At 38.1% G+C, this 144,179-nt stretch overlaps 1 protein-coding gene across 3 annotated transcripts; it reads left to right on the top strand.

Annotated features, from left to right (window-relative positions):
* The first annotated feature begins 54,274 nt into the window (after positions 1–54,274).
* On the top strand, positions 54,275–105,393 carry CRISPLD1 (cysteine rich secretory protein LCCL domain containing 1). Of its 3 annotated transcripts, XM_006075582.3 has the most exons (16): positions 54,275–54,407; positions 54,670–54,956; positions 55,900–56,219; positions 83,113–83,231; positions 83,576–83,708; positions 84,845–84,960; positions 85,738–85,838; positions 87,570–87,710; positions 87,883–87,943; positions 88,052–88,118; positions 88,300–88,430; positions 91,375–91,418; positions 91,514–91,586; positions 95,346–95,421; positions 101,139–101,269; positions 104,286–105,393. In XM_006075582.3, exons 3-16 carry the CDS (start codon positions 55,962–55,964, stop codon positions 104,335–104,337), a joined length of 1,503 nt encoding a protein of 500 aa, XP_006075644.1. In that variant the 5' UTR covers positions 54,275–54,407; positions 54,670–54,956; positions 55,900–55,961; the 3' UTR covers positions 104,338–105,393. The 3 variants fall into 3 exon arrangements, with proteins under 3 accessions (XP_006075644.1, XP_025120999.1, XP_025121000.1); XM_025265214.2 differs by lacking the exon at positions 54,275–54,407 and having other exon boundaries at positions 54,506–54,956; XM_025265215.2 differs by lacking the exons at positions 54,275–54,407; positions 54,670–54,956; positions 55,900–56,219; positions 83,113–83,231; positions 84,845–84,960 and having other exon boundaries at positions 83,641–83,708.
* Positions 105,394–144,179: the final 38,786 nt, after the last annotated feature.

The raw sequence follows: 144,179 nt of genomic DNA, 5'->3' as shown, positions 1-144,179 counted from the left end.
TGTATGACTGATTCATTTTACTGTTATGGAGAAACTAACACAACATTGTAAAGCAACTATATTCCAATAAAAATTAATTTAAAAAGAAAAAAACTCTCAGTGTTATTTTTACTGGTGCACTAAGATTTTTGTCAGTTTAGGTACCAAATAAGTGTGTTTATTGTCCACAGTATTTATTTGTTTTTATCTCAACTACCGTCATTTTCTCTTTCTTCCTTAACTTTTAACATTCTTTCTACAAATCATCTCTCTTGTAGATGTTTTCTGAGATTCTTCTCTTAAATCTTCACCCCTACCCCACTCCACCCCCATTCCGCATTTCAGTTGAGGCCAGCAGCGTCAAAAGAACTTGATTAATTCCATGTTTTCACCAGGAAGGCCTTTCCAGAGGTAGCCATTACAGAGAAAAAAGAAGGTTGTACATTGTTAATATGCTTCATTCCGCCTGGAGCTTTGCTGGAAAAGTTCCTGGTTCAATACTGTAAACCTAACTTTCACCTTGAGCACCTAGCAATTAAGATGTTAGCAGCTAAAGGGATGTAGCTATAGTGATGATTAAGGAATCAGATTACTTGCTGCTGCTGCTAAGTTGCTTCAGTTGTGTCTGACTCTGTGTGACCCCATAGACGGCAGCCCACCAGGCTCCCCCGTCCAAGGGATTCTCCAGGCAAGAACACTGGAGTGGGTTGCCATTTCCTTCTCCAATGCATGTAAGTGAAAAGTGAAAGTGAAGTCGCTCAGTCGTGTCCGACTCTTAGCAACCCCATGGACTGCAGCCCACCAGGTTCCTCTGTCCATGGGACACTCCAGGCAAGAGTACTGGAGTGGGGTGCCATTGAGGAAGCTCTATATTCAAAGAAATTATTCTAAAAAGAATCTTATCTTAAAATAACAATTTTAGTGCACCTATTTTGTGCAGGGCACTGTTAAAGATGAATGTATATGCATATGAGTTCAACTTTAGTGAATCTACTTCTTTTTAGCGAAGTACTAAAAGATTCATTACTTCTTTAGTGAATCTACTTCTACCTATCTCTTTTCAAATTTAATTTTGTTTGCTTATTACCACAATAAGAAATAAGATACAATAGAAGGTATTGTATCTACCATCATGCAATTATAATTCCTATAGTTAACTGGAACAGACACACATACATACACTCTGCCTTTTAAAAAAGGAAAAATATTGAAAATGAATGTATCAAAGAGAAGAGAGAATAAAAATATGTGAAATGCAAGAAATATATCTACAGAGAAATATTTCTTGAATCAAATTTGTATATTTTCTGGAAATTGAAGATGGAATTATTCAGCCTTTTATGGTAAAATTAAAAGTTTATTTGATGATAATCAGAAAGAATGGGTCATGAAGGAACGGCCCAGGAGAGCTGGTAAATGATCAATTTCATGAACCACGTGGCTACTACCATAAGACTTGCTGGGAGCTCCGAAGAGAGCAAATAAACAAAGTCTGAGGGGCCTAAATACACAGATCATGGGCAAGGACCTGGGAAGAAGGCCTGGCCTGTTCCAGGACGGAGGCAGCTGTTTAAATCAGTAAAACCACCAGTTTTCTTCCAAACTAAGAGACAGGGTGGGAGTTTCACGGTGTATATATACCTTGAAAGTGAAAGTGTTAGTTACTCAGTCCTTTCCAACTCTGCGACCCCATGGACTATAACCTGCCAGGCTCTGCTGTCCATGGAATTTTCCACACAAGAGTACTAGATTGGGTAGCCATTCCCTTCTCCAGAGGATCTTCTTGACCCAGGGATCAAACACATTTCTCTTGAGTCTTCTACATTGACAGGTGGATTCTTTACTACTAGTAACACCTGGGAAGCCCCACATTCTTATTAACACTTAATAATGACAGATTCTCAATTACTTTTTCTAATCTAGAAACGTGCATAAGCATTTCATTAACATTAAAACTGTATTCCCCTACTTGTTTTACATCCTTTATTGCTATTGCTGCTAAGTCACTTCAGTCGTGTCCGACTCTGTGCGACCCCAGAGACGGCAGCCCACCAGGCTCCCCTGTCCCTGGGATTCTCCAGGCAAGAACACTGGAGTGGGGTGCCATTTCCTTCTCCAATGCATGAAAGTGAAAAGTGAAAGTGAAGTGGCTCAGTCATGTCCGACTCCTAGCGACCCCATGGACTGCAGCCTACCAGGTTCCTCCGTCCACGGGATGTTCCAGGCAAGAGTACTGGAGTGGGTTACCATTGCCTTCTCTGTTATTGCTATTAGACTGAGCATCTTTCAGTGTTAAACTTTTTTTAAAATGTGTGTATCATGCTATTTTCCTGTACTTTAAACAAAGCTTTTAAGATTTATTTCTCAAGTTTAAACCCTTGACCCTTGACCCACATGTAATGTATTTTTATTCACCTTTCAAATTCCAGATTCAGATATACCAAAGAATGAAACTTTCCAATTCAAAGACAAACACGATAACTCCTTGTTCAGTTCAGTTCAATTCAGTCGCTCAGTCGTGTCCGACTCTTTGCCACCCCATGAATCACAGCACGCCAGGCCTCCCTGTCCATCACCAATTCCCGGAGTTCACCCATACTCACGTCCATCGAGTTGGTGATGCAATCCAGCCATCTCATCCTCTGTTGTCCCCTTCTCCTCCTGCCCTCAATCCCTCCCAGCATCAGAGTCTTTTCCAATGAGTCAACTCTTCCCATGAGGGAGCCAAAGTACTGGAGTTTCAGCTTTAGCATCATTCCTTCCAAAGAAATCCCAGGGCTGATCTCCTTCAGAATGGACTGGTTGGATCTCCTTGCAGTCCAAGGGACTCTCAAGAGTCTTCTCCAACACCACAGTTCAAAAGCATCAATTCTTTGGCACTCAGGTTTCTTCACAGTCCAACTTTCACATCCATACATGACCACTGGAAAACTCATAGCCTTGACTAGACGGACCTTTGTTGGCTTAGTAATGTCTCTGCTTTTGAATATGCTATCTAGGTTGGTCATAACTTTCCTTCCAGGGAGTAAGAGTCTTTTAATTTCATGGCTGCAGTCACCATCTATAGTGATTTTGGAGCCCAGAAAAATAAAGTCTGACACTGTTTCCACTCTTTCCCCATCTATTTCCCATGAAGTGGTGGGACCAGATGCCATGATCTTCGTTTTCTGAATGTTGAGCTTTAAGCCAACTTTTTCACTCTCCACTTTCACTTTCATCAAGAGGCTTTTGAGTTCCTCTTCACTTTCTGCCATAAGGGTGGTGTCATCTGCATATCTGAGGTTATTGATATTTCTCCCGGCAATCTTGATTCCAGCTTGTGTCCTCCAGCCCAGCGTTTCTCATGATGTACTCTGCATAGAAGTTAAATAAACAGGGTGACAATATACAGCTTTGACGAAATCCTTTTCCTATTTGGAACCAGTCTGTTGTTCCATGTCCAGTTCTAACTGTTGCTTCCTGACCTGCATACAGATTTCTCAAGAGGCCGGTCAGGTGGTCTGGTATTCCCATCTCTTGAAGAATTTTCCACAGTTTCTTGTGATCCACACAGTCAAAGGCTTTGGCATAGTCAATAAAGCAGAAATAGATGTTTTTCTGGAACTTTCTTGCTTTTTCCATGATCCAGTGGATGTTGGCAATTTGATCTCTGGTTCCTCTGCCTTTTCTAAAACCAGCTTGAACATCTGGAAGTTCACAGTTCACAATTTGCTGAAGCCTGGCTTGGAGAATTTTGAGCATTACTTTACTAGTGTGTGAGATGAGTGCAATTGTGCAGTAGTTTGAGCATTCTTTGGCATTGTCTTTCTTTGGGATTGGAATGAAAATTGACCTTTTCCAGTCCTGTGGCTACTGCTGAGTTTTCCAAATTCGCTTGCATATTGAGTGCAGCACTTTCACAGCATCATCTTTCAGGGTTTGAAATAGCTCAACTGGAATTTAATCACCTCCACTAGCTTTGTTCATAGTGATGCATTCTAAGGCCCACTAGACTTCACATTCCAGGATGTCTGGCTCTAGGTGAGTGATCACACCATTGTGATTATCCTTATTAGATCTTCTAAATAATGTGTCAGTCATTTCCACATATATGTGTGCAAAATGGAATCACTCCTTAGCAGAAACAGGAGCTCATTATTTCAACTGTGATAAAGTTTTTTCTAAAGATTATCTGATATCTGTTTCTCTGTAGTTCTCAACAATTGACTAGAGTTTTTATTTCTTAAGAAACTTCAAAGAGATAGATTGTAAGGAATGCCCCTGACACTTCACACTTTTCTGGGTCTACATTCCTTGCACCTCTTCCTATTAAGGGATGAGAACTATTTTTCTACTCCTTACATCTGGGCTGGTCTTGTGACTTAGTCTGACAAACAGAAAACTTCAGAAGACATAGTGCCCCAATTCTAAGCCTTGGCTTCAAGAGGCTTTGTGTACATTGGCCAGTTTTCTTGTTGTTTAGTTGCTAAGTCATGTCCGACTCTTTTGTGACCCCATGGACTGTCATCTGCCAGGCTCTTCTGTCCATGGGATTTCCCAGGCAAGAATACTGCAGTGGGTTGCCATTTTCTTTTCCACAGGATCTTCCTGATGCAGGGGTGGAACCCGCGTCTCCTGCTTTAGCAGATGGATTTTTTTTTTTTTTTTAAACCACTGAGCCACCTGGGAAGCCCCAGTCAGTTCTCTTAGGACCTCTGTAATGCCATTTAAAGAATCCAAGACTAACATGCCATAAGATTAGAGACCACCTGAAGCTGAGATGAGTCATCCCAGCAGACCCCATTGTAGACCACCAGCCCATAGAAGACCTGGTAGCTGATTATCAACACACCAGGAATTGCAGTGAGGATCACCTAAAGCTGGGAGAATTGCCTGTCCTAGACCAGCCTAACAGAGAAGGCAATGGCACCCCACTCCAGTATTCTTGCCTGGAAAATCCCATGGGCGGAGGAGCCTGGAAGGCTGAAGTCCATGGGGTCGTTGAGGGTTGGACACGACTGAGCAACTTCACTTTCACTTTTCACTTTCATGCATTGGAGAAGGAAATGGCAACTCACTTCAGTATTCTTGCCTGGAGAATCCTAGGGATGGGGGAGCCTGGGGACTGCCATCTATGGGGTCGCACAGAGTCAGACATGACTGAGGTGACTTCGCAGCAGCAGCAGTGGCAGCAGACCAGCCTAAATCGACTGACAGAACTTAGAGCTAAATAGATCATTGTTGTTTTAAGCCACTAAATTTTGAAGTTTGCAGCTATAGCTAACTGATGTAAAGACAAATTTCTTTCTACACAGCAGTCCTTACAATTGTGCTGTAAAAAATAATTGTATGGTGACTTGATTTAGAGAAATACAATTTAATTCACCAGCATTAACTTTCAAATTTGATAAGACTAGCCTGTATTCATGTCATCATGAAAGTCTTTGAATGATTACCAACTATGAAATTCATGAATCAATGACAAGATGAAATACCACAGTAACAAAGTAAAATGGAGTCCACAATTGAAGAATCAAAGAATGCATTCAAAAGAATTCACACTGAATTTACAAAACTATTTAAAGTAATAGATTAGAAATGCCCTGATTTACATGTAATCCTAAAACTAATCCTATGAAATAGGTAAAACTATCATTACCCATTTTAAATAAGAGTCAAGCAAGGATTAAAGGGATTAAATAGTGTATAAGAAAGAGTTCACTAAGCTTAGGGGTGAGGAGCCTCCATGCTCAGTAGCTTCAGTCATGTCTGACTCTTTGCAACCCAGTGGACTGCAGCCTGCCAGGCTCTTCTGTCCATGGGATTCTCCAGACAAGGATATTGGAGTGGGTCACAAGCCCTCCTCCAGAGGCTCTTCCCAATGCAAGGATAAAACATGTGCCTCCTGCATCTCCTTCTTTGGAGGTGGATTCTTTACCCACTGAGCCACCTGGGAAGCCCAGGCAGGGCACAAAGCAAATCCCATCTCTCTTGATTCTGAAAGGTTGTTGTTGAATCACGCCAAGACACCGGTATTCTTGGCCTCCGGAGGAGAAGAATTCAATCCGGGGCCAGAGACGAGGCTTAATCGCTCAAAGCTTTTGTGTAATACAGTTTTATTAAAGTATAAAGGAGATAGAGAAAGCTTCTGACATAGGCATCAGAAGGGGGCAGAAAGAGTACCCACTTGCTAGTGTTAACAATGAAGTTATATACTCTCCAATGAATCCAAAGAATGTCTGGAGGTTGTAAAGACCTCACCAGACCTACTCCCATAATTTACATTTTAAGATAATAGAATTAGCCAGAAGGTTTAATCCAAAGACTGTCCTCAGGCAGGATACATTATTGTTATATAATCCTAAGGAATGTAGAGAAGGAAAAAAAGTTTGTCCTTTCTTCCTCCTTGAGAATTCCAGACCACTCTCTCCTTGGGGAACCCTAGACTCCTTATCAACCTTTCTAGGAAATGACTCTCTCAATTCCAAAGTCCATGATTCTGGGATCTACTATGCCATATGTTCTCAATCCTGACTACATATTGGAATCATTTGGGAAATCTTTTCTACATGCCAGTTCCCAGATCAGTACCCAGAAAACCTGAATCAGTATCTTGGGGAGGGGGAGGGGGTGGCTATGGAGGAAGAGGCTGTTGTGTGTTGTTGTTTTTTTTAACTCTGAAAATTATTTTAAAGATGTAAAGCTAAATTCCATTGCATTATGCTTTGTACTTAAATAAGATTGCTAGTCCTTATTAGTGACTAGATGGCCCTTCATGGCTTAACCTCTGCCCATTTCCAGACTCACCCTGTACCTCTTTTCCATCAATGGATTATTAGTGTTAATTAAATACAGCATCAATCTTTAAAGAAATATCCAGCTGTGAGGTGGATTTAGAATTCACACAAGGACTATTGGATCATGTTGATTCTACACTTGAATTCACCACAAACTTGCTTATGTAACTTCAAACAAGTCCTTTAATCCCACAAAGCCACAGTATCCTCATGGATCCAGTAAGTTTAGAGCTATTTCTCATCCAAGACCTCACAGTATTTTGCCAATGTAATATGACTCTAAAAAGATTCTACATTTTATGAGAGTTTTTAATTGGCAATAGACTAGCAGCTTACAAAGCAATCAAGTAAGAATTCAAAAGTCAGTGAGTTGTTTTGTATTTCACTGCCATCTATTGGATTTCGGCTGTATCCAAAATGTTTTGGGTTTTTCACGTACAGCTCAATTCACATTAAACAATCCTGTGTACTTCTGAGTAAAATGAGGTTTCCTTGTACTATTATATGAGAAAAGGCCTATTTGAATGGCTTAATATTCTATTCAGGAAATACATAAAGGGAATTCCATTCTTACTATCTATAATAGTTATAAGTTCATTCACCATGAAGGACTAAGATCAAAATGATAGTATTATGAAAATTTAAAAATACCAGCCAAAGATCTTACTTCTAAGTTAAGATTGAACCTAAATGTCTGAATAAGGTACTCATTTATTTCAGTTATTGGCAGATTTTCCAATATTGCTTATAGATTTTTATTTGAGGGGAAGATGTGTGTAGGAGTCAAGAAATTGAAAATAAGCAGGGGCCAAAATCTTGAAAAATCATTTAAAAAAAACATTAAATACAGTTTTTCATGAGTATTAGTGTATTCCAATAACCATCTTAAACCAATTGAGGGGCATCATGCAGTGGTAACCTGGAGTCTCTGTCAGAAGACAAATCACAGCAAATTCTTTTTCATTTTCTTGCTGCACAATTTCTTCAAATGATTATATGTTCTGAAAACAGAGAATGTATTCTTAATTGAAAATGTATTGTAGCTAGTTTTCAGGAGCAACTTTTTCTAGTACTTTGTGAAACAATCCAAACATTAATTGAAAGACTTTTTAGAGTTAACATTTATTCATAACTTAAGGCTTCTCTGATAGCTCAGTTGGTAAAGAATCCATATACAATGCAGGAGACCCCGATTCAATTCCTGGGTCAGAAAGATCCCTTGGAGAAGGGAGAGGCTAACCACACCAATATTCTTGGGTCCTTGTGGCTCAACTGGTAAAGAATTTGCCTGCAATGCAGGAGACCTGGGTTTGATCCCTGGGTTGGGAAGATCCCCTGGAGAAGGGAAAGATTACCCTCTCCAGTGTTCTGGCCTGGAGAATTCCATGCAGTCACAAAGAGTTGGACACGACTGAGTGACTTTCACTTTCAAATATAATAATTAATATTTTATTATATTTGCTTAATCACATATTCATCTCTACTCATCATTGATCTGTCTCATTTCTCTTATTTTATTGATGCAGATAAGATCCCTCTGTCCATGGGATTCTCTAGGCTAAAAAACTGGAGTGGGAGGGAAGCCCTGGATATGAGTACAGTTCAGTTTGGTTCAGTCGCTCAGTCATGTCTGACTCCTTGCGACCCCATGAATCACAGCACGCCAGGCTTCCCTGTCCATCACCAACTCCCGGAGCTCATTCAAAATCACCCATTGAGTCGGTGATGCCATCCAGCCATCTCATCCTCTGTCGTTCCCTTCTCCTCCTGCCCCCAATCCCTCCCAGCATCAGGGTCTTTTCCAACGAGTCAACTCTTCACATGAGGTGGCCAACATGGACAGATCTCTCCTAGTATATGAACAAATTTATCCTGCCACAACAATGGGTGAGAGTTCCCAGAAATTCATTCTGTGGAAGTATTAGTTCAGTTCAGTTAAGTCTCTCAGTAGTATCCAACTCTTTGTGACCCCATGAATCACAGCACGCCAGGCCTCCCTGTCCATCACCAACTCCTGAAGTTCGTTCAAACTCATGTCCATCGAGTTGGTGATGCCATCCAGCCATCTCATTCTCTGTCATCCCTTTTTCCTCCTGCCCTAAATCCCTCCCAGCATCAGGGTCTTTTCCAATGAGTCAACTCTTCACATGAGGTGGCCAAAGTATTGGAGTTTCAGCTTTAGCATCATTTGTTCCAAAGAAATCCCAGGGCTGATCTCTTTTAGAATGGACTGGTTGGATCTCCTTGCAGTCCAAGGGATTCTCAAGAGTCTTCTCCAACACCACAGTTCAAAAGCATCAATTCTTTGGTGCTAACCTTTTTCACACTCCAAATCTCACATCAATACATGACCACTGGAAAAACCATAGCCTTGACTAGACAGACGTTTGTTGGCAAAGTAATGTCTCTGCTTTTGAATATACTATCTAGGTTGGACATAACTTTCCTTCCAAGGAGCAAGTGTCTTTTAATTTCATGGCTGCAATCAGCATCTGCAGTGATTTTGAAGCCCCCCAAAATAAAGTCTGGCACTGTTTACACTGTTTCCCCATCTTTTTCCCATGAAGTGATGGGATCAGATGCCATGTTCTTAGTTTTCTGAATGTTGAGCTTTAAGCCAACTTTTCCACTCTCCTCTTTCACTTTCATCAAGAGGCTTTTTAGTTCCTCTTCACTTTCTGCCATAAGGGTGGTGTCATCTGCATACCTGAGGTTATTGATATTTCTCCCGGCAATCTTGATTCCAGCTTGTGCTTCTTCCAGCCCAGTGTTTCTCATGATGTACTCTGCATATAAGTTAAATAAGCAGGGTGAGAATATATAGCCTTGACATATTCCTTTTCCTATTTGGAACCAGTCTGTTGTTCCATATCCAGTTCTAACTGTCCAGTTCTAACTGTTGCTTCCTGCAGAGTTCCAAAGAATAGCAAGGAGAGATAAGAAAGCCTTCCTCAGGGATCAGTGCAAAGAAATAGAAGAAAACAAGAGAATGGGGAAGACTAGAGATCTCTTCAAGAAAACTAGAGATACCAAGGGAATATTTCATGCAAAGATGGGCTCGATAAAGGACAGAAATGGTATGGACCTAACAGAAGAAGAAGATATTAAGAAGAGGTGGCAAGAATACACAAAAGAACTGTACAAAAAAGAGCTTCACAACCCAGATAATCACGATGATGTGATCACTCACCTAGAGCCAGATATCCTTGAATGTGAAGTCAAGCGGGCCTTAGAAAGCATCACTACGAACAAAGCTAGTGGAGATGATGGAATTCCAGTTGAGCTATTTCAAATCCTGAAAGATGATTCTGTGAAAGTGCTGCACTCAATATGCCAGCAAATTTGGAAAACTCAGCAGTGGCCACAAGACTGGAAAAGGTCAGTTTTCATTCCAATCCCAAAGAAAGGCAATGCCAAAGAATGCTCAAACTACTGCACAATTGCACTCATCTCACACACTAGTAAAGTAATGCTCAAAATTCTCCAAGCCAGACTTCAGCAAATTGTGAACTGCGAACTTCCAGATGTTCAAGCTGGTTTTAGAAAAGGCAGAGGAACCAGAGATCAAATTGCCAACATCTGCTGGATCATGGAAAAAGCAAGAGAGTTCCAGAAAAACATCTATTTCTGCTTTATTGACTATGCCAAAGCCTTTGACTGTGTGGATCACAAGAAACTGTGGAAAATTCTGACAGAGATGGGCTATGAATGAGTACACTTTCCCCTAAATACTTTAGTACTCCTGTCATTAGCTAGATTTTAGCATCTGTCTAGAATGATATAAAATCTATATACAAAATTCACAAATATTAAGGGAAATTCGCTAAGTTTTGACAAATGCACATCGGTAATCCTACCCCCATCAACATGTAGAATATTATAATAATGACAGATAACCTCCCTCTCTTTCCCAGTCAATCCTCAATTTATCCCAGATAAAATTACTCTTCTGACTTATCCATATATTGATATAGTTCTATGACATATAATTTCTTCCCCAAATGGCCTATTTATTTTCTCAACAAGATTTCTTATGGGCATAAATTTCAAAATGTTGATGAAATCTAATTTACCACGTCTTATTTTATTTTTATTGTTGTGAACATTCTAAGTCCATGTGCCCATAGACCTATGGACTTTGATTATAATGAATAAAAGTGGTGAATATCTATATAAACTATTTGGGATTCTGCACAAGATATTGTCATTTCTCCTATTCTTATTAATTTACCAAATTATTTATTCATATAAGTATGTGTTCATGGATAGTCATCTTATATTTTGGGTTATAACCCATAGAATCCACATGTATATAACCCATATCTCTTTTTTATCACTTTCTTATTTTATGGCATCAGGAGATGCTCTAGCTCAGCTTGTATATTTCCTGTTTCAATTGTAGAATCATTCACTTCTCCTGGGTGCCCTGATCCCTTTCATTGTGATAATAGTAATAGAAACCAAGAGCTGGGTATGAGAAATGATCTTTGTGACTGGAGAATAGTTGATTTTAGACTCTTGCAGCTAACAGAGCAAAGAAATATATATGTTTGTATACTAGCTTGTCTACATATACACATATATAAATATTCATATATATAACTATCTATATCTGTGTTAAACTAATCATGAGTTCACACTGAAATCTGTAATTCTTACTGAACATCCCATGGTTCATTCTAGCCTCCTCTCTTTGCTTATCTGTAATGTCCTGCTCCACCAGTGAGAAATCTTGCTCTCACAATCTACCAAACAGTGGACTTTTAAATTCTGGTTGGGCTTTGCTGATGGATCAGCAGGTAAAGAATTCCCCTGCAATGCAGGAGACACAGATGTGGGCTTGATCCCTGGGTCAGGAAGATCCCTTGGAGAAGGAAATGGTTCTCCAGTGTTCTTGCCTGAAAAATCCCATGGACAGAGGAGCCTGGCAGGCTACAGTCCAAAGGGTCGCAAAGAGTCAGACACAACTGAGCAGCTAATCACATACTACAACAGTATTGAAATTGTTAACCTATGCCCCCATGGGAGATAACTTCATGAACTAGAGTCCTTATGTATTCTGAGTGCTTATGTGCAGTTCTTTTTGCCTTTAGTCTTACAGAATCCATTCATTTCCAAGTTATTTAGATTACCAGTATCCCCCTCATCCTTCCAGTAGGCTTGTTCCATACACGTGTTGATTAGGTTCACAATCTAAATGTCTTCCACTTTCCAAATACATCAGAAATTATTTTCTTAAATTTGCATACATTGAAGTTCATTATTTGTGCCTGTTATGTTGTATGGTTTTGACACGGGGTTGATTCTTATTTTGACCATTGTACTAACTGTGTCATACAGAATTGTACCATCCTAAATGCGTATTTTTATTTCTCCAATTCAACCTTCCCTCCTTCCTCCAAACCTTAGCAACCATGGATACTTTTACTATTTCTATAGTTTTTCTTTCCCAGAGTATAAGTGGATTCACACAGTATGTAACCTTTTAGACTGCTTTCTTTCATTTTGCAATATGCATTTAATGTTCCTTAATGTATTTTCACCATTTAAATTTCATTTTTATATCACTGAAACTGTCCCATTATAGGACTGCCATGGTTTATCCATTTACCTGTTACAAGACATCTTGGTTGCTTCAGATTTTTGGTGATTATAAATAAATCAGCTATAAATATTCACATGCCATTTTTTGGGTGAGCATATTTTCAAATTAGTTGAGTAAATACTTGAGTGCAATTTCTAGTTCATATGATAAGGGCATATTTAGTTTTGTAAAAAATTGATAATCTGTTTTCCAAAAAGGCTATATCAATTTGCATTTCTGCTACCAATGAATGAGAGGACCTGTTACTCTACACCTTTGTCAACATTTGGTGTTGTCAGTATTTTGGATTTAAGCCAACCATTCTAGTAGGACATATACCTATACACACACACAAACTGGTACACAAATGTTCATTGCAGCATTATTCACAATATCCAAAAAAGTGAAAACCCAAACATCCTGAAACTGGTGAATGGATAAATACAATGTAGTATATTGATACCATAAAGTTTTATTTTATGCATAAGAATGAATAAAGTACTTATACTTGCTATGGTATGGATGAACTTTGAAAATATTTAAGTGAAAGAGCCAGACAGAAAAGACCACATATTATATGATTTCATTCAAATGAAATGTCCAAAATAGGCAAATCTAAAGGGTCAGAAAGTACACTATTGGTTGTCAATTGATGGGAGGAAGGGGACATTAGGAATGATTGTAAACAGTTAATGAGTTTCTTTCTGGGGTGATGGAAAAGTTCTGGAATTAAGTAATAATGATGATTGCACAAAAGTGTGAATATTAAAAATCACTGAACTGCACATATTAAAATGGTATTACACATCATTTAAAAGTGGACATTTAATCTCCAAATACATGGGTTTTTAAAGTATCTTTGATACTATTCTTTCATTTTCATATTAATTTCTCATTTAAATGCTTTCTTCTCTGCAATCACCCTTTGTGTTTTTTCAGTCTTTTACTTTATTGAGGCTTTCAATGGCTAAGTCAAAGATCTTTCTTGGTAAATGTCACATATTGCACTTGAAAATATGTGAGTGATTTTAAAATATCCTTGGATATTGACTTCTAATATAATTCCACAGTGATAAGAGAACAGACTCAATATAATTTCAATAGCTTTAGACCATGAAATTTTTGCATCTTGTTTTATGTTCCTGGATATGTTCTAGCATCTCCTGGTTTATAGTCCATAAATTATAGACTATAAATTTGAATTTGAGTAGAATTTGTATCTTGCCCTTGTATGAAAATTATATAAATTTTAATTATGTTGAATTGATTCATAGTGCTTTTCAGGTCTACCATATCCTTCTACTTTTCTGTCTACAAATTCTGTTAATTGATGAGAGTTTGATATTGAAACTATTTTATTATATTGGGCTCAAAAATCACTATGGACAATGAGTGTACCCATGAAATTAAAAGATGCTTGCTCCTTGGAAGAAAAGCTATGACAAACCTAGACAGTGTATTAAAGAGCAGAGACATCACTTTGCTGACAAAGCTATGGTCAAAGCTATGGTTTTTCTAGTAGTCATGTATGGATGTGAGAGTTAGACCATAAAGAAGCCTGAGTGCTGAAGAATTGATGCTTTCAAACTGTGGTGCTGGAGAAGACTCCTGAAAGTCCCTTGGATAGTAAGGCAATCAAACTAGTCAGTCCTAAAGGAAATCAATCCTGGATATTCCTTGGAAGGACTTTTACTGAAGCTTTAATTCTTTGGCCACCTGATGTGAGGAGCTCACGCACTGGAAAAGACCCTGATGCTGGGAAAAGATTGAAAGCAGGAGAAGGGGCAACACAGGATGAAATGTTTGGATGGCATCACTGACTCAATGGACATGAGTTTGAGTAAACTCCAGGAGATGGTAAAAGACAAGGAAGCCTGGCGTGCTGCTGTTCATGGGATTGCAGAGAGTCAGACATGACTAAGCAACTGAACAACAACAACAATCAACTAAAAATCTTAATTTATCTACTTAAAAAATAATTGCAATATATAGTGGAACTATATACAACTCTATTCTGTACTTTCCAAGTTTCCTGTCAATGTGTTATCACACTTTAATGATTTAAAAAAAAATTAAATATGGTGAGTATTATGTCATCTGAATTTTGTTTCAGTTTTTAAAATTATGCATATATATATAATGCAATTTTGAAGATAGATAAGCAGATCAGGTAAGTTTACAATTGTAAATAAATTGCATACCACCATACTTCCACCCGTCTAGTCAAGGCTATGATTTTTTCCACTAGTCATGTATGGATGCGAGAGTTGGACTGTGAATAAAGCTGAGCGCCGAAGAATTGATGCTTTTGAACTGTGGTGTTGGAGAAGACTCTTGAGAGACCCCCGGACTGCAAGGAGATCCAACAAGTCCATTCTAAAGGAGATCAGTCCTGGGTGTCCATTGAAAGGAATGATGCTAAAGCTGAAACTCCAATACTTTGGCCACCTCATGTGAAGAGTTGACTCATTGGAAAAGACCCTGATGCTGGGAGGGATTTAGGGCAGGAGGAAAAAGGGATGACAGAGAATGAGATGGCTGGATGGCATCACCAACTCGATGGACATGAGTTTGAACGAACTTCAGGAGTTGGTGATGGACAGGGAGGCCTGGCGTGCTGTGATTCATGGGGTCACAAAGAGTTGGATACTACTGAGAGACTTAACTGAACTGAACTAATACTTCCACAGAATGAATTTCTGGGAACTCTCACCCATTGTTGTGGCAGGATAAATTTGTTCATATACTAGGAGAGATCTGTCCATGTTTACTGACTGTCTTTATCTGTATCTACATCTATCTATATTTATATGAATATATTATGATATTAGTATATATAGAATGAGTCTAATAAAACATGTGCAAAATATTAAATGGAGGAATATATAAAACTTCACTTAAGAACAGGAAAATAAAAGTTGTGAGAGAAGACTCAGTATTGCAAAGGTATCAATTCTTTGAAGTTCATAAAATCCACATAAAAATATAAGTATATTTTTTCATATAAATTTAAAAACTGATTTAAATTTTCATAGTAAAACAGATGACTAAAATTCACCAGAAAAACACCGAAAAATAAAGATAAAGATATCAGATCAGATCAGATCAGATCAGTCGCTCAGTCGTGTCCAACTCTTTGTGACCCCATGAATCACAGCACGCCAGGCCTCCCTGTCCATCACCAACACCCGGAGTTCACTCAGACTCACGTCCATCCAGTCAGTGATGCCATCCAGCCATCTCATCCTCTGTCGTCCCCTTCTCGTCTTGCCTCCAATCCCTCCCAGCATCAGAGTCTTTTCCAATGAGTCAGCTCTTCACATGAGGTAGGCAAAGTACTGGAGTTTCAGCTTTAGCATCATTCCTTCCAAAGAAATTCCAGGGCTGATCTCCTTCAGAATGGACTGGTTGGATCTCCTTGCAGTCCAAGGGACTCTCAAGAGTCTTCTCCAACAGCACAGTTCAAAAGCATCAATTCTTTGGCACTCAGGTTTCTTCACAGTCCAACTTTCACATCCATACATGACCACTGGAAAACCATAGCCTTGACTAGACAGACCTTTGTTGGCATAGTAACGTCTCTGATTTTGAATATGCTATCTAGGTTGGTCATAACTTTCCTTCAAAGGAGTAAGCGTCTTTTAATTTCATGGCTGCAGTCACCATCTATAGTGATTTTGGAGCCCAGAAAAATAAAGTCTGACACTGTTTCCACTCTTTCCCCATCTATTTCCCATGAAGTGATGGGACCGGATGCCATGATCTTCGTTTTCTGAATGTTGAGCTTTAAGCCAACTTTTTCATTCTCCACTTTCACTTTCATCAAGAGGCTTTTGAGTTCCTCTTCACTTTCTTCCATAAGGGTGGTGTCATCTGCATATCTGAGGTTATTGATATTTCTCCCGGCAATCCTGATTCCAGCTTGTGCTTCTTCCAGTCCAGTGTTTCTCATGATGTACTCTGCATAGAAGTTAAATAAACAGGGTGACAACATGCAGCCTTGATGAAATCCTTTTCCTATTTGGAACCAGTCTGTTGTTCCATGTCCAGTTCTAACTGTTTCTTCCTGACCTGCATACAGATTTCTCAAGAGGCCGGTCAGGTGGTCTGGTATTCCTATCTCTTTCAGAATTTTCCACAGTTTATTGAGATCCACACAGTCAAAGGCTTTGGCATAGTCAATAAAGCAGAAATAGATGTTTTTCTGGAACTCTCTTGCTTTTTCCATGATCCAGTGGATGTTGGCAATTTGATCTCTGGTTCCTCTGCCTTTTCTAAATCCAGCTTGAACATCAGGAAGTTCACGGTTCACATATTACTGAAGCCTGGCTTGGAGAATTTTGAGCATTACTTTACTAGCGTGTGAGATGAGTGCAATTGTGCAGTAGTTTGAGCATTCTTTGGCATTGCCTTTGTTTGGGATTGGAATGAAAACCGACCTTTTCCAGTCCTGTGGCCACTGCTGAGTTTTCCAAATTCGCTTGCATATTGAGTGCAGCACTTTCACAGCATCATCTTTCAGGATTTGAAATAGCTCAACTGGAATTCCATCACCTCCACTAGCTTTGTTCGTAGTGATGCTTTCTAAGGCCCACTTGACTTCACATTCCAGGATGTCTGACTCTAGGTCAGTGATCACACCATCGTGATTATCTGGGTCATGAAGATCTTTTTTGTACAGTTCTTCTGTGTATTTGTGCCATCTCTTCTTCATATCTTCTCCGTTAGGTCCATACCATTTCTGTGCTTTATTGAGCCCATCTTTGCATGAAATGTTCCTTTGGTATCTCTGATTTTCTTGAAGAGATCCCTAGTCTTTCCCATTCTGTTGTTTCCTCTATTTCTTTGCATTGATCGCTGGGGAAGGCTTTCTTATCTCTTCCTACTATTCTTTGGAACTCTGCATTCAGATGTTTATATCTTTCCTTTTCTCCTTTGCTTTTTGCTTCTCTTCTTTTCACAGCTATTTGTAAGGCCTCCTCAGGCAGCCATTTTGCTTTTTTGCATTTCTTTTCCATGGGGATGGTCTTGATCCCTGTCTCCTGTACAATGTCACGAACCTCATTCCATAGTTCATCAGGCACTCTATCTATCAGATCTAGGCCCTTAAACCTATTTCTCACTTCCACTGTATAATCATAAGGGATTTAATTTAGGTCATACCTGAATGGTCTAGTGGTTTTGCCTACTTTCTTCAATTTGAGTCTGAATTTGGCAATAAGGAGTTCATGGTCTGAGCCACAGTCAGCTCCTGGTCTTGAGACATTAAAAGCAGTGGTAATTAAAATTGTGACATTTGTGAAGGAGGGAAATATGCCAATAAAGTACAAAATAAGTAATTAAAAAGATTCATATATATATATGTCAAAGATGATATTATAAAATGGTAGGGATAGAGTAAATATATCTGTTTCTAGATATACAACTAAGTATGAAAAATAAAGTTTAAAATGCTTAGCAAAATGTAGAAGACTTTGTTTATAACTTTGAATTTTACCCCAAAAGCACAAACTGTATAGGAGAAAATTGATAAATGTATTTTTTCTACACATCAATACAATAAAAACACCATAAATTAAATTTAAAACATGACAGATAGAGATAAAATATTTTCCGTGATTTCAAAGCTATTTAAATATTTTCTGTATTTCATCATTTATGAAAACACAAACTTTAATAGAACAATGCTAAAAGTCACATGTGAATATATGCTCAATTTGCTAGTAATTAATTTTTTTAAAATAAGGAAAGAAGAAACTCTGGCAATTCCAAATTTCAGTATTTTTGTGAGGAAAAAAACGTGTTCATGTATATAGATATGTGCACAAACACAGACAGATGCTTTAGGTATGAGATGTTTCAGAAAACCAAATGAACTATCCCTGTTGGAAAGGGATATTGTTAAAAATTCTTTGTAAGTTAATTTTTTTCAACTATCAGTTCAGTTCAGTTGCTCAGTCATGTCCAATTTGTTGCAACCCCAAGGACTGCAGCACACCAGGCCTCCCTGTCCATCACCAACTCCTGGAGTTTACTCAAATTCATGTTCATTGAGTTGGTGATGCCATCCAACCATCTCGTCCTCTGTCATCCCCTTCTTCTCCTGCCTTCAATCTTTCCCAGCATCAGGGTTTTTTTTTTTTTTTAAATGAGTCAGTTCTTCGCATCATGTGGCCAAAGTATTGGAGTTTCAGCTTCAGTATCAGTCCTTCCAATGAATATTCAGGACTGATTTTCATTAGAATGGACTGGTTGGATCTCCTTGCAGTCCAAGGGTCTCTCAAGAGTCTTCTCCAACATCACAGTTCAAAAGCATCAATTCTTTGGCACTCAGCTTTATGGTCTAACTCTCACATCCATACATGACTACTGGAAAAACCATAGCTTTGACTAGACAGACCTTTGTTGACAAAGTAATGTCTCTGCTTTTTAATATGCTGTCTAGGTTGGTCATAACTTTTCTTCCAAGGAGCAAGCGTCTCTTAATTTCATGGCTGCAGTCACCATCTGCAGTGATTTTGGAGCCCCCCAAAAATAGTCTCTCACTGTTTCCATTATTTCTCCATCTATTTTCCATGAATAGATGGGGGAACTGATGGGACCAGATGCCATGATTTTAGTTTTCTGAATGTTGAGTTTTAAGCCAACTTTTTCACTTTCCTCTTTCACTTTCATCAAAAGGTTCTTTAGTTCTTCTTCTCTTTCTGCCATAAGGGTGGTGTCATCTGCATATCTGAGGTTATTGATATTTCTCCCAGCAGTCTTGATTCCAGCTTGTGGTTCATCTAGCCCAGTGTTTCTCATGATGTAATCTGCATATAAGTTAAATAAGCACGGTGACAATACACAGCCTTGACATACTCCTTTCCTGATTTGGAACCAGTTTGTTGTTCCATGTCCAGTTCTAACTGTTGCTTCCTGACCTGCATACAGATTTCTCAAGAGCCAGATCAGGTTGTCTGGTATTCTCATCTCTTTCAGAATTTCCCAGAGTTTGTTGTGATCCACACAGTCAAAGGCTTTGGCATAATCAATAAAGCAGAAAATGTTTTTCTGGAACTCTCTTGCTTTTTTGATTATCCAGCGGATGTTGGCAATTTGATCTCTGTTTCCTCTGCCTTTTCTAAATCTAGCTTGAACATCTGGAAGTTCATGGTTCATGTACTGTTGAAGCCTGGCTTGGAGAATTTTGAGCATTACTTTACTAGTATGTGAGATGAGTGCAACTGTGCAGTAGTTTGAGCATTCTTTGGCATTACCTTTCTTTGGGATTGGAATGAAAATTTATCTTTTCTAGTCCTGTGGCTGCTGCTGAGTTTTCCAGATTTGCTGGGATATTGAGTACAGCATTTTCACAGCATCATCTTGTAGGATTTGAAATAGCTCAACTGGAATTCCATCACCTCCACTAGCTTTGTTCGTAGTGATGCTTCCTAAGGCCCACTTTGCATTCCAGGATGTCTGGCTCTAGGTGAGTGATCATACCATCGTGATTTTCTGGGTTGTGAAGATCTTTTTTGTATAGTTCTTCTGTGTGTTCTTGCCACCTTTTCTTAATATCATCTGCTTTTTTTAGATCCATACCATTTTTGTCCTTTATTGTGCCTATCTTAGAATGAAATGGTCCCTTGATATCTCTAATTTTCTTGAAGAGATCTCTAGTCTTTCCCATTCTACTGTTTTCCTCTATTTATTTGCATTGATCACTGAGGAAGGTTTTCTTATCTCTCCTTGCTGTTCTTTGGAACTCTGTATTCAAATGGGTATATCTTTCCTTTTCTCTATTGCTTTTCACTTCTCTTCTTTTCACAGCTATAGAAACATTAAAAATTGCAACTCACTGCTGAACAACCATCAACAGGAGAATGTTGGATCCCACCAAAAAGGATACCCCATGTCCAAGAGCAAAGGGGAAGCCTCAGCAACATGGTAGGAGGGGGTAAATCAGTTCTGAATATTCATTGGAAGGATGATGCAAAAGGTGAAGCTCCAATACTTTGGCCACCTGATGTGAAGAGCTGATTCACTGGAAAAGATTCTGATGCTGGGAAAGATTGAAGGCAGGAGGAGAAGGGGACAACAGAGGATGAGGTGGTTGGATGGCATCCCAACTTGATGGACATCAGTTTGAGCAAGTTCTGGGAGACAGTGATGGACAGGGAAGCCTGGCGTGCTGCAGTCCGTAGGGTCGCAAGGAGTCAGACATGAATAAGCAACTGAACCGAACTGATAGAAACACTAAGTGCCCTAAAATAAAGCTGTTTCACTTCTAAGAACATATCCTGGAAAAAAGCCATGTCTGTGCCAGAAGACATGTAAAGGAATGGCCATTGTTCTATTCCTTATAAGAATAAGAATCTGGAAACCATCTAAACAATCATGACTGGAGGAAGGAAAAGTGTGTGATTATTCCTGAAATAATACTAATTTCCTATTTCTGAAATGGCAAGTAATATATCAGCTAAAATGAATAAACTAAAGCTACAGGTATCAGCATGGAGAGATGTTAAGAGTATACATGTGAAAAGAAAAAAAGTTGATTGCTCAAAGATACATGCAGTTCAATACTAACTATGGAAATTTTATATGATGAAATAACACCAAGTATTATGTTTAGTTTATAAGTGTATAAATGACAAACATCATAGATTTCAGGGCCATGTGTTAGAATTGTGCTTGGCCTGAGGAACAAAGGCGAGGCAGAGTTGGAGGGGCTGGAAAGAGAACTTCCTAACAGTTTTGTGCCCTGGAATGTATTTGGAAGTACAAATATACTGCTGTACATATGAAACATATAATGTTATGAACCCATGTCAGCTCAGTTTAAAAAAAAAAAAGATAAGATTTAATTAAAAAGAAAGAAAATAGGAGTTACTATTTGAATAAAAAGCAGTTTTAATTGCGTAGTGAAAGCCATGTTCTTTTTTCACTGGAAAAGAATAAACCGTGAAATCAATGGCAAAAGCACATTTTCACTGCTAAAGAAAAATCTCACAAGGCAAACTAAGGGCACGTCTTTCAATAACTTGAACAACACAAGCAGATGAATAGACCAGCTGTGGCTGAGGTGGAGAAAAGCAGCTGGCAGATGTGAGAAAAACGGAGGGACTCTGAAAACACCATCATGAGTGATAGATGCTTGAATGGACAAGATAAACCCTAAGCAGCGATCTCTGAAAATAGGTAGGGATAGTTAGAAAATGCCTTGCTTGTTTGGAAAAAGGAGAGTCAATTTATTTAGAAAATAAGTCTATTTGTCAATCCCATAACTCCATGCCTATGTGTCAGAATAGGGCCTATAAAGAACCATCTGGTTCTAATTTTTCCTGTGGGCTGAACTTTCTTGTTTCTCTTACTGAAGGCATCAACAGGGGATGACCCATAAGCCTAACAGCATATTGCTCTTTTTTATTAGCTTGCTGTGTCAATGGAAACCTCCTTACAGAACCCATTCCTCATGTGATTATAATAAACACATTTCTATGAAGGCAGGTGGGGAAACTACCAAAAGCCAAAGGAGGCCTTTTCAGAACTAGGAGGATGAAATAGCAGTATTCCAATCTCAGTATCTGTCTCATTCTCTCTCTCTCCCTCAGCCAATGTCATCATTAGAACAGTTCTTTCTTGTGAAATTCAGCAAAACAAAAAACCGATTTCCTAGGACTTCAGCATGACTACAAAAACTTGAGAGTTCCCATTTAAGACAATGACTACTAAAGGAAGGTTAAAAAAGTAAATGTCTTAAGTCATGTATACCCTCCTGCCATTTAAAGTTGAAGAAATGGAAACTCGTAAAATTTCTGCTAAAGAAAATAATGCTGGCATAAGTGATGTTTTTATACCCATGCTACTGAATGACTGTCCTGTAACTTTCAGATTATAAAATCTTTGTAAGGGACTCACTAAATTCACAAATGTTTGCAAGAATGCAAAACAAGTTGTTTTGTCATGTCTGTAGCAAAAAAAATCAAAACACAACAAAACCGATAATCATTTGGGAATTATTTGTATTTGATGAGAGGTGGCACAGTGGTAAAAGAATCTGCCTGCCAATGTAGGAGGCGCAAGAGACTCGAGTTTGATCCCTGGGTCAAGAAGATCCCCTGGAGGAGGAAATGGCAATCTGCTCCATTTCCTGTATTCTTGTCTGGAAATTTCCATGGACAGAGGAGCCTGGCGGGCTACAGTCCATGGGGTTGAAAAGAGTTGGACACAACTGGGTGACTGAGCGCACGCACACCATATCCCCTTCACTCAGCTTCCCATAATGATGACAATTTAACATAATCGTGACACCTTTGTCAAAACTAAGAAAAAAATCACTGGTATAATATTAGGTAGTAAACTACAGCCCTTATTTGCATTTCGCCACTTGTTCTCTATGATCATTTTTCTGTTCCAGGATCGTATCCAGGATACTGCAAGTGCATTTGCTCACCATGTCTCCTTACTCTCCTCTGACCGCTGACAATTGAAATCTTTTCTTCTTTTTTATAAATTTGAGCTTTTTGAAGTGTACTGTGTAGGTTACCTCCGGATCTGTGTTTGTCTGGTTTCTCATGAGTAGGTGGTGTTATGGGTTTGGGGAACAAATACCAGAGGATAAAGCATCCTCGTGTCTTATCAGGGCTTACATGGTATCAACATGATGAATCATTGGCAGTTTCACTTTGATCACTAAAGTGATATCTGCCAGCTTTCTCCCCTAAGCTATTAATACTATTTTCCCCTTTACATGCTTGATTCTTTAGAATCAGGTCACTAATTTCAACTCATACTCAGATGAGAGGAGTTAAGTTCCACTTTCTTGTGAGAATTCTCTCCTGGAGATGAGACTACCTAAATGTTTCACTTGGAATTCTTCTGTAAAGCAAATTTTCTCTTCCTCCTCCATTTATTTATTTACTCAGTGACTTGTTTATAACATTGTGGGATTGTGGATATTTATTTTATTCTTTGGGCTATAACTCAGTAGTATCATTATTTATGTTTTTGTTCAAATTATCATACTTGTGGCAATTGGGATCATTTTCATATAAGCTCGTGTGTCCTCCTGACATGTTCTCATCTATTTTTTGTTGCTATTTTTTTGGAGTTCTTTGAGAGGAATGCTTTCCTACTTTAGAGAAAAGCAAATGCTCCAAGTTCATCTTCCATTTACTATGTGTCAGACTTTGATTCACCTTTTCTCCAAAAAGTCCTAGTTCTTTTCATTGGATTATGTTATTTAGGAAAAGTATTTATGACTTAATGACATTTCTTAAATATATGATTTAAGAACAGGTTTATTTTTTAATGTACACCTGTAATTTATATAATATTCTACATCAACTATGTATCAATAAAAATTGTGATGATAGTACAAAAAGTCCCTGTATAACTCATATTTCATTTCTCACATTAACGTCTAATAATGGTGCATTTGTTACAATTGACAAACAAATACTGATACATTATTAATAACTGCAACCTATACTTAAGTCTGATTTTCTGATTTTCTGAGTTTTTATCTAATCTCCTTTTTATATTCCTAAATTATCAGATCAGATCAGTCGCTCAGTCGTGTCCGACTCTTTGCGACCCCATGAATGGCAGCACGCCAGGCCTCCCTGTCCATCACCAACACCCGGAGTTCACTCAGACTCACGTCCATCGAGTCAGTGATGCCATCCAGCCATCTCATCCTCTGTCGTCCCCTTCTCCTCCTGCCCCAATCCCTCCCAGCATCAGAGTCTTTTCCAATGAGTCAACTCTTCTCATGAGGTGGCCAAAGTACTGGAGTTTCAGCTTTAGCATCATTCCTTCCAAAGAAATCCCAGGGCTGATCTCCTTCAGAATGGACTGGTTGGATCTCCTTGCAGTCCAAGGGACTCTCAAGAGTCTTCTCCAACACCACAGTTCAAAAGCATCAATTCTTCGGCACTCAGCCTTCTTCACAGTCCAACTCTCACATCCATACATGACCACAGGAAAAACCATAGCCTTGACTAGACGAACCTTTGTTGGCAAAGTAATGTCTCTGCTTTTGAATATGCTATCTAGGTTGGTCATAACTTTCCTTCCAAGGAGTAAGCGTCTTTTAATTTCATGGCTGCAGTCACCATCTGCAGTGATTTTGGAGCCCAGAAAAATAAAGTCTGACACTGTTTCCACTGTTTCCCCATCTATTTCCCATGAAGTGATGGGACCGGATGCCATGATCTTCGTTTTCTGAATGTTGAGCTTTAAGCCAACTTAAATTATATATATGTATATTTAGCATTCTGTCTTCTTAGTTTCCTACTTAGGCTATGAAAATTTCTCTGGGACTTTCCTTAAATTTCTATGACCTTGACAGATTTGAGGAGTACTGGTCTATTGTAGAATGTCCTCATTTAAGATTTGTCTAATGTTCTTCTCATGATTAGACAGGGGTTATGTGACTTTGCCAACAAGGGTCTGTCTAGTCAAAGCTATGGTTTTTTCAGTAGTCATGTATGGATGTGAGAATCAGACCATAAAGAAAGCTGAATGCCAAAGAATTGATGCTTTTGAACTGTAGTGCTGGAGAAGACTCTTGAGAGTCCCTTGCACTGCAAAGAGATCAAACCAGTCAATCCTAAAGGAAATCAGTCCTGAATATTTATTGGAAGGACTGAAGCTGTACCTGAAACTCCAATACTTTGGCCACCTGATGAGAAGAGCTGACTCATTAGAAAAGATCCTGATTCTGGGAAAGATTGAAGGCAGGAGAAAAAGGGGATGACAGAGGATGAGAAGGTTGGGTGGCATCACCAACTCGATGGACATGTGTTTGAGCAAGCTCTGGGAGTTGGTGATGAACAGGGAAGCCTGGTGTCCTGTAGTCCATGGGGTCTCAAAAAGTCAGACACGACTGAGAGACTGAACTGAACTGATGTGACTGAGGAAGGGAAGACAACAGAGTTAAAGTGCCATTTTCACCACATCATATCAAGGGTACATACACTAAATTGTTATTGTTGAGGTTGACCTTGATCACGTGACTGAAGTAGTATTTGTCAGGTTTCTCCACTGTAAAGTTAATCTCTTTATACGTCATCCTGTATAAAGTATGCTTTGGAAGACAGTTATTATGAACAAGTTCAGACTTAGGAGTAGGGAGGATAGATTACCACTGAAACTATCTGTAATTATTCTGCAAGGGAGATTATCTATTCTCCCCCATTGATTTATTTATCCAAGCATTAATATCAGTGTGGACCCATGGATACTTATTTTATATGCTATTTATATCCAGGTCTACTTTATTTTTATGATCAAATTGTTCTAGTTTTGAACAATAAAAAAATATTTCACTATATCCAAGTGAATAATGACACATACATTCAGAATTTAAAAATTAGTCCCCCAAATGAACTATCCTATAACTAGCTACTATTTATGTATCTTTCTACAAGTCAGGCACTGTGGTATGTACTTTAAGTATAATTTTAATATTAAAAACACCACTGGCATCTTTATAATGAGTAAGTAAAGCCCAGCTTACTTATCTCTGATTATGTACAAGTTCAGATTCCCTGGTTATGTAAGATATGTTTCAAAGCTCAGTGTGAAAAGAAAACTCATTTAATTAGGTTTTATAGATTTCTTTCTACAAAACCAAATCGATATATAGAGAATTTAACATCAAACATTCTTGCTAATATTATCAGTTTTTTAGTTTTTCTTTTGAGATTTGTTAAAAACTGGGGTATATTTTTTTTACAATGTTGCATAGTTATTTTTTTTTAGTTTTGAAGTTAATAACTAAAACTTTATGTAAGTTGCTGTGTTATAATCATATCAAATATAGGTATTTACAATTTACATAAAATGGGGATAAAATTACTTTAAAAAGTGGAAAATAAATTTTATATAATCTAGCTATTCACTAGCCAAATTTGCAGGACCATCTTCCACTTTAAAGAATTATTTTCAGCCTACGTGTATCTTTCAAATGTCTTGCTAGATTTTCACATAGATGAAAAATCTATTTATAATTATGTGAACTAAAATCTTCCTTTTAGATAAAACACAGACTATTCTCATATCATTTTAGTATACACTGAATTTTCTAGGAATGTAACTGCGGTATAAAATGAGGGAAGATTTTGATCTGAACTTAAGTGAGGACTTGTGGTGGTGGTGGTGGTTTAGTCTCTAAGTCGTGTCCGACTCTTGCAACCCCATGGTCCGTAGCCCACCAGGCTCCTCTGTCCATGGGCTTCTCCAGGCAAGAACACTAGAGTGGGTTGTCATTTCCTTCTCCAGGGGATGTTCCTGACCCAGGAATCGAATCTAGGTCTCCTGCATTGCAAGCAGATTCTTTACTAAATGAGCTATGAGAGAAGCCTCTAGTGAAGACTAATTTGTCTTTTTTTTTACCATGTTTTTGTGTGAATTGATAGCTTGTTTCTTTTTATTACTGGTGAGTACCCCATATCATTTGAGAGTAACTTTAAAATTTAATGATTAATAAATAAATGTGATATTCTCATTATAAGAACAATGATAAATAAAAGGAAAATAAATTATAATTCAACTATGTATTTCTATCTGTAAGCACTCAGTTGGATACCCTGGGAGATAAAATGAAGCAATATGATAATTGTTGAACATATAATAAAACTGTTGGAATGAAAAGAATAAAAACAATAAGAAGTAATAGGAAAGTGTTGAGGTAAATAATAACAAATCAGTGAGTAGTTTGTATGTAATAAGAGAAAGATGGAAATAACCTTAATTCATGTAAGGATATTGTGCCAAGAAAAATTACTGACTCTTGAGTCAGAGAAATAAGGAAGCATGATTAATATTCTTGTAAATAAGCTGAACTTTATTTTTAAATGTAGCATCAAACTAATTCTTGATGTTAAGTTAGAAATGTTTGTCATTTCAAAAGAAGTGCTTGTCATACAAATTTTGATAAGTATAATAGAAAATGTTTTTTCCTCTCTAAAATCACACCGTAAGTCAAGGCAACCATTAAGTCTCTAGTTCTTAAAATTAACCTGAAAACTCTACCTTCAATATTTGATAGAAAACAGATATCAGATTGGAACAAAGGCAAAAAAAAAATATTCTATATCAAATTGGTATCTCAATCCTCTTCAGTCTATATCAGGTGATTAAAAATCAATAGCTAGTTGGAGAAGACTCTTGAGAATCCCTTGGACTGCAAGGAGATCCATCCAGTCCATTCTAAAGGAGATCAGCCCTGGGATTTCTTTGGAAGGAATGATGCTAAAGCTGAAACTCCAGTACTTTGGCCACCTCATGAGAAGAGTTGACTCATTGGAAAAGACTCTGGTGCTGGGAAGGATTGGGGGCAGGAGGAGAAGGGGACGACAGAGGATGAGATGACTGGATGGCATCACTGACTCGATGGACATGCGTCTGAGTGAACTCTGGGAGTTGGTGATGGACAGGGAGGCCTGGCATGCTGTGATTCATGGGGTCGCAAAGAGTCGGACACGACTGAGCGACTGAACTGAACTGAAGATAAAAATAAATTCATGTTTCAAATATGAAATTTTAACAAAATATATTATATACCACTGTGCTATGATCAATGTAAAATATTTAGTATGACAGAACTATGGTATTTAAAAAAATTTATTAACTTCATTAGTGGAAATTTCATGAAGTCTGCATTTCCCATGTCTCTGATAATTTAAGATTTCATTCACATAAAGTAAGGAGTCTGAAATCACCTCTATGATACATATTTAGTCAGTTTCATTACTTTTGCTATAACTACACTATTCAGTGAAAGACTCTTCAGCTTCTGTTCAATTGAAAAAAAACATAATAATTATTTAACTTTTTTCCAAAATATATGTGTATGAATGCCTTCACCTGATTCAAATGTTTGATAATTCAACTTTGCTCTCAAGATCATATTTTAGTTTCAATGAATTCTTTCTTCAAAAGTTGGATAGTGCATTCCATCTTTATTTCAAATTAATCAATATCCCAATTTTAAGTTCATATGGATTTCTAAGTCCAAGCAGCATATATATTTAATAGCTTGCAAATAAGTACAAGTTATATAAATATGTAACTTGTCATATATATACATATTACATATTTTATTCATATATGTATATGTAATCTAACGATCTGAAAAACCAAAACTATGAAAGCTGTAGGTCCACAAGGAAATTTTTAAGGTAACTTTGTTGATAAACCAGTGATAATTCTATTCACTTTAATAAAATCTAGTGCGCATCATTACAGATGTAGAAGAAACAACTTTTCAAATGTATAAAAACCTTTTTAATGCCTTTTAATGTTTAATTCTGATGTTTAATTTTTATGGAATTCAAAATTGGCAATAATATCAAATATTTAACACAACACTATAAAAGAGATAAAGAAACTATACCACTGGTGTTTCCCTCCGACATAGTACTAATAGCCTCTTCTACAATTGTAATAGTGAATTTTCTCCAGTAGTTGGCACACCTGGGAGCTTCAACATGGGATCTAGTTCCCTGACCAGGCATTGAACCCAGGCCCCCTGCATTGGCAGTGGACCATCAAATAACTAAAGAAAATAAATATTTTTTAAAATCGTTATGGTTAAAATTCTTTACTAGTGCATGGCTCTGGACAGCATTATCATCCCTGCTATTCTGTAAATGTCACCTAGAACTTTGTGTTTTTAATGAATTTCTTTTTAATACTCTAGTTACTCCGTTTACAATGATCAAACTTTTACTTAAAATCTTAAAAGTGTTACACATTTTTGCCAACTTTAAAACTGTTTCTTTGTAGGATACTTATTTAATTTTGACAGTTTTCTTCATCAGAAGAAAAATGTCTTGACAGAGTAGGCACACTGTGAATGGTTCATTTGTGAACTAACTTTATGCTCTAAAGTGAAAAGTGAAAGTCACTCAGTCGTGTCCAACTCTTTGCTACCCCATGGAGGAATTCTCCAGGCCAGAATATTGGAGTGGGTAGCCTTTCCCTTCTTCAAGGGATCTTCCTAACCCGGGGATTGAACCCAGGTATCCTGCATTGCAGTCAGATTCTTAACCAGCTGAACCACAAGGGAAGCCAAATTTTATGCTTGCATAGTCAACTGAGTGTTTTCTTTGTCACAGTTTTATATTTGATATTTGAAAATAATGGTTAAAAACATATGTGTCTATACACATACATATGGGCTTCCCAGGTGCTGCAGTGGTAAAGAATTCGCCTGCCACTGCAGGAGATGCAGGAGACACAGGTTTGATTTTCTGGGTTGGGAAGATCCTCTGGATCAGGAAATGGCAACCCACTCCAGTATTCTTGCCTGGAAAATCCCATGGACAGAGGAGCCTGGCAGGCTTCAGTCCATGGGGTCGCAGAGTCAGACACGACTGAGCACTGAGAGCACACACGCGCGCGCGCACACACACACACACAAGCACACATATATATGAAATTCATAGTCCTGTATTCTCTTCCTCCTCCCCCTCCTCTTCCTCCGCCTCCTCCTGCTTCTCTCTCATTTTTTTCTGAAGAAACAAGGCCAGAAATAATGGTAAGTTTGTCAGTCCAGGCTCAAAATACTAATTAACAAGTAAATACAGTAAATATAGCTGATTGAAGAAATCCATAACGTAGCAATTTGAAGCATAATTTTGTTTATAAAAGTACTGTAAGATCCCACTTTGAATGAAGATATTCATGGTTGTCTAGTATCTCTGGCTACCGGCCACAGCGGACCAGCAGGATCTTCCCGTCTCTGCAAACCACGAAACTAATTCCCCAAACTCAAACAAAATTTAAGAATGGTCCTCTAGAGGGCGCCAGCCTTCTCACTACTTGAGCAAAGCTGCGCAAGACAAAGAGTTTACAAAAGACATCACTTTCTCAGCAATTTTTTATTCCGCTGACTCTGGGACGGTCACCTTGATCACATTTCCCCCAAGGTTCTGATCTTCTGCCACACTGCCTGGGCTTTCTATATTCTCTCAGTTTCCTTATTTCTCAACAGATGGCACACTTTCAATCTGGTGCTTCTTCGCAAACTAAATCCTCAGGACTATAGCTTTTTCTTCTTCAAAGAAGCCTCCCAAGGTATTCCTGAGTGACTCTTCTCTCTTTATACTAGGTGGTAAAATAACAGGTTATCCTTTCTCCTACATTACACCTTTTTAGACTTTTTAATAACTAGTAAAGAGACTAAATTCCACTGACAGCCTTGATTTTCTGGAAAAAAAAAATCAAAATCAGTGATTTATAAACTGACTTTAGACACAGACCATTCATAAATCAATGACTCTTAGTAATGACCAAGTAGAATAGGCAGAGTAAGAAAAAGCACAAAATTGTATTTTCAACATTTGTATTGAAGTGCTTGGTTTGCTTTCCTTAGATTATAACATGTTCTGTCACGTGAGCCCCACTCCCTCACCTGCCCAGATGAACAAGAGGCAAAATTAAACAAACAAAATCTCAGAGGAAAGTGAATCTTCCTAGTCTTTTGGACCTCTTTACAAAGAAGCTGGAAAGCATATTTCTGCTTCAGTGGGTTCCTTTCTCCACCTCAATATAATGCTTAATAAACACCTCAAATTTCAATCTGAATCATAATTATATATAAGACATGCAAGGAATACTTGAAGTAGTTTTAGAGTTAAAAAAAAAATCCACTGCTTAACAAAGGCAAAACAAACAACTTTAGCCCTCAGAGAGCCTATTTTAAAATTATCACCCAAGATCTCAACTTGGGAAAACTTCTAATTAATTTAAATCTATTTTAGATACTTTACAGTAAATTTTAATTCTATGAAAGATGAAATCATAGATTTCATGATTTATGAAATCATGAATCAAATATCATATACTCAACACTTTATGTTTGAAATATACTGATTTACCAGAAGAGGGCGCAATCTATCTAGTCTCTAAATGTTTTTTTTTTTTCCTATAATTTGTATACATATGAAAGCTCTGAAAACTCCCCACAATTTACGTGAATGTGTTTTTGCATTTTAAATTTTAATCTGTATTTAAATAAAAAGGAAGAAAAATTAGAGTTTTTAAATTGTTTTGGGAAACTGAAGTACATTTTGAGAACAAATTATTTTTTCAATACCTCCCTTTTGTGAAGAAATGTTACAATTAAAATAGAACAATAGAAGAGAATATGAATAGATGGTTTAATGACCTTAAAGTATTTGTTGTCCCTCATTTCTTTCTTCCACTGACCTGATGCAATTTTTATCATTTAACAGCTTAACCAATGTTGGATAATGTTTTTGATACTTACTGCTTGTTTTTACAATATCTTAAAAATACAGCAGAAATATAATAGATTAATGGCTGACAAAATTATTTTTGACTAGCCATTCAATTAGAATAAAGGATTGATATATGTTTTCCCTTATTTTTTTCACTTTTCATTGCCACTTACAATATTGAACACTGTCTTAGATGAACTTGTCCAAAAGTGTGTATTTGTCAACAATTATTTTTCATCTTAAAAGATTATGGAAATATTTATTTCAGATGGCTTGTTTCATACCTAGACTATTGTCCCTGGTACATAAGATGCTTTTGAGATTAAATTTCTCTGCTTATGTCCTTAACGTGAATTGCCTGACTATATAATGTATTAGAGTTATGGAAGACATATGAAATATAGAATCATGACTATACAGGTGTAACATAAATGCACCTGTTATTTTTAAATACAGAATTAACTTTTTCAGAGGCTTTATTGAGGAAAGGCAAATTTTGGTGACTAGGTATCATGGATAAACTATCAACCTAAGACCTGTGAATCAGGAAGAATTAATCTGCCCTTTATAGTTGTTCACGGGGCTCCTCTGACCACAAGAACCAAGAGATTTGCCATATTGCTGAATCTGTTCTTCAGTGTCTCTTTTGAGTAAAAAGGCACTCCTCAGCTCATTCAGTCTTGGGAGAGAGCCTTGGGAAGAATGGACGCAATCCAAGGGTGTTACTGGAATTAGGGCTCCACAGGGCCAGGTTAGTGTGAGCATGGTTGTGGTTTGGTTTTAAGGGTTTTTTATTTTTTTAGTTGCCTTGTGAAGCTGTCCCCATTTGAACCTCCAGTTCCTTCTTCCTCATGGCCTAGATGGAAAGGCAATAAGCTGAATTTCACATTAAGCCCTATTTTCTCCTATGCCAAATACGACCTCTGGTTATAACAACATATACGTTATGTCTCTCTGGGAGGGTAACCTAGACAGGCAAGGATTCTTTAAAACACCAGGTTCCATGGAGCTTGTGGAAAGAAATATTAATGGTGACCCAACAGTGAATTAAATTCACACACGTTACATTCATATCTCATATTCAGAGAGCAATTTAGTAACACAGAGCTCTCACAGTTTCTAGTCTCAGTGTTGAAGCGTCTTCCTCATACATTACTGTGGAGTAATGAAATTCTCTCCAAAGATAATAAAGGAGTTTTGTCAGGCTAAGTTACTTTTAGACATCAATGAAATGACATTTGGAGTCTAATTTCTTTAACAGTGGAGAGCATGAGCTTTGGCGGGAAGGTGACGTTCTTTTCTACAATTTCCACTAAAGAGGAGACTTGAATTTCAGGCTGGTTTTCAGGGAGGCTGGACAACTAAGATTATTACAATGCCAAAAAGCAAAGGAGCACCTCCTTTCCCCAACTCTTTATTCCCAGCTTCCTGACTTTGAACCCCCTTGGCATGTCATAGTGGGTGGAGGGCAAGCTGAGTAGAGGCAGATTAGCTGAGGGGGATGAAGGTCAAGCCTCAGGGTCTATCGTCTACAGGGCCCTTTGCAGAAATATCAGAAAAGGCTCTAGCAATGTGTTCACAGGGTATTGTGTTTTTGTAAAACTTGCAAAATCTTGTATTTTGATGAGTTAAGAACTCCATCACAGTTTACCTCTGCAGGGTGTTGATGAAATGGCCCGCGTTTGTGTTGGGGAAGTAGAAGTTGAGTTGAACAGTCATCCACCTAGTTTAGAATAGGCAGGGTATATTTATATAGCTTGGGATCTCTTCTAGATATAATTGTTATTGCTAACTGTCTGTATTAGAAATGCCTTCTTTGATCAACCATGCTGAAAGACTATCTTTCTATCATCTATAGGAAATATTACAAGATTGTTGTCATGTAAAGAGGCAATCAAAGACTATGCAGTCAATGATGAAAAGGTTATGTATTATTGAAGTGTTTTGTATCGTAATTGATATTTTTCTAGATTTTGTGATATTAGTGTTAGCTTTTTACATTTTGCAGTATATTCTAACTTATTTTCTCATTTAAAAATATGCAACGTGGAATTATTTTGTTTCATAGTTTTGTTTAAGGAGGGAACTGGTATTTGTCTAAGCCAACACATTTGTCACAAAAACTGACTTGCCCTGACTCAGAGTACAAGTGGACTCCTGACCATATCTGATGATCCAGCTGTGCTTGTCAGAATCTGGACACCTTGTACCAAGCACCTTTTCATTGCTAGGTCATTGCTTCCTGCCTACAACTTCATAGACTGCATTTTCTCCAGTCAAGACAGGCAAACACGAAGCCAGTAAGTACATGATATGCATGTTCTCCTGGTCCTGTTCTTTTATTTTTCAGTTTCTCTGGGGATCTAAGAGGCTTCCTGCAATACATCCTAGTGTGCTTCTATTTCCTTCCTAATAGAATGACTAGTAATAAAAAATCCATATGTGTCAACCTGGGATCCTTTACTCTAGTAGGGTAACACATCTGTAGGATGCCCACAGAGAGCTCCCAGTTCTGGCTGACTTCTGGGTTCCTATGTGAACTAGTCAGCATCCCCATCAAAGAGCATTTACTGAATGCTAACCAGGTATGTACCTCTGCTAGACTACGGGGGTATGAAGATTGCTAATTCCTACTCAGAAATTGTTCCTTTTTTCAAAAACAAATTGTCTCTTTGTACTGATAAAGCTCATTATATTTAGCATCACATTTGACCCTCAAAACTCTGCAAAAAGTGGATCTCTTTTAGAGAAAGATATACCAAGGATGAGATGGTTAAATAGCATCACCAACTCAATGGACATGAATTTGAATAAACTCCAGGATATAGTGAAGGACAGGGAAGTCTGGAGTGCTGCAGTCCATGGGGTCTCAAAGAGTCAGAAACGATTTAACTACTGAACAACAACACTAATATTCAGAGAGCTTCTGTGACTTTTCTAAGTTTAGGCTACTCATACATGTCAAAACTTGAGACTTCCCTGCTGATCCAGTAGATACAAATCTGCCTGCCAATTCAGGGGACACAGGTTGGATCCTTGGTCCAGGAAGATTCCACATGCCACAGAGCAACTAATCCCGTGCACCACACGAAGCCTGTGCACCTGAAGCCTGTGCACTGCAATGCAGAGTATCCTCCACTCACCACAACTGGAGAAAGCCCACGCACAGCAGTGAAGACCCAGTGCAACCAAAAATATATAAATAAAGTTTTTTTAACTGGCAGAATTTGGATTGGACCTCCTATCTGGACTCCTCACCACGCCTTCCTGCTGTGCCACCCATGCTGCTACAAGTGTGTCCCCTGGCTCCTTGTTAATTGGTAGAACACGTTGTCAAAAAAATTTGGAACATATCAGGTCTGTGTTCTAATGATGGCTCCCTCAATTTCTAGCTATGAGTCAGTTAATATCTGTTTCTGTTTCATCTGAGAGATGTTGTGAACATTTATAGAGATATTAAGAGCATGAGTTTGGAGATATGCCTGCCAAAGGAGAGAGGTGAGGAGGTGCAGAAAGCATACAATCTAAAGTTACCCTTTTGACTTAGCTCTCTCTCTTTTCTTTCAACAGATAGATGCAGACAAACCTTTGATAACTGTGTTCCCTGAATTCATTCCCCTAACATCATTCTTAAAGGCAACCTCTAGTCTAAGCTGCTATATATCACTCTCACGCATGTTTTATAACTTCTTTATTATTGTTGTTCAGTTGGAAAGTCCTGTCCTAAGCTTTGTGACCCCATGGACTGCAGCATGCCAAACTTTGCTGCCCAATCGGTATCTCCTGGAGTTTGTTCAAACTCCTGTCGGTTGAATCAGTGATGTCATACAATCATCTCATCCTTTGTCTCCCACTTCTCCTCCTCTCCTCAATCTTTCTTCAGCATCAGGGTCTTTACCAATGAGTCGGCAGCTCTTCGCATCAGGTGGCCAAAGTATTGGAGCTTCAGCTTCATCATCAGTCCTTCCAATGAGTATTCAGAGTTGATTTCCTTTAAGATTGACTGGTTTGATTTCCTGTTGTCCAAAGGATGCTCAAGAGTCTTCTCCAGCACCACAATTTGAAAACACCAATTCTTTGGTGCTCAACCTTCTTCATGGTCCAACTGTCACATCCATATATGACTACTAGAAAAACCATAGCTTTGACTATAAAGACCTTTGTCAGCAAAGTAATAATTTCTTTATCCATATTTAAATTTGTATCAGTAATGGCATGTGCTCAGCAGAGTTTCCGGCATATAGTAAGTCCCAATAATATTATATAACTGTTCCTTTTTTCCTGCATTCTGGTCAAATATTGTCAATATAATAGTTTAAAATTACATTTATTATTTTTATTTGCATTTTTCTTATTACTAACAAGGTAATAAAATTCATGGGCTTCCCAGGTGGCTTAGTGGTAAAGAATCTGCCTGCCAATGCAAGAGATTCGAGACCCAGGTTTGATCCCTGGGTTGTGAAGTTCCTCTGGAGAAGGAAATGGCAATCCATTCCTATATTCTTTCCTGGATCTATGGACAGAGAAATATGGGGTCGCAGAGAGTCAGACACAACTGAGTGACTGAGCACTACTGAAATTCCTAAGTTTATTTTCCACTCAGTTTTCTTATTCTGTTCCTGGTCATTTTTTCTGGTTGGGTGGTTTGTGTTTTTATTGATAACTTTTGAATTTCTTTGCTTATTCTGAATACAAACCTGTCAGTTATATAAGTTACAATTACCTTCTTTGAATCTGTGGTTTGTTTTTAAATTTTTTGATGATTCTTTTATCATACCAAAGTTATTAGTTATTATCATAATGAAACTTACCACATTTTCTTTTGGGTACTGTGTTGTGTTTTTTAAAGAAGAAATAAAATTCTCTTTGTTTGCAGCTGACATAATTGTCCACGTGGAAAATCCCAACGTACTGATGTAAAAACTCCTGGAACTAGATAGCAGTTATAATAAGGTTTCAGGATACAAGATACAAAAGTAAACTGATTTCATATATGGGTACTGTGATTTTTCTATCACGTTTAAGAATTCTTTCTTCACCTGAGGTTTAAAAGCTATTTCACCTATATTTATTCTACAAGTTTCAAGCCCCCCCCCCATGTCTTTAATAAGACTGATATTGTTTTTGTTTGTGATATGAAATAAGTATAGAATTTCATGTTTTTTACAATGCAATTTATTAAATGATCCACTCTTACTTTTTTATATATAATATCACACTTCCTACATACCAAGTTTCCAAATAGGTATGGTTGTGTTGTGTTCTGACCCATTGGTCAAACAGTCAACCCCTGAACCAGAAAGCATTTTTAATGACAGGTAGAAAGGACCTTGTGAACTTCTCTGGTGGCTCAGATGGTAGAGAATCTGCCTGTAATGCAGGAGACCCAGGTTTGACCCCCGGATCCAGAAGATACCCTGGAGAAGGGCATGGCAACCCACTCCAGTATTCTTGCCTAGAGAATTCAGTGGACAGAGGAGCCTGGCAGGCTACAGTCCACAGGGTCATAAAGAGTCGGACATGATGAAAACGACTTAGCATGCATGCTTACAAAGAAAGGACTCCGTCAATAGGCTGTAACTAACAAGGAGCTCTGCAGCCAACCACACGTGCAGCACTGGCTGCTTTTCCTTCAGATCTTTCGCTATATCACTTCCATAGTACAGAAATCATCATGGGTTTCTATGTACAAAGAGTGGCTCCTTGTCAACTTAGGGAATGACTTCTTGACTTACTGACCACTGTCATGGGTATTTATTAATAACTTCTTTTTTAAAAGATACATGACAAGAATCCAGTTGAGCTTCCACATTACTAAACCTGTCGCACCCTTATGGATATGATTCCTGAAAAAAAAAAAAAAAAAAGAAAGAAAAGGTGAACCTGGAGAGGGAGAATTAGAACCTGGAGAGGGAGGAAATGTTCCTTTTTAAAACAATTCCTCCAAGCTCTGCCAACCGTGCTGTTCCAACATGTGGTCGGAAGCATTGGTTTTTCTAATACTTTAAGATTTTTTAGTTTGTTAGGGAAAGTTAGTGTCTGCACCATGCTCTGGGCTCAGAAGTTAAAAAGAATGACTTTGCTCTATGGAAAGAATTGAAATCCTCCTACATTCATGAAATTTTTACCCTCATAAACTAGGCTCAGTAAAAAAACAGTTAGACAACAAAGGTCCGTCTAGTCAAGGCTATGGTTTTTCCAGTGGTCATGTATGGATGTGAGAGTTGGACTGTGAAGAAAGCTGAGCACCAGAGAATTGATGCTTTTGAACTGTGGTGTTGGAGAAGACTCTTGAGAGTCCCTTGGACTGCAAGGAGATCCAACCAGTCCATTCTGAAGATCAGCCCTGGGATTTCTTTGGACGGAATGATGCTGAAGCTGAAACTCCAATATTTTGGCCACCTCATGTGAAGAGTTGACTCATTGGAAAAGACCCTGATGTTGGGAGGGACTGGGGGAAGGAGAAGAAGGGGAAGACAGAGGATGAGATGGCTGGATGGCATCACTGACTCGATGGGACATGAGTTTGGGTAAACTCTGGGAGTTGGTGATGGATAGGGAGGCCTGGCGTGCTGCGATTCACGGGGTCTCAAAGAGTCAGACACGACTGAGCGACTGAACTGAACTGCACTGAGGGACTAACCTTGTGGTTGAGTGGTTAAAACTCCATGCTTCCAATGCAGGGGGCATGAGTTCAGTCCCTGCTGGGGGAACTAAGATCCCTCATACTGTGAAGTGTGGAAAAACATAAAAATAATAACAATTAAAAAACTAGAATGTATCTGAAAACCTTCCATCTAGATAGAATAATAGAGTGGAACCCACTGGCTCTAGGCGTATAACCAGACAGTTCAACCATCAATCTCACTAAAGACTGTATTTCTCCAATGAGGCTTCCCTGCCTTTTCTTCATACTGTAAGCACTTGTGGCAGGGGAGGTGTCTGGTCTTGATTATGGTCAAAAGACCTTCACTGTCAAGGCAAGCCTTAGAATCTCACCTAATGCAACTTTCAGGACTAATACTTAGATTTCATCCAGTTAGTGTAATAATTCCATTAGAAGTTCAATCAAGTAGAAAGTACACTGGTTATAAGTATAGCCATTCAGCTTTTACACAGAATAAAAACAACACTGATTAATTGGATTTTATCTGTAAAGGTATTCCTCTATGTAGAAAAGGGATACTTCCACTGTAAAAAATAAGAAAAGATATAGAAAATGTCCATATGCACAGAGTCCTCCATTTTTGAATTCATTCTTACACATCAGTTAAACCATTCTGATTCTACCAGACTTGAATCCAGAAGCAAAAGTTATTTATTGTACTAGAAATCTAGAAATAGTTATGAACCAAGAAGAAAATAGTAAAGTTGACAAAATAGGTGGAAATATTATCTCAGGATACAGAACCAATTATTAGTTGTCCTTAGCACACACAATGGCCTCTAAGTTTGCCATATTTAATTAAATGCATATAATAATGAAATGATATATTGAACCCTTTTGATTTTGAGTTATTATCTCCAGTGGTTCAACCTCAAGCCTAGAATGACCTTTGGCTTCTGCTATTTTCTAATAGTCATGAAAGACATGATTCTTCCATTTGAGAACAGACCAAGCCAAAACAAATTATTGCATTTTCCTGGCAGAAAAAACTCTTTTAAGTTAGTGAATTTCAATTTTAAAAAACTGACAATGTTTTGCCAATAATTTGGCTTAGTACATGTATATGCATAAAAAATAGTGAATGGTTATTTCTTTTATTTTTCAATAAGCATGAGTAAAGAAAATTCAATATGCTTTTTACTATATCATGATGGCAACAATAATTTGAAGTTACTCATTTTTATAATCACCCTAAGGTATTTACTATGTTATTATAAATGGATGAGTAAGAGAAAGCTAAACTAGTGAATAAAATACATTTCCAGAGGTTTGTTGACGCTCTCTGTAGGTATTTTCATGGTGCTGATTACCAATGGAAAGCAACCAAAGTCATGTAGACTTATGAATCAGTAAGTCATAATTACTGAGTATTCATGAAATGCTAAGACAGAGCTACTTCTGTTTAAGAATATTATATTCTCCCTTAGACAGCCACAGTAGTACACTGATGCCAGGGTTATGCCACAGACTGAGGATCAATAGCAAGGTATATTTTACCAAATTAAATAGCTAAAAAAATTCCCAAAAAAGGATTCTTAATTAAATGCATGTTTAAGATATAAACACTGTTAATATTAACAGTAAAATGAGACTTCACAAAAGAAGTTGACTTTTTATAAGAGACAGCAAAAATGGAATAGTGGATAGAATCATAAAAAGGAAAACGGTGAAAGAAAGGGTATATTGTATAACATTGAATTATTTTTCTTCATGTTTGCATTCCTTTAATTCTATTCCTATCCTTTGGTTTAACAAAGCAAGCCAAGGACAGACTTAAAACAAACTGTGAGAAGCCAAAAGTGGAACAGGAAACCTGGTTTGATAAAGCAAAGGCAATTTGCTGAACATGTGGGAGCAGTGCTCCATTTTGTTAATAGATGGTCTGTGAGCTGAATTGTTACTAACAGATAAGCTATTAATTTAAAATAGAAATTGAATCTGTCTTATGGGATTTGCAGAAGTAATGGCTTTTCTTACATATGCCTTTCCAGATGTTCTTCTTATAACTACAGGCAATGTTAATTTTAAAATATTCCAAATGTATAATTAAAGTTACAGTTTCACCTCACATTTAAAGTATTAAATCTTGAATAAACTTGGAAAGACTCTGCTTTGGCAAAAGGAGAAACGTGTCTTGAATTCTTCTGATTCCTCCTTCAGCCGTCTTGCTGCCATCTGGAGAACTGCCATTCTTCACCTCTCAAAACATGCACATCTACTTCTTCCTTCCTGGCACAAGCATGACCCTACTTTTCAGAACATAACTTCCTTTATATAATATTGTTGAGGGCAGAAAGCCTTTGTATTTCATTTTCTCTTTTCCAGGATCAAGAAATATGCCTTACTTTGGATTTGAGCCTATATGCTTCCTGTTTTCATTCTTCATTCAAGTGAGCGTACTTTTTTTCCATCATCAGACCCTTCCAAACTCAAGAAGCCCACTCAGGATTGAACCAGTCTTTCAAAGTTATTTTTCTATCAGGTACAAAACCATGATATTTTAAATATATATACCATTATTATTTCTTAACATATAACATTACCGGGAGTTGACTAAAACAGAAATTTATCTAGCAAATTTTTAAATCAAGAAATTGTTTAGAGAAGTGATACAATTCTTCAAAGAAGGAGCAGTCTTTCGTTTTAGATAACTTTAGAACATCATGATGGAGAAGGCAATGGCACCCCACTCCAGTACTCTTGCCTGGAAAATCCCATGGGTGGAGGAGCCTGGTGGGCTGCAATCCGTGGGGTTGCAAAGAGTCGGACATGACTGAGTGACTTCACTTTCACTTTTTACTTTCATGCATTGGAGAAGGAAATGGCAACCCACTCCAGTGTTCTTGCCTGGAGAATCCCAGGGACAGGGGAGCCTGGTGGGCTGCTGTCTATGGGGTCGCACAGAGTCGGACACGACTGAAGTGACTTAGCAGCAGCAGCAGCAGAACATCATGATACAATCTTTCATCCTTGTTTACTTTTATTGGTTAGATATGCAGATGCCACTACTACCTATTTGCTATTAAGACGCAGAAGTCAGCATTTTGTCCAGGCTCACAAAAATGTTCTCAAATATTAAGTCACAAGCAAGATTTAGAAACTTCAAAACGCTTGGCACACATGTTCTCTATTAGTTTGCTACTTCTTAACTCCTGTTCCCTGCTTCCAATTTTTGCATTTTCTAAAGATTCTTTACTTGCACTGAAAAGAGGATGGAGCAGGGGGGTAGGGGCAGGAGTGGTCCCAGAGAGATGGATATCATGGAAAGCACATCAGCTTTGAGGAAAAGATTTACCATCAAATACTGTGCAGGTCACTTTATTCTGCATATCAGTGATCTGTATTTCACAGCGTTATTATAATGTTGATATATTACATATAAAAGTATGTATCTGTCAATCTCTTTCTGTGATAGTTTTGTGAAGCATTCAACATTGAAATCCAGAGGGATACAGAAATACTTACTGGGTGTTCAGGGATCTGACAAGTTGGTTCTGGTCTTGGCTGGCCTCAGCTGAACTAGGCTGGACTCCAGGATTTAGAGTGCTTCATATCTACCTACAAAAGCAACGGTTACCCAGACATACTCTCCTCATGTAAGAAGGCAGAAACTCCAAGAAGGTGCCTCCAAAAGTCTTAGCTTTTACTCATGTTCTTTTGAGCAAAGCAAGTCTCATGGCCAAGGTCAAAGTCAACAGCAAGAGAAAGATTTGTAAGCAAATATAGTTGACCCTTGAACAACTTGGGAGTTAAAGCCCCCCCAACTTCAGTCCATGCAGTCAAAACTCCTTGTGTAAATTTCCAGTCAGCCCTTCCAGTCCAGATTCAACCACTCCAATTGGGTGGTACTATAATACTTACTTATTGAAAAATTTCCATGTGCAAGTGGACCCGCACAGCTCAAACTCGTGTTGTTCAGGGTCAACTGTAATTCAATCTAACATTAGCTGGAATATGCGTGGTTTTCAAGGAATACTTTAAAAAATAAGAACCCATTTCTATTTTTGCACCTACACTCTAGAAAGTATATATTAAATTTAATTCTGCTTATTATAAGCGTCTTCTGAATATAGTTTGCTATGTATTTCTTTTATATAAAAGAGTTTATATTTTAAAGATCCAAATATCTGGATCACCAGGGTAATTAGCCCTTCCATTTTAAGCATAGTGTCTTCTCAAATCTAAAAAGCATGTTCTTACATTCAACCTTGGCTTTCTTTCCATGCTTTAGGGTTTATGGAACTCTAAGAGTATAGCTAGATCATTTCTATTGTCATTTAGTCACTAAGATGTGTCCGACTCTTTTGCGACCCCAAGAACTATAGTCCGTCAGGCTCCTCTGTCTGTGAAGGATTTCCCAGGCAAGAATACTAGAGCTGGGTTGCCATTTCCTTCTCCAGGGGCTCTTTCCAACCCAGGGATTGAAACCTGTGTCTCCTGCATTGGCAGGTGGATTCTTTACCACTGAGCCACCAGGGAAGACCACTTCTATGTAAGGATTAGAACGATGTCAGGAGAGAGCTAGGATTTGAGATGAAACCTTGGAAGGAAGGGGCAGAAAGATACATGCAGGAATTTAGGATAATATTATAATTTGGGGAAGAATTTGGGTCAAGGGCACAAAGAAAGAAACGTTCAGGAGGCAGTGCAATGTCAAGAGTGGATACCTCAGTTAAGTGAACAGCATGAAGCAAGACAGGGCAGAAGCAAAAGGCACCTCTATGAATAATGCAGTTACACAGTATTGAGGTTCTGAAGGTTTCAGATCTGTGTGTGAAAGCTGTTTATTTAAGTATATTTCCTTTTAAAAGAATTATTGGAGTATAGGTGCTTCCAATGTTGTGTTAGTTTCTGCTGCCCAGCAAAGTGAATGAGGTATATGTATACATATATTCCCTTTTAAAAAAATTTTCCTCTCCATCTAGGTCACCAGAGAGCACTGACTAGAGTTCCCTGTGCTATATAGTAGGTTCTCATTAGTTATCTTTTTTATAGTATATATATATGGTCTTCCCCAGTGACTCAGCAGTAAAGTAGCCGCCTGCAATGCAGGAGCTGCAGAAGATTCGGTTTTGGACCCAGTCCAGAAAGATCTCCTGGAGGAGGACATGGCAACCCACTAGAGTATTCTTGCCTGGAGAATCCCGTGGACATAGGATCCTGGTGGGCTACAGTCCATAGGATCGCAAAGAGTTGGACATGACTAAAGTGACTTAGCACACATGGTGTATATATGTCAATCCCAATCTCCCAATGCGTCCCACACCCGCCCCCCTTTCCTCCCTTACTGTCCATATGTTTCCTACTTGTCCATGTAATAGGGACAGAGTAATGGGACAAAGTAGGTGACTAAATAGTTAGTCTCACTAAGGGGTTTTAAGTAGAGAAAACATGGGAGACCCCTGTAAGTTAATGTTTACTCAAGAAAGCAGGTTTGCTTTACCACAAAAGCAAACAGGCATGCTGAGCAACAAAACCATGCTACAGAAGCAAGAGACATGCCCAAAACAATAAAACAATGGTGACATGAAACCCATGTCCTGCCCAGCGAGCTCAGTAAGTTCATGATCCTAGGACATGTTATCTGCACACATAAAAAACAATCATCTACAGACCTAGCTTGACCATATAGGGAAAAGAAAACTCCCCTGCCCAACCTGGAGGAGGAATAGATGATGGAAGCATTATGTTTACTCAAGAAAACAAAGAAATTCTTCTCTTCCTCCCCACTTTTCCTTTGATTATAAAACTGTAGCCCAGTAAGTTCTTGGGTCATGGCACCCCTCACTTGCCTGCTTATAAGCTTCACAAGCAGCCTAGTCTAATAAATCACTTCTTATCTATCACTTTGTCTCTTGCTGAATTCTTTCTGCGCTGAGACAGAAAGGTCTCTGGTACCAGAACTCTTTGGAGTCCCAGAAACAACATCCAAATAGTTTCACATGTGCTTTGTTTATTGTTTATAAAGTTATTATTTATAAATTATTTGTTAGTTGTTTCATTTTCTTTTAATTCCAAAGCATTTCTAAAATCTCTGTTAATTTTTGTGCTTATTCTAGGAGAATACCTACAGGTAACATATAACAAGTAAAAAAGCAGTGAATTTTCTTCCATTATTGCAGTGTTTCCCTAAAACTTATCTAACTAAAGTTAGATTTTCTTTAATGTCTCTCATTATATAATGAAATAATGTTTAACATTCAATAACTACTTACACATATACATATATATGTAATTTTTATATTTTATAATTATATAAAATAATTTAATTGTATATGATATAAATTTTCAGGAAAAACATCAGGGATTTTCATTTTTTTCACTTTTGTTAAATATGCTTCTTTAAAATTGCCATTAAAAGTGGGCTGTGAGGCTTTTGCCAACTATTTCTTCATGGGTTAGTTAATGTTGAGAAAGTTTTCATCTTCCTTTTATTAGGATGAAAAGCCTGTCTCTAACATTAATGCTGTAGATGAAAGAGTACATACTTTTCCTTTTATAATGTGTGCCTTTCAACAGCCCTTCCAGGTAAACCTGAAAGGCAGCCTCTAACCCAGGCACATTGTGAAGCACTTCTGCAGATCTAGAAAGAAAAGTGATCATCAAAAGATGAAGCTGCAGCCAGAGTTCTCATGTCACCCTGAATGTACTTCAGAGATACTTCTTCAATTTAAAAAGAGTTTAGCTTTACCTACTGGTGGCTCAGCAGTAAAGAATCCACCCACAAACTCAAGAGATGCAAGTTCAGTTCCTGGGTTGGGCGGATCCTCTGGAGATGGAAATGGCAACACATTTCAGTATTCTTGCCTGGGAAATTGCATGGACAGAGGAACCTGGCCACGGGGTCTTAAAAGAGCTGGACACGACTTAGCAACTAGACAACAATAACAGCAACTGTTATGGATATTCTGATTTAAAGAAATTAAAATGCAGTGTTTCAACCACGATGGTCAGTTATATCTTTTCGGTTTTGCATCTACAGTTCCTGCTATGATCTGCAAGTTGCAGATGCTAACAATACATAGGTGCCAGATTGTCATAAAGAGACTGACAGAATATAAGCCATCAATAGATAAAAGTGACAAAGCAGAACATCAATCGAGTAGTGCAATGTTCTCAAAAATACTGTTTGACAAATGTTTGACTTCTTTTTACTTTAGGAAACATCACTTTCCTCTGAATTTAAAAATGATAAATTGAAAAGAATAAGTGGTTTAGAAGTGGATTGCATTTTTTAAAAAAAAAGTTCATACAAAAATTTTGTCAATAAATGGTGTAGGGCTGTGCTCAAACTCTTTCACTGAAAAATCATTAATGGTAATGGGTCTGGAGATATTGTAGAAAACACTTACACCACGCCTGGTTTTCATTTTTAGATTAATCTGAATTGCCTGTCTGCTTCTGAGATCATTTATGACGTAAATGGCAAATGTTTTTTTCAATATTAGATACTTTCCCTCAAAAGAAAAATCCCTAGGTGACGTTCATCTCTAGCATGATGTGGAGTTTTGTTTATTTTGTGAATTTTTGTGCTTCTGTCCACAAGCTTGTACATCTAGGTACATGGGTGCCCTTTTCTGGGCAATATGGAATATTCCAAAAGTCCAAATTCAATTGTTCATTTAACATATATTATCATATGTCATATGTATATATTATATGTATATGTTAGTATAACTAATACAAAAGTCACATAAACATGATCTCTTTTCTCAAGGAGCTTTTAGCATTGTTGGAGAGATAAGGAAATATATGAATAGTTATAATTTATATAACTGAAATTGATAAGATTCAGAGGAAACTAGAAGAGAGAAAATGATTGACTGCATCAGTGAGAAAATCTTTGTGGAGAAGAATGGTTAGAGTGTGAATATGCAGAAAAGACTTTAACCAGTGAGAACTATGCCAAGAAAGGTACAAGAGCATATACAGAAGTTACTGAACACTGTTTGTTTTTTCAAATGCATAGAGGTAGTATTGGTGGTAGTAGATAACTTAAAAATGAATCACTGCATTTAGTGATTGCAGAGCAAACTTTAAATGGACGACAAAAAAATAGATCCTCTGCAAATCTAAAAAGAAGCTTAAAACAATTACTTTCCTGACATCAGGAGACAGATTAAGGACTTCTCAGGTTATGGCATCAACATGGATCTCAGCATTTATATTTCTAAATAATCTGATTAAAGCATCATAACTCTAGATTAAAGAACAAAGACATTTATCTATCTCTTAATTCTGAAATTTATATTCTTTCCAGAACAAATTCATAGAGTTTTATAGTGATGCTTATAAGATATGCAGGCTTTTAATTTAATCACTCAAATACTTCTTTAAAAATTCAATTACTTCCTTGTCATAACATGAAAATCCATTCCAGATGGATCAAAGACCTGATTGTAAAATGTCAAATAATAAAGCTAGAAGATAACAAGAAGATTTTTCTTTATCACTTTGAGATAAGCAAATATTTATGCTATAGGTCACACATATCACTAACCATAAAGGAAAAGATTGAAAAATTGGACTTCATTAAAATTAGGACACTCTTGATGAGTAGAATGTCCTAATTTTAATGAAGTCCAATTTTTCAATCTTTTCCTTTATGGTTAGTGATATGTGTGACCTATAGGATAAATATTTGCATTCTACTCATCAAGAGAGGAGAAGGCAATGGCAACCCACTTCAGTACTCTTGCCTGGAAAATCCCATGGATGGAGGAGCCTGGTAGGCTGCAGTCCATGGGGTCGGTAAGAGTCTGACATGACTGAACGACTTCACTTTAGGAAATGGCAACCCACTCCAGTGTTCTTGCCTGGAGAATCCCAGGGACGGAGGAGCCTGGTGGGCTGCCGTCTATGGGGTCGCACAGAGTCGGACACGACTGAAGCGACTTAGCAGCAGCAGCAGCAGTGACTCAGCAGTAAATAATCCACCTGCTAATGCAGGTCGCTTAGCAGCAGGAGCACTCATCAAGAGACATGATTAAGAGAGTGAAAATGCAAAAAAGTAGAAAATTAAGATATTTTTAAAAGGAAATACAACAGTTACAAAAGATTCCTACAAATCAATAAGAAAAAGGTATATAATTCAATTTATCTACTCAAGTTTTACATAGGTATATGTTAGTACCCAGAAGTTCTACTCTGAGCTATACAGCCAATAAAAAAAAGTGTGAATATGTGTTCAAAAGGCATGTACAGGAATGTCTTTAGCAAAATTATTTTAATAGCCTAAACTGGACTATTAACATTCAGCAATTGAATGGGTTTAAAAAATGTAGAATTCTTATCAAAAAAAAAAAAAGAACAAAGTGCTGTTACATACAACAAAATGGATAGATCTTGCAGACATATTGAATAAAAGAAAAAAGACACAAAAGAAGCCAGACAATAAAATTGTCTACTATATGATTCCATGCATGTAAAGATGCAAAAAACAGGCAAAACTAATTTTGAATGAGAGATTAGAATATTACTTACCTTTGGGGAGAATGCACCAGGAAAAGGCACCAAGAAAGCTTTTAGAAGATGGCTATGTTCTTCATCTAGATCTGAGTGGTTTTCACATTGTGTGTTCAGTTCAGTTCAGTGGCTCAGTTGTGTCCGACTCTTTGTGACCCCATGAACTGCAGCGGGCCAGGCCTCCCTGTCCATCACCAACTCCCGGAGTCCACCCAAACCCAAGTCCATTGAATCAGTGAGGCCATTGCACCATCTGATCCTCTGTCGTCCCCTTCTCCTGCCCTCAATCTTTTCCAGCATCAGGGTCTTTTCAAATGAGTCTTTGTAAAATTTCCTTGAGCTCTACACTTAAGATTTTTTTCACTTCAATGCATGTATGCTACATTTTAAAAATAAGGTTTAAATAATTACACATTTGTAGTTAGAGTAGAAAGACATATATGTAACTATCTTGAGGTGGAGACAAGTTGCTACTTTGGATAAAAATGGGAACTGTGTCCTGCTATAAACAGAACAGGATCCTTTATAAGCTGTGAGAGGAAAATCCATGAGCATTGCCAGAGACATTAAAGTTTGTTTTCATCATGTTTATGACCAGTTATTTCAATCTTCTACTTAAAAATTAATCTCCTACATGGCACAATACTTTGATTAAAGCCCAATGAGTTTATAAAATAGCAACTATAAATCCTCTAGTTCTTATAATAACAATAATATTTAACTCTTATTGAGCATTCTCTATGCATCTGTTTCAAGTGCTTCCATGTATTAATTCATTTTAATACACAAAGTGACAAAGTGAGATAGCTACTGTTATTTCTTCCCTTAAAGGGAAAAGGATCCAAGGCTGGTAGAGGCCAAGTAGCATAAAAAGTTCCAAGAACCACTGACACTTCATGAAACTACTCAGGTATCTTAATTTAAAATTGTGTGTGTGTATGCGTGTGTTAGTCGCTCAGTCGTGTCTAACTCTTTGTGACCCCATGGACGTTAGCCTGCCAGGCTCCTCTGTCCATGGAATTCTCCAGGCAAGAATACTGGGGTGGGTAGCCATTTCCTTCTCCAGGGGATCTTCCCTACCCAGCGATTAAACCCGGGTCTCCTGCATTGCAGGCAGATTCTTTACCATCTGAGCCACTAGGGAAGCCAAATTTAAAATTACATATTTTAAAACATTGACTACATTGATTCCATCTCCCAAGTTCAGTTCAGTTCAGTCACTCAGTTGTGTCCGACTCTTTGTGACCCCATGAATCGCAGCACGCCAGGCCTCCCTGTCCATCACCAACTCCCAGAGTTCACTCAGACACAGTCCGTCGAGTCAGTGATGCCATCCAGCCATCTCATCCTCTGTTGTCCCCTTCTCCTCTTGCCCTAAATCCCTCTCAGCATCAGGGTCTTTTCCAATGAGTCAACTCTTCACATGAGGTGGCCAAAGTACTGGAGTTTCAGCTTTAGCATCATTCCTTCCAAAGAAATCCCAGGGCTGATCTCCTTCAGAATGGACTAGTTGGATCTCCTTGCAGTCCATGGGACTCTCAAGAGTCTTCTCCAACACCACAGTTCAAAAGCATCAATTCTTTGGCACTCAGCCTTCTTCACAGTCCAACTCTCACATCCATACATGACCACAGGAAAAACCATAGCCTTGACTAGACGAATCTTTGTTGGCAAAGTAATGTCTCTGCTTTTGAATATGCTATCTGGGTTGGTCATAACTTTCCTTCCAAGGAATAAGCGTCTTTTAATTTCATGGCTGCAATCACCATCTGTAGTGATTTTGGAGCCCAGAAAAATAAAGTCTGACACTGTTTCCACTGTTTCCCCATCTATTTCCCATGAAGTGGTGGGACCGGATGCCATGATCTTTGTTTTCTGAATGTTGAGCTTTAAGCCAACATGATCTTTGTTTTCTGAATGTTGAGCTTTAAGCCAACTTTTTCACTCTCCACTTTCACTTACATCAAGAGGCTTTTGAGTTCCTCTTCACTTTCTGCCATAAGGGTGGTGTCATCTGCATATCTAAGGTTATTGATATTTCTTCCGGCAATCTTGATTCCAGCTTGTGTTTCTTCCAGTCCAGCGTTTCTCATGATGTACTCTGCATATAAGTTAAATAAGCACGGTGACAATATACAGCCTTGACGAACTCCTTTTCCTATTTGGAACCAGTCTGTTGTTCCGTGTCCAGTTCTAACTGTTGCTTCCTGACCTGCATACAAATTTCTCAAGAGGCAGATCAGGTGGTCTGGTATTCCCATGTCTTTCAGAATTTTCCACAGTTTCTTGTGATCCACACAGTCAAAGGCTTTGGCATAGTCAGTAAAGCAGAAATAGATGCTTTTCTGGAACTCTTTTGCTTTTTCCATGATCCAGCAGATGTTGGCAATTTGATCCCTGGTTCCTCTGCCTTTTCTAAAACCAGCTTGAACATCAGGAAGTTCACGGTTCACATATTGCTGAAGCCTGGCTTGGAGAATTTTGAGCATTACTTTACTAGCGTGTGAGATGAGTGCAATTGTGCAGTAGTTTGAGCATTTTTTGGCATTGCCTTCCTTTGGGATTGGAATGAAAACTGACCTTTCCCAGTCCTGTGGCCACTGCTGAGTTTTCCAAATTCGCTTGCGTATTGAGTGCAGCACTTTCACAGCATCATTTTTCAGGATTTGGAATAGCTCAACTGGAATTCCATCACCTCCACTAGCTTTGTTCATAGTGAAGCTTTCTAAGGCCTGCTGGACTTCACATTCCAGGATGTCTGGCTCTAGGTCAGTGATCACACCATCATGATTATCTGGGTCATGAGGATCTTTTTTGTACAGTTCTTCTGTGTATTCTTGCCATCTCTTCTTAATATCTTCTGCTTCTGTTAGGTCCATACCATTTCTGTCCTTTATCGAGCCCATCTTTGCATGAAATTTTCCTTTGGTATCTCTGATTTTCTTGAAGAGATCCCTAGTCTTTCCCATTCTGTTGTTTTCCTCTATTTCTTTGCATTGATTGCTGAAGAAGGCTTTCTTATCTCTTCTTGCTATTCTTTGGAACTCTGCATTCAGATGTTTATATCTTTCCTTTTCTCCTTTGCTTTTTGCTTCTCTTCTTTTCAGAGCTATTTGTAAGGCCTCCCCAGACAGCCATTTTACTTTTTTGCATTTCTTTTCTATGGGAATGGTCTTGATCCCTGTCTCCTGTACAATGTCACGAACCTCATTCCATAGTTCATCAGGCACTCTACCTATCAGATCTAGGCCCTTAAATCTATTTCTCACTTCCACTGTACAATCATAAGGGATTTGATTTAGCTCATACCTGAATGGTCTAGTGGTTTTCCCTACTTTCTTCAATTTAAGTCTGAATTTGGCAATAAGGAGTTCATGGTCTGAGCCACAGTCAGCTCCTGGTCTTGTTTTTGCTGACTGTATAGAGCTTCTCCATCTTTGGCTGCAAAGAATATAATCAATCTGATTTCGGTGTTGACCATCTGGTGATGTCCATGTGTAGAGTCTTCTCTTGTGTTGTTGGAAGAGGGTGTTTGTTATGACCAGTGCATTTTCTTGGCAAAATTCTATTAGTCTTTGCCCTGCTTCATTCCGTATTCCAAGGCCAAATTTGCCTGTTACTCCAGGTGTTTCTTGACTTCCTACTTTTGCATTCCAGTCCCCTATAATGAAAAGGACATCTTTTTTGGGTGTTAGTTCTAAAAGGTCTTGTAGGTCTTCTTAGAACCGTTCAACTTCAGCTTCTTTAGCGTTACTGGTTGGGGCATAGACTTGGATTACTGTGATATTGAATGGTTTGCCTTGGAAATGAACAGAGATCATTGTGTCGTTTTTGAGATTGCATCCAAGTACTGCATTTTGGACTCTTTTGTTGACCATGATGGCCACTCCATTTCTTCTGAGGGATTCCTGCCCGCAGTAGTAGATATAATGGTCATCTGAGTTAAATTCACCCATTCCAGTCCATTTCAGTTCGCTGATTCCTAGAATGTCGACTTCACTCTTGCCATCTCTTGTTCGACCACTTTGTATGGTAACAGGTGCATATTTAAATTTCACAAACTTATACATTAGCACCTCAGGGACATTTTCTCTTTTTGCATCTCCTTTTATTACAAAATAAAACCCTTGCCCACCTTTGTCTTCACCCAAGCAGATTTCTTCCTTCCTTTCAGGATCCAGGGTTGCAAGTCATATACAGGCTAAGTCAATTACTGGTAGTTAAATCAAGTACTGGTGAGTGTGAAGATTGCCTTTCACTAGTCAACATTCATCTGCTGAGGATAGTTTGACAGAATGTGAGCATGTGAACACCCCCAGTAAATTGGCAGCCATGGGCTTGGAAGAAAAGGGGTGGACGGCTGGTTTTGGGTTAGGCGACCACAGTGTCTGCCACAAGAAAGTAGCAATGCTAAAAACAACCGTGGCTTTACAAGTATCAGTCTTAGCCACAAACCAAAGTGCACCTTATACATGAATTCTGTGACATTTTCTTTAGTCTCCACACAGATATCCCAACAAAAAATTAAAAATGAACAGTATCATTTTAGAGTATTCCAGAACATTGTGTATGATTACTCTTTAAAATGACATTCCCAGCATATATATTAAATCATATATGACATATTATCAAAGTGTTAATGCTTAATATTGCTAATGTTTAAATCATTGCCTTTATATAAAAATATGACCCGCAGGAGCAGATTGGAAGCCAATAGAAACACTAAGACAAGGAATACAAACTTTTATTTTTTTTTGCCTGGAGAAAGTTTGGGAATTAAAATCTTAAAACCAATATTAATTTTCTTTAATGTAAGCCTTTAGGTGTGTGATCTGTGTATTTTGTGGAAAGTTTTATGATGGAAACATTCAAGAGTCAATGCATTTAACTTCATTTTTAGCATCTTAATTTGGTTTTTCCCAACTTAAATTCCCTTTGAAAATGTTTCAAGTAATGTTATTACTCTTAACTGTTTTTTATTTGATACTCAGTATACTTTTCAACAGGGCTTCCCAGGTAGCTCAAGTGGTAAAGAATCTGTCTGCCAATTCAGGAGACACAGGTTTGATCCCTGTGTAGGGAAGATCCCCTGGAGGAGGAAATGGCAACCTGCTTCAGTATTCTTGCCTGGAAAATTCAATGGAGAGAGGAGCCTGGTGGGCTGCAATCCATGGGGTCGCAAGACTCAAACACTACTGAGCGACTGGGGCACACATACACATAATTTCCAGTACACTAAAATTGCAGTATATAAAAGTGTTCTTCATCTGATATGACAAATGAAAATTCTTGTATCACATACTTTGGGGTCTTTCAGCAGTTTCCAAGAGGGAAAACCAATGCAAAAAGTTATAAATATTTGAAAAGTGCAAGTGTAATAAGTTGCTAAAAATGACACCTTCTATGAAACTGGTTATGCGCATCAACGCTTTTCACCTTCTGTGTTCTTCTGCTAGGCCATGTTTCCCTTTTGTTTCTTTTCTATATTTTAGAGGAAGCAACGTCTCATGTTCACCAGAGGCATAGACTTGAATTTTTTGGTTTGATAAAGTAATTGGGTGGTAGAATTTGGGAATTACTTTCAGAGTTTTACTTTATTTGATCATATGCTATAGACTGTAGCTTCCCTGCTGGCTCAGGTGGTAAAGAATCTGCCCACAATGCAGGAGCGAATTGCTCAGTTGTATTGGAATCTTTGCGACCCCATAGGCTGTAGCCCACCAGGCTCCTCTGGCCATGGCATTCTCCACGCAAGAATAATGCAATAGATTGCCATTTCATTCTTTAGGGAATCTTCCCAATCCAGGGATTTAACCTGGGTCTCTGGACTTACAGGAAGATTCTTCACTATCTGAGCCACGAGGAAAGCCCACAGAGGGAAAGTAAAGGTAAATAAATTAAATAAATGCTTAATAAAAAAATATACCTGTAGAAGTAGCACCACATTAATTATGGTGAGCCTTTATGAACTTAAAATTAGTAATTTTCCTACTTGGAATTTTAGCATGAACATCTAGGAGATTGACTCTCATTTCACTATCACTTCTAGGTTTGGGTATTGAATTCCTGTCAAGGTAGCTCTGATAAATTGAGGCTACTCTTTGTATCAACTCCAAAAATATTTACATCATTAGAAAGAAAAAAAAAATGCTGCTGTCACTTTAGGAAGCGAATGCAACATATTTTAAGGATGAAGTGGGGCTCTCAACTGTCAGTCAACCCTGAGTCACAGATCATCCATCACTCTATGAAATCCTTGTCCCATTTGTTCATCATCATCAATGTTCTAACGCAGCAAAAAAAGAACAACTTTCTAATTCTAGACAACCGGTCTTGGTAATGGAAGTAATTCCCTGGAGAAAATAAAAGGCCAAGACTTCCGTTCCCCTACCCTACGCTCCCCTGCCCCAGTTACCTTTCCCAGTTTCCAAAGTGTTAACCCCACTCCACCGGCTACGCGCGCTCTCTGGGACAGCTCCTTGTTTAGCACAGAATCAGGAAGGATCTAGGAGACGGCTCTCGGAAAGTTGGCGGAACTGCGAGGGGGCGTTGGGAGTTTGATCCTCCTTGCACACGGCCTCTCACGGGGTCCAGACCTTCCACTCTCTGGTCCCTGAAGCCCAAGCTACCGCCACAAAGGCCAGGCGTCCTGACGGCGCTGGGCCGGGGGGCGGGGTGCAGGGATGGTGAAGCTGGTGGTGAGAAGCCGGGCGGCCTCTCCTCGCTCCCGCCGCGGGCACGCGTCCAGGGCTGGGCAGAGGTGGGGGTGGGCGAGCAGGGGCGCTCACGTCACGTGCGCGCGCGCGGGGACCGCAATAAATGCCCGGGCGCTCAGGGGAGCGGCGGAAGCGCTCTGCGCCTGGCTCTGCGCGCGGCGGCTGCACCGAGCGGGAGCGCGGGGTCGCCTGCAGCCTTCGCCGCCCAGACTGACCCGAGTCCCCGCCCCTCTCGCTCCTGCAGCTTCTGCTCCGAGACGCTCGGGCGCCCACCCTGCAGAGCTAACCAGGCCGCTGCCGTTCCACCCCAGCCTCGGCCTCCCAACTTCGCCAGGCTTTGCCCAGCTCCGGCTTTCAGGTCCGAGGGGAGCTGCCGAGGCCGAGGATAGCCATCCCACTGCAGGTAGCGCCGGAGGACGTGCGAGGCCCGGGTCCTCCCGAACCGGGCCGTCTGTGTGCAGGCTGCAGGCGGCTGGGGAGGCCGGCCGTCTGGTTCGGCTGATCCATCTTAGGGAACTTCACACTGGAGAGGTAAGTCGTCAAGCTCCCACCCTCTTCTACTTTTTTCTTCTTAAACTCTACTTAAAAAAAAAAAAAAAAAAAAATCCACTTGCAGAGAACGGTCGATCACGGAGGGGTGGGTGTGTACTCGGAAAGCAGCCACGATGGAGAACTCTGGGCGCTCCTGCTTCTCAGTGAGTTTGTGAGTTTCACCTCCTTTGGTTTGGGTGAACCGTGTGCGCTTGCGGCGTGTGGCCGGAGAGGCTCCGAAACCGCCCGTGGGCTGTTGTCTTCATCGGGTGCGGGCTCCAGGTTAGGCACATGCTTTCTAGGAAATAACGAATTTTTCTTCTTGACCTGTGCCTGTGTGCGAAGATACTTCCCCCAGTGACCTTAACTGTTCACTTGCATTAATTCACTGGTCCCTTTAGAAATCTCCATGGACATATGTATGCGTAAAATGTTGTACTTCTTTAAAGCATTCGCCCTCGATTTCATAATTTTGTTGACATTCTGAATGTTTGAACCAGAGATGGGGCACTGAGATAAAATAATACCTTGAAACAGAGAGAGAAACCTGGACCTCTGGATTGCCTGATAAAACATTCTAGGATAAAACATTCTAGAACCCTTTTGCAGGCTGTATGCCATAAATAGCCATTTAAAGATTTGTAATTCAGACATTGCTTTCAAGCTTTAACTCTTCTGGGTTGCTTTTGCCATTTGTTTTTGGCATCATGTACATTATCTTGGAAAATACAATTTTCTGTTTTGTGGGAAAGGTGCACTGTGAAAAGTCCTCTGGAGTAAAAATGGATTGGAGAAAATTTATTTCAAAATTTATTCCGTTTGCTGGAATTAAGTAAACAAATCAAACTGGCTCCATCCCTTTGTGACTGTTGTATTATTTTTGTTGTTAGAAAATTTATGTGTGCCGGGATTTTCACCCTAATTGCACTACATGTCCTTATAGCCAAAAGGAGTGGAAGAGCCGGTGTTGGAGATTTTCCCGGGGAAATCCTGAGAGCATTCATTATGAAGTGTACCGTGCGGGAGTGGTTCAGGGTAACCACAGTGCTCCTCATGGCCCGAGCGATTCCAGCCATGGTGGTTCCTAATGCCACTTTATTGGAAAAACTTTTGGAAAAGTACATGGATGAAGATGGTGTATGGTGGATAGCCAAGCAAAGAGGGAAAAGGGCCATTACAGACAATGACATGCAGAGTATCTTGGACCTTCATAATAAGTTGCGAAGTCAGGTATATCCTACAGCTTCTAATATGGAGTATATGGTAAGAACATTTTTCAAATGGTATGTACATAGAAATGTTTAATGATGCTTTTAGCTTCTGTGGTTAAAATCCATCCTGCTGGTATTTAATCTTTTACCATTTTTCCTGTATAAAACTTTTTAAAAAGATTTTCTTCAAGAGTATTTTCTTCTGCATATCCTTTTTTTTTTCATTTTTTAAAGTTTTATTGGAGTGTAGTTGCTTTACAATGTTGTTAGTTTGTGCTGTATAGCAAAGTGAATCAGTTATATATGTAGCTGTTCTTTTTTAGATTCCTTTCCCATATAGGTCATTACAGAGTATTGAGTCAGGTTCTCTGGTACCACCATTTTTTTTTTTTAATCCACCTTTGATTAAAATCCATCTTTGCAATTTCCAATCTTGTTACTACATACAAGCAGTGGTCTAGTCCTGTATATTCTTTTTTTTTTTTTTTTGACTATGCCACAAGGATTGTGGGATTTTGGCTCCCTGACCAGGGATTAAACCTAGGCCCTGGACAGGAAAAGCATGGAATTCTAACCACTGGACCACCAGGGAATTCCCAGGTCCTATGTATTCTTCTACATATTCTTTTATTAGTGTTCCTTTCATTTTAATAGCTCTTTAAATTTCAGAGTAAAGTAAATACCTTCAGATCTAATGTTCCAACTAAGTGCTTTAAATTCTGCTCTTAGGAGAAAGATTCCTGTCCCGAAAATGCTGAACAGTTGATGTATTTGCTTTTAAATGACTTAGTAGAAGAATTGTTTCCTAATTCCTAACTGATGGAATCTTATGAATGGTTGACCTGAAAAAAATCAAGGATGAATAATTTGAAGACACTTTCCAGATGACTGATGTGTGTGTATACACACACACACAGACACACACACACATATGTGTATGTAGACAGATGACAGATAGATAGGTATAGGGTCTCCCAGGTGGTGCAGTGGTAAATAATCCACCTGCTAATGTAGGAAACACAGAGTCGCAAGTTTGATCCCTGGGTCAGGAAGATCCCCTGGCTGAGGAAATGGTAACCCACCCCAGTATTCTTGCCTGGAAAATCCCATGGACAGAGGAGCCTGGTGGAGCTACAGCCTATGGGGTCACAAAGAGTCAGATGTGACTGGGCATGCACGCATGTTCATAAAGTGTATATATATGTGTGTATATATACATATATATGTAGTTTCTAATGGGCCATTGTTTCTTAGAAGTATGTAAATAACATGTTGTAAAGTATACATTTCTGTGGTTGCTTTATGTTAGGGAATACTTTGGCAATAACTTTTTATCCTCTGAATTTATTTGTGAACTTCAAAGTGTGAAAATTCATTTGGGTAAAGGATTCAATAAAAATACGTGATATCCTTAATAACCTTATATGAATTCTGAGAGTAAATTTGCAAGTTTGAGAAACAAAATTACTTTTTAAAGACTGTTAAATATTACTTTTTCAAGACTGTAACTCATTAATATTAGGATACTTCATACCCTAAATATATAGAAACATTTTCAAAAATCTTACTACTTGCATGAATTAGGAATGCACTAGCAAAGACCGATAATCTTCATTGATGACAGCAAACTTAATGAACATTGATGCTAACATTTCTCCTTTGGACACATTGCAGGGTCCCATTAATTTTAATATATTCTAGTTTTTCCTTTTTTTTTTTTTCACTTACATTAGTTTGGATAGGTATTCTCTATTTAGGTAACTTTGATGAAACATGGAAATTCTAAGTTCACATTATATATTACAAAATATTTCCTTATATCATTTTAACTTTTACTAGAAAAATATTTTACCCTAAAGAAAATAGGTAGCACACAAGAGAAGTCATCAGAGATAAGGAATCAGTCCCAACCATCAGGCTGTAAGGGTTTAAATTCTGGCACTGATACCTACTTATGGCTTCCCAAGTGGCTCTAGGAGAAAAGGACCCTCCCCCGAATGTAGAAGATATAAGAGATATGGGTTCGATCCCTAGGTCGGGAAGATCCCCTAGAGAAGGACATGGCAACCCACTCCAGTATTCTTGCCTGGAGAATCCCATGAACAGAGGAGCCTGGCAGGCTGTGGTCCATAGGGTTACACAGAGTTGGACATGACTGAAGCGTCTAAACATGCATGCACGCACCCACTAGCTGTGTGACTTTGGGCAAATCATAAATTGCCCTCTACTTTAGTTTCCTCATGTCTAACACGTGCGCTCACCTCAGCGGGCTGTTGTGAGGATTATGTAAGAAATGAGATGACCTGTGTAAAGTTTAGCTTATTATCAACCATAGTGCAATTACAGGGTCCCTGTAAGTATTACTAAGACATAAAACCAATGTTATGTTTCCTTAATACCATTTAAATAGCTCATGTGAAACTTGTTTGCTCTTTTCAAAATTCTGTGCCATGCATGATATGACATCAGTAATGTCTCCCATTTTCTGACTATTTTAAAATGTTTGTTCAAAGTACAGGATTCTCTGACTTCTTCATCTGTGAGCTTTCAAACAGAAAGAGCCAGTTAATTATGGAGTTTTTCCAAGTAGGCCACCCTATGCTTATTCCATGTTAATAGGTACTCATTGCGTTTTATTCAAAATAAGGAAGAACTTGGGAGTTCAAATGCGCAAAAAGAAATCTGAGAATATTTGTGTGTGTGTTTTAAGAAATATGGAAATAATGAAAGAACAGTTCTGTGATTCGTTTTCTATGTCTGACTTCCAAAAAAAATAAGTGCCTATTGTATGATGTCTGGTCTAGAATGTTTATATGTGTTTCTTTTCAATCATTGCTTTCGTTCTACCCTTGAAATGTAGATTCAGAAACCAGCCAAGGTTTATGTTGTGTTGCCCTTAGATACTCTGAACACTAGAACTATGTCTTGGCTAATAACTGGGCTGCAGAGTTTATTTCCCGACGGTAACACAGGAACACATTTTATAGAATACACATGGAAGGGGAAGTCTAAAAGAACGATACTGCTTTATTTGAAACACTGTTGATTTATATTTTATATAGTTATTACTATATAAAATATATATAAAGGATATTTTATATAGTAATAACTATATATTTATGTATATGTAAGTACAGATGTTGATTGACCCATGGAAAGAAAATTGGTTCAAATAGTTGACTGAAGTGTATTTTTGAGGGAGAATGGATACATGTACATTATATGAATGAGTCCCTTCACTGTTCACCTGAGGCTATCACAGCATTGTTAATTGGCTATGAAGTGAAGTGAAGTGAGTCAATCAGTTGTGTCTGGCTCTTTGCAACCCCATGGACTATGCAGTCCATCAAATTCTCCAGGCCAGAATACTGGAGTGGGTAGCCTTTCCCTTCTCCAGGGGATCTTCCCAACCCAGGAATGGAACCCAGGTCTCCCACATTGCTGGTGGATTCTTTACCAACTGAGCTATCAGGGATATCCCAATAAAAAATAAAAAGATTAAAACAAATTCTTTCAGGGGACTTCCCTGATGGTCCAGTGGCTAGGGCTTCATGCTTCCAATGCAGGGGGCCTGGGTTCAATCTCTGGTCAAGGAACTAGATCCCGCATGCCTCAATTAAAGATTCTACATGCTGCAACCAAATAAATATTTTTAAAAAAGGGTATTTTGATAAAATGAAAAGCTAAAGAACCACTTCCTATAGAATCTGCAGTGCCATGTGATAAGTGCCACCGCTTTTGGCCACTTACACTCCCCTTCTCCAGGAGATCTTCCTGATGCAGGGATGGAACCTGGGTCTCCTTCATGGCAGGCAGAATCTGTACCATCTGAGCTACCACAGAAGTCCTATGCTCTGTTATACTGCATTAAAAGTTTGAATAGCCAGTTATCTTATGTATATTTGGTGCTTATTTTAGTCTGTTTTTTGTGTTTGAATACCACAGCCAAGCCACATCCATGTTTATTAACATCATAACCCTGCCCCCACTCTAAGCCTCATTAATTAATAGGGTTAAAAATGACCTCCGGAAGGTCACATCTTTGCTGGAAGAGTTTATAGGCTGATTGAGAAGAAAGAATAGACACATTTGAAAATTTTCAAGTAGGCAGGGACACGAAATTCTTCATTCACATGTATGATTGATGCCAGGGCATCACAGAATACTGGAATATTCCTACAGGAGAGTTAATCAATGGGGAAGATGACGTTTATGTTGTTTCTGGCAGATGGTCAGGATCACAAGCTGTGGCCAAGAGTGAAGGGCATGTCTCAGCTGGAAGAGGAACCAACATGCAGAATCTAAAAAGCAATGATACAGAGTAACTTATTTACAAAACAGAAACACACTCAGAGACCTAGAGAATGAACTTACTGGTTGCCAGTGGGGAAGGATGGTGCGGAGGGATACCTAGGGAGTTTGGGATCACATGTACACACTGCTATATTTAAAATGGATAACACACAAGGACCTACTGTACAGCACAAGGAACTCTGCTCAGTGTTATGTGGCAGCCTGGATCGGAGGGGAATTTGGGGGAGAATGGATACATGTATATGTCTGGCTGAGTCCCTCTGCTGTCCACTGAAACTATAACAACATTGTTAATTGGCTGTATTCTAATGAAGTTAAAAAAAAAAAAAAAGGAATCAACAAAGTGGAGTGGCTGACTGTTTTTGTAGGAAACCAGAAGCAGAGTAGGTTGATGAAATCAAAGCCCTGTGGTAGAATCAGGGAGAGGAGAAATGCATTATTAATTATAGAAACCAGTAACCTAAGCAGAGGGATTACCAGTGTTTAATTCAAGATACATTGAAAAACTGAAGCTTTTAGGTCATCAAATGAAGCTGTAACTGAAGAGGCAGTGGATATGTGAGGAGGAAACATTGCCTTTAGACCTGTGTTGTCTCCGCTGCTTGCTGGTATGTGAAGTCTGACAAACAATGATTTGGGGCATTGTTTTTGTCATTAGTAGACTTGGTATAGGGATACCAATTCTATAGCAGCCCATGGTCTATATATTCCTATGTATATAGATTTAGGAATATATAGCCCACGGGCTGCAGTGAGATAAGAGATTTGATCCTGTTGAGCATACTGCTATTTTTCTTCAAGCCTTTCCTTTTTGTGGGTATTAGCCCCATCACTTGGTTCTTTTATTTTTATTTTTTTGGTTATTTCTTCATCATGTTGTTGTTGTTGTTGTTGTTCAGTCACCAAGTCGTGTCTGACTTTTTGTGACCCTATGGATTGCAGCACGAGAGGCTTCCCTATCCCTCTCTATTTCCTGGAGTTTGCTTAAGTTCATGTCCATTAAGTTGGTGATGCTATCTAAGCATCTCATCCTCTGCCACCCTCCTCTCCTTTTGCTTTCAATCTTTTCCAGCATCAGGGTCTTTTCCAAGGGTCTTGCTCATCTCTTCAAACTTTCCTTTTGGCCCCCATGGTTTTACTTTTGGTCTTCTCCCTTCCTGGGGAATTTTATCTACTCATTTGACTTTAAATACCTTCTGTCTATTGATGGCTCCGTGATGACACTCCATCTGACAGTCTTCTTTGAGCATTGTTTTCATGTTTCGCACTGCCCACTGGGTCATCTCTTGAATCTTAAAGTAATATTGTAATATTGCTTCAAGTTTAAGATGTCTAAAAAGAAAATGAGCTGCTTTTGTTCCACTCTTGCCCATGGTCCTCCTTCCCTCCCTGGATTCTTTCTCAGGGAATGTCATAGACATCTGCTAAGTCCTGTCCAAACAAAAACAGATCATCAGGGACATCTTCAACTCTTGCCTTGCTTTCATTCCCTCTGTCCACTTCCATGTAATATGTACACACAAATACAAATACACAGTTACTCGCCAGAGTCTTAGATTCTGTCTTAGAAATGTTTGAATCCATCTCTTCTGTTTCATCCAAACCTGTGTTCTTTGTCTCCCCAAGATGGGCATCACAGCTTCCCCTGCAGAAGATTATACCATCTAGTCTTACTTTATTTCTACTTTAATCTACCTTCCTCACTGCTACACAATCTGTCTTTTCCCTCAAACAAATCTCTGGCGCTTACTCAACTGTCCAAAGCTTCTGTTAACTTCTGGCTGCTCACAAGTTAAAGCCCATCTTGAAGAACTTCCAAAAGGAGGCATATCTAGGCCAGTAAGCCCCATAGCCCTTATTGTTGTTGTTCAAATTCATGTCCATTGAGTTGGTGATGCCATCCAACCATCACATCCTCCATCTTCCCCTTCTCCTCCTGCTCTCAGTCTTTCCCGGCATCAGGGTCTTTTCCAATGATTTGGCTCTTTGTGTCAGGTGGCCAAAGTATTGGAGCTTCAGCTTCAGCATCAGTTCTTCCAGTGGACATTCAGGGTTGATTTCCTTTAGGATGGACTAGTTTAATCTCCTTGCTGTCCAAGGGACCCTCAAGAGTCTTCTCCAGCACTACAGTTTGAAAGCTCAACTCCCTTGTATGTAATTGAATCTGTGTTAATTAAACTATACACTGTTCTTTCTTTTTTTTTTTTAATTTAAAATTCATTTGGCTGTGCTGGGTCTTTCTTGCTGTGCGTGTGCTGTGCTTAATTGCTCAGTCATGTCCGACTCTGTGACCCCATGGACTGTAGCCCGCCAGGCTCCTCTGTCCATGGGATTCTCCAGGCAAAAACACTGGAGTGGGTTGCCATGACCTCCTCCAGGGGATCTTCCCGACCCAGGGATCGAACCCGCATCTCTTACGTCTCCTGCATCAGCAGGTGGATTCTTTACCACTAGCACAACATGAGAAGCCAAAGTATTTTATTTAAGCCTGTTTATAGTATTGAAGTTTTGTTGTAATTAAATATATACATGTCCATTTTCCTTTCAAGACTGAATTTCCTGGAAGGATAAGGATGTACTCACCTTTATAACCGTGTGCCTGATGCATAGATGTACTCAGTAAATATTAATATTTGTTGATTGAATACTGTTGAATGTTCAGTAAATATGTGTTGAATAAAGGCATGGATGGAAAATAGATAAAATTATATGAGATAAATATAAAGGACAAGAAAGAGGAATTAAAATAAGAAAAGTTCTATAAGTAAGATATCATCAACACCAGAGATAAGTTAGAAATATCAGAGATGAAGAATAAATTAAATAATTCAGAATTATTTTTTCTGTTTTTAAAAATATTCATGGTGTACTAAAAATTGTCCTATAATATGGAGCTGCTGATCAGTGGTAAAGATGTTCAGATGCTCTGGAATTAATAAATTAATGTGTATTTATCTCTTGTAACAATTATTTAATAAGTCTCTTAAATTATAGATTGGCTAAAATCCAAAACAGCTCACTGTGATAGAAAGTGTATCTAAGTCTAGAATGTCCTTTAGCAACTTTAGGACATATTCCCTAAAAATTTTATATGTGTCATTTGCCTTTGTAAATGCTCAGTCGTGTCCGACTCTGCGACCCCCACGGACTGTAGCCTGCCAAGCTCCTCTGTCCATGAGTATCTCCAGCCAAGGATACTGGACTGGGTTGCTGTTTCCTTCTCCAGGGAATCTTCCGAACCCAAAGATCGTGTCTCACAATGACAATTATACAAGCTATTCCCACTATTATAACTATTTCCGTGCCAGTCACAGAACAGTTGACAGATACTCTGCTGGGAGGGCTGATGGCTGTACCTGCTTGCTGTTACTTCACATATGATGAGACTAGGGACAGAAGTTTTGCACAGCATTTTTCCAAATGTAGAACAAAATACATCTAGCTACCTGTCCTTCCACTGGGCAACCAGAGGCTCCAAGCCAACAGCCAGTCATACAGTCCATGGTACATGTTTTGATACAAACAATGGCTTAGTACCACAATGTCACTTAAATTCTTTATATGGCCATGCTTAACACTGGAAATGAAGTGATTTTTCTTCTGTGCAGATCTTTCTTCTGTACAGCAGATAACTGCAGAAACTGGTCAAGGGACAATGTAGCCCCCAACCCAGGGTGATGTTAGTCTGGGCTCTGCCCTATTTCTGACTAGCTGTAGCCCTGAGTCCAAGCCTAAAAAAAGTTAATTTTAGCCTGTGAGTTGCTCTCACAAAGCAACTCTTATGAATGTACATTTTCTGACATTATCTGCCACTAGTGACATATATCATTGTCACTGAATAAAATAATATATGGATATTGTATTATCCATATAATACCCTCATGCTGGGAAAGATTGAAGGCAGGGAGGACAGAGGATAAGATGGTTGGATGGCATCACCGACTCGATGGACATGAGTTTGAGCAAGCTCTGGGAGTTAGTGATGGACAGGGAGGCCTGGCAGCTGCAGTCCGTGGGGTCACAAAGAGTCAGACACAACTGAGAGACTGAAATGAACTGATACAATATACAGAATAAATTGATGGCCTCATAACTCATTTACCCAGAGCTTAATGTTGACAAATTTCTTACCTTGCTAAAAGTGGCAGGAATTCACTGCAAGTAAGGTTTTATTTCAACCCTTGATTCCTAAAATGATTATTTTTCTGTGTACTGGCACTTGCCTGGTAGTTTTCAAAGTTAAATATTTGCATCTTTTAAGGGTATGCAGTGTAATCTATATGCACTTAAAGGTTCATGAAATATCTTGACTCAAAGAATGTTAGTCTTATTTAAAGTTTCTTTCTTCTTGATTTACAATAACATTTAATTTTCTTAAACAGTTTTTATTTTACTTCACTAATATTATTTAGATATAATAAAGCTTTTTTTTTTGTTTTAGTTAATTTGTCTACAGAATTGAAAAGTTTTTAAAACCTTAATTTGGATACATAGCACTTTTTTTTTAGCATTGACATTTCAAATTAATGTAATTTTCTTTTTGAAAGTTGCACTTGTAGATGGCAATATCTGTAGGAAGAGAGTGACATTACAGCTCAGTTCTGTTGAATTTGTTAGGTACCCTGTAATTCTGGAAGATTAAAGATTCCTCATTAAATGAAAGCAGCAGATCTAGGATCTTAGAAAGGCAAGACATGAGAAGCAGTTTCATCAGGAGCGTGCAATACCCAGAGCCAGAAAAGTGTCACAAAATTTTGAAATTGTTTATTGTTGTTTATTTCTTCATTTGACAAGTATTAGTTACCAAATACTGGGCACCGTTGAGGGCCCAGCTGTAAATACAACAAACTTTCTAACTTGCCTAGAATAGGTGTAAAAACCCTAACTCTCCCAACTCAGCAAGTGGCCCATGTGGCTGACACAACGAGTGTGAAAGTCATATAGAAAATGAGGTCCCAGCTTTCACTGAGGAGAACAGATACAAGTTGTGTCTGACTCTTTGCAAGAATACTGGAGTGTGTTGCCATACCCTCCTCCAGGGCATCTTTCCAACCCAGGGATTGAACCCAGGTCTCCCGCCCTGCAGGCTGATTCTTTACCGTCTGAGCCACCGTAGAAGGAAGAGATAGTCACAAAGTGAGCCCACGACGTACTTAACAGTGTAGAGTTAGGGAAGGAGAGGAGGAACATCAAATGGAGTTGAGAATTAGGAAAAAAAAAACAGGGAAGTAAGATCTCCTGAAGTCAAATGAAGAAAGGCAGAAAGGATGATCAACTCTGTTAAATGTTGCTTATAAAGATCAAGTAAAATGAGGACCCTTGAATTCTGAGATATGAAGGCTATACTGGAGGTCTCATAAAACAGTTTGGGTATCATCATAGTAGTCCAAGGATGGTTCAGGGAAGAATGGATGGGAGAAATGATCAAGCTTGTTCACCCACTCATTCATCAAACATGAGCTATCTCCTCTGGGCCAGGTGATATCTGCAGCCTTAACTCTTTTCTAATCCAGTTTTCAGCTTAGTTTTAGAAGAGGTAAGTCAGTTTGGGAACATATCCCAAATTTATAATTATAGCCTGTAGGGAAATGCAGTTTCTTTGCTTAATTGTTTCTTAGTTACCTTTACCGGCTGCCTTCATTAAAAGCAACATGGTCATTTATAATCATTTATAATCACAATTAAGAATGACATTTAGTTCAAGAACATTCTTTGCTATTGTTTAGCTGTGTTCTCTCACATACTTATCTTGGGAATTTATACAACCAAGTAATTATACAGGATTTAAAACTTAAATTTTCATCTTTTTAATGATTTTTACTAATTGAATTTAAGTTTATAAAACTAGCATTTTATAGTTTTATATGTTGTCATGTATAATATATACAATGTTGTTGTTAAGTCACTAAGTTGTGTCTGACTCTTTTCGAGAACCCCGTGAACACAATATATGCATATGTTACATAGAATATTTAGTTCATTGGAAGAAAATGTGAAAATTCAAGTGGTAATGAATTGTCTGGTGAAGGTGTAACAGTAAGTATGTTTAAGTAACCCTTTCTTTATTTTCCTAAGTATCTGTTGCTGTCCTAATTTCAAGAAGGTACAGAAAGGCATTTGTAATTGATTAAAACAATTTTTTATTCTAATTGATAAATTTGTGATTTACAAAGAATTTAATTCAACAAATACTGATTGAGCAGTTTTGTACCAGGCACTGTTTTTGAAAAAAGTTCAACAAGTTAATGAAAATAAACAAAGTGAGATGATGGAGCATGACAGACGTGGGGGCTTCCAAGGTGGCGCTAGTGGTAAAGAACCCACCTGCCAATGCAGGAGACATAAGAAGACATAGGTTCGATCCCTAGGTCAGGAAACTCCCCTGGAGGAGGACATGGCAACACACTCTAGTATTCTTGCCTGGAGAATCACATGGATAGAGGAGCCTGGCAGGCGACAGTCCGTAGGGTTGCACAGAATTGGACACGACTGAAGTGACTTAGCATGCATGCATGATAGAGGTGGAGCTAACATACTGAGTAGCTGGGGAAGACCTCTCTAAAATAATGACTTTTGAGCTGAGAGCTGAATTAGAATAATGAGGCAACTAAACAAAGCTATAGAAATCTAGGCAGCAGGAATATCAGGTAAAAGGTCTTTAAGTCAAAAATGAGGTGGGAGTCTTCAGGGACCACAAAGAAGGCTAGGACTGACCTTTGGTCTTATTTCCAGTTTTATATAATTACTCTGTGCCTTGGGGAATGGGTTGCAGGAGGATTCACAGTGAAAGCACAGAGAGATAGGTAGGAAGCCGTTGGTATATTCTAATGAGAGATAATGATAGCTGGGGCCAGGATGACAGTGGTAAAGATGGAAGAGGTGGGTGGTTTCAGGTCTGTTTAAATAGCATTGCTGATGGGTTTCTGATAAATTTAATATGAAGGGTGAAAGATAAGGAGGACGACTTTTTTAAGATTTTTACTTAAGTGTGAAAGTTGCTCAGTCGTGTCCCACTCTTTATGACCCCATGGATTATATAATCTCTAGGCCAGAATTCTGGAGTGGGTACCCTTTCCCTTCTTCCAGAGGATCTTCCCAACCCAGGGATGGAACCCAGGTCTCCTGCATTGCAGGCAGATTCTTTACCAGCTGAGCCACAAGGGAAGCCCAAGAATGCCGGAGTGGGCAGCCTATCCCTTCTCCACGGATCTTCCCAACCCGGAATCAAACGGGGGTCTCCTGCATGCAGGCGGATTCTTTACCAACTGAACTATCAGGGAATCCCAATATGCTTACTTAAGCATATTGATAGATAATTGAAGCATTTACTGAGACAGGAAGAGAAACAAGAGAAGGTAAGGATGAAATCAGGGGTTTCCTTTAGACAAAGCTTATTTTGCATTGCCTTGTTGTCCTCAGCTGAGTTTAATGGTCAGTGGAGAAGTGGGACTTGAGATAAAAGTGTGGAAATGATGTATGGATGCTGTTAAGAACCATCTTAACTGACTGAATAAAACCATCCAAGATTTTTATGGATGAAGGTTGAATGCTTTAAATTGAGCCATGGCCCAGCAATATGTAGAGGTGGAGCAGAAAGGAGAAATAAGCAAAGAAAGCTGAGAACAATTTGAGAAATGGAATTAGCTAGCAGTACATGGGTATATGGCAATGTTTTTTGGTTTTGTTTTTTAAAGAGTGTGCTGGAAGTTGATCGAAATGCACAACTTGTAAAAGCAGTTGACATGGGAGGGAGAAAATATAACTGCAGAGTCAGTTTTTTCCTTCTGACAGGAAGGGCTGAGGCTGTAGGTACATTTGGTGTATTTAGTGGAAAAAGAGAATTTTCATATGAATAATTCTGTTTTTCCCAGTGAAGTATGGAGCAAGATTGTCAGCTGAGATTGAGAGGGCAGGAATGGAGTGGTGTGAGGATGGGATATTATGAAAAGGTATTTTGGGGGTTATTACATAAAGATCTCTGTGGAGTCAAATGCATGAGATATTTTGAGGTACTTTGTATTCATTTATTTCACTATGCTTTAAGTTACAAAATCTGATAGGGAATTTTACTACAGTATGTATTCCTATCATATGTAGTGGTCAAGTATTTCCAAAAAGCAGGAAGATTTAAAGTAATAATTTCTCTAGTTTGCCATAGGTCACACCACTCTTTACAGCCATTTCATGAGGTGTCACCTGCTTGAGGGCATTTGACTCGGCAGCTCCTGGAGATGTGAATGAGATTCAAGTCATGTTAGCCAGGGTGGGAGAAGGGGGTTGATTTTAAAAGTGTTCAGATATTCTGTAATACAAATCAAGTACAGATACAGACCACATAATGTGTTTGAGGTTCAAATTGCAGACTGGAGGTTAAATACAACTAATTGTATGAGAACTCCAAAAAATAAATTATGGGAATGACCCAGATATGTGACTTGGATTAGTGGGTTATTAAACTGGTGAGTTTAATATAAGAACCTAGAACTATAAGTCAATGAATCTTACTTTTTCTTTTCTCTTTTGCTTTTAACTGATTAACGGAATCAATAAAATGAATTAAGTTAACTAAGTCAACTTTTTCTTGATAGCTTATTACGAAAAAGGCAACAGATTTTCTTTATTAGAAGCTCATCAACCACAAAGGCAAAATATGAACATGGACATTATTTAATAGGCTAGACAGGTTTTAAGTTTTAAGTGTTTAATCAAAGAAAATTTTCAATCACCAGAAAATTAAGGGTAGCAAAAATGGTTTTCATGAAAAAGCAGCTAGGTATGATTTGGGGAATAGAAATCAGGGTGCTTTAGTCCAGTGTCACTCAGGCTTTACTGTGCATATGAATTCCCTGGGAATCTTGTTAACATGCAGATTATGACTCAGGAGGTCTGGGTGGCCCCCAATATTCTGCATTCCTACCAAGCTCCCAGGTGATGTGGCAGCCACTGTGGCAGTCCTGCAGCCACTGGGAATGGAACTCTGAGTAGAAAGCTTGAGGCTGTCCAGAGGAAGTCTACAAAGAGACATTAAAAATTGACTCTAGGATCCAGATCCTTTTTCACCTCAACTCTCACATTCACTTTCTCCTTTTTAAGGAAGCACCTCTTAATTATTAGTGCAGGAAAATAGAAATCACTCCCTTTCATGAAGCGCTTAGAAACCAAAAAGATAGAGAAGCTTAAACAATACGATTTCCCAAGACCCACTGTTTAAATCTATCTACTTGGAGGAGTGGTGGAAAATGGAATCTCAAAATTAGTTAATGGCACAGTTCTGTGGGGTAGTGAAAACAGAGGTGCAGTCAATGACAGGATAAACTGAAAAAGCCACATGAATGAGAAGGAAGGAAGTAGAATTCAGAAGTGAGCAAGAGCAGAGGTGAGGGCTGGGGGAAGGGGTGGGGGTGTAGAAAAGGTCAGCTAGATCAGATCATGAGCTATTAGATAAGACCCAAGAATGAGCATGGGAGTTACTTTTTATAACTCTCCCCTTTGTGTTGCTGTTGCAACTCAAACAGTTCAGGTAACCTTATCTAAACAGGAGACAATCCAATAAAGGAGCTAGGAATAAAATATGAAACTGTATCTTGTGTTTGTTCAAGACATGGCAAATTCAAATCTGAAATATTGAATGATTGACTGATGGGCTCAAAAAACCTATAGTGAGATCAGGTGTCCAGAGACAGGAAACTAAAGCCCCAAAAGAAAGAGGTTGGGGAGGGGAGGCTTTTGACTGAAGATGAAGAAAGAACCTCAGAACTCCTGTCTAGAAAGAAAAGGCTGAGAGAAGAGTTCTGTTGCTTGAGTTCAGTGAATGCAGTGAATACATCTAAACAAATGAAAAGCAGTGCTCTTTCATAAAATTGCCTGCATCGTTATTCCATATACCTTGGGCTTTTTAGGCTGTAGGCATCTTGCCAAGCCTTTGCTTTTGCAGATGCTGGAATGACTTATGTGCATCTTGTTTTCTCTCCAGTGAATTTCTCCTCTTCCTCCAAGTCTCACCTAAAGACTAATCTCCTTTTTTGTCTAAACCCCCCTGTCCAGAGTTAGGTACACTCTAACCCCAGTTCCTTGGCTTCTACAGCATTTCCTACCTGTCTCTGCCTTTGTTATTTACAGCCTTGTCTCTTTCTCTTGCCTTACCTTCCTTTGTGGGAAGGAACTGTGCTTGAGTAGTTTCTGCATTTCCTCAGCTGAGAGGCTGACACATACTCTAAGCTCCATTTATGTTAATTGGAAGGGGAAACAATGGAATGAATAAAAAAAGTAAAAAGATGACAAGATTTTCAGCAGTGATTCTAAAATGGGTGGAATGAAAAAGGATTTGATTAATTCTGTTTCAACAAGGAAATGCTGTTAGTTTTAATATGCTTCCTAGGTTGGTCATAACTTTTCTTCCAAGGAGCAAGCATCTTTTAATTTCATGGCTACAGTCATCATCTGCAGTGATTTTGGAATATTAATAGATCAAGACTTAGAGAACTGATAGATGGTATTGTACTTTCTCAATTACTAAAGGATTTCCTTAAATACTGAGGTCTCTTAAATATAGTGTTAAAGATTAACAACTTCTCTCCTAAATGGCAACAAAAACAATGAAAGCATTATAGCCTTGAATTTATCACAAAATCAGTAAAAAGATATGGCTTTTACAAAAATAATCCATGTTCAACTATTCAAAAATTTATCTTTAGCCAAGCCTAGGTATGTCATAAGTTGGGCTTCCCTGGTGGCTCAGTGATAAAGAATCCACCTGCCAATGCAGGAGAGACAAGTTCGCTTGCTGGATGGGAAGATCCCCTGGAGAAAGAAATGGCAGTCCACTCCAATTCTTGCCTGGGAAATCCCATGACAGAGGAGCCTAGAGGGCTACAGTACAGGGGATTGCAAAATTAGCTAATAGCAAGACACGACTTAGCTAATAAACAACAGCAGCACCATGAATACCCTTCCACCTGATTTTATAGCACACTAGTATGTTTTATGCAGGGTGTTTAGGTTCCATATTTGTGATCCAAGGCCATTTGTGATCCATATTGCCCAGGCCAGGCCAGCTGAGGCTAGAGAAAATCGATGAGTACATATTGGTAATATATTGTATGTCAAGTTTTATATTAGCCGACATGGAAAACACAGAAAAGGTATGAGACAGTTTTTTTGTTTTTTTTTTTAATTTTATTTTATTTTTAAACTTTACATAACTGTATTAGTTTTGCCAAATATCAAAATGAATCCGCCACAGGTATACATGTGTTCCCCATCCTGAACCCTCCTCCCTCCTCCCTCCCCATTCCATCCCTCTGGGTCGTCCCATTGCACCAGCCCCAAGCATCCAGTATCGTGCATCGAACCTGGACTGGCAACTCATTTCATACATGATATTTTACATGTTTCAATGCCATTCTCCCAAATCTTCTCCCCCTCTCCCTCTCCCACAGAGTCCATAAGACTGTTCTATACATCAGTGTCTGTTTTGCTGTCTCGTACACAGGGTTATTGTTACCATCTTTCTAAATTCCATATATATGCGTTAGTATACTGTATTGGTGTTTTTCTTTCTGGCTTACTTCACTCTGTATAATAGGCTCCAGTTTCATCCACCTCATTAGAACTGATTCAAATATATTCTTTTTAATGGCTGAATAATACTCCATTGTGTATATGTACCACAGCTTTCTTATCCATTCATCTGCTGATGGACATCTAGGTTGCTTCCATGTCCTGGCTATTATAAACAGTGCTGCGATGAACATTGGGGTACTCGTGTCTCTTTCCCTTCTGGTTTCCTCAGTGTGTATGCCCAGCTTTGATTTAAAATTCTGCTTTGAGAATTAAAATCCAAAATAGAAGCAGAGGTCAGAGAACACATAGTGATTGTTGTCTTTAATAAGACGATTCAGAGAAGGGTGAGATAAATAGAATACGTATTGTGGTTGAAATGACTTCCGAGAGGAGAGAGACTGTTAACAGGACTTTGGTGAAAGGATAAAGTTTAAGTAACCAAGGAGGGGAGGAAAGAAAGAATAGTCTCGTAGGGGAAAATTTCTGATGGCTTCTGTGGCCGAGAAATGTGAACGGACAGGTACTAGAACCTTGCTTCTTGAAGTACAATTATTCAGTGTATGCTTCTGTTAGAAATGTCATAACTTGGATTTCTCTCCTGACCTACTGAGTCAGAATCTGAATTTTAACAAGATCTCCTGATGATGTACAGGCATTTTAATGTTCCAGTAGAGTCAGCTCAGGTTGAGAAGGGGTGGATGGTAAGTGAGGTAGGTAAGTAAGTTATAGCCAGATTTGGGAGGGCCTAGGCAAGGAGATGAGATGCGAATGAGCACACATTCTGGAGAAAGGTAAGGATTTTGTTGATTTCACGGCTCTGCGGCATCACAAGGACAATTTACCTTACATCATGCGTTCAGTCTGTCTGTATAATATCAAAACAGTGGGTGTAACTAAAATGATCTTGTGAGTTCACCCACACATGAAATTTTCATTCCAAAAATTATTTTAATTTTAGTAAACTGAAGAGGCAGTTTCCTTAATCATTAAGTCGCTCCTTTGCTAAGACTTCCAAGGCTTTGTTTTGAAGTAGATTTTAGGTAAAACACTGCCACATCTGCCCACATCTCTGTCATTTCCAGGAGACCCTCATATGTGCCTTGCCCTGGGGTGATGCTGCTATTTTCTCAGTACCTGGCAAAGCCTCTCTGGCCAGAAACACAGGTGTTCCCTTTGAAATCTGAGCCTCGTGCATTTTCCCTGTGACTACAAAGTCTTTTCAAAGCAGGTGAAGCACAGGAATTAAAACACCTGAGGTAATTTCCAAGTTGTAAGGAATGTACTGTTTTCCAGTGCTTTTTGTACCAGATGACTTTGTCACAAAAACCTCATAGGCTCTTTTAGCATAGATTGATTGATTGATCTCCTTGATGTCTGGCTCTTCATTGTAGTTCTGATAATACCACCATCAGGGTGAAAAGAAGGTGGCTAAGATTTTATAACGAGGCATTATTTTTGGAATTTGAAGCTGAAGCATTGTGAATTGTCACCTGTGTTATTTTCATTGAGAAACAGGTTCTTTCCTAGAGCTCCAGTTAATTGCTATTGAGCAGATCACATTGACAGCTTATTCCATCAGATTTGGGGATTGCACTTTCTGATGTAAATAGAAAACACAACAGTGGTTTGAGAGGGATTTATGTTTTGACATATGATGGATATTTATAAACCTGTTTTTCCAGAAGGGCTGGCAGGATAAGAATTACCTTTTAAAGGTGGGGTTTAGAAAGAGATAGCTCTATGTGTTTTTGATTTTCTTCAACTGCTTGTACATTCATGAGCTGGCTAGAAAATCCTGATCATCCTTTTAGCTGTGTAGAAAAATTACATATGAAAGTCTTTGCCTTACTTTGAAGATTTATCATTGGGTTTTCAGGACTAAGCTTGAAGAAATACCTGTGTTAACTATTTATTGAGAATAACTTCTTATCTTACTCAGTTACGCAGAAGTTTTACTGTGAAGTTTTATTGAAGGTTTTCAGTTGTATTTCTCTGTTTGGCACAGTATTAAAACTTTATCCAATAGGGATGATTCAGAAATAGTTCTCTAGAATCATAATTAGGCTTCCCTGGAGGCTCACATGATAGAGAATCTGCCTACAGTGCAGGAGACCCATGTTTGATCCCTGGGTTGGGCAGATCCCCTGGAGAAGGGCATGGCACCCCACTATAGTATTCTTGCTTGTAGAATCCCAGGGAAAGAGGAGCCTGGTGAGCTATAGTCTATGGGATCACAAAGAGTCAGACCTCACTGAGCAACTAACTCTTTGGCTTTGCAGTCTTGAAAGTCACAAATCAACTTTTGCTTCTTAGTTAAGAGATAGCTTCTATTGTTATCAGAACGTTGGAGTGGGCTGCCGTTTCCTTCCCCAGTGCATGAAAAGTGAAAGTGAAGTCACTCAGTCGTGTCTGACTCTTCGCGACCCCATGGACTGCAGCCTACCAGGCTTCCCCATCTATGGGATTTTCCAGGCAAGAGTACTGGAGTGGGGTGCCATCGCCTTCTCCGTCTGTATGCAGATATATACATCTAAAAAAGACAGATGTTCATGGAATTCATTTTCAAATTTTATAGTTTCATTGTAATTTATAGTTTTCGGTAGGACTATAAGACCAGAGGTTTCAGCCAAGATCTAGATGTCCAGCGTAATTGCATTTTCAAACACTATTGTGCTTTGATGTTGTTACTTTGCCAGACAGCAATGCATATTTTAAAAGTCCAGTAAGATAGTCAAGGACCATTTCTTTTTGCCTTTATCTTGAAAACCCAGTAAAGCTGTTTCAATTTTGCCAAAAGTTATAATGAACTAAAACATTATATCTAGATTATTTAGATACTCTTTTGAATAGAAAATTACAACATTGCTTGCTATTTTAAAATATTTTCGAGTAAACGTTTATCTTAACTATTTAAAGCTATTTTTCAAAGCATGTGTGCTCAGTTGTGTCCGACTCTTCGGGCCCAGTGGACTATAGCCTACCAGGCTCCTCTGTCCATGGATTTTCCAGGCAAGAATGTCTTTGAAAAGACTTATGTCTTTTCATGTCTCAGCATATCTTCGAAAAGACTTATCATAGCTTAAGCCACTTAGATGGGGTTTTGTAGAATGGTAGAAAATCTTGCAGTCATATTTCTCCCTCTTTAGAATGACATTAAACAGTTACTAAATTATGTGAGAGTTTCCAGTCAGTAGATTATTTCTGTGTGCATTTAAACGTGTCAGATCATGCTGGTCAATTTCCTATTAAAATTTATTTGTTTACTCATAATGTTTTTTTAATTGGTGAATCGAAACTATTGAGTTGGCCAAAAAGTTTGTTCAGATTTTTTCTGCAGCATCTTATGGAAAAACCTGAACAAATTTTTTGGCCAACCCAATATATGAAATAAACTATTTACATCTTCAGTGTCATTTAGAATATTTCCTTCGGTAGACTAATTATCATGGTATCTTCACCAGGAAGTGCTCATCAGTATCTTTCTGGATAAAGAGACATTTGTCATCTCCATCCCTTGTTTTAAAAAATTTATTTATTTATTTATTTTAATTGGAAGCTAATTACAGTCTTGTGGTAGTTTTTGCCGTACATTGACACGAATCAGCCACAGGTGTGTCTCCCATCCTGAACCCCATGGGCTGTGTCTCCCATCCTGAACCCCTCCTCCCACCTCCCTCCCCAACTCATCCCTCAGGGTCATCCTGGTGCACCTGCTTTGAGTGCCCTGTTTCACGCATCAAACTTGGACTGGTGATCGATTTCACATATGGTAATATATGTTTCAATGCTCTTCTCTGAAATCATCCCACCCTCACATTCTCCCACAGAATCCAAAAGTCTGTTCTTTATATCTGTATCTCTTTTGCTGTCTCGCATATAGGGTCATCATTACCATCTTTCTAAATTCCATATATATGTGTTTATATCCTGTATTGGTGTTTTTCTTTCTGACTTACTTCACTCTGTATAATAGGCTCCAGTTTCATCCACCTCATTAGAACTGATTCAAATGTGTTCTTTTTAATAGCTGAGTAATATTCCACTGTGTATGTGTACCACAGCTTTCTTATCCATTCGTCTGCTGATGGACATCTAGGTTGCTTCCATGTCCTGGCTACTGTAAACTGTGCTGCGATGAGCAGTGGGGTACATGTGTCTCTTTCAATTCTGATTTCCTTGGCCTACCATTCATCTTTGAGGGTTTATGTGTGAAGAGTCTAAGTACAGAAATCAAGCAGATAATATCACAAAACTTTACTCCATGTGCTTTAATACAATCTTTAGTACTAATAATTAATTAAAAAGTTCAAATTAATGTTTGACTTTTATTTGAAAAATAGTCTACTATTCTCTTTAGTTTTTGTACTAATAATTTTGGAGCCTCAATTATAAGAAAACACTCTTCAGGCAGATTCCTAGTGACTAATTAACATTGCGTTCAACTCTGGTTTAATGTACTGCAACAATAATTTTGACACTGCAAAATGACAGTGATTTCCAGGACAAGAATTTTAAGGTTATGTAAATGGACTTCCCAGGTGGCTCAGTGGTAAAGAATCTGTATGTCAATCATGGAGATGCTGGTTTGATACCTGGGTTGGGAAGATCCGTTACAAAAGGAAATGGCTACTCACTTCAGTATTCTTGCCTGGAGAATCCCATGGACAGAAGAGCCTGGTGGTCTACAGCCCATGGGGTTGTAAAAGTTGGACACAACTTAGCGACTATAAATGTACAATAGTAAAGAAAATATATTTGAAAATCTTTATTGGAAGAAAAACTGTGACCAACCTAGAGAGCATATATTAAAAAGCAGAGACATTACTTTGCCGACAAAGGTCCATCTAGTCAATGCTGTGGTTTTTCTAGTAGTTATATATGGATGTGAGAGTTGGACTATATAAAGAAAGCTGAGCAATGGAGATTTGATGCTTTTAAACTGTGGTGTTGGAGAAGACTCTTGAGAGTCCCTTGGACTGCAAGGAGATCAAACGAGTCAATCCTAAAGGAAATCAGACCTGAGTATTCATTGGAAGGACTGATGCTGAAGCTGAAACTTCAGTACTTTGGCCACTTGATGCAAAGAATTGACTCATTGGAAAAGACCCTGATGCTGGGAAAGATTGAAGGCAGGAGGAGAAGGGGACGACAGAGGATGAGATGGCTGGATGGCATTACCAACTCAATGAACATGAGTTTGAGCAAGCTCTGGGAGTTGGTGACGGACAGGGAAGCCTGGCGTGCTGCAGTCCATGGGGTTGCAAAGAGTCCAATGCAGCTGAGGAACTGAACTGAATCTTTTTTAAGAGAGGAACTATTCTCAGTATCAGAGAGCAAGAGTTATGTTACTAATGACTGTCTTTGCCTCATGTATAGGGATACAACCTCTGGTAAGCCAGCAATATTAACTCTATTAAAAACTCCACTCCTCAATGATTTGCAGCTGTCATTGACTGTTATTATAACAGCATAACAGGTATTCTGGTAGGAGTATGAATTGTGTATGCTCACCACATTTCACAAAGAAGAGCAGTCAATGGAATTTTCTGTATATGTCTAGATAGCTACATAATTTTCAGATTTTACAACACATTGTTTTAGTACTAAAGTGAAGCGAAGTGAAAGTTGCTCAGTTGTATCCGACTTATCCTACTCTTTGCAGCCCCATGGACTGGAGCCTGCCAGGCTCCTCTGTCCATGGAATTCTCCAGGCAAGAATCATGGAGTGGGTAGTCATTTCCTTCTCCAGGGGATCTTCGCAACCCAGGGATTGAACTCAGGTCTCCCGCATTGCAGCCAAATTCTTTACCGTCTGAGCCACCAAGGAAGCCCTTTTAGTGCTAAAACTACTATAAATGTCCAGGTTTACTTTTAAAAGTCCTCTGTCAAGGTTTAAGGTTTCTCATATACATACACACAGGAAATGATAGAGCCACTATGGTCAACTGGTTGAAAAATGACCCAGGAGACAAAGTATGTTAATAATATTCTAAATGTTTCTTTTAGTAATAAAACTTAAATTGAAGACTTTACTATGTTCTCAGAAGGAACAGCTTATTCGTGTAGCTGGAAAATAGAGTGGTTTTTATTTCTGCACACCTCAAGTACCCGTTCTATAAAGAAATGGTAATTTTAAGTGTGGCTTGGCTTTAAATTAGTCCTGGGTGAATAGTTCAGAGAGAAAAAATGAAGCTGGTTAGGCCATCTTGATTTAATTTACAATCCTGAATTTAAATAGAAATGTATAGAGAGTAACCTGCATTTAAATGGGATGGGTATGAATTATTGCCTGTCTTCAAACCTGAAATATTATGTTGTAGCATAAAAATATATATTGCTTGCTGTTGTCATGTTATATGATAGTATTCTTTCCAGGACAGCTATATTTTCAGTGATTTTTTTTTTTAAAGAATGTTCTTGATTCCTATTATTGAACTTATGCTAAATAGCCGTGCTTGATTAGATTCTTCAACTGATTACTTTCAAAATTGTCACTAATATTTATTATATATTGATAGCAAATTTTAGCTGCATGCTCTTTGCCTCAGTTCTTGGATTAAAATAATGTTTGTCCCTGTTTTAGCATTATCATAGTTAATTTGATATGCTCCACTCCCTATTTTATTATTTTTAATGAGTGTTATTTATTTTTATTTTTGGCCACATCCTGCAGCATGTGGGGTCTTAGTTTCCCAACCAGGGATCAAACCCACCCCCCTGCATTGGAAGGGGGTATCTGACTACTGGACCACCAGGGATGTCCCCCACCCCCATTTTTAATGGATTAAATAGAAGAGAAGTCATGCTGTAAAAACAACTTGTCCATAATATATAGTCAACAATTGAATTTTAGTCCTTAAAGGAACCTGAATTGTCTTCTATCTCAACTGACGTATTTTACAAATAAGAAAACATAGCCTGAATCATTTGAATGATATGTTGTAGATTTTATTCCAGTTTCTACACAACAGATATATAAACAAACTTTGAATATACAACATATTTGTGAACTTGGAAGTATGGGTGTATCTTCTCTAGAAAGAATCCATCAATTTTGTAGGAAAAACTGACGTCTAAGGTTGTAGAATTGTGTGTAACACACGAGTAAATTGACCTTGAATAAGGGCCTTAAAAACTCCTTTAGCTGGGTGGTTCTTCTTATGGGTCTCTGACTTGTTTGTAGTGACCTGGACAGGCAAACTTACAAGTCTCATGTCTGGGCTAGGAAAACACAAACAGTAGGGACTCCTCTTGCATCTCTCTGTCTGTTTCTGTGTGGTCTCTCCATCTTATTTTTTTAGCTACCTCTTCTGGGTAGCTGAAATCCTAATTTGTTGACTCAGGTCTTTTAAGATATGTGCCTTAAAAGAGAAAGAATCAGACAGAGGCTTTATTTCCTAACCTAGCTGGGGAAATCTCACAATGCTATTCTGTTTGTTAGAAGGGAGCCACTATCTAACTCAACTTGAAGTAAAGGGGAGGGAATTCAACTCCACCCTTCGTGGGAAGAGTGTTTTAAAACCATTCCAATGGTTTCAAGGCCTTTTTTTTTTTTTTTTTCCTTCCCCATCTAGGAATGTTTGTGTTTTTCTTCTGGTGCCTGGCTGCTCTTTGTGAGGTTGCTTTGTTGCTAGATTAGAAACCTATGGATAAATATATTTTCACTGTGGTGGTGTTTAGGCGCTAAGTCCTGTCCGATTCTTTTGCGACCACGTGAACTGTAGCCTGCCAGGCTTCTCTGTCCAAGGGATTTTCCAGGCAAGAATACCTGAATGGGTTACCATTTCCTCCTCCAGGGGGTCTTCCTGACCCAGGGGTTGAACCCGAGTCTCTGCATTGCCAGGTGGATTCTTTACCGCTGAGCCATGAGTATGACTAAAATATTATGGAAGAACCTGATTTTCAAGATTGAAGGCAAAAATTTGTTTGTCTCTTAAGGATAACCTACTTACCAGGGAACTCTACCTAGAAGTAAGCTTGGTTTTGAGAGATGACTGTCTCTGACCATGGGGATACAAAAGGAAATCAGCATCTTGCTCATTTTTGGGGACTTAAGCCAAATTCTTTGTTTCTTACCTAATTTGTTTGGGTAAATAATGACAGTAATTTGAATTATGCCTTTGCATCTTACATAAAATGTAATTATAAAATTAGGTCTAATTTAAGTAATGAATTTAATTAATAATATGTTCACATTTGGCAAAGTGTTTACCTGATACTTATTGATAGCATACATTTCTGATGTCTATACCACAAAACCAGTCGTCTTGAACATTAGATATTAATTCAAAGTGAAATTCAAGTTTTTATGAAATCCAGATACTTTTATGCTGTTAATTTTTTAGTGGCATGTAAATATTCTTTTTTTGTGTGTTTTTGGTAGATAATAAAGATGTAGTATTATCCTAATTTTGTATACTTTTTTTTTCTGGCTTTGAAAGCATGATTTTATGTATTTCAGATCCACAGTTGAATTAACAAGAATGTTTGTTGCAAGATTATATGGAGATTATACATAGAATGAAGAAACTTCCCTTCTTCACACATACTTTTTTTTCCTTTTGTTTTGTTTTCTAGTATCTTGTCCTTTTGACCTCTAATCATGGTTAGGTTTCTTCCATCCTTTAAAAGGACTTCCCTGGTGGCTCAGATGGTAAAGAATCTGCCTGCAATGCAGGAGACCCAGGTTCAATCACTGGGTGGGGAAGATTGCCTGGAAAAGGGAATAGCAACCTACTCCAGTATTCTTGCCAGGAGAATTCCAAGCACAGAGAAGCCTGGCAGGCTACAGTCCATGGGGTTGCAAAGAGTGGGACACGACTGAGTGACTAACACTTTGATGTGAATTCTCAGCATTCTGGCCAAAGATCAGACCCATCTCCTCTTCATTGCAAGGTGTGATTCTTAAACACTGAACCAGCAGGGAAATCCCTTAAATTGCTCTTAGTAATGAATTAGTACTGAGCGGACCTCATCTTCTTTGACTTCTCTGTAACATTTAAGCTTAATTGCCCACTCTCTACTCCTGGAATCTCTTGTCCTGTGCCTTTTATAATTTAATCCTCTTTCAGTTTTCCCTTAGCCTTTCTGATTCCACTTTTCCTTGTTCATTTTACTTAAACATTTTTTTTTCTCCTCTTCAAATTTGATAACCCCAGAGTTTGCTTTACATTTTTTCTCATTCTGTATCATCTTCCTGAAGTAATTCATCTCTGAGTGAATAACTTGAAAATTCATGTCTTTGGAGTATATTTCTTTCCCCAGAACCCCAATCATCTATCACCACTCTCCACTTGACATATATACTGTGTGTATCACAGACACCTCACGCATCAGCCTTGAAATATGCATTGAAGTGCAGAGACATACACTTCTATTACAACAATCTATTTCTCTTTCTGTTTTTCTTTCTCACAGTTTGGTAATCTCATCAGTCTTCACCTCTTTTTTTTCTTTCCTTCACCGCCTGCCTTTAGTCATCCATCAACTTCTAGGAATTTAAATTCCTAAACATTATTTCAGTCTGTCTGCTTTTCTCCAGTTTCACGGCTTTCACCTTAGGTTGTGTCCTCATTTTCTAGTTCCAGGCCTATTTTTCTATCCTCCTAACATGCCCAGAATCCTGTAATTGTGCCAGTATTGAACCCAGTATTGGAAAATTCTTTGTTTTTACCACCCCATTCACTATGCTGCCTGATTTTCAAATTAACAAACTGAATATTAAACTCTGGACATACGAAATTATTTTGGTAATGATTTTGTAATTGTAAATGTTTCTTTATCAAGTATTTTTAAAGTGTGAGTTAGTCACTCTTGTTGGATTTTTTGCGTACAAAAATACATTTCTATTTTATGGAATTCAGATTCATTAACCATTCATTTATTCAGCAGACATTTACTGACCACCTTGTCCATATGACAGACATAGATAACAAGCTGCAGTTACAAACATGAGTTAAACAACTGTCCCCAAGCCACTCACAGGCCCGTGACAGAGACATACAGATGAACACTAGCATCTCAGTGCCGTGCTGAGTCTCTTCAGTCGTGTCCAGCTCTTTGAGACCCCATGGACTATAGCCCACCAGGTCCTACTGTCCGTGAGACTCTCCAGGCAGGAATACTGGAGTGGGTTGCCATTCCCTTCCCCGGGGGCTCTTCCCGACCCTGGGATTGAACCCATGTCTCTTAAGTCTCCTGCGTCGGCGGGCGGGTTGTTTACCACAAGCGCCACATGGCAAAGAGCGTAACAAAGCTTCAGAGTCCAAAGGAGGAAATGGCTTACGTTTGAGAGAAATGAAAATGTGTCAAGAATGTATTATATAAAGTTGGATCGTGATAAGAGTAAGGATCTGTCTGACAAATAATCGGGACAAGAATGTGTTCTGCAGAGGAAACAGTGCTAGCAAAAAGCAAGGAATAACGGTTTTATGACAGGGAATATTGCAAGCGAGGATTTGGATTTTATGTGTACAGGGATTTGTTCAATGTGATTAGACAGAGGAATCACTTAAGTGTATTTGTGTCCACTTAGGCAATTCTTATGGAGAAGGCAATGGCACCCCACTCCAGTACTCTTGGCCTGGAAAATCCCACGGACAGAGGAGCCTGGTAGGCTGCAGTCCATGGGGTCACTGGGAGTCGGACACGACTGAGCGACTTCACTTTCACTTTTCACTTTCATGCATTGGAGAAGGAAATGGCAACCCACTCCAGTGTTTTTGCCTGGAGAATCCCAGTGACAGGGGAGCCTGGCGGGCTGCAGTCTATGGGGTCGCACAGAGTCAGACACGACTGAAGTGACTTAGCAGCAGTAGCAGCAGCAGGCAATTCTTAACACTAATAGAGCAGATTGGAGAGATGTGGGATGGATGAAAGGAGATTCATTAGGAGGCTAGTGCAAAAATCTAGGTGAGAGATGGTGAGAACCCAGATTAAGATGCTGACTTTGCAAAGAAGTCAGAAAGAAGAAAACGTAACCGACTAACTGTGTATTCTAAAGAAATGTCCAAACTCTCTATATACATTATCCTTTTGTGTCTGTATTTTGTTTTTGTTTTGAATCGTAGACATGGGATGTAGAACTGGAACGGTCTGCAGAATCCTGGGCTGAAACTTGTTTGTGGGAACATGGACCTGCGAACTTGCTTCCGTCAATTGGACAGAATTTGGGAGCCCACTGGGGAAGGTAGCTTAAAATATAACTTTTTGTTTCTGAAAACAGAAGAGTTTGAAATGAAATACTTACTAATTCATCATTGTAAGTTTTCAAAGGCTTAGTGCCTAAAAGGAAAACAAGCAGTCACACCAAGACAAATAAGAAAAAAATAAATATTATAGCAGAATGATCAGCAGTACCCTAGACGTGTTTTTGTTTCAGGTAATTGATATATTAGTGACGTAATAGGCAAAAGTGTTTAATATGAGTAAATTCCACAGAACTGCCTCTCTACCACATTTTATCAGTGCTTTCAGCAATGTTTAGTTTTCTCCAGCCTTACTTGATCTTTGTGGTTATTTTATTTCAAAAAGATACAGGCCCCCAACATTTCATGTGCAAGCATGGTATGATGAAGTAAGAGACTTTAGCTACCCGTATGAACATGAATGTAACCCGTATTGTCCATTCAGATGCTCTGGTCCTGTATGTACTCATTATACACAGGTATGTCTGGGGTATATTATACTTTATTCCTCTGAATTTGTGAAACTAACAAAGTTTTCTTTGTTTGTTTTTTGTAGGAGAACTTATAGAGTACTGAACACTTGTCTTCCTTATATCATTTAGTATGGCTGTTACAAATCTATAGATGCATGTAGAATAGGCTCTTATAAATTTTTATAAACAATAGTAGAGAAATGTATAGACATTTCCTTAAACATATTATTTCAGTGATTTTACATTTAAAATACTTTAATATAGCCCCAATAAATGCAGATGGGAGGAAATTTACCATCTTTATATTCAGATGTCTTTATTTTTTATTTTCTAAAAATAAAAATATGGTTTTATTTACCATGACATTCAGTATATTTGATGCATGCAGCATTTATCTTTTTAGAAAAATTCTCAGTGTTCCCATTGGATATGTCCTAAACTACTAAATGAACCAATTAATGGCAGAGTTGAATAGATAAAACTCACCACAGATCTGAGTTTCTAGACTTTTTATGACCGATTATTACTGAATATAAAGCATACTTCTGTATACCTTAGCATGTCCAAGATTAAGATCAGCAGGAGGTTCCCTGATAGGCAGTGACACATTAAAGTGTGAGAAATTTGAACACCTAAACTTTTGCTCCAGTACTTTCTGTTTTAAGATGAGAATTTCTCTTCCTTTGTTAGGTAGGTTTCTTCATTAAAAAAATTAATATGCCATGTAGGCTTGTGAAGGTATGTAATATTTGAAATATTTAGTAATAAATAAGATTTTTATGTTTTATTTATGAAAATTGGAGAAGGGGATGGCTACCCACTCCAAAATTCTTGTGGAGAATCCTCATGGACAGAGGAGCCTGGTGGGCTACAGTCCATGGGGTCACAAAGAGTCGGACTCGACTAAGCACCTAACGCTTTCACTTTCAGAGTTATTATGTATCTCTCTCTCTCTCTTTTTAAGTTAAATTAAGGACTTCCTAAAATCTCTAGAAAAATATCCTTTTGGACATTGCCTCATTTCATTTTGAATGGTAACAGCTGGTTCTCAAGTTCACTTCTATACATTTTCTCTCAGATATGTTGTTGTCTTATTTCATCTCAACCTGCTTTCACTGAGCCTTTTTTCCCCTCTGATGTAGGTGGTATGGGCAACAAGTAGCAGAATAGGCTGTGCCATTAATTTGTGCCACAACATGAACATCTGGGGGCAAATATGGCCCAAAGCTGTTTACCTGGTGTGCAATTATTCCCCAAAGTGAGTAGACGAAACACTGCTTTTATATGTAAATATTTCTTAACAATGTAGATATAAGTTTATATTCTTGACTTTTTTTTCTCATTTTCAGTGTGTGTTATGAAGTAAAGTGAACTGGTTTTACTCACTTTACTTAATATGGCAACAGTTATGGTTGCCTGATGCATAAAATTGGTGCTTAAAAGGAATGTGAAAATTGAAACTATGATCTTTGTAAAGATAAGAATAATATTTTTAGGCCTTCAGTTTTACTTATTGTACTATTATATTGTTTAAATATTTAATAATTTGGGTTTATTAGAGATGAGAAACTATAGACTGAGAAATGTATTTTCATCTGTGTAAAGACCCTTCAAATAATTACATGGAAAATATTACACAACTAAACTTCAGTCAAATGTAAGTCAAAAATCTCTTTTTATTAAGACAAATGGAATATAGATGAATATCTCATAGCAAAAGTTAGTGTTTTGAAGAAGTTTGGTTTTGTAATTCTTAACAATACATATAGCACATTATTTAGAATATTTTCAAAAGAATGGGATAGCAATGTATGTCTAAACTTAGTAACAATGAGATATCACTTCACATTTGTCAGAAATACTATTATTAAAAAGAATACAAATAACAAATGTTGGTGAGGATGTAGAGAAAAGAGGACCCTTGTACACTGGTGCTGGGAATGTAAATTAGTGCAGCCACTGTGGAAAACAGTATAAAGATTTCTCAAAAAGGAAAAATAAACTACCACTTAATGGAGTGAATTATCTTTTTAAGGGGAAACTGGTGGGGCCATGCCCCCTACAAACATGGCCGGCCCTGTTCTGCTTGCCCACCGAGTTTTGGAGGAGGCTGTAGAGAAAATCTGTGCTACAAAGGTATGTGCCATTGTAACATTCAGTTTGATTTATATTTTAATCCAACTTCCACATTAATTTGTGTTTAAAAAGCCAGAAAGCACATTTAATTGTTACATGAAAAGTTTTCAGAACTCTCTTTCCAATATTCTGAAAAATCATTTAAAATATTTTAAGAATATTTATAGCATTAATAAGTCTATTACACTAATTTGTATTTAAAGGAAAGTTGCATGATTGCTTCAGATGACCACTTAATTCTACTTTGAAATTATCCCAGAGTGATGAGTATATTTACAGTCTTAAAAACCATCTTGATATAGTGTTGACTAGAATTATTTCCATGAATGTCAATTTTTTTGAAGAATTTAGTAATTTAACACAATTTATTTTAAGTGCTTTAAAAATTTTTGCCTAAATACCTATCCGTGACTCTTATTGAACCATGCCCAATGAATTATACTAATTCTCTGCTTCTTACTGCAAAAGTATATAATTTCTCATGCCAAAATAACAATATATGTGCATATATATATATACACATAAAATATATTATAAAACTGTTGCAAAAAGTGCTGTCTCGTATACATTGGATGTCCTCAAAAGTAAATGTAAAGTAAATGAAATGCATGGTGTCTTATTTGTAGCACATGAAAATAAAACTTACCTGATAAAACTTTGTGAAGGTCATCCTCTTATTGGGTATCCAAGTGAACATTTTACTCTCTTGTACTACTTTATTCTTAATGATGACTAAATGAAGATTAATGCAGACCAAGTGTATTAGAAAATATGTGTAAATGAAGCCACTTTTCACTACTCAGAGATCTTTTTTCCCTTAATGATTGAGTGCTCATTAGGTATAATAAGTAGACAAGAAGTAACCATTTATTTCACTCTGTTATATGAGCCATTTTTAATTCCTAAAAATATTTTTCTTTGTGTGCGAGTCTGTTTTCCATCCGTTCTACCCCCAAACCTCCAACCTGCTTGCTCCATTGTCAGTGACCACAATGTTTTTTAAAGCTGACTTTCCTCTGAATTCATACTTCCTTTTTTTAGGTTCTGAATTCTTGGACATACATGAAAATAACCACATTTTCAAAATGTGCCCATCAAGCCCTTGATATAAGCCAGCCTGGAAAAAAATATTAAATTCAATGTTTGCATATTTTCCATTGTTAAATTTAAATTTCTGCACATTGAATTTCTTTATTCACATTGAATTTCCTTCTACAATAGGAACTTTTCCATGGAAACTGATATTGTGGTAAATAACAAGGAAATGTCAATTCTTCTTAGGTTGAATTTCCTTTCAGGAGAATTTTAAATGTGATTCTTTTGAAAATTTTGAGTGTTATCCTCCTGAAAAGATGGTTTCATTTGAGAAAAGAAATGAAAAGTCACTAAGCCTTAACTTCATTTAGATCACTGTATAGATTTCATGGTGTGATTATGAAAGCGAATCATTGATTTCACTTTCAAATATAAGGAAAGCTTAGAAATGATTCCATTTGATGTTAGCCAAATGGTAGCATAAATGAATCAAGGGCTCAAAAGATTATGCACCTGCTTTATTTACTCCAATGCAGTATGTAAGGTCACTACTGTAAGCCAAAACGTGTGCCAATATACAGTATGGATTTTTCTAGTAGTACTAAATGTTACACAGGCATATAAAGATGTGTCATTCTTGATAATTTGTGCACATTTAAGAAGAACTCATATTTCTTAAATCCTTTTCTCTGACAGAAGGATCAGACAGTTACTATCCCCCTCAAGAAGAAGAAACAAATGAAATTGAACGGCAGCAGTCACAAGTCCATGACACCCACGTCCGGACAGTAGCCGACGACAGTAACAGAAACGAAGTCATAAGTACACAGCAAATGTGTAAGACCTCCGCATTATTTACAGAAATTGTGAAGTCTACATTGCTGACATATTCAACTATATTTTATTAATCTTGAACATTTTTAGAGTGGCAAAAACTTGGCATTAGACTGTATGGATGAATCAGAGCAGCTGTACATCAACTAAATTATTATTATCTTTTAAATTTTAGCTCAAATTGTTTCTTGTGAAGTAAGATTAAGAGATCAGTGCAAAGGAACAACCTGTAATAGGTAATATTTATGATTGCACTCAAAATTAATTGACAAGATACAAAAATACTTTCATTTTATACAGACATTCAGAGAGGCTAAATTTTGTTTCCCATTTCTTTCATTTAGATATGAATGCCCTGCTGGCTGTTTGGATAGTAAAGCTAAAGTTATTGGCAGTGTACATTATGAAATGGTAAGTATTATAAATTTGAGGATAGACTCCTTTCAAATAATATTTGATTTTTAATGGAAAAAATAGTTTATGTATTTATGGATATTTTGCTAAGAAATGTTTAAAGCCATAAATAGTAATGAGTGGTATCCCATGCAGAATTCTTATTTTCACCATCTTTTCTCTCTTTCTTTTCTCCCAGCAATCCAGTATCTGTAGGGCTGCAATTCATTACGGGATAATAGACAATGATGGTGGTTGGGTGGATATCACTAGACAAGGGAGGAAACATTATTTCATCAAATCCAATAGAAATGGTGTTCAAACAGTTGGGTAAGTACCTGAATAATCTTGTGACCAGAGATTTTAAGTTGCAACAATGAGTTACTTTCTTTTAGAACAAAGCACAGAAGAATTTAATTTATAAAGAGAGAGGATAGAAAGGCTTATTTCAGCTACATAATATCCATGGGCAAAAAGAAGGAAAAGTCTCTGAATTCAGTTGAACCCTTTTGCTTATACATGCTAAGTAAGTTGCTTCAGTCGTGTCTGGCTCTTTGCAGACTCTGTGGACTGTAACCCACCAGGCTTCTCTGTCCATGGAATTCTCCAGGCAGTACTGGAGTGGGTTACCATTGCCTTTTCGAGGGGCTCTTCCTGACCCAGGGATCAGATCTGTGTCTCCTGCATTGCAAGTGGATTCTTTACCATTGAGCCAACTTATGCAGATAATGCTAAAACTCTAAATTTTAAATTTTGTGTCATTCAGTTCAGTTCAGTTCAGTCGCTCAGTCGTGTCCGACTCTTTGCGACCCCATGAATCGCAGCACACCAGGCCTCCCTGTCCATCACCAACTCCCAGAGTTCACTGAGACTCACGTCCATCGAGTCAGTGATGCCATCCAGCCATCTCATCCTCTGTCGTCCCCTTCTCCTCCTGCCCCCAATGCCTCCCAGCATCAGAGTCTTTTCCAACGAGCCAACTCTTCACATGAGGTGGCCAAAGTACTGGAGTTTCAGCTTTAGCATCATTCCTTCCAAAGAAATCCCAGGGCTGATCTCCTTCAGAATGGACTGGTTGGATCTCCTTGCAGTCCAAGGGACTCTCAAGAGTCTTCTCCAACACCACAGTTCAAAAGCATCAATTCTTCGGCGCTCAGCTTTCTTCACAGTCCAACTCTCATATCCATACATGACCACAGGAAAAACCATAGCCTTGACTAGACGAACCTTTGTTGGCAAAGTGATGTCTCTGCTTTTCAATATGCTGTCTAGGTTGGTCATAACTTTCCTTCCAAGGAGTAAGCATCTTTTAATTTCATGGCTGCAGTCACCATCTGTAGTGATTTTGGAGCCCAGAAAAATAAAGTCTGACACGGTTTCCACTGTTTCCCCATTTATTTCCCATGAAGTGATGGGACCAGATGCCATGATCTTCGTTTTCTGAATGTTGAGCTTTAAGCCAACTTTTTCACTCTCCACTTTCACTTTCATCAAGAGACTTTTTAGTTCCTCTTCACTTTCTGCCGTAAGGGTGGTGTCATCTGCATATCGTATCATTAAGAATGTACAAATTTATAGTTTTTCCCATTGTGAAACAATGCATATTTCACCTGTGACAGAAAATGCCCAAGAAGACTAATTGATTCGCATATTCTTCCTTTCTTGTTTAAAGACAATTATTTATTTTATGCAACACTGACTTTGCCAATAAGATAAATTAAGTACTAGATAAAAGAGCATTTTGAAAAGTCTCTAAATATGTAATTATCATGTCACCTTTCTTCTCCTTAAAATGTAATTTGACTCAGCATAAAAGAATAATTCCCTGGTGACTTCCCTGGTGACTCAATGGTAAAGAATCTGCCTGCCAGTGCTGGGGACATGAGTTCTATCCTTGGGTCAGGAAGGTCCCCTGGAGAAGGACAATGACAACCCACTCCAGTATTCTTGCCTAGGAAATCCCATGGACAGAGGAACCTGGCGGGCACTATAGGCCACGGGGTCACAAAGACTTGGACATGATTTAATGACTGAACAACAACAAAAGCATTGATTAACTTTTGAAATGTTTGTCCCATTAAACATAGTAAATATATTATTCTAAAACAAAATATTTTCATATAGTCTCTGTAGAAAATAGAAAAATGTAGACTTTTGAAATGTAGGCTTTGTAGTTTCTCCTGTGTAAAATAATAAACATTATTGAATCTCATTTTGGGATGCCTTTTCTTAGGAAATATGACATAGTCGCCCTTTCTTTGTAACTCTACAATTGCAAAAAACTCCACAGCAGGGAATTCACAATTAGAAAGAATTTTTTTATATTAAAGATCCTTAAAAACTGGTGGGATGATGTGGTATATATACAGTTTTGTTCAAAGGCTTGATGTGTGTTTTTCAGACATTAGCAATTATTCTCTTAAGTAAAAGTTTTATAGAAACACTTATTTATTAACTTATTCACCCAACAGATATTTATTAATTACCATCAATAAGTAATCAGTGTTAAGTATTCACTTTAGGAAGGCAAACACTGGGTGTTGCATTAAAGAACATTTATCCTATTACTAAAAAATACAAAAAAGAGAACATTTATCCTATTATTTACTTTTTTCTTTTAAGTTGTTTTTTATTATTTATTTTAGAAACTCTCTTGAAATTTGCAGAGTGTGTCAAATTAAAGTACCATCACAAATAAGCATTACCTTTTGCAATAGATGTTTTTCTGAAAATCTGGTATAGATAAACCAATTAAAAATTTCATATATAATGGTATGCCTTTTCTTTTATTCCTGCTTGAATAATGCATATAAGGAGTACTAGAGGGAACAAAAAATGAATAATGCACAGTCCTTTAAGGTACTTATTATTTAGCAGTCTTTTTACAGTGCCTTGTATTGACTTTTTCAAAAGAATAAATTGGTTCTGTGATGACAGAGCACGAGTATATTGAAAATTTTAATTTTAATAAGAAACAAATATATAGATACAAATGTGTATTATTTCATGCTGTTACCTATAAGTTTTTGAGATTGATAATGAAAAGAAGTCATTCTCTGATATCAAGAATGGTATTGACTTGGTTCATACTTGAAGGTCATATGGGTTTGGCATAAAATAGACGATTAATTCTAATACTACTTCTAGTCTAGATATTTAAATAAAATGTTTAAGATGAAATCAAATTTCACAGACTTAAAAAATGTAAGAATTTATGTTGATGTCAATGCATGTAAGATGTTGATGATTGAAATTTTTATATTTTTATCTTTAGCAAATATCAGTCTGCCAATTCCTTCACAGTCTCTAAAGTAACAGGTTAGCGCTGTTTTTTCATCTTATTTTCTTATTGCTCTGTTGCATATTATTGTTTCTAAAGGATTCACTAATTTTTTTGTGTTTGAATACTTCAGTTCAGGCTGTCACTTGTGAAACAACAGTGGAGCAGCTCTGTCCTTTCCATAAGCCTGCTTCGCATTGCCCGAGGTACTGTGTTTTAGATTTTCTTCATTTTTAACCAGTGAATGGGGGACTTTTACCCTGGACAGCTGCTTTTGCCTGAGAGCCTGGTGTCTCTAGGACTCAAGGGTGTTTGGTCTTGAACTGCTAGCAGTAGGAGCAATGGACACCACACACTGCATGCACTCCAGGCATTCTTAGTGTACTTTCTCCAAAATATGTAGGTTTTTGAAAATTTTTTGTCTTCGTCTCTATGAAAAATATTTGTTTTCACATTGGAAAAAAAAAACCCCATATATTCATTCCGACAGCTTTATGGAGGCTTGGCCGCCCAGTGAGTGACAAGTTACACACATCAGTCACTTGTCAGGTCATTGCATGACTCTCTCACAGATCCAGGTCACATCAGGGCCAAACATCTTTCCTTAAAATTAGATGTAAAAGGAGGTACTGTTGAAATGTATCAGCATTTTTATTCAAACTTAATGCAAGTTGTAGTCAAAGGAAAGAAATACTAGATCACTGTCTACATTCTCGCAAGTGTATATAATAACAAGGTGTTAAAACCGGAGATTGGAACATGAACAAGCAAAAAGCTCCTACATTCTTTCTTTGAACTGAACTTACCTAAGTAGAAACTAACTCAGTTTGAACTGTGTTTGACCTTGGTCTTCCACAAACCAAGTGCTAAGTATGGTCAAGGCGGAGCCTGCACAGCCTGGTCCTAAGGGCAGAGCAGGTGGTTTTGCCCCTGTAGGGTGGGCAGGGAATGTTCAACAGTTCTCAAATACAAAAACAATTTTGTTGTCAGTGGGGATACCCTTCCTCCAACAGAAGGCGTCTTTTATTAAAATCAACCCTTTAATTCAAGGTTATAAAAACTCAGATTCACATAATACTTGTATTTAAATGGCTCTGGTTTAGATGCTCCAGGAGTTATATACACTCTGGAGTCATACAGACTTTAGGAACATGAAATTTAAATAAGAATTGTAGCCATTTCTTAAAAACTGCCTTGCAGAAGACCTGCTTTAATTGGTAAAGATAGTTGCAATTGAAATATTGTTTACAATACTTTTAGGAAAATAATTGATACTTTCATCAAATAATGATTTTCATAGGGTCATTTTGCTGAGCCTTGGAGGAGGGCATGGCAACCCACGATAGTATTCTTGCCTGGAGAATCCTATGGACAGAGGAGCATAGCGGGCTTCAGTCCATGGGGTTGCAAAGAGTTGGGCATGACTGAGCACACGTGCATGCATTTTGTTGAGACTCTGATTTACTATGTAGAATGAATTATGTTTTTTTTTCCAGTCTTAGCTCTGATTTTCTTTTATTTTATGTGTGTGTGTGTGAATGAATTCTGAAGAGCCAATCAATTTTAAAAAGTGCCACTTGAAAGTTTCTTAATTTCTGGGAGTGGATTTTTTTTAATGTCATGTGACTTATTGAACACTGATAATTGAACTCTATGTTTAAATCAAAAACCTTTTGGAAACTTTGAAAAAATGAGCTAAGGTATTAGCAAGTGAGTAGGATATCTGGAGAAAGAACATTCCATATAGAGGGAAAGATAAGCACAATGACCCAGAAGATAAGATTATTCCATATGTTTGAAGAATAACCATTAGGCCAGTGTGACTGGAGCTGGGTGAGAAAGTGGAAGGAGAGGGAGGATATAATGTCAGAGAGGTAATAAGAAGACAGTATTCAGGGCTTATTGGTCATTGTAAGGATCTTGTCCTTTATTCTGAATCAGATGGAAAGCTACTAGAATATTTGAAGCAGAGAAATGATATGATTGGACTTGTATTCTTCAGTATAAGTGTGTGGGGAAAGTAGATTGGAAGGGGCAAGATTGGAAGCAGAGAGAGCATAGGAGAGCTTATTGTAGTGAGCTAGGTGTCAGATGATAGAGTCCAGAGTCACAGTGATCATGGTACTTCAGGATGCTCAGAGTTTATTTCAATGTACACCCAATAGAAATTGCTGCTGGGTTGAATATAAGGTTGAGGTAAGGAGGGAGATTAAGGCTAGAATAAAGGTTTTGGCTTGTGCAACCAAATAATGGAGTTGACATTTATTGTAGGAAGCCTAAAGAAGGAAGATTTGGGGGACTGGAGGAGGAGATTAGGAATTTGGTTTCAAACATGCTGAATTTGAGATGTTTATTAGGCCTAAGTGGAGATAAAATCAATGTGGATGGTGACTTCAGCCACTAAATTAAAATATGCTTGCTCCTTGGAAGAATAGTTACGTCAAGCCTAGACAGTATTTTAAAAAGCAGAGACATTACTTTGCCGGCAAAGGTCCATATTGTCAAAGCTATGATTTTTCCAGTAGTCATGTATGGATGTGAGAGTTGGACCATAAGGAAGGTTGAGCACTGAAGAATGGATGCTTTCAAACTGTGGAGCTGGAGAAGACTCTTGAGAGTCCCTTGGACAGCAAGGAGATTAAACCAGTCAATCCTAAAGGAAATCAACCCTGAATATTCTTTGGAAGAACCGATGCTGAAGCTGAAGCTCCATATTTTGGCCACCTGATGTGAAGAGCTGACTCATTGGAAAAGGCCCTGGTGCTGGGAAAAATTGAAAGCAGGAGGAAAAGGGGGCAACAAAGGATGAGATGGTTGGATCGCATCACCGACTCAGTGGACATGAGTTTGAGGAAACTCAGAGAGATAGTGATGGACAGAGAAGCCTGGCATGTTGCAGTTCATGGGGTCGCAAAGAATTGGACATGACTTAGCGACTGAACAACAACAAAAACAAGTGGAGATATTGAATAAACAACAGGATATATAAATACAGATTTAGAATTAAGAGAATATCCCAACTAGAGATGTAAATTTGGAAATCAGCAGTTTATAGATGACAGTGAAATTTTCAGGAAAACCATGAAACTGGATAAGATACCAAAGATATGATCATAGAGAAAAGAAACTATGAGATATATGTGGCAGACAGTGGTTCAGTTTTTCCAAGTTATATATTTGTTAATTTCTGCACCCACATTAGTTACCAAATTTCTGGATACTGAGAGAAAAGTACTTCCTGATGTATCTTTCTGCTTTGAAGTCACAAATTAGAAAGCTTTCTGGCTAAATTTCTTTTGAAAGAGAGTGAGGGAAAAAAAGAAACACATTTGTGCCAAAAGCTGGAAGTGGATAAGTAAGTAGAAGCAGTTGTGTCTGCTGCCTGGCTTCTACAATTGACCTATTTCAGAAGAAAAAAACTATTCAGCTATAAAAAAGAATAAAAATTTGCCATTTGCAACTACATGGATGGACCCTGAGGGCATTATGCTAAGTTTAATAAGTCATACAGAGAAGGACAAATATAGTATGATATCACTTATATGTGAAATCTAAAAAATATAGTAAAGTAGTGAATATAGCAAAAAAAGAAAACGACTCATAGATACAGAGAAGAAACTAGTGGCTACCAATGGGGAGAGGAAAGTGGGTGAGTAATACAGAGGCAGGGCATTAAAAGGCACAAACTATTATGTATGAAATGAACTATAAGGATGTATTGTATAACACAGTGAATATAACCAATATTTTATAATAACTATAAATGAATATAACCTATAAGAATTCTGTATCACCCTATTCTATACCTATAACATACTTTATACACCATCGATACTTCAATAAAAAGATGAGTAGGGTTTAGAATTCTGAGTTTACTCTTGTGTATGCATATCTATGGTTTTACTACTAAGAAAGACTAAAGTAACTAGCTACTTAGTATTTGTAAATATGTCTTTATTTTTCAGAGTATACTGTCCTCGTAACTGTATGCAGGCAAATCCACATTATGCTCGTGTAATTGGAACTCGAATTTATTCTGATGTAAGTATCCTAATTTATGTAGGTCTTGGTATTTATATATCTGGGCTTCCCAGGTGGCACAGTGGTAAAGAATCCACCTGCCAATGCAGGAGACACAGTTTTGATCCCTCGGTCGGGAAGATCCCCTAGAGTAGGAAATGGCAAGAATACTATTCTTGCCTGGAAAATTCTGTGGACAGAGGAGCTTGGCGAGCTACAGTCCATGGGGTTGCAAAGAGTCAGACAGGAGTAAGCCTGCAAGCACTAATTTATCTATCCATCCAAAATACTCACATATATATTTAAATGTATATATTTTCATTTGTATACAAAAAAAAAGAAGACTCTTGTGTTGATACACATATTCTCAAAAGAGTCAGTCATGAATAGCAGTGAAAATAAATATCCATATGGAAATATGCATGCATAATTTATGTTGAATAAATTTTTTTTGCATATTCTATTCTATATCAGACACTAAAATAGCTTGGATGCATCCTTGAGAAGAATAAAGCATTTTGCTTTTCTTTAATCTTCCTTTGGCTCTTCGATTTTTGAAGTATAAACTAGATAGTTAGAGTTTGTCAAATTTATAAACAGTTTCTCCACTGCCAAATGAGTATTTAAAAAGTAGCATAGTATCAAAAACAGGTAATCGTTAAAAGATACACAAAAGCAAACCAGTTGATAGTGTATTGTAATGGATGCCAGCACTGGGGCGGACCAGGAAGAGTAGCTGTCTTGGCTTCAGTGTGGATAAATGCTATGCTATGCTAAGTCACTTCAGTCGTGTCCGACTCTGTGCGACCCCATAGACGGCAGCCCATCAGGCTCCCCCGTCCCTGGGATTTTCCAGGCAAGAACACTGGACTGGGTTGCCATTTCCTTCTCCAATGCATGAAAGTGAAAAGTGAAAGTGAAGTCGCTCAGTCGTGTCCGACTCTTAGCGACCCCATGGATTGCAGCCTAACAGGCTCCTCCATCTATCGGATTTTCCAGGCAAGAGTACTGGAGTGGGGTGCCATTGCCTTCTCCGGTGTGGATAAATGGTGCTTTCCAATCCAGGTTTCAAGTGAGCTGGTAAAGAGGAGTAGTGCACAATTCTAGGTGGGGCGGAAGGCTTCTCCAGAGACATGGAGGTGAGAGCAAGTGAGCTGAAAGTGGGCATGGCACATTTGCCTGGGAAATCCCATGGACAGAAGAACCTGGTGGACTGCAGTACATGGGTTCCAAAAGAGTTGGATACAAATTAGCAACTGAACAATAGCAACAAAGCCTGTCTTATTTGCAGCTTGGCACACATCAAATTGTGTGGGCATGGCAAAATCTCAAATGGTCATAGCAGGTTTGCTTATATTTGAGCTGGTGAGAATTAGAACTAAAAGTAGCTATAGCCAGTTTAGTGTGAGGGATGAAGGGAGAGATCCAGCTTTTGAAACATGTAATTGGAGAATCTAAATATTAAGCCATGCTGATAAGTTTAGATTTTAGGTGGCAGATGGGTTGGGAAGATCCCCTGGAGAAGAGACAGGCTACCCACTTCAGTATTCTGGCCTGGAGAAGTCCATGGATGACAGTCCACAGGGTCGCAAAGAGTTGGACATGACTGAGTGACTTTCACTTTCACCAATATCTCATTCAAAGAGTTACAAAAACAAATTTAAGAAGTATATTCTTGATGCACTTATTCAATAGAATACTGTGGGAATATGATCGGAAAAAGAGGCCTGAAATGTGTGTATTACACTTGTATTTCCCTTGGTGAATTTATTTATGTTCAGGTTGGTTTGTTTGTTTTTCCTAGTTCACCTTTATCCCTGAAATTATTCTCCAAATCTAAGTCTGTCTCCAGCTCTGAGTTTGCAGTCATCTTAGTAGTAGTAGTGAAAGTCGCTCAGACATTTCCCACTCTTTGCAATCCCATGGAGTAGCCCACTAGGCAACTCTGTCCATGGGGTTCTCTAGGCAAGAATACTGGAGTGGGTTGCCATTCCCTTCTCCAGGGGATCTTCCTGACCCAGGGATCGAATTCTGGTCTCCTGCATTGTGGGCAGATTCTTTATCATCTGAGCCACCAGGGAAGAATTGCAGTCTTCTTATCTGCAACTTAAATCCTGCTGGTGTCTTAATTCAGTGGTCCTCACTGTTTGTGCTTAGCTTCTTGTTTCTGTTTGTAAATACCCTTTCTCTGATTTTTCTGTCAAAATCATGGTCATGGTCATTCTTTACATCCTAAATTACTGCCACTGTCTCTGTAAAGAAGCTAAGTTTAATGTTGCTTTTCTTTAACCCTATTAGTTTTGTTTTTTTCCTTTTTATTTAGCAATTAACAAGTTCTCATAGGTATTATAAAGTGGGTTGTCATTTCCTTCTCCAGGGATCTTCCCAACCCAGTGATCGAATCTGTGGCTCCTACTTGCTTTAACAGAACTTAGAACATTCAGTGATTCAGCAAACACCTTGCACAGAAAAGTTTGTTAAAAAAATAATAGATATATGAATGGGCAAATATAAAACCATCAGACATTTCTAAAGAAATCATTCTTCCCGAATTGTCCCTTTAAGTAAAATAATTTAATTTTATTCATGTCTAGTGAAAATCTTTCAAAATATCCTATATGGTTTTATTCCTATAAGCTATCTCTTTGATAGAGTTAAGGGTTTGTTAGCTTGAGATTATTTTTATCTTATTTCAGTGAAATGGGGTAAAATATTGTGTATTACTATGCAGAGTAAGTTAGAAATATAAATATTTTTATGTGCTAAGTACAGAATCAACCATTAATGAAATAATTTTCACACTCCCCCTGCAAAATACATTATCTCTTTAAAGATACAGATCAGATCAGATCAGTCGCTCAGTCGTGTCTGACTCTTTGCGACCCCACGAATCGCAAGATATGGACAAATGAGAAACGATCTCCCAACCTCTCTCCCTTCCCCATCTTTCTCTCTCTCTCTCTCTTTCCATTTATAGAGTTACAACTTGTACACCCTCTTTCTTTGAGCTTTTATTTCTCATTTGTTAGAGATGAAGTGAATTTCTGCATTCATTAAAAACGTTCCACTGATTTCACAGAGAAATTTTTTTCTTTTTGTGATATATTAGTTCTTATCAAGTGTGACCAGGAAAAGAAAATCTCCTCTGACCTTTGAACTCAAATTGGAATGCCTGCTGACTGCAGAGTTATGGGCAAAACAATAGTTTCAAACCATATTAAGTGCTTGGATTTAGTGAATGTTATATCTAAGCACTTTTATTGCCTTGGGAAAAATGCTGATAATACCCTTTTAACAGAACAGGATAAGTACTGAAATGTGTACAGAGTTACTTTTAATTCCATCTGTTATGAACCCTATTGGACATAAATATTAATTCAGTTAGGGACTTTAAATGGTGAATAAAATGATTCTTCAGAGTAAGGATTCAAGGTTTTAGATGCATGGTATTTTGTGATATAGCAAAAACACGAAAAGGATTAAACAGCTTGGCATTCGGTCTCTCTGATCTAATAAATACTGACTGATGCCGTGGAGTTCAGAGCACAGTAATAAAGCAAGGTCACGTAAGATGCACATGCCTATGTGAACTTAAAAAAGCACATTAAGTCACTCATATGTGCATAGAGATAAGAAAAGAGCACACCAGTGGGTTCAGAAAAGACCCTTGGGGCTATGGCATAGATTGCTTTATACTGAAACAGTTTAAGTGTTTCGTTTTTGTGGGATTTCCTCAGGCTCTACTCAGCTATTTTGGTAGACAAATTTTGGTAGAACATTTGGATGAAAGGAGATATTAAAATCTACAGAAGACTTTATTTGGTCAAAAGAAAAGCATTGACTTATAGAATTAAGTCGTGTAAAAAATGGCAGTGTTTTTTGGGCCTGAAACAATTCTCTCCTTTATAGAAGTTTCATTCAATTCTGATTATATAACTGGTAGAATGCGAATATAGAACTTTCCTGGTACTTCATGTCAGAACGTTCAAAACAGAGTGATAGACCTTGCACATCTAGGTAGAAGCTATGATTGTTACTTCATATTTTTCTTCTTGGGGTTATTCTTTTGGGCAGGTTTTCTCTGCATAGATTTTATTATCTAATAGGAAAAGCCACCCCGTTTTTAATACATGCTTATATGTTGGAAAAGGGACTATAGAGATACCCATAACTATGTGTGAGTTGTTTAAAGTCAAAACTGAATATAAATGGGGTGCAGATAATCCAGCCTGGGAACATTTGGTCAGTGACTGGAGTGGGGACTAGCAAAGGCTCAATTTTTAAAAAATATTTATTGATTGATTTGGCTATGTCAGTTCCTAGTTGTGGCACGTGGGACCCCTCTCTGCAATACGCAGATTCTCTAGTTGTGACATGGACTCTAGTTGTGGGGCGTAGGTTTAGTTGCCCTGTGACATGTAGGATCTTAGCTCCCAGACTAGGGATAGAATCTGTGTCCCCCAACACTGCAAGGTGGATTCTTAAACACTGGACCACCAGAGAAGTCCCAAAGGCTGAAATTTAAGAATAATAAATAGGCCCTTGAAGAGATAAAAGGAGCTAATTTGTATTTTATTGCTTGGACAATAGTGTTAAAGTTTGCTGTTTGGACGGTTAGCTGGTGAAGGGATCTTATCCATGCAGCCACCCTAAAGATTGGCCTTCAGATCTCCACTTGCTCAGCATTGGCTTTTCTTTATTTTCTGCTTTAACCTGAAATAATTTTGTTGATATTTGAATTGCTTTCAATAGGACATTTGCTTTAAACCACAAGATATCTCCAACTGGATTTGTTGTTGTTCAGTCACTAAGTTGTGTCCGACTCTTTGTGACCCCATGGACTGTAGCACAACCAGGCTCCCCCGTCCTTCATTACCTCCCGGAGTTTGCTTAGATTCATGTCCATTGAGTTGGTGATGCCATCCAGCAATCTCGTCCTCTGTCACCCCCTTCTCTTGCCTTCAGTCTTTCCCAGCATCAGGGTCTTTTCCAGTGAGTCGGCTCTTCAAATTCAGGTGCGTGAAGTATTGGAGCTTCAGCTTCAGCATCAGCCCTTCCAATGAATCTTCAGGGTTGATTTCCAAATCTACCTGGATTGTCAGGGTACAAAATACATTCCCTCTCCCCACCCCCAACCAAAACAAACAAACAAAACCCCAAACCCACAACTTAGCTTCAAATAAGTTTTAAAGAAATGCGGATTCATTTCGATATATGGCAGAACCAATACAATATTGTAAAGTTTAAAAATAAAAAAAAGAAAAAAAAAAGAAATGAGACTCTAAATATTTACATATGGGTCAAGAAATAAATCACACTGTTTACAAAAATACACAAACCAAGTCTTAGATCAAAATTGGCTTTAACTTTGTGAATTTGAATGAGCTTCCCTGGTGCCTCAGATGTTAAAGGATCTGCCTGGTGTGCTGGAAAACCTGGGTTCAATTCCTGGGTCAGGAAGACCCCCTGCAGAAGGGAATGGCTACCCACTCCATGGGTAGGACAGAGGAGCCTGGTGGGCTACAGTTCATGGGGTCACAAAGAGTCGGACACGACTCATCGACTAACACTTTGTGACTTTTGAAAGATTCCTTTATGCACAAAACATCATCCTGTAGTTGCTTACTGGGAATCTGTAGAGAGATGGATGTCAGTGACCGTATGTCCAGTTGAAGAGAAGACTGGACAAATTCAGCAAGCATTTGCTAATGATGGTGGGTTTTTCCTTGCTTCCTCAGCTCTCCAGTATCTGCAGAGCCGCTGTACATGCTGGCGTGGTTCAGAATCAGGGGGGTTATGTTGATGTGATGCCTGTGGACAAAAGAAAGACTTACACTGCTTCTTTTCAGAATGGAATCTTCTCAGAAAGGTAAATTAACATATGTGTACATATATATTTATAAACATACATATATAATATGTATTTTTGTATATATCATCTCTCCCTTTATGCTGGCTTTACAGCCAACCTGCATGGCTTTGAGGTTTCGTGACTAAGCCAGTGTGCTTCCTTTGCAGGCTGTATAATAGTGAGTCTTCCAGGGATGGGAGGAGCCGTAGTACCAGAGGTGCCTGTCTCCTGCAGGCTTATAAAAATCAACATGAAAATCGGATTACGAGTCAGAACCATTCTTTTGTTAACTGATCTTATAAAAAGGAAATTTCTTTCATCCTCTTTCGGATTTTCTAGATTAGTATTTATATGTAATTCTTTCTAGGTGAGCAAGGCACTGAATATTTCTCTAATCCAGTTATCTGACAAAGTATTTGACAAAAACAGAGTCCAGTTTTCTCTGGAACCAAATTCTCTGTTTGCTTGGAAGTTGGATGCCTAGCATGGTATAAATGAACCCTTTCAGGTTATCTTATATTTGGCTCATTAGTATTACATATTTCAGTGGTTTGAGAAAAATGCATGTAACTGGCTTTATCAAGGAATAATTACAAGTTAAGAGAAAAAACCAAAAACCCTGTAGTAATTTTTCAAATCATTGGTACTTATGGAAGTAGAATTAAGTCTGTGCATTTTGTGTAGATACAGGAAAATTCCTGAATTTTAAACGTTTACTGAGTTCTTCAAGGGTTTGTTTGCACATATGGTAAAGTTTTTCTAAAGAACACCAAAGGATGTGCCATGCGGGTTATCTGGATTGCCTTCACATAAGCATCTGGGTGCCATTCTTCATCAAATGACAGCTTTGTATTTAGCATCTAGTTTCCAATGAGACTGTATCATCAAGAGGCTATTGTTAAGAAGTTGACTTCTCAACAACCTGGCTTATCTGGCTCGCCCTAGAGTACTAACTTACTGTTTCTTAAATCTGAACAAAATTGAAATTGTATTGCCATCATACTTACTAATATATTTAACATTTATGGTTTCAAGAAAAAATTTCATGAGGAAATTTAATGGTCAAACATGGAATATCCTAAGAATTTCTTCAATAAAAGGTCAACAGGCTCATTCCCTATACCCTTCCCCCATCTGTCACCCTCTCTCTCTACTTTATATATCATATCATATATATATACACACACACACATATATTATATTTTTATATATATATATATGTTATATAAAGTACATTAGGGCTTCCCTGGTGGCTCAGATGGTAAAGCATATGCCTGCAATGTGGGTGACCCAGGTTCGATCCCTGGGTTGGGAAGATCCCCTGGAGAAGGGAATGGCCACCCACTCCAGTATTCTTGCCTGGAGAATCTCATGGATAGAGGATCCTGGTGGGCTATAGTCCTTGAGGTCACAAAGAGTTGGACATGACTGAGTGACTTTCACTTCACTTCAAAGGAGATTGAGTTAAAGAGAATGATAATGCAGTTTTATATGCTAAATTGAGTAATGTGGTCTCATTTACCTATCATATTTTAAAAATTTATTTAAAAACAAGATAGATGATATCCTAAGAAAACTGAGACTATTTTTGAACACCTACCATGAATTTTCAGATGCTGTTGGCCCTTTAAGTATATGGACTTGGCTCCACCAGTACCCTTATAAAGTTGGTTTTATAAACTCTGATTTACAGGTATGTTAATTGAGGCTCAGAAAGGTTAAATGATATGCCCAAGGTCATATAACTAATCAGTGTCAGAAATCAGATTCAGCACTAGTTCTGTAAGTTCGGAAATAACACATTTTTCCAGTGTATCAGTGTGTACAAAGACACTTTCTAGGGCATTTTGTCAATTTGTTTCCTACAAATAAAAATGCCTTCCAATTAGCCATATGCTTGTATGCAAAACCTGCTGTGTGTGTGTGTTACTGTGTAATGTGGTATGTGCACACTTCTAACATTCTTTTCTTCATTTTAAAATTCTCCCCTTTTGTAGTACATGAATACATATATAAAATAAATTACATTTTGTATCCCCATAGCATTTATTGTATTTATCTCTAAAAGCTTTTTTGTATTGTTTAGAAAATAAACTTTTGTGCAAAAGTATAGACTTCAAAAGTTTAAATTTGATTAGAATAAATGATGATTAATGATTTAAATTTGAGGCATTTAAGCAAAACATACCCTGATTAATATTGTCAAAGAGCATATAAATAATTTATTAAAGAGTAAAAGGAATGATTCTACATTGCTTTGAAGTTCTGTTTTAGAATTTTTCTGAAAAGAGATTGAGTTATTTGTTTTTGTGTTCATGTTTCCATTTCGGTTAAGAAATACTTAGAACCTTCCAGACTTGACCATTAAATTTCCTAAGATTTGTTTTAAACCACATATGTTAAAAATATTAATACGTATGCCAGCTACATAGGGCTTCCCAGGTGGCTCAGTGGTAAAGAATCTGCCTGCCTAATTTAGGAGACACAGGAAATGCAGGTTTGATCCCTGGGTCGGGAAGAACCCCAGGAGACCCACTCCAGTATTCTTGCCTGGGAAATCCCATGACAGAGGAGCCTGGTGGGCTATAGTCCATGGGGTCCCAAAGAGTCAAACGCAACTGAGTGGCTGAACACCAACACCACAAACTTATAACCATGCCAGTCAGTTGTAAATCTGGATCTTAGTATTTCCCTAGTAGAATGGCATAAGAACTGCTTAACTCTACTTTATTGGAATTAAAGGTGGTAATGTATGAAAACATGACCTGGAATCTTTGAAGTTTAATATAAAGTACCAATATTACTTCTGTGTACCTTAAATTTCTTTAGTAAACTTGAAGCCAGCATATGATTTAAAGAATTATGTCATCCCCACTCAAGCTTTCCAAGAACTATAAACTATAGTAGTCTTGAGAAAGATGACCATCTGGATTCACAGAGCTGTTTTATTGACTGTCATAAGAAAGCATGATTTGTTTGAAGGATTATGCATGGAGATGACATCAATGTACTTTGTGTATTTTTTTTTTTGCAGCTTACAGAATCCTCCAGGAGGAAAGGCATTCAGAGTATTTGCTGTTATGTGAAATGGAACAGTTGGAAGAGGATTGTAAAGACTGTTCCAAATACCACATTTCTTAAGTTTGTATAAAACTGTAACATTACTGTACAGAAGATATCAGCTATTTTCAGTCCCCCAAAAGGGTCAAATGCATATAAATCTTGATAGACTACATCTGTAAAATAAAACATGGGACATTATTAGCTTTGGGAAAAATAATGAATATGTAATGGTTTTAGAAATCCTGTGTTAAATATTGCTATATTTTCTTAGCAGTTATTTCTACAGTATTACATAGTCATAATTATTCTACATTTCATATGTTATGTTATATGGTGCTTTGTATATGCCACTAGTAACATGAAAATAAACATTGAATGTGAATGGTCCTCAGAAGATCACCTGGTGCATTTAAAAACAGTAATAAAAACAGTAACGCTAAGGATGAAAAAGATTTTATTTTCCCAGGTTCAGTGTTATGATTACCTACTTCACATAATATCAAATAATTTTCAATGAAATACCTGTATAGTTTTTCTCTTCTATTAAGTTTAGGTATATAGAATATTAAATCCTGATGTTGCACTTATTTTGTATAAAATAATTTCTTAATATCCAAGTGAATCTGTTAAACTGTTTGATTCCTTGGGAATGACCTTAATAGTAAATGGAATTATGTTAGAGTAGTGGTACGAAATCATTTCTAGTGATCCTATAATAGATTAGGATTAAGCATGGGCAACCAGAGCCTTCTATGTATTGTTCAAACTGAGGTCACACATTTATAGTGTTATCCTGGCAAATACTCCTGCAGGCCAGGAAGTATAATAGCAAAAAATTTAACAAAGATGAACTAATGTATTGTATCACCATTGCCACTGATTTTCTTACTGGCAAATAGCCTTGTGTATAAATGTTGCCATATTATTGTATCTGTAATGGTGATATATTTGTTTGTATGGAAAATGTATTGTGCTTTAAGACTAAAAAACTGTAAAATGTTAATTTTGGTAATTTTTTTTCTTCTGGTGAATCTACTCTTTCCCTGTAAACATATTAAAATTAATCATGTTTCAAAGTATTTTCTTTAGTCCATTTTGTATCCTTATTTTGATTTAGAAATTATCTTTAGTTGGCAAAATTATGTGAATCTTTTAAATTTGGGTTATCAACATTAATCTAAGCAACACCCCTCATACCAGCTGTCCTCAAAGTCACTGTGATTATTTAGGTATTTGTGAAAGAGAAGATAGACGATCATATATCATATAGTTAGAAGCATTATATCATGGGAAAATTTTGGAAAAAAAATAAAAGGGTTATAAGTCAAAAGGAAAGACTTCAAAAGATACAAAGTGTTTACAAAAAATTGACAACAAATACTTCAAATATTTTTAGAAAGGAAATGAGTAGGCATTTAGGAACAGATAAAAGAGAGATAAATTACATGCTGGGATCAGAGAAAGCAAGAGAGCTGGATAATACCAAAAATGGAAAGAAAAGAAGGGCTCATATAAATAGCTGCTGAAGAGCGAATGATGAAGAAACTAACATCATGATCAGTTTTCAAATATTGGCTGTGAATTGGTTCAAAATATAGGTAATCAAGAAGTATCCATTTATTAAGATTTTTAAAGCAAATTGTATAGGATCATCTTTTATCTGAAATACACATACACCTTCTTAAATACTGTGATTAAAATGTAAACTTGAGTCAGATTCAGCTTCTGTTCCTTACTCCTTCCCCCAAGCAGGGACACTGCATCAATTCTGTCAGTGTAAAAATTGTTATATTTGACTCTGGTTTAGCTACTCATCATCAGTTTTCTGTACCATTGCAGTATTTCCACGAGGAGCCTTTTCATTTGGTTCCTCTCCATTCTTTTTCAGTACATCATTAATTTTTTACTGTAACTTCTCTCTTCCATAGACTCCATTATTTAAGAAAACCAAATCATCTTGAAGCATTTAATCCCCTTCATAGTCTTGCTCCCTATCTGTGCTCTTCTACACAGGGTGTGGCCTGGAGTAAGTTATACCCCTTTTTATGCTTCAATATCAGCTTACCTGATAGCTCAGTTGGTAAAGAATCCACCTGCAATGCAGGAGGTCCTGGTTCAATTCCTGGGTCAGGAAGATATGCTGGAGAAGGGACAGGCTACCCACTCCTGGATTCTTGTGTAGAGAATTACGTGGACTGTATAGTCCATGGGGTCGCAAAGAATCACACATGACTGAGTGACTTTCACTTCACTTTCATGCTTCAATTACCTCACTTGAAAAATGGGACAAATAATTCCTCATAAGGATTGCTCTAAGAATTAATTGAGATATCATGTACAACCTACTTAAAAGAACATTAAACAATATGTGGTCAATATGTTAGTTGACTAACATATGTTAACAATACATTAGTTTTAATCACTAGTATTTTTATAATAATATTTGTTGTTATTTAGCTTGGGGAAACTATGCATCTGTCATAATATAGTACTGATCCTTCAGCACTTAACTAAATGTGAAATACTCCAGGAATTTTTCTGGAGTCTTGGTAAGGATAAAATGATGCTCTCTAATAGGCCTTTTTAATTTGACCATATTAATTTAAAAATTTTGCCTTATATTTAGTTCTTTAAATTTTAGGATAATTTCCTTGAAAATGGTGATACTCTTAACCTGTCTCTCTACTCCAGAAACAGTATATATCCTCCATAAACAGTCAGTATTATTGAATAAATATTTTAACAATTCCAAATTTAATTCTTGATGATGTAAGTAGACATTGTGCAGATAAAATATTAAAGCTAATTAAAATAGTTTATTGATAAAACATTCTAAATGTGGACTTAAAACAGAGGTAATGCTTATAAGGTAGTATTAACATCTTTATTTTAGCTTTCAAAGTTTACCAGACCACATGTTAACTATTACTTTAATATTCTTCATCTGATAAAAAACATTCGTGCATTTCAAGTGGAATAAAGTAGTCAAAATTTTTTTTCTCTCCTAAATATGTTGACAAATTATATGTTTTATGTTTTTCTATTTCACTATTGTAATTTGAAGTCTTGACTTTAGCATTTCTACAATGTTCTTAGAAGAAATATAAACTCTTTTGAAGAACATGGTGAACTAAGCAAAGAAACACATCTGTAATTTTTACAAATATATCAACTTCTTATTTGGGGTTTCAGCTAATTTACTGAGCACAGAATTACACTGTTTATGTTGATTTAAAACCCTTATCTGATGTATTTCATCCCTGGCACCATAATATTTAGGAGCTGAAGAAATAGTTTAGTGAAATTATCTGAACCTCCTTCACTTTTCGTTGGAATTAAAGGCTAAATTATATGCTTGAGATTTTTAAAAGACAAACTTTTTAGAAATCTACTATTTTGCTTAGCAGATAGATATTCTCTTTTCTTCTTATTCTCCAATCCCTGCCATAGTCTGCAAAATAATCAGAGTGTAAAACAATGCTGATAAGCAAATATCTTTGTACTAGATCATTTGTGAAAACTAATTTTTCAACAATTGCTGAAAATATATTCTAATTGAAACTCTAATTGTCAACTATATTTATGACTACACTGATGAAGATGAAAACAGAGGGCCTACCCAAGACAGCATCTGATAAGCTCACTTTTAGAAAGAGAAATGCATGTAAGATGAAATAGAAATCAGAAATAAATATTTAAAACTGTATGGGTTGATGTAAAATAACTTTAAAAATGTTAAGTCCCAGCCTGACTGAGGTCTTTTGTGGTTGTTCAGTTGCTGAGTTGTGTCTGACTCTGCAACTCGATGGACTGCAGCATGCCAGGCTCCTCTGACTTCCACTATCTCCCAGAGCTTGCTCAAATTCATGTCCACTGATGCTATCTAATCATCTCACTCTCTGCCACCCCCTTCTCCAGCCTTCAATCTTTCCCAGCATCAGAATCTTTTCCAATGAGTTAATTCTTCGCATCAGGTGGCCAAAGTGTTGGAGATTCAGCTTCAGCATCAGTCCTTCCATTCAGGGTTAATTTCCTTTAGGATTGATTGGTTTGATCTTGCTGTCCAAGGGACTCTGAAGAGTCTTCTCCAGCACCACAGTTTGAAAGCATCAATTCTTCAGGGCTCTACCTTCTTTATGTCCAACTCTCACATCCATACATGACTACTGGAAAAACCATAGCTTTTACTATAAAGACCTTTGTCAGCAAAGTAATGTCTCTGCTTTTTAATATGCTGTCTAGGTTTGTCATAGCTTTTCTTCCAAGTAGCAAACATCTTGTAATTTCATGGCTAGGGTCACTTATGCTAAAACAAACTTTTTTTTAAGTCATATGAAAACAACTTCATTAGTAACAATACAATGAAAAACAGAGATAAATAAACAGAACAAAAAATAGCACTCCTCCCCGCCTAGCCCCTGGAAACCTTTCTGCTTTCATTCATTCCAGGGGAAGGAATAAAATGTATTGAGCTCCAGAGGAGCCTAGTGGGCTGCCATCTATGGGGTCGCACAGAGTCGGACACAACTGAAGCGACTTAGCAGCAGCATATTAGAAATACTGCTTTACATTTCATATACATTATTTGATTCTCACAACAAACTTGTGAGGCAAGATTACTTTCCCAAATTTGTGCATTAGAATGCAGATTCTAAAAGATTATATAACTTACCTCCATGTGAACTCTCCAAAGTTACAAGGACTTTATTTCAGATATTAATGAACTAGATTCAATCATTTTAAACCAAATTTATTGAGGTGTAATTTACATTTAAGAAAATGTTTGCACTTATTGACAGCTTCCCAGGTGGTGCTAGTGGTAAAGAACCTGCCTGCCATTGCAGGAGATGTAAGAGGCGTGGGTTCGATCCATGGGTCGAGAAGATGCCCCTGGAGGAGGAAATAGCAAAACACTTCAGTATTTTTTTCTTTTCTTTATCTTTTTTATTGAAGGATAATTGCTTTACAGAATTTTGTTGTTTTCTGCCAAACCTCAGTATGAATCAACCATAGGTATACATATATCCCCTCCCTTTTGAACCTCCCTCCCATCTCCCTCCACATCCCACCCATCTAGGTTGATACAGAACCCCTGTTTGAGTTTCCTGAGCCATACAGCAAATTCCCATTGGCTATTTATTGAACATATGGTAATGTAAGTTTCCATGTTACTCTTTCCATACATCTCACCCTTTCCTCCCCTCTCTCCATGTTCATTTGTCCATTCTCTGTGTCTGTTTCTCCCTTGCCACCCTGTAAATAAATTCTTCAGTGCCATTTTTCTAGATTCCATATATGTGCATTAGAATACAATATTTATCTTTCTCTTTCTGACTCACTTTACTCTGTATAATAAATTCTAGGTTCATCCACCTCATCAGAACTGACTCAAATCTGTTTCTTTTTATGGCTGAGTAATATTCCATTGTGTATATGTACCACAACTTCTTTATCCATTCATCTGTTGATGGGCATCTAGGTTGCTTCCATCTTCTAGCTATTATAAATAGTGCTGCAATGAACAATTGGATACATGTGTCTTTTTCAACCCTGGTTTCCTCAGGGTATATGCCTAGGAGTGAGATTGCTGGGTCATATGGTGGTTTTATTCCTAGCATTTTTCATAGAACTAGAACAAAAAAATTCACAATTTGTGTGGAAACACAAAAGACCCTGAACAGCCACAGAAGTCTTGAGAAAGAAGAATGGAGCTGGAGGAATCAACCTTCCTGATTTCAGATTATACTACAAAGCTACAGTCATCAAGACAGTATGGTACTGGCACAAAAACAGAAATATAGACTAACAGAATAAGATAGAAAGCCCAGAAGTAAACCCGTGCACTTATGGGTACCTTATTTTTTTACAAAAGAGGCAAGAATATACAATGAGGCAAAGACAGCCTCTTCAATAAATGGTGCTGGGAAAACTGGACAGCTACATGTAAAAGAATGAAATTAGAACACTTCCTAATACCATACACAAAGATAAATTCAAAATGGGTTAAAGACCTAAATGTAAGACCAGAAACTGTAAAACTCTTAAAGGAAAACATAGGTAGAACACTCGACATAAATCAAATCAAGATCCTTTGTGAACCACCTTCTAGAGTAATGGAAATAAAAACAGAAGTAAACAAGTGGGACCTGATTAAACTTAAAAGCTTTTGCACAGCAAAGGAAACTATAAGCAAGGTGAAAAGACAACCCTCGGAATGGGAGAAAATAATAGCAAATGAAACAACTGACAAAGGATTAATTTCCAAAATATACAAGCAGCTCATACAACTCAATACCAGGAAAACAAATAACCCAATCAAAAAGTGGGGAAAAGAACTAAACAGACATTTCTCCAAAGAAGACATAAAGATGGCCAACAAACACATGAAAAGATGCTCAACATCACTCATTAGAGAAATGCAAATCAAAACCACAATGAGATATCACTTCACACTGGTCAGAATGGCCATCATCAAAATCTCTACAAACAATAAATGCTGGAAAGGATGTGGAGTAAAGGGAATACTCTTGCACTGTTGGTGGGAATGTAAATTGATACAGCCACTATGGAAGACAGTTTGCAGATTCCTTAAAAAACTAGGAATAAAACCACTCTAGTATTGCCTAGAGAATGCCATGGAGAGAAGAGCCTGGTGGGCTACAGTCCATGGAGCCACAAAAAATCGGACACAACTGTTGCGACTTAACATGCATTTATTATATACTTTGATGAGTTGTATTAGTTTCCTAATTCTGCTGTAATGAAGTACCACAAAATGAGTGGTTTAAGCAAAAGAAATTTATTGCTGAAACTTAGTCACAGGTTTGGAGACTAGAAGTCCCAGATCAAGGTTCTGGCAGGGCCATGCACCCTCTGAATGCTCCAGGGAATGATTTGTCCCATGTCTCGCTTCTATCTTCTGTTCATTTGATGACACTCTTGTGCATTTCCTTGGCATGTGGCATAAACCCAATATGCACATGACATCTCCTTTGTGTGTGCATGTGTCCAAATTTCCCTTTTTATAAGTACAGAAGTCATCAACAATGACCTCATTTTAACTGACGACATCAGCAATGACTCTATTTCCAAATAAGGTACCACATTCCTAGTACTGGAGATTAAGATTTAAATGTGAATTTTGGAGGACACAATTAAACTACAAGAGTGTTGACAAATGTATACACTTGCATTTACTACCATCATATGTAGATATAAAACATTTCCATATCCCCTCTGCCAATTTTGTGGTGCTTATTCCCAGTCAATCTGCCAAATGTCCCCAGATTCAGCAATCACTGTTGTGCTTTTTATCAAGAATAGATTTAACTTCTCTAGGGTTTCATATAACTATAATTATCTATGTAGTATATTACTACTTCATGTCTGGCTCCTTTTGCTCTGCATAATGTTTTTAAGATTTATTCATGTTGTTACATTCATCAGTAGTTTTTCAGTTTTAATCATTGAATAGTACTCTATTGTATTAATATCCATCAATTCATTCATCCATTCATCTACTGTAGATGAATGTTCCATGTTCTAGGTAACAAATAACGCTCAGGTACAAGACTTTGCCTATACACATATTTTAATTTCTCTTAGATACACAGGTAGCAAAATTTCTGGGTTATATAACAAATATGTGTTTAAATGATTTCTGTCCCAATTTTTTCACAGTGGTTGTACCATTTTACAGTCCCACAAGTAATGTAGGAGAGCTCTTGGTTGCTCTGCTTGTTTGGCAAACTTGATTATATTTAATCTTTCTAATTTTATCTGTTCAACACACATGTAATCCTCTCTCATTTATTGTGGTTTTATTTTGCATTTATTTTGCCTGTTGAGATTTTTTTCATGTGCCATTTATATATCTACTCAGTGAAGTGTCTATTCAAAACTTTTGCCCATTTAAAAATTAGATTGGTTATCTTTTTATGACTGAATTATAGCAAGTTTTTTTATATATCCTGGACACAAGGCTTTTGTCATATACGTACAAGGATATATATCTTAAAGTATATATATATATGTGTGTGTGTATATATAGACACACACATACATATATATTCTACTTTTTGAATGGTGTTTTGTGGAAAGCAGAAAACATAAATTTGATGGAGTCCAACTTACTCTTTTGGTTTCTGTGTTTTATTACAGATGTTCTCCAAAAGTCCTTATTTTTCTTTAATTTTTAAAACTATTTTCACTGGATATAAAATTCTGCATTCATGATTGTTTGCTTTTATCATTTTAAAGATGTCATGTCATTGACTGCTTCTGGCTTAACATATTTTCTGAGGAGATTTTTGTGGTCATTTCTCTGCATAATGGTTCTATTTCCTTTGGTACCTTTTAAGATTTTTCTGTTAATCACTATGCAGAGACTGTTTAGTCACTAAGGTCTAATCTTTCTGGGGTCTCTGTGAAGTGCTCCCACTGATCAAGGAATAGCCACTCTGGTTGATCAGAGCTTGTTTCCTGGGTCCTGGGGAGCTCCAGAAATGGTTTCATTTATTCTCTTATGGCTCTTTTTGAGTCAGGCTAGTATTAAGCAAACACTCCAGAGCATTCCATGAAAATTTGTGAACCTGGGCCAACTCTTTCCATCCCGTTATCTTCCTGGGGTAGATAGCAGTTCCCTCAACTTCACTCTGGAAGAGGAGAGAGAAACATCTTTGCAGCTGGACTCAAGGCGTGGTGCTATGGAGGCACACACAGAGCCTGTTTGAGTCAGGCTTCCCAAGTAGTTTCCATCAGTCAACATCCTGGTGCTGCCTGGGATCCAAAGGAATTCCCCAGAGACCTGGCTAAAAGTCCCTGCCTATGGCCTGCTGCTGCTGACAAGTGCTCAGTCGTGTCCGACTCTGCAACCTCATGGACTGTAGCCAGCCAGGCTCCTCTGTCCACACTTCAGTTCAGTTCAGTCGCTCAGTTGTGTCAGACTCTTTGTGACTCCATGGACTGCAGTATGCCAGGCCTCGCTGTTCATCACCAACTCACCAACTCCCGGAGTTCACTCAGACTCACGTCCATCGAGTCAGTGATTCCATCCAGCCATCTCATCCTCTGTCTTCCCCTTCTCCTCCTGCCCCCAATCCCTCCCAGCATCAGAGTCTTTTCCAATGAGTCAACTCTTCTCATGAGGTGGCCAAAGTACTGGAGTTTCAGCTTTAGGATCATTCCTTCCAAAGAACACCCATGACTGATCTCCTTTAGAATGGACTGGTTGGATCTTCTTGCAGTCCAAGGGACTCCCAAGAGTCTTCAGGGAAGCCCCTCCATCGCAAATCCACACCTCATGGGTATGGGTTAGTATGGAGATCCAACCAGTCCATCCTAAAGGAGATCAGTCTTGAGTGTTCATTGGAAGGACTGATGTTGAAGCTGAAACTTCAATACTTTGGCCACCTGATGCAAAGAACTGACTCATTTGAAAAGGCCCTGATGCTGGGAAAGATTGAAGGTGGGAGGAGAAGGGGATGACAGAGGATGAGATGGTTGGATGGCATCACCAACTCAATGGACATGAGTTTGGGTAAACTCTTGGAGTTGGTGATGGACAGGGAGGCCTGGTGTGCTGCGGTTAGGGACTATATATTGAGGTCAGTTCAGTTCAGTTCAGTCCCTCAGTCATGTCTGACTCTTTGTGACCCCATGAACTGCATCAGGGCCTTTTCAAAGGAGTCAGTTCTTCGCATCAGGTAGCCGAAGTATTGAAGTTTCAGTTTCAACATCAGCCCTTCCAATGAACACTCAAGACTGATCTCCTTTAGGATGGACTGGTTGGATCTCCATACTAACCCATACCCATGAGGTGTGGATTTGCGATGGAGGGGCTTCCCTGATGGTTCAGAGGATAAAGCATCTGCTTGCAACGCAGGAGACACGGCTTTGATCCCTGGGTCAGAAAAATCCCCTGGAGAAGGAAATGGCAACCTACTCCAGTACTCTTGCTTGGAAAATCCCATGGACAGAGGAGCCTGGTGGGCTACCGTCCATAGGGTCACAAAGAGTCGGACATGATTGAGCAACCACTTTCTTTTCCGAAGGGCTAGGATGCTGAGTCGACAGGAGGTGCATGCGCAGTTCGGCATTTCTCGCCCACGCGCTCCCCTAAGTCCACGTGCGCCCTCAGCCTCCAGCACCCTGCACTGACTCTCAGGCATCCCGGAACTCTAGGACTGTGTGGACAGGGCCGGCATAGTCCCCAGTCCATCTTCTTGGGGCTAGCGGTTACCCTCTTCCACTCCTGACACGGAGAAGGGAACATTCTCGGTGCCAGGAAGACACACTGGGGCCTCTGGGAGTCAGGCCTCCCAGGCGTCTCTCAGCAATGGAGGACTCTTCCTCACTTGTCCCTGGACAGCAAGACTGAGGAGCTCACCTGAGGTAAGGTTTCGGGGAAACAGGCATCTCTATTTTGAGGTGGGCTGGATCTTGGCAGCTTTTTTTCCCAGAAGCCCCAACTTACAGGCCGGCCTCTCCCGCCACTGCCCAGATCCCCCTGAGCAAGGGGATCTTGGCCTGCTGGATCCTGCAGTCATCAAAATAGGCCAAATCCTGTATTTGCATTTAACCGCGAAGGTGTGTGGTCTCCTTATAGCTATTAAATACAAATAACCTTTGTTGTTGTTTAGCCGCTAAGTCATATCCGACTCTTTGCGAGCCCAATGAACTGTAGCCTGCCTGGCTCCTCTTTTAACTTGAATCCCGCCAGAAGTTTTTAATGGACTTCAGTTATCAAACATCAGAGAAGAAAAGAATTAGGGGACTGTTGTCCCTGCTTAATAGTAAGATTTTTTACTCCTACTTGTCTCCTTACTCTGGTGCAACTGAGATGTTCAATGGAAGGAAGTAATTATGATAATATTATCCAGAACAGATGAGCTGGAAATTGTTCTGTAACTTTGATACCATTTTAATCAGCAAAACAAAACAAATCTTAGGTTCCTTTGAGAATTATAGTTGGATAACCTCCGCCTATGTTGTGAATGAATTTCTGTGTGTATAAATTTACATTTTTCCTAGATTGATGGTGTGTTGGATAAATGTCTTAGTATTCATCTAACTACCATTTGTCCTCTCAGTTTGCAGTTGGAAAAGTTGAATATGCACTGCTTTGGCCCAAGTCTTATAGAGCTTTGACTGATTTTAAATATCTTAAGATTTCTAATCACATTTTCTTTATTTCCCTGAGATAAAGCCAGGAATAAGCACACAGACCCAGTTTCAATCAATCAATTCAGTCTCTCAGTCCTGTCTGACTCTTTGCAACTCCATGAACTGTAGCACGCCAGGCTTCCCTGTCCGTCACCAACTCCTGGATTCCACCCAAACCCATGTCCATTGAGTCAGTGATGCCATCCGACCCAATTAAGAGTCCCAATGCCTAAATACTTTGAATACATCCTTGCAAACTTCACAAAGTATCAAGTTAGTGATTATATTAATATTACAAGCACTCTGCCTGTAAGGATGAGCACCATGCTAATAATGAATAAACCTAATTAGGTAGTTTAGTATGTCAGTTTAGAAGCATATTCATTTGTTGCATCAGAACATACTTTTTAGAAAGTAAAAAAATTACAACATACACACTCAGATTCTAAGACATTAAAAACCTGCCAGTGTGAAATACTAAGAGGCCTAGCAAGTGCTTTTATGAATAGGACTAGTAATAGCCATTTGTATAGAATGCTTATTTTGTGCCATGCACACTCCTCAACAGTTCGTATGTAAACTCACAGGATCCATATTACAATCCAGTGAGGAAAGGGCCATTATTATCAAGGTCATTTTATAGATTGATAAGAGTTCAGTAACTTCCTCAAAATCACCCAGAAAATAAATATTGGAATCAGTATCTGAACTCCTAAAATATGGCTCTAGATTCTGTGCTCTTATTAGTTATTTCTCTCCCTCAGTCAGCATCTTTTATTAAGTGTATAGACAGCCTAATCTTTTTGTGCACATATACTTTTCAGAGGACTTCCCTGGTGGCTCAGAAGGTAAAGCGTCTGCCTGCAATGCAGGAGACCTGGGTTTAATCCCTGGGTCGGGAAGATCTCCTGGAGAAGGAAATGGCAACCCATTCCAGTATTCTTTCCTGGAACATCCCATGGACAGAGGAGCCTGGTAGGCTACAGTCCATTGGATTGCAGAGTTGGACACGACCCAGCGACTTCACTTTCACTTTTTAGAATGGGTACCAAGTGTGAAGATAACTTTTGTCATAAGCAAATGCCCCAGAAAGTCCTCTGCTGTAGAGGAAGCTTCAATAACCAGGCTAACGAGCTCCTCACCAGGCTGTGAGGGACATCACCTAGACAAGTAAGTGTCCTGTTTTTCTCCCCCATATTTTAGCCACTCAAAAGCTTCTTGTTGTGAGGATCTCCCCCACCCCATGGAAACCTACCCATGCTCTGCCCAGTAGAGTTTGTGTGTGCTTCTGCCACTTTGTGGTTATTGTTCCTTGATTAGCTCTGAAATGCCCTACACTTGATACATATTTTCCATTGGATCATGTTTTTTATTCCTTATTCCTCCTTTCTTGTCTTCTTTTGGATAAGCTGAACATATTTAATTTTCCCATTTTTCCTTTTCCATTACCTTTTTAGCTCTTTCTCATAGTGGTAATGTATAGGGACTCTAATATGCATTTTTTATTCTATTACTGTCTACCTTCAGTGAGCGCATTTGTCACTTCTAAATGCAAGTACCTTCAAAGAGTTTAACTTCCTTTAACACCTGTCCTGCCTTTTGTGCTCATGCTGTCATAAATTTTACTTCTGCATTTGTGATTTGTCTTACAGGACATTACTGTTATTCACTGAAGTAGAACATGTTTATTTGTATTTACTTTGTCCAGTGTTTGTGTTCACTTCAGAAATTCTGTGTTTCCATATATGGTTACATTTATTTAATATTAAAAATATAATTTCCTGTAGTATAGGCTGGCTGCTTGTGTATCTGCTCAACTTTTATTTATCTGACGTGTCTACTTCATCTTCACTTTTGGAGGACATTTTTGCTAGAGAGAAATCTCTAGGTAACCTGTCTTTCTTCTTTTTGATCACTTTAAAATATTCCATTGTCTTCTGCCTTCCATAGTGATGATGTCCATTAAGTTTTAAGTTTTATTTTTGTTCCTTTGAATGCAAAATGTGGCTGCTCTTAAAAATTTCTCTTTATATTTAGTTTTTTGGCAATCAGACTAACTAACTGGTAACTAAAATATCTAAATCACCTGTAGATTTCTCTTTTCCTATTTTTATTTGATCTGGGATCATTTGTTTCTTTTATTTTTTGCATTCTTCATTCAATTGGATTGGAGAAATCTAGTAGAAATTCTAAGTGATTGGAGAAATATAGTAGAAATTCTAAGTGATGTTCTCTTCCTCCAGGTGGGCTAAATTTTCTTTTGGAAAACAACCAGAGCACCCTTGGATCACCTTGGTCCTATTGAGGCTTGGTGTTTATCTTTGTTAGGGATAGTTATTTTATTTTTCATTTTAGTCTCAGTTCAGTTCAGTTCAGTTCACTCAGTCGTGTCTGACTCTTTGTGACCCCATGAACCACAGCACACCAGGCCTCCCTGTCCATCACCAACTCCCGGAGTCCACCCAAACCCATGTCCATTGAGTCGGTGATGCCATCCAACCATCTCATCCTCTGTGGCCCTTACTATTAGAGCATAGCCTTCCTGGGGTCTCAGATTAAAGCACTGGGTAGTAACCAGAGCCATCCCACCTTGGCAGGGTTTGAACTCCAACTATTCTCTCTAAGTCATGTGGCTACTGCCATCTCTGCTTTAGCATTTTAACCTCCCAGATGCTATTTCTAAGTTAAAAAAAATTTTTTTGAGTCTTACTCTGTGAATGCACAGTAGAAGTCAGCCAGTGATTTAGGGGAGATTTGTATACTAATATTTGAGCCCTGTCTCTGAGGTTTTTTTCTCCCCTGGTGATTGCCCACTAAATCGGAGCCAGCATGGTAGCACCAGCTTCTGGCTTCAGTCTTCTCGGATAGTAAGATTTGCACTTGGGGCTTCTGCTATCTCCCTGGTCTGCTATTTCATTACACACTTCCCTTTTCCCAAAGATTTTAGCCCTTCAAGCCCTGCCTATGTTTGATGCTTTCCAAAACTTTCAAATCCATATTTTATAGATCTTTTTCCACTTGTATAGTTATTCTGTGCTGGAAGGTTAGTCCAAAACAGGCTATTCTACTCTGGCTGGAACCAAAAAGTTACAAATGTTTGTTTTGTAAGCTGTATTTTATTTGGAAGAGTCAATGTAACCCATGACAACAATAAAAGAAACTGAGAGTTTCTAAAGTTATATCATGAAAAGTATATTACTTTGACACCCAGCTTCCCTTTATAAATTCAGCCAGGCCTCGTATGGCTTAACAATCATAGGTCTGCATGTCTTTGTTTGTATTTGTGGATTTTTGCATACATGCAGTGTGAACTCTTAACCACTGTGCTACTCTAAGAAATTAACATTTCCTCATTAATTTGAAACATTTTTGCCAATCATTTTTCTTTTTACTTTTAAACTTGGATTTGTGTGTTGTTAAATTTCTTAGATCTTTTCCTTAATGATTTCTGATATTCTGCTTAGAAGAGCAATTCTTACTTCAAACATATATTTAAAAAAAATTCAATGTTTTCTTCTAGCATTTTAAGGTTTTTGTTTATTATGTTTAAATATTGGATCAATCTAAAATTTATTTTGGTATAAGGACTGAGGAAGGAGAAATCCAACTATATTTTTCCAAATGGCTATCCATTTTTCCTAACACTGTTGTTTGAATAATTCACCTTTCCCACATAAATTTGAAAATGCTGCCTTATTTGAACTAAATTTCCCTAAATATTTGATATAATTATTGCCTGTATCTTCTGATCTATTGATCTAGCTATCTATCAGCCAGTACTAACATGTTTTATTAATTTGTTTTGTGATATATTTTAATGTTTGGTGTGGGTTACTACTCACTTTTTAAAAAAATTTCCCAGCTAGTTTCATGTGTTAATATTTTCATCAGATCAGATCAGATCAGATCAGTAGCTCAGCTGTGTCCGACTTCATAGGATGTGTAAAATCATTTTTTTTTTTTTTTGGCCTGTTAAATAGTCCAGTTTGAGAAACAGGTTTAGTATTGGAGACTTTATGCTTTTGTTTACAATTACAGTTCCTGCTTGCCATAATTTTCTACTTTTTATTAAACTGAGTCAGTGATATCCCCAGAGCCTGTGATGGGAGGTCATATGTCATATGCATTTCACGATGTGGTGAAATGCATATGACACCACATATGCATTCTTTCTCTCCCTGTACACATCCTCTTTGCCCAGCAGAATCCTTTTGGGAGAGATTATCCTTTTCTCTTTCTGTCTTGTTACACAATAACTCTGACCTTTATAAGTAGGACTCGAGTGTGAAAGTTGCTCAGTTGTGTCCGATTCTTTGCGATCCCATGGACCATGCAATCCATGGAATTCTCCAGGCCAGAATACTGGAGTGGAACCTTTCCCTTCTCCAGCGGATCTTCCCAATCCAGAGATCAAACCTAGGTCTCCCGCATTGCAGGCGGATTCTTTACCAGCTAAGCCACAAGGGAAGCCCCAAGTAGAACTTAGATGACATGAATATATAAAACATGTTACAAAGGAGTACATGATACAAATAGGCAAGAAATGTAGTCAACACCAAGAAGAGTAAGGTAACCAAGTATCTTTCAATATTGAGAATTGCTTAGCAAAAATGTTTTCACTCAGTGTCAGGCTCTCATTCTGTCTTCTGTAAATATGCATTGCATTGGGATATACGCAAATTCTAAAACTTTGCAGCTTGTATCTTTTAAGTTATGATTCCAACCTATATTTTATGAAAGCAACAAACACCAAAAAGCTCATTTAATATTTAATTTTTCTTTTACATATTTTAATAGAGGAAAATGATCTTAATTTGATTTTTGCTAGTCTTATGAATGCGTCACATAATAATTCTTCAAATTCCAGTAATCTCTTAAAACTTACAGGCTCTTTTCCCATATAGTATTTGAGGCTGACAAAACCTCCATGAAATAGATGTTTATATTTCCACTTTATAAATAAGAGCAGAAACAAAGATGTTAAATGATTTTTTTAGATGATTTTAGATTAAAACTCTACTCACTGAACTCCAAAATGATTTGAAAATAAAACACTTCTGCTTTAAATATAATTGCTACTAATTTTTTTTATTAAAACATTTATTAAGAACCTATGGCAGTGATTCTGAAATTTTCCATGCATTTATATCTGTTTTTTTCATAGAGTTAACAGATATATACTAGAGACTATTTTAAATCAATGCTTGGAGAAAATACTTCATTCATCTGATTGATGCCATATTGAAATACAGGGTTAATGCAGTCAGGTAAATAGGGTGGACACTTAGGTTCAAAACTCAATGAGTTATCAAGTTTTGCTGACAAGTTAACAGTGGAGAGCTTTCATAGTTTCAGGTCATAGGGGGAGCCCAAGATCTGGAAGATCAAAAGTGTTGGGAAATTAAGTGGTTGATGAATTAGGCCAGTGTCTGGAATATAAAGTAAAATAAACATAATTAAAATACAAAAACAGTAATAATGCAGAAAAGGATAATAGTCTGGAGAGGTTTATTTGTCTGTGGTGTCAAAGAAAAATGTATGGTTCAGCAGCCCTGAAAGCTCGTGCAGAATCAATGCAACAAAGGTAAGTGTGTTAATGTGTATCTTGTGTACATTCACAGAAAACTAGCCAATCTGATCACATGGACCACAGCTTTGTCTAACTCAATGAAACTAAGCCATGCTGTGTGGGGCCACCCAAGATGGACAGGTCGTGGTGGAGAGGTCTGACAGAATGTGGTCCACTGGAGAAGGGAATGGCAAACCACTTCAGTATTCTTGCCTTGAGAACCCCATGAACAGTATGAAAAGGCAAAATAATAGGATACTGAAAGAGGAACTCCCCAGGTCAGTAAGTGAAACTCTGGGAGTTGGTGATGGACACGGAGGCCTGGCGTGCTGCGATTCATGGGGTCGCAAAGAGTTGAACACGACTGAGTGACTGAACTGAACTAAACTGAACTGTGTACATTACTCCAGGACTATTTATCACTATACCTTTCCTTGTCGAAATAGTATTATTAACCAAAATGCTTGACTTTCTAATTGCTTTGTGTATAAAAGAAGTAGTGACGCCTGTGATCTGGTGTGGACCCACCTAAGATCATCTAAGAGAATATTAGTCTCATGCTATGTAGTATCTACTTTGATGATTGATATTTCAACCTTTATGAGACTTGTTACATTATAAATCAGGGATTCATTGAATACTTACATATTGTAATCATGAATTTTTTATTCATAGAGTAGAGCTTATAAATACATGTACATTTTTGGTTTGTGTACAAGAACACACACATAGTATGTGCATATTAAAAACAATTTATGTATAATCACAAGACCAGATCAATAAATTTATTTCTTATGTATGCATTTTTTCTTTTTATCTTCACATACTCTGTTCCCTTACAACACCACAAATGACAAAGTATTAAAATTATAGCATTTGACATGTAATACAATCAGTGTGAAACCTGACAAACATTTGAAAAATCAGAATACAAATTAGGAAATCTGTTATGTGTTCTTTATCAACAGGTATTACTAAATATCAACTTTATTGCACATACTGTCTTTTATTTATATGAGTCATCTTTTTAAAAACATTTAAACATTTTTCTTATGGCAATTGAAGAAATATAACAATCCACAAAGAAAAGAAGAAATGTTCCTCCACAGTGGGTAAAAAAAATTAGACCAACCCACAGATAATTTCTGCTGGTTCTAATGGCTCTTCCCCAGCTCTTTTGGTCAATATGACATTCTGTTTGACAGTAGCCTTCAGTTAGCACTGCCAGAGAAAGCTAGCCTGGGCACACACCAGCCAAATACTCTTCCACGTCCTCACACGCTGAGTAAATCTTTGCTTACTGGCAGCCTTGCCCGCCGGTTGGAGCACTTGACTGGAAAGGAGAAACAGATATAGATGTGAAAACTTGGGCTAGAGTGAAAGAGGAGAAATGGAAAAGTTCAGGGAAAAACAAGGGGAAAGGATTTGAAAATTCTTTTCCATAAAAATAAAACCTAAAAAAATTTTAGAATGATGAATCAAAGAAACGTTCCTGTGTAATTCACAGCCACACAACGGTGGCTTCCAAGGATTTTAAAAGCAAAACAATACAATGAAAAATGTTTAGATAGAAGTATCAACAGTATTGACTAAAAAATTTTGCAAGTTATTTGCACTTAGAAAAACTTTTTCAAGAGCAAAATGAACGGTTGCTTCCTGGAAAACATGCCACCATAATAAACAAGGAAGCACAGTGTCTGTTCTAAAGTTTATGAGCCAAAATTAAGCCTATATGCTATTATTTAGGCAATTTAAATTTTATGAATATTTAATTATACGATAATAACCTAAGTAAAGCATAATTGAATTTCTAAGAGTATTACCATAATTAACATAAATATTGAAACAATATTTATCTTCTGTTATTGTCTAGATAACAGAACTTGGAGAGCTACCCCACGTCCGAGGTCAGGGGTGGTGGCCGAGAAGAGCAACCCCACGTCCAAGGAGAGGTGGCTGCACGGGCGCAGGAGGACCTAGAGGAGCTACTCCACATTCAGGGTCAGGAGGGGTGACATCATCCAAGGTAAGGAGCAGCGGCTGTGCTTTGATGTAGCAGCTGTGAAGAGATACCCTACGTCCAAGGTAACAGAAACCCAAATAAGACGGTAGGTGTTGCAAGAGGGCATCAGAGGGCAGACACACTGAAACCATACTCACAGAAAACTAGCCAGTCTGATCACACAGACCACAGCCTTGTCTAACTCAATGAAACTAAGCCATGCTGTGTGGCCACCCAAGATGGATGGGTCACGGTGGAGAGGTCTGAAAGAATGTGGTCCACTGGAGAAGGGAATAGCAAACCACTTCAGTATTCTTGCCTTGAGAACCCCATGAACAGTATGAAAAGGCAAAATGATAGGATACTGAAAGAGGAGCTCCCCAGGTCAGTAGGTGCTCAATATGCTATGGGAGATCAGTGGAGAAATAACTCCAGAAAGAATGAAGGGATGGAGCCAAAGCAAAAACAGTATGCAGTTGTGGATGTGACTGGTGATGGAAGCAAGGTCTGATGCTGTAAAGAGCAATATTACATAGGAACCTGTAATGTTAGGTCCATGAATAAAGGCAAATTGGAAGTGGTCAAACAGGAGATGGCAAGAGTGAGCGTCGACATTCTAGGAATCAGCGAATTAAAGTGGACTGGAATGGGTGACTGTAACTCAGATGACTATTATATCTACTACTATGGGCAGGAATCCCTTAGAAGAAGTGGAGTAGCCATCATGGTCAACAAAAGAGTCCAAAATGCAGTACTTGGATGCAATCTCAAAAAGGACAGAATGACCTCTGTTCGTTTCCAAGACAAACCATTCAATATCATGGTGATCCAAGCCTATGCCCCAACCAGTAACGCTGAAGAAGCTGAAGTTGAACGGTTCTATGAATACCTACAAGACCTTTTAGAACTAACACTCAAAAAAGATGTCCTTTTCATCATAGGGGACTGGAATGCAAAAGTAGGAAGTCAAGAAACACCTGGAGTAACAGGCACATTTGGCTTTGGAATACGGAATGAAGCAGGGCTAAGGCTAATAGAGTTTTGAAAGAGAACTCACTGGTCATAGCAAACACCCTCTTGCAACAACACAAGAGAAAACTGTACACATGGACATCACCAGATGGTCAATACCAAAATTAGATTGATGATATTCTTTGCAGCCAAAGATGGAGAAGCTCTATACAGTCAGCAAAAATTAGACCAGGAGCTGACTGTGGCTCAGATCATGAACTCCTTATTGTCAAATTCAGACTGAAATTGAAGAAAGTAGGGAAAACCACTAGACCATTCAGGTATGACCTAAATCAAATCCCTTATGATTATACAGTGGAAGTGAGAAATAGACTTAAGGGACTAGATCTGATAGACAGAGTGCCTGATGAACTATGGATGGAGGTTTGTGACATTGTACAGGAGACAGGAATCAAGACCATCCCCATGGAAAATAAATGCAAAAAAGCAAAATGGCTGTTCAGGGAGGCCTTACAAATAGCTGTGAAAAGAAGAGAAGTGAAAAGCAAAGGAGGAAAGGAACGATATAAGCAAATGAATGCAGAGTTCCAAAGAATAGCAAGGAGAGATAAGGAAGCCTTCCTCAGTGATCAATACAAAGAAATAGAGGAAAACAACAGAATGATAAAGACTAGAGATCTCTTCAAGAAAATTAGACATACCAAGGGAAAATTTCATGCAAAGATGGGCTCGATAAAGGACAGAAATGGTATGGACCTAAAAGAAGCAGAAGATATTAAGAAGAGGTGGGAAGAATACACAGAAAAACTATACAAAAAAGATCTTCACGACCCAGATAATCACGATGGTGTGATCACTGACCTAGAGCCAGACATCCTGGAATGTGAAGTCAAGTGGGCCTTAGAAAGCATCACTACGAACAAAGCTAGTGGAGGTGATGGAATTCCAGTTGAGCTCTTTCAAATCCTGAAAGATGATGCTGTGAAAGTGCTGCACTCAATACACCAGCAAATTTGGAAAACTCAGCAGTGGCCACAGGACTGGAAAAGATCAGTTTTCATTCCAGTCCCGAAGAAAGGCAGTGCCAAAGAATGTTCAAACTACCACACAATTGCACTCATCTCACACGCTAGTAAAGTAATGTTCAAAATTCTCCAAGCCAGGCTTCAGCAATATGTGAACCGTAAACTTCCAGATGTTCAAGCTGGATTTAGAAAAGGCAGAGGAACCAGAGATCAAATTGCCAACATCCAGTGGATCATGGAAAAAGCAAGAGAGTTCCAGAAAAACATCTATTTCTGCTTTATTGACTATGCCAAAGCCTTTGACTGTGTGGATCACAAGAAACTGTGGAAAATTCTTCAAGAGATGGGAATACCAGACCACCTGACCTGCTTCTTGAGAAACCTGTATGCAGGTCAGGAAGCAACGGTTAGAACTGGACATGGAACAGCAGACTGGTTCCAAATAGGAAAAGGAGTACGTCAAGGCTGTATATTGTCACCCTGTTTATTTAACTTATATGCAGAGTGCATCACGAGAAACGCTGGGCTGGAGGAAGCACAAGCTAGACTCAAGATAGCCGAGAGAAATATCAATAACCTCAGATATGCAGATGACACCACCCTTATGGCAGAAAGTGAAGAGGAACTAAAAAGCCTCTTGATGAAAGTGAAAGAGGAGAGTGAAAAAGTTGGCTTAAAGCTCAACACTCAGAAAACGAAGATCATGGCATCTGGTCCCATCACTTCATGGGAAATAGATGGGGAAACAGTGGAAACAGTGTCAAACTTTATTTTTTTGAGCTCCAAAATCACTGCAGATGCTGATTGCAGCCATGAAATTAAAAGACACTTGCTCCTTGGAAGGAAAGTTATGACTAATCTAGATAGCATATTCAAAAGCAGAGACACTACTTTGCCAACAAAGATTCGTCTAGTCAAGGCTATGGTTTTTCCTATGGTCATGTATGGATATGAGATTTGGACTGTGAAGAAACCTGAGTGCTGAAGAATTAATTCTTTTGAACTGTAGTGTTGGAGAAGAGACTTGAGAGTCCCTTGGACTGCAAGTAGATCCAACCAGTCCATCCTAAAGGAGATCAGCCCTCGGTGTTTATTGGAAGGACTGATGCTAAGCTGAAACTCCAATACTTTGGCCACCTCATGTGAAGAGTTGACTCATTGGAAAAGCCTCTGATACTGGGAGGGATTGGGGGCAGGAGGAGAAGGGGACGACAGAGGATGATATGGCTGGATGGCATCCCTGACTCGATGGATATGAGTTTAAGTGAAGTCCAGTAGTTGGTGATGGACAGGGAGGCCTGGCGTGCTGTGATTCATGGGGTCGCAAAGAGTCGGACACGACTGAGCAACTGAACTGAACTAACTGAACTGATTGTCTAGATGCATATACTTTATAGCATAATGAAATGGATAAAACCTAAAAGGTTTCATTTTTGGAAAGATGGCAGTAAGTATTAGCGACCAGTAACTAAGCCTTTGGAAGACAAATATGTTTTTAAGAACATTATTGAAAATACTTAAAAATATAGATGAAAATATTTATAATTCTTAATGCCACATGCTTCCTGTCCTACTGCCATTTTTAAGTAAAACCTTTCTATACATAAAATATACACAGGTAATAAATTTGTGTGAGAATAGAACAACCAACTACTCTCTGTCTTACAGTATCAATAAGTGACTATCTATGAATGGATAAGACACGAAAATGTGGCTAATAACAACCCTTCAATCAGTTTTGTCTAGAATGATACTATATAGGAAAGGATAGGTACATTTTCATAAGTGTCAGTTGTTCAAGAAGTTTAGATATCTTGGAAGAGCTTGATGTTTCATGTAAATGATTAAAGCAAGACAAAATGTTGCATAAAGAATTAGAACAGTATAACAATAATAGAACAATAAGGCATAAAATAAAATAATGCCCTTAATGTGAGTGAGTTACATTGAAAGCAAGACAGATAAAGAGAGCAAATGGGAATAATGGAATGGGTATCAAGGGTGAAATATCATGGTCTGAGATATGGTAGCTAGAAAATAAATGTAGCCCTGTGCACTAGTCATAGGATAGATGTAGCTGGTGGAGGAATGAGTTGAGAGATCAAGTTAAGACACTCTCCCCAAGAGTCTGGGGGAGAATTGATACATGTATATGTGTGAATGAATCCCTTCATTGTTCACCTGAAACTATCACAACATTGTTCATTAATCGGCTGTATGCTAATGCAAATAATTTAAATAAAAAATAAATAAAATCCATAAAAAAGGAACTCTCCCTAATGCAGCAAGATCATATAAAGTTATAGAAAAGATATGAGAATTGCTAAGAGAGAAGCCAGAAATAGAAATATATAAATCCATACAGAGCTTCAGATAGAGAAGAAAATAAAAGTTAAAAAAAAAATTGAAGAAATAATTTACCTAAAATTTTCCAAGATTAAAGAATATATATGAAAGACTTGAGATTGAAAGTATTCAGAGAGGAAAATTCACACTTAGTATAGTGAATTCTAAGAATATCAAAGTCAAAGGGAAAATTCAAGATATTTTCAGAAAGAATGAAAAGACCTATGAGAGAATGAGTTTCAGATGAATGTTATGCATTTCAGTAGCACCACTTGGTACAAAATTTCAAAGGGGTAATATTTTTAAAGTTTTGGAAATAACTTAGAATTTTCTATTAAATTAAAATCTGAGGATATAATAAAATTAAATTCAAATGTGAAGATATAATATTCTCTGGAATGCAATATCTCAGAAGGTTTTACATACAGAGGCATATATGGAAAACACCTGTAGATGTGGAACTCAAGTAAGAAAAGAAACTAGTACAAAGGTACAGTACTACAAGAAGTATAGTAAGTGTATTTGTTTCCTATCGCTGATGTAAGGTAACATATCCACAGGTTCTAGACATCACAGTAATTGAACATCATTGGTAAGAAGACTATTATTCAGTCTACCACATGACTAAGTATTCAGATATTTTGTTATGCTTCTAATTCTTAAAAAAAAAAAAGGACTTATAGTCTGCCAGGATAGAGTAGCCCCATTCCTCCCAGGTCTTCCCCCTTATTACTAAAAGTCTGTGGATGCATTACAACAATGACTCGTAGGAAATCTCTCAAATGTGGAAAGAAGAAGGCAGGTTGCTTAGGAAACTCAGGACTTGAGAGAATCCTTGGGGGTGAGTTCCACAGGTTTCTTTCTTGCTTCATCCTGACATCCTGGTTAGGGTGCCACAAAATCCTCTAACCTGGAGCCATCTAAGGGTACAAATATTTTTGAAAAACATTCCAAGAAAAGGGTAGCCTAACAAAGAAAATGTTTTTGGTAATATATCCTCTACCCAAACATCAACAGAACAACTGCTCCTTCCCTCATGGTTTCAGAGAAGCAGAAGGTGAGGTTGATCCTTCAACCCACATCTGCCTTACAGAATGTAAGTGATGCTCTGACTCTCGCCCTGAGTGCTGACAGGGTCGGGAGGCAGCTGACCTTCTGTCTTCAACCAGCTGAAGTAGGAGGTGTTTCCGTCCTTTGTTGGGGCACTGGCAGTGAGGCTGAGTAGAAAACTGATCTCTATTCTACTCCTGGCAGAAGCAGGCAGCTTCCCTCGAGTGCTGTGACCAGGTAGTATCAGTGTGATCCAGTGGTAAGGTGAGCCTCCACTGCAAACCGATGTCGGAGAAACCGAACAAGGCAGTCTGGTGCAAGGCAGACTACCCACTGCTCTTCTCCAGATCAGTAAGTCTCAATGGGTAGGGAGAGTCTCTGTTGTTCAATCACTCTCTCATATCTGACTCTTTTGTGACCCCATGGACTGCAGCATGCCAGGCTTCCCTGTCCTCCAGTGTCTCCTGGAGTTTGCTCAAACTCCATTTGAGCAGTTTGCTCCATTGAGTCAGTGATGCCATGCAACCATTTCATCCTCTGTCACCCTCTTCTCCTCAGTCTTTCCCAGCATCAGTGTCTTTTCCAATGAGTCAGTTCTTCACATCAGGTAGCTTCTACCTTCACCTAGAATCAGGGAGGCAAAAAGAAGTGGTAAGAAGTAAGGCAAGTCTAGATTCTGCTTTTCCCTCTCTTTCCCTCTGGTGCCATGAGGCCCAGTGGGTAGCTGAGTTTATATCCCTGCTTGGAGGCAGTGGTGCTGCCCCAGTCGGCACCCCACTTGTATGGGGTGATATCAGGGAGGCTGAGTAAGAAGCTGATTTAAATGCCTGCTTGGCCTTTGTGCTGTACTTCAACATGGGAAATGTCTGCTATAAATATAAATGCAAATACATATACATATTTATATAATCCAGTGTCTTATAATATCTGAAAGTCTAGAATTCAAAAAAAATCATACCAAGAACTAGGGAAGTTTCTCACTATGGATGAGAAAAGACACTCAACAGATGGCAGCAAAGAAACAAATCAAATGTTGGAATTATCTGAAAGAAATCTTAAAGTAGCTATCATAAAAACACTTAAACAGATAAAAATTCTCTTGAATGAAAAAAATAGAAAATTTAAGCAAAGAAAATATCAAAAAGGAACTAAATGGAAGTCATTGGCTTGAATAAGACAGTAATTAAATGCATAACTCTCTGATGGGTTCAGTAGTAGAGATGTCAGAGGGGAAAATAAGTGAACTTAAGTACTTATCAATATGATTTACCCGACTTAAATAACAGAAAATAGACTAAAAAAGTTCAAGGACCCTGGGACTGTGGGACCAAACCTAAAGAGCTAACATTCATATTGTTGAGCCCAAAAGGAAGGGAGAAAAACAGTAAGGCTAAAAACAATGACTCTGCTCTGCAAATGACCCTGTTACGAGAACAGGAAGACAAATTACAGGCTAGGAGAAAAATACTTGCAAAACACATGTTGATAAAGGGAAGTTATCCAAAATATACAAAGAACTCATAAAACTCAACAAGAAAACAAATAATCCAATTTAAAAATGGGCAAAAGATCTGAATAGACCAAAGAAGATACACAAGTGGCAAATTATGGAAAGCTGCTCAATATCATATGTCATTAAGAAATTTCAAATTAAAATGACTATGAGATATCACTACACAACTATTAGAACTAGAGAGAATCCAAAATGCTGATATCGCCAAAGGCTAGGGAATATGTGGAGCAACAGGAGCTCTCATTCATTGCTGATTGGAATGCAAATTGTACAGCCTCTTTAGAACACAATATCTTCTTTCTTTTTTAACAAGACTAAGCCTACTCTTGCCATATGATCCAGCACTTGTACGCCTTGGTATTTAACCCAATGAGATCAAATCTTATCTTCACATAAAACCTGCACGTGGATGTTGATAGCACATTTATTTATACTTTCCAAAACTTGGAAGCAACCAAGATGTTCTTAAGCAGGTGATTGGATAAATTGTGATACATCCAGACAATGGAATATAATTCAGTGCTAAAAAATCAATGAGAAAAAATGTTTTGTAGAAAGTTATGGGAGAACTGGTTTATGATATGAAGAAAGTTAAAAATGATTCCAACCTAACTCAATATTGACAGATGAAAATCCAATGAATTAATGTTGGATGTCTTAAATAGAAAAGGTAAAATACTAAAGATAATAAAACTAAGGGAGAGAGCATATCTTTGCTACCTAGATGGGACAAACAACTTCTTAAAACTTTCAGATCACAAACCAAATGGATTATTTTAATCATATGCAAATAAGAATTTTATATTTAATAAAAAAATACCTAAGGAAAGAAATTGATAACTATCAGAATGAGAGAAAATATTCTTAATATCTAGAATTGATAAGGGATTAAGATCTAAAATATGCAAAAATCCATTAAAGTTGTATAAAATACAACAATCCCAATGGAAAAATAGGCAAAAGATTAATTCATCAAAGAAGAAATCCAAAAATCTCACCAAAATATGAAGATACATTTTATTTCATAAGTGGAAAATACCTGTTACAACATACTTAGGTATCAGTTATACCTATAGGACTAAAAAAAATAGAAAACTGGAGAATGGAGTGTGTGGGTGGGAGTTAAGATATAGGACCTCTGCTGATGCAGAGTCTGACTACTGCCACCATTCATAAATCAGTCTGTCAGTATTTAGTCCAAGTCTGTATGTGTATACCCTATCTGTCCATCCTCCCTGATAGATTTTTACTTGCCCATTTATAGCTGGGGTGTTGATTTCCTAATTTGGTACAATTTGTGAATTAATCTGCTTGGTTATTGTGAGTTTAGTCACCCCCTTTTTTCTATTTTTTCCTCCCTCTCTTTCCACTGTGCCTCACCTCAGTAAGACATACAAGTGCATTCATTTATTTTGCTTTAATAGAAAATTAGGTTAAAGATTTGTTAGAAGAATATTGTGTGTGGTATAGATCAAACCTGGTTAGTGGTAGCCTGACCTGTTGCTTGGTTTCAGACGAAAAAACATTATTTCAAAGATAATTTAAACCATATGGAAACTATTTCCAAAATAAGAGAAGGTGCAGAGATCTCACTTTTGATTCAGCAATAATGTATGGAACTATTTACCATCCCTTTCTGGAGGTTGGGACACTAAAACTATAGTAGTTGTATATTTTGTTTCAGTAAGTAAGTATAAATGTGAATTTAAAAGATGCTTACTCCTTGGAAGAAAAGTTATGACCAGCCTAGATAGCATATTGAAAAGCAGAGACATTACTTTGCCATCAAAGGTCTGTATAGTCAAGGCTATGGTTTTTCCAGTGGTCATGTATGGATGTGAGAGTTGGACTGTAAAGAAAGCTGAGCGCCGAAGAATTGATGCTTTTGAACTGTGGTGTTGGAGAAGACTCTTGAGAGTCCCTTGGACTGCAAGGAGATCCAACCAGTCCATTCTGAAGATCAGCCCTGGGAGTTCTTTGGAGGGAATGATGCTGAAGCTGAAACTCCAGTACTTTGGCTACCTCATGCGAGGAGTTGACTCATTGGAAAAGACTCTGATGCTGGGAGGGATTGGGGGCAGGAGGAGAAGGGGATGACAGAGGATGAGATGGCTGGATGGCATCACTGACTCAATGGACGTGAGTCTGGGTGAACTCCGGGAGTTGGTGATGGACAGGGAACCTGGCGTTCTGCGATTCATGGGGTCGCAAAGAGTTGGACACGACTGAGCAACTGAACTGAACTGAACTGAAGTAAGTATAGTAAGTAAGTAACTAAATATAAATGAACAGAGTAGATTAAGTTTTTAGATGCTTGCTGCATCTCATTTATAGTTGCTATAACTGGAAATTACACGTTTTTTAAAGGAGAGAAAAAACTATAGTGCCTCAGACAATATTGATATTGTCTTTCACTAATAGTGTAGAAGTAGGTGGCAGACTAGGGCAGAAAGTAGTGCTGCTCACCCTACTTCTTTAAGGACTGGACTTCCTGTTGTGTTCCTGAGATTGGCTCTCTTCTTGGGTGTTTCCCCCATCTGTATGGTTATACCTGTGTCACTGCTAATGAACACATTTCAACTTAGCTGAAGGGGAAAGAGCAAAGATGAGGATAAGTTCTCTGTCTTTCAAATGATGATAACAATAGCCTTTTCCCCATATGTTTTGTTCACATTAGCCTGAGTGTTGTCATATGGTCACCCCTAGTTTCATTTGTTGTTGTTGTTCCGTCGCTAGGTCATGTTGAACTCTTTGCGACCCCCTGGACTGTTGCCTGCCAGTCTCCTCTGTCTGTGGAGTTCTCCAGGCAAGAAGTCTGGAATGGGTTGTCATTTCCTTCTTCAGAGGATCTCTCTGACCTAGAGATTGAACCTGGCTCTCCTGCATTGCAGGCAGTTTTTTTTTTTTTTTTTCCCAACTGAGCAACCAAGGAAGCCAGGAACATTTTTGTCCTATCTTTGCAACTTTTCTGTAAGTCTAAAGTTATTTTAAAATAAAAAGTTAAAAGCATTTTTGTGATAATTAGGAAATTTTATACATGTATCCCTGGGTCGGGAAGATCCCCTGGAGAAGGAAATGGCAACCCACTCCAGTATTCTTGCCTGGAAAATCCCATGGATGGAGGAGCCTGGCAGTCTACACTCCATGGGGTCGCAAAGAGTTGGACACGACTGAGCAACTTCACTATTTCCACTATTTATTCACTATATTTATATTTTTTTCATATGTGATTTTTAATGTGATAAAAGTCTTCTTGGACTTTTTGAATATAGTCATCTGATAATCGTAAAAAAACCCCAGATACTTAAGGAAGGATTATTTTGATTTTTGTATTTCCTTTAAATATTCCCACAAAGTAGGTAAGTATCAGTTCAGTTCAGTTCAGTTCAGTCACACAGTCTTGTCTGACTCTTTGCGACGCCATGGAGTGTAGCATGCCAGGCTTCCCTGTCCATCACCAACTCTGGGAGCTTGCTCAAACTCATGTCCATTGAGTCAGTGATGCCATCCAACCACCTCATCCTCTGTTGTCTACTTCTGCCTTCAATCTTTCCCAGCATCAGGGTCTTTCCCAGTGAGTCAAACCTTCACATCAGGTGGCCAAAGTATTGGAGCTTCAGCTTTAGCATCAGTCCTTCCAATGAATATTCAGGACTGATTTCCTTTAAGATTGACTATTTTGATCTCCTTGCAGTCCAAGGGACTCTCAAGAGTCTTCTCCAACACTACAGTTCAAAAGCATCAATTCTTAGGCACTCAGCTTTCTTTGTGGTCCAACTCTCACATCCATATATGGCTACTGGAAAAACCATAGCTTTGACTAGATGGACCTTTGTTGGCAAGTAATGTCTCTACTTTTATTATTTTAATTGGAGGCTAATGTAGAGTAATTAGCCTCCAATTTAAATAAACAACTGAAAAAAATGCTGTTTAGATTGGTCATAGCTTTTCTTCCAAGGAGCAAGCGTCTTTTAATTTCATGGCTACAGTCTCTATCTGCAGTGATTTTTGAGCCCAAGAAGATAAAGTCTGTAAGTATTTCCATTGTTTCCCCATCTCTTTGCCATGAAGTGATGGGAACAGATGGCATGATCTTCATTTTTTGAATGTTGAGTTTTAAGTCAGCTTTTTCACCCTCCTCTTTCACTCTCATCAAGAGAGGCTCTTTAGTTCCTCTTGGCTTTCTGCTATAAGGGTGGTGTCATCTGGATATCTGAGGTTATTGATATTTTTCCTGAAAATCTTGATTCCAGCTTGTGCTTCATCCAGCCAGGCATTTAGCAATGTGTACTCTGCATAGAAGTTAAATAAGCAGGGTGACAGTATACAGCCTTGATGTACTCCTTTACCAATTTTGAAACAGTTCATTGTTCCATGTCTGGTTCTAACTGTTGCTTCTTGACCTGCATACAGATTTCTCAGGAGGCAGGTCAGGTAGTCTGATATTCCCATCTCTTTAAGAATTTTCCACAGTTTGTTGTAATCCACACAACAGCTAAAGCCTGTAGTCAAAGGCTTTAGTATAGTCAATGAAGCAGAAGTATATGTTTTTCTGGAATTCTCTTGCTTTTTCTACGATCCAATGGATGTTGGCAGTTTGATCTCTGATTCCTCTGCCTTTTCTAAAAGCAGCTTGAACATCTAAAGTTTCAGCTTGAACGTCTGGAAGTTCTCGGTTCACGTACTGTTGAAACCTCGCTTGGGAGAATTTTAAGCATTACTTTGCCAGTGTGTGAGATGAGTGCAATTGTGGTATAGATTAAAGAAACTGGCAGAATGTAGAAAATTATCAAAGCTGGTGGATTGGTACTGGGGATGGTTTCATTGAAATTATTCACTTTACTTTTAAAATGTTTGAAAATTTCCTAATAAATCTTTAGAAAAAGAATTAAGAAAAATGCATACTATTTACCTTTGTATTCTGACAAATTTATTTTTCATGAATACTCTGGCAAATGATACTGTTGGACCTACACAGTACTCTTTCCTCATTTGTTTATAGATGTATAGATGTGCCATGTGCTCAGTCATGTCTGACTCTTTGTAACCCCTTTGCCTGTAGCCCACCAGGCTTTTCTGTCCATGGAATTTTACAGGCATGGATACTGGAGTGGGTTGCTATTTCCTCTTTCAAGGTATCTTCCCAACTCAGGGACTGAACCCTCATCTCCTGTGTCTCCTGCATTACAGGCAGATTCTTTCTGCTGAGCCATCATTTGTTTATAGAACCCCAATATTTTCGGAAGCTAAAATGGTCAAGATAAGTATATCCTTCCCTACCCCCTAAAGGATGAAGCATGAATATGTAAATGAAGCACGCTTATGGCATTTTACTCTGCCACAGATTTTTTATAGAGATGAGAAGGTGATCAGATTGTGAAAAAAGATATTTAAGGAGACATCTGCTTAGGGGCAAGCTGGTTCTGGGAAGGACTTTTGTTCCATGGATATAAAGAGAGCAAGATAGATACACAGTTACATTGAACAGAGTTTTGTGAAGAAATGACAGTTCAGAGTTGTGATTTTAATTATATGGCTAAAAAGTGATAGACATTTACTTTAATGAAAACTAATACTCTGAGGATGGGAAAATGAAAAAAAAAAAAAACGGTAAGAAACAGAGACTAATAATTTTGTTGAATTATGACATCTAGCCTAAAACTTCTGTACCCAAAGTTGCTGAACACCTTTATTTCATAAGTCACCTCGTGTGAGCATTGTGTTTCCTGCAGTAAAAACCATTTGTACTTGGCACAGTTACATAAACATTACTCATGATTGTTTCATGATCAGTCCAGAAAATCAATTTTTTTATTTCCTTAAAATCAATTTTTCTGTGCTCAAACACTTGAACTAATTTGAAATGGTTAGATTCTCTTTTAGAATTTTTTTTCTATTCTGGAGCTTATGTTTCCTCTTTTTTCCCCAACTTTATTGAGGCAAAACTGATAAATAGAAATTGTATATATTTTCAGTGAAGAATGTAATGTGAATAGATGTATGCATACATTGTAAAATGATGAGCATAGTGAAACTAATTAATGTAAAAAGCTCCTCATGCAGTTATCAATAATTTTGTTGTGAGAACATTTAAGAACTACTCTTTAGCATATTTAAGATACAATGTACAGTATTATTCAGTTCAGTTCAGTCACTCAGTCATGTCCAACTCTTTGCGACCCCATGAACCACAGCATGCCAGGCCTCCCTGTCTATCACCAACTCCCAGAGACGACCTAAACCCATGTCCATCGAGTTGATCATGCCATCCACCCATCTCATCCTCTGTCGTCCCCTTCTCCTCCTGCCATACATCTCTCCCAGCATCAGGGTCCGTTCCAATGAGTCAGCTCTTTGCATGAGGTGGCCAAAGTATTGGAGTTTCAGCTTCAGCATCAGTCCTTCCAATGAACATCCAGGACTGATCTCCTTTAGGATGGACTGGTTGGATCTCCTTGCAGTCCAAGGGACTCTCAAGAGTCTTCTCCAACACCACAGTTCAAAAGCATCAATTCTTTGGAGCTCAGCTTTCTTCACACTCCAACTCTCACATCCATACATGACCACAGGAAAAACCATAGCCTTGACTAAACGAAGCTTTGTTGGCTAAGTAATGTCTCTGCTTTTGAATATGCTATCTAGGTTGGTCATAACTTTCCTTCCAAGGAGTAAACGTCTTTTAATTTCATGGCTGCAATAACCATCTGTAGTGATTTTGGAGCCCAGAAAAATAAAGTCAGCCACTGTTTCCACTGTTTCCCCATCTGTCTGCCATGAAGTGATGAGACTGGATGCCATGATCTTAGTTTTCTGAATGTTGAGCTTTAAGCCAACTTTTTCACTCTCCTCTTTCACTTTCATCAACAGGATTTTTATTTCTTCTTCACTTTCTGCCATAAGGGTGGTGTCATCTGCATATCTGAGATTATTGATATTTCTCTCGGCAGCTTGTGCTTCTTCCAGCCCAGCATTTCTCATGATGCACTCTGCATATAAGTTAAGTAAGCAGGGTGACAATATACAGCCTTGATGAACTCCTTTTCCTATTTGGAACCAGTCTGTTGTTCCATGTCCAGTTCTAACTGTTGCTTCCTAACCTGCATACAGGTTTCTCAAGAGGCAGGTCAGGTGGTCTGGTATTCTTCATCTCTTGAAGAATTTTCCACAGTTTATTGTAATCCACACAGTCAAAGACTTTGGCATAGTCAATAAAGCAGAAATAGATATTTTTCTGGAACTCTTGCTTTTTCAGTGATCCATCGAAACAACCATTCCATGTTGGCAATTTGGTCTCTGGTTTCTCTGCCTTTTCTAAAACTACCTTGAACATCTGTAAGTTCACGGTTCACGTATTGCTGAAGCCTGGCTTGGAGAATTTTAAGCATTACTTTACTAGCGTGTGAGATGAGTGCAATTGTGCGGTAGTTTGAGCATTCTTTGGCATTGCCTTTCTTTGGGATTGGAATGAAAACTGACCGTTTCCAGTCCTGTGGGCAGTGCTGAGTTTTCCATACTTCCTGGCATATTGAGTGTAACACTTTCACAGCGTCATCTTTCAGGATTTGAAATAGCTCAAATGGAATTCACTACTTTATTTGTAGTGATGCTTTCTAAGGCCCACTTGACTTCACATTCCAGGATGTCTGGCTCTAGGTGAGTGATCACACCATTGTGATTATCTGGGCCGTGAAGATGTTTTTTGTGCAGTTCTTCTGTGTATTCTTGCCACCTCTTCTTAATAGCTTCTGCTTCTGTTAGGTCCCTGCCATTTCTGTCCTTTATTGAGCCCATGTTTGTGTGAAATGTTCCCTTGGTATCTCTAATTTTCTTGAAGAGATCTCTAGTCTTTCCCATTCTATTGTTTTCCTCTATTTCTTTGCATTGATCACTGAGGAAGGCTTTCTTATCTCTTCTTGCTATTCTTTGGAACTCTGCATTCAAATGGGTATATCTTTCCTTTTTTCCTTTGCTTTTCACTCTTGTCTCTTCACAGCTATTTGTAAGGCCTCCTCAGACAGCCATTTTGCTTTTTTGCATTTCTGTTTCTTGGGGATGGTCTTGATTCCTGACTCCTGTACAATGTCACAAACCTCCATCCATAGTTCATCAGGCAATCTGTATTATTATCTCTAGTCAATGTGCTGTACATTAGATATCCAGAAATTATTCATCCTTCATTGCTCAAAATTTGTTCTTTTCGTCTAAAATCTCATTTTAAAGTGGGAACTAACACCACCATGCACTCAGTCCCTGGCAACTACCATTCTATTCTCTATTTCTCTGGATTTGAGTTTTTAAGATTCCACCTACAAGTGAGATCATGAAGTCGTAGTCTTTCTGTGCTTGGTTCATTTCATTTAGCATTGCATCATCCAGGTTCATCCATGTTGTCACAAATGCATAGTTTCCTTCTTTTTACAGACTGAATAATATTCCATTTCGTGTATGAGAGATAGAAAGAAGTCACATTTTCTTTATTCATTCATCCATCAGTGGACACTTATGTTTTTATCATATCTTGGTTATTGTGAATTATGGTACAATGAATGTGGGAGTGCAAGTATTTCTCTTTGATACTGATTTCATTTCCTTTGGACATATACCCAGAAATGGTATTGCTGGATCATATGGTAGATATATTTTCAGTTTTTTGAGGAATCTCCATATTGTTCTCCATTATGGCTGAACAAATTTGCATTCCTATCAACAGTGCCTGAGGATTCCTTTTTTTACCACATCCTCACCAATACTTTTTAAGAATAAACATTCTCACAGGTGTGAGATAATGTCTGATTGTGGATTCAATTTGCTTTTCCCTGAAGATTATTAATGTTGAGCACCTTTTCATACACCTGTTGTCCATTTGTATGTCTTTTTTTGAACAATGTATAATTCAGGCACATGTTTTAATCAGGTTATTATTATCATTATTTTTGCTATTGAGTTTTTTGAGTTCCTTATGTATTTTGGAATGTGAAGTCAAGTGGGCCTTAGAAAGCATCACTACAAACAAAGCTAGTGGAGGTGATGGAATTCCAGTTGAGCTATTCCAAATCCTGAAAGATGACGCTGTGAAAGTGCTACACTCAATATGCCAGCAAATTTGGAAAACTCAGCAGTGGCCACAAGACTGGTAAAGATCAGTTTTCATTCCAATCCCAAAGAAAGGCAATGCTAAAGAATGCTCAAACTACCATACAATTGCACTCATCTCACACGCTAGTAAAGTAATACTCAAAATTCTCCAAGCTAGCCTTCAGCAATATGTGAACTGTGAACTTTCTGATGTTCAAGCTGGTTTTAGAAAAGGCAGAGGAACCAGAGATCAAATTGCCAACATCCCCTGGATCATGGAACAAGCAAGAGAGTTCCAGAAAAACATCTATTTCTGCTTTATTGACTATGCCAAAGTCTTTGACTGTGTGGATCACAATAAACTGTGGAAAATTATGAAAGAGATGGGAATACCAGACCACCTGATCTGCCTCTTGAGAAATTTATATGCAGGTCAGGAAGCAACAGTTAGAACTGGACATGGAACAACAGACTGGTTCCAAATAGGAAAAGGAGTACGTCAAGGCTGTATATTGTCACCCTGTTTATTTAACTTATATGCAGAGTACAGCATGAGAAACGCTGGACTGGAAGAAACACAAGCTGGAATCAAGATTGCTGGGAGAAATATCAATAACCTTAGATATGCAGATGACACCACCCTTATGGCAGAAAGTGAAGAAGAACTCAAAAGCCTCTTGATGAAGGTGAAAGTTGAGAGAGGAAAAGTAGGCTTAAAGCTCAACATTCAGAAAACGAAGATCATGGCATCTGGTCTCATCACTTCATGGGAAATAGATGGGGAAACAGTGTCAGACTTTATTTTTCTGGGCTCCAAAATCACTGCAAATGGTGACTGCAGCCATGAAATTAAAAGACGCTTACTGCTTGAAAGGAAAGTTATGACCAACCTAGATAGCATATTCAAAAGCAGAGACATTACTTAGGCAACAAAGGTTCGTCTAGTCAAGGCTGTGGTTTTTCCTGTGGTCATGTATGGATGTGAGAGTTGGACTGTGAAGAAGGCTGAGCACCGAAGAATTGATGCTTTTGAACTGTGGTGTTGGAGAAGACTCTTGAGAGTCCCTTGGACTGCAAGGAGATCCAACCAGTCCATTCTGAAGGAGATCAGCCCTGGGATTTCTTTGGAAGGAATGATGCTAAAGCTGAAACTCCAGTACTTTGGCCACCTCATGTGAAGAGTTGACTCATTGGAAAAGACTCTGATGCTGGGAGGGATTGGGGTAAGGAGGAGAAGGGGACAACAGAGGATGAGATGGCTGGATGGCATCTCCAATTCGATGCACGTGAGTCTGAGTGAACTCCGGGAGTTGGTGATGGACAGGGAGGCCTGGCATGCTGCGATTCATGGGGTCGCAAAGAGTCGGACATGACTGAGCAACTGATCTGATCTGATCTGATATATGTATTTTGGATATTGACCCCTTATTAGATACATGATTTTCAAATATTATCTCCCATTCCTTAGGTTATTCTTTTACTCTCGATTTTTTCCTTTGCTGTGCAAGAGCTTTTTAATTTGGGCCAGACAGTTTGTCTAATTTTATAATTCTGTTGCCTGTGTTTTGGGGGTCATATCCAAAAATTATTACCACGGCCAGTATCAAATGGCTTTTTTCCTGGTAGTTTTATAGGTTTAGGTCTCATATTTAAGTCTTTAACCCTTTTTGAGTTGATTTTTGTAGATGATGTGAAATAAGAATCCCGTTTCATTTTTCTAAATGTGAATAATATTCAACTTTTTCATGGCCATATATTGAAGATACTGTCCTTTCCCTGTATTGTATTCATGATACTATTGTCAAAAATTAATTGACTGTAAAGGTGTGGATATATTTCAGGGATCTTTACTCTCTTCCACTTTCTGTATGTCTGTGTTTATTCCAGTACCATGCTGTTTTCATTACCATACCTTTAAAGTGTATTTTGAAGTCAGATAGTGCAGTCCCTCCTGCTTTGTTCTTTTTGCTTAAGATTGCATTGGCTATAATGAAGGATAACAATTGTACGATCATCTCAATAGATACACAAGAAGCATTTGATAAAATTCAACACCCTTTCATGATAAAAAGTCAAGAAATTAAAAAAGCTCTTAGGTATAGGAAGAATTTATTGCAGTATGATAAAGCCATATAAGGTAAGGCCATAGTAAACATCATACTCAATAGTGAGAAGCTGAAATCTTTTCCTCTAAAATTATAAACAAGACAAGGATGCTCTCTCTGACCTCTTCTAATCAATATAGTACTAGAAGTCCTGGCTAGAGCAATCAGGTGAGAAAGAAAATAAAAGTCATTCAAATCAGAAAGGAAGAAATGAAAGTATTTCTATTTACAATTGACATAATCTTATATATAGAACTCCCTTAAGATTGCACCATAAAACTGAAAACTAATAACAAATTCAGTAAAGGTAAAGGATACAAAATCACACAGAAATTACTTATGTGTCTAAATACTACTTGTGAACTATCTGAAGAAGCAGTGAAGAAAACAGTCCCCTTTATAGTAGCATCAAAAAATAAAAGTGAATGTCCTTTAGTCATGTCTGACTGTGATCCCATGGAGTACAGCCCACTGGGTTCTTCTGTCCTTAGAATTCTCCAGACAAGAATACTGGAGTGGGCTGCCATTCCCTTCTCCAGAGGATCTTCCCAACCAAGGATCAAACCCAGGTCTCCCACATTGCTGGCAGATTCTTTACCATCTGAACCACCAGGGGATCCCAAGAATACAGGAGTGGGTAGCCTATTCCTTCTCCTGTGGATCTTCCTGACCCAGAAATTGAACTGGGGTCTTCTGCATTGCAGGTAGATTCTTTACCAGCTGAGCTATCAAGGTAGCCCTTTATAGTAGCATTAAAAAATACTTAGGGATAAATTTAACCATTGAGCTAAAAGATCTGTACACTGAAAACTATAAATTATTGATGAGCGACATGTTTATGGATTAAAATAATTTCCTCTTAATAATTTTTTGTAACTACCCTGATAGAGAAAAGAATTTGAATAGGTATGCCTTCTTTTTGATCTTTTTCAATTATTGAACATTTCTTCTTTCTGTTTGCTTTATTTCTAAAAACATAATATAAAAGCTGTCTTTTGGGTAAAGAATTTTAAAAATTAATCTAAGATAATTCTGTGCTTAATTATATTCAGAATATTCTTACATGTTTATGACTCCACCCCACCCCCCCTAATTTATCATAGTTTAAAGATCTTCCTTTCTGTCTTTGGAGTACATAGAACTACATTTCTATTTATCTTAATTTTTTGGCTCTTTCAGTTGTCAACCTACAGTAACATTGTTTTTACAAAGGTAAAACAAATAATTATTCAAATACTGAATTTATAGAGTACAGGGTGCCCCAAAAATTCTTTTTAAAAGTAAAGGAAAAGAAAACTGGCAGGAAAGCCCCATGCAAAGCAATTCTTTCTTCCTGGAAAACTGTGGGTATTAGCAATTTTTGATGTTTTCATTAGTTAAAAGAAAATACCAAAGTCATCCTTCTGTGGTTTTGTCTTTTTTAACTTGAATCTGGGTTTCCATTTTTCCAGGCAGCAGTTTCTCACTCCTTGGTCCTTTATCCTGGCAAGGATTCTAGGCCTCTAAAGAAAATTTTGAATGAAACTACTCAGGTATTAGATAACCAGAGGGTTGCTGATCCTGTTATAAACTGATTCATGAGTGGTCTTTTAAAACTGTGTTAAATACCTGTTCCCTTTGTAATATGCTATCCATAGTGCCAAATGGTTTTGCTAACTCGTAAGTCTGATATATCACTTTTCTGCTCACAACTTAGAGGCTCTTTATTATTATGGTCTGTTCCATTATCCTTCTCAATCCATTTAAAGCTTTCCATCTCTTTGAAATGGGTTCTCCTCTCCAGTTAGCCTCATCATTTACTACTCTGGCTTCAGAACTACTTGGTCTAACTATACCGAGGTACCTGTAGATCTCCACAGCGAGTCTTTTTTTTTTTTTTTTTAATCTCTGACTGGATGTCTGCTTATTGGCTTGCAAAGTCTTTCCCATTGGAATAACAAAAAATAGTCAATTGAAGTCATCCATTTAAATCTACATCATAGTTGAGTAAACTTGGCTGAAGCCCCATTATGTATATTCTGTTTCTGTATGTGTAAAAGGAGAGGGCAGTATTTTAGTGTTTTCACTTAGATTGCTGGCATTCCTAGGGTCTTGTTTTTTAAGGTGTCTCTTAATCCTGATTTCTGATTCTATTGAATGCTGTTTCACTCGTGCCTACCTCCTGGGACTGCTCTCTTGTGTTTGCTCTGTACCAATAAAGATGTAGAGGAAAAAACCCTACCTTGTATGAGTTTTCTAAAACCCAGATCTTATTTTTAGTCTAGGGTAATGGAAAGCATTTCAACTATAACGACAAAAGGATGGATTATAAGTTACTATTATTCATCTTTTTTAATGCCTAAGTAATTTTCCATTGTGTGTATTTGCCACAATTCGTTTATCTATTCAGCCACTGAAGGACAGCAGGGCTATTCCCATCTTTAAGCTGTTTTGATAGTACTGCTATGAACATAAGTGTATATGTATTCATTTGACTGTCTGTTTTCAAGTCTTTTGGTTCTATACATAGGAGTGGGCTTTATGGGTCTTGATAGTTCTGTGTCTGACTTTTGGAGGAACTGCCAAAGTGTTTTCCACAATAGCTGAACCATTATACATTTTCACTAGTGATGCATAAGGGTTCCAGTTTCTCCTTTCCTTACCAGGCTTGGCTATTTTTTGTTTTTCTAATTATAGTCATACTAGTTGTTCTGAAGTGGTTTTGATTTCATTTACCTAGTGACCAGTTGGAAGGAATGATGCTAAAGCTGAAACTCCAGTACTTTGGCCACCTCATGCGAAGAGTTGACTCATTGGAAAAGACTCTGATGCTGGGAGGGATTGGGAGCAGGAGGAGAAGGGGACGACAGAGGATGAGATGGCTGGATGGCATCACTGACTCGATGGACGTGAGTCTGAGTGAACTCCGGGAGTTGGTGATGGACAGGGAGACCTGGCATGCTGCAATTCATGGGGTCAGAAAGAGTCAGACATGACTGAGTGACTGAACTGAACTGAGTGACCAATGATGCTCAGCATCATTTCATTTTCTTATTGGTAGTTAAT

Source organism: Bubalus bubalis, chromosome 15 (assembly GCF_019923935.1).
Source record: "Bubalus bubalis isolate 160015118507 breed Murrah chromosome 15, NDDB_SH_1, whole genome shotgun sequence".
NCBI classification, from domain to species: Eukaryota; Metazoa; Chordata; class Mammalia; order Artiodactyla; family Bovidae; genus Bubalus; species Bubalus bubalis.
This window is presented reverse-complemented; position numbering and strand designations above follow the sequence as displayed.

Coding starts and splice junctions, on each gene's coding strand:
- CRISPLD1 (XM_006075582.3), top strand. CDS start 55,962: ATGAAGTGTACCGTGCGGGAGTGGTTCAGGGTAACCACAGTGCTCCTC. Junction 84,961..85,737: donor GTGTGCAATTATTCCCCAAA/GTGAGTAGACGA, acceptor TATCTTTTTAAG/GGGAAACTGGTGGGGCCATG. Junction 101,270..104,285: donor AATGGAATCTTCTCAGAAAG/GTAAATTAACAT, acceptor TTTTTTTTGCAG/CTTACAGAATCCTCCAGGAG.